The 125,808-nt window shown below is 42.7% G+C and overlaps 1 protein-coding gene across 2 annotated transcripts; it reads left to right on the forward strand.

Annotated features, from left to right (window-relative positions):
• The first annotated feature begins 6,395 nt into the window (after positions 1–6,395).
• Positions 6,396–102,539, forward strand: CDH5 (cadherin 5). Of its 2 annotated transcripts, none has more exons than XM_082270382.1 (12): positions 6,396–6,623; positions 72,965–73,168; positions 75,532–75,814; positions 78,972–79,091; positions 82,843–83,010; positions 85,846–86,033; positions 87,485–87,738; positions 90,288–90,412; positions 93,016–93,140; positions 97,722–97,830; positions 100,661–100,909; positions 101,632–102,539. In XM_082270382.1, exons 2-12 carry the CDS (start codon positions 72,983–72,985, stop codon positions 102,120–102,122), a joined length of 2,298 nt encoding a protein of 765 aa, XP_082126508.1. In that variant the 5' UTR covers positions 6,396–6,623; positions 72,965–72,982; the 3' UTR covers positions 102,123–102,539. The 2 variants fall into 2 exon arrangements, with proteins under 2 accessions (XP_082126508.1, XP_082126507.1); XM_082270381.1 differs by having other exon boundaries at positions 6,399–6,623; positions 101,629–102,539.
• The last annotated feature ends 23,269 nt before the right edge of the window (positions 102,540–125,808 follow it).

Consider the following 125,808-nt stretch of genomic DNA (forward strand, 5'->3'; position numbering starts at 1 on the left):
TCTCACTAAAGGAGAAGTTTCACTTTATGCCCTGCTCTTCTTCTTCTTTTGGAACTTTTTTTGGGAGGGAGGAGTAGGTACCTGGTTTTGACCTTCACTTTCAGTTGGATCAGCTAGAAGATTCCACAGGAAGTTCTCCCCCCCCCCCCCCGCCCGCAACTTTTGGGACATGTCATAGGCCTTAGAAGGCTGCGGGACCATTCACAAAGCACAGCGTGGCTTGTACATATGCAGTGGGAAGCTGGCTGTGAAGCCACAAGGAGTTACAGCCGGCTTTCCACAGTTAACATGCCGGTCCTAAGGACCCAAACACCAGCAAAGAACCGGTCTGGGTGAGGACGGCGCTGAGTCCCTGGATCGGTAAGTGTTCTTTTATTAAAAATCAGTAGCTACAGAATTTGTAGCTGCTTATTTTTATTTTTTTTTAAAAACAGGGTGAAGAACCTCTTTAACTACTTCCCACCTGCCCGCCATCAAATGACGGTGGAGCAGTGCGGCTCTTGTTCTGGGATGACGTCATGTGACGGCGCCCCTGAAAGGCTGCTCTTGCGCACCGTGGAGGCAAGCAGCATGGGGATCGCAGCCGCCCGGGTTCCTAGGACAAGGGGCGACTCCGATCTCGGTAAAGAGCCAATGATGCAACTCTTTATCACAGCCGGTCACATGTAAATGCAGAAGTGCCATTTATTGGCTCTCTTCACCTCACACGGATGGAGTGTGTGGCGAGGAAAGCCGATCCGCTGCATCTCTTTGCAGGTAATCAGGGCACTGATCATCAAGGGGGTGAAAGTGCCCAGTGCCCATCAGTGACGCCAATTAGTGCCCATCAGTGACACCAAATAGTGCCCATCAGTGATCCCAATCAGTGCCCATTAGTATTGCCCGCTCATCAGTGCTGCCCATCAGTGCCGCCCATCAGTGCTCCCCATCAGTGCTGCCCATCAGTGCCCACCAGTGCCACCTATCAATGCCCATCACTGCTGCGGCGCCACCTATCAGTGGTCATCAGTGCTGCCTATCAGTGCCACCTATCAGTGCCCATAAGTGCAGCATATTAGTGCCTCCTCATCAATGCCACCTAATCATTGCCCATAAGTCCCACCTCATCAGTGCCCATCAATGCAGCCTATCAGTGCCCATCAGTTCTGCCTCATCAGCGCACATCAGTAAAGGGAGAGAAACTAAGAAAAACTTTTTTTTTCAAAATTTTCGGGCCTTTTTCTTTTTTTTTTTTTTGTGAAAAAAAAAAAACCCTGCAGTGATTAAATACCACCAAACGAAAGCTCTATTTGTGTGAAAAAAATTATAACAAGTTAATTTGGGTACAGTGTAGCATGACTGAGCAATTGTCATTCAAAGTGCGACAGCACTGAAAGCTGAAAACTGGCCTGGGCAGGAAAGGAGTGAAAGTGCCCAGTAGGCAAGTGGTTAAGTTGTGTATACACTATTAGAATTCCTAATGCAAATTTGTATGAAAATTCTTAGGAATGTTCGTATTAAAATTCTGAGTACTTTCCTATGTAATTTGATAGTAGTTCAAGATTTTTTTCGTATTTAACATTTGATTTTGAAATGAATAAACTTTACTGAATGAAAACCACTTACACCGTTAGAAATTCGTACATTCAAGAAAAACTTTCCATCCCCCTCCTTCAAATTATGTCATAATTGTGGTCAAAAATGAACATTGATTCAACCCCACTAATGATTAGAAAAATGAACAAACGTTCTTACAATGAAATATTTTAAATAAATTCAACAAGTTTAAAGCCCGCTTTACAGTTGTTGTATTTAAATGTATTGACTTATTTTATCCCCTTCTAGGCCAGCCCGGGCACCCTATTACCTGGGCTAATTATGCCCAAGGGGTGAGAAGGTCTGCCTGATCACATGACCACTGTGATTGGCTGTCACAGTGGTCACATGATGGGGGCCAGTTCTGCTGGCTCCTAAGGCCGCTGATAAGGCAGTACAACCAGCCCTCCTGTACTGGACCCGGGACCCATTAGTTCAAAAGGGGGCCCAGGCACCTGTTGAGCAGGAGGTCTGGCTGTACTGTCTTACTGCAGACACCGCTCCTCTTCTGCCTCCCCTTGCAACGCTACCAGCTTCTCCTCTTCTTTCCCCCCCGCTGGCTGCGGGGAATTGGTTCTAGCAAATGTACCTCTTTCATCTGCTGTCTGGGGCCCCTTTTGTACCCCTTTCCCCCACAGTGTTGCCAGCTTTCCTCCTCTCCTGCCGGAAGCTGCTGCGGGCACACACAGAAATGTTTCAAGATGAAGGGCATTTACTAGCCCGTTTCTTTCCTGAATGAACACAGTGAGCGATCGGTACCAATCATTCATGTGTCCATTCATCACTGAATCATGTACACTGTGTTTACTATGCTTCAGTTTGTGAATGAGCAGGAAGCCTCAGAGTGCTTCCTATTCATTCATCTGTGCAGCTGAGGCTACAGAGAAAAGGACTGTAAAATCTATGTCCTCGGTTACCTTTGGACGGGGGTAGGCTGTATGGAGCCCCGTGATTTCTAACAGCAGCCCTGCTGGCTCCTGATCATTACTAGAGGCCAAGAGCTCTCTTTGGCAGCTCAGTCTCTGTGCTGGAAGTGCACAGTGAGCGTGCTCTCAGGTTAGAAACCTCTGCCGTCTGTGGATGCAAATATGCATTACGTGGGCAGCAAGACAGTAATAGATAGGTAAATTGTATCAAGTGGTGTTTTATATATATATATATATATATAAATATATATAAATTGTGAACAAAGTCTCAAAAAAAATAATTTCATTGTCATCTAATTACACTTTTATTTAAATAAAAAATAAAAATGTAAAATGTGCCGGGTCACACACCATCACACACAAACTAGATTAAGGTTTCTGGTGCCTCTATTAAAATTCACTAGTCCGAGAAGAGGAGATCGATATCTTGTCTTCATTTCCATAGGACATTCACGCACAATATGCATGTAGTATGTTTGGACGCTGGTTGTCAGAAGTAATTACGGAAAGGACATTCATGCCTTTGTAAAAAATGAATCCCTCTGTCAGGTTGTTTATCAATGTCACCACAGCATGCCATGTTAACGTGGAATTATTCAACAAGGCATTTTGGACAGGCTGAAACACTCAATAAGAAGCTGTTTGAGTTGATATTTACATAGCGTTGAGCTTTAAACGGAGAGTCGTGGGGTTGAAGAGATGCCCTTTTAAAAATAAGCAGCAAAAATACAGAAAACCAATAAAAATACACCAAGTTTAGTTTAAAAAAAATGTGTTTTCAAAATCAGCAAAAGAGACCATACTTACATTCAATGAGAAGTGTCCCATGTGCAAGGGTGGATAAAGGGTGGGCATAGTCAGCACTCTTGACAAGTCCAGTGACAGGTCCAGCCTATCGTATTTACCCCCCAAGCACCAGAAAAATAGGAATGTGGGGGTTAATACGATTGGCTGGACCTGTCACAGGCACTCATCAAGAATTTCAACCATGCCCACCCTTTCCACTCCCCTCCTCCATTCATAAAACTGTACTATAGCTTCCAACAATTAAAAGCAATCTATAAATGGAGGAGGCGGACCTTTTATTCATCCACCCATCCTCTATTACTTTTCATTAATGGAAGCTATAGTACAGCTCCTATAAATAGAAGAGGTAACGGAAAGGGTGGGCATAGCTAATCATCTACAATCATCAAAAACTGGCTGCTACCAACCCCTCTAAGCCAATCACCAGAACATCACTCTACAGCTGAATTCCATATCATGGTCTGGTTCTTGGTGTATAGTGGGTTGAAAAATAAGCTGGATGTCAGTCACGTTAGTGTTTTTTGAGTTTTGTTGCTGAACTCTATTTTAGGAGAGAGGAAAGGTAGGACAGATATTTTTAAGCAATGGTCGGTCCATTAGGAACAGCTTCTAGACAATTGCTGGTGCTGTGAGACCAGCCAGCCAGACTTATGGCTTTGTAAAAGCAATTACAGTCTTTCTTGAGTTGCTGAGAATCTCTCTCTAATAAAGCTGGCTTTTGACGGTTCAAATCTCCGCTGGTTCAGCAGGAACCAGCTGAGATTCGAACCAGGTATGGGCAGGCTGAATGTACCCAAGTTAATCAATTGATCAGCTTGAGTACAACCAGCCTGCCAGATTTTACATTTATTGCTAGCGGCTGTCAAAGGTGCCGTCCCCCCGCATAGAGAACACAGTGGCTCCATGGGAGGTATTCCCTCATCAACACTGACTGTGTTGGTGGGGGAATCAAGCTATTTTCTTTCCTCCGGTTAGCCTAAAGCCCCGTACACACGCAGCGATTATCGGCCGACCGATCGTCCGTCTTTTGTCCAGAGTGGTGTTTTGTTGGTTGGAATGTGCCTAGACTGCACACAAATTTTCTCGCCCAACAAAAATCTACTTCAGAAGTGATGTCATGTGTTGGTTTGCTTTCTTTGTGTTCTTTCTTCTCTGAGCATGCCCAGACTTGCTCATAAGATTTTTCCCTGTCGAAATCTGTACTGACTGCACGAAAATCGGGCGTGTTTTGACGGCGGACAAAAATTTTATAGCCTGCACACCAGATTTTTTTCGGCCGAAAAGTCGGAGTCTGTTGTCGGAAGCATCATACTAACAAGCCGAAAATCGGCAGATCAGTCGTCGGACTAAAATTCCCTGCCGATTTTCGACGCGTGTGTACGAGGCTTAAGTTTGTTTCTTGACCCGCTAATAGCAATCAAGATACCTTGATTGATGGGAGATGAACTCTTCTCACAATGTTTACTAGAGGCTTCTAGCTAACTTCTGTGCAACACTCTTCAGCAAAAAGGTTCTTTGCAAGCCCAACTACCTTCAATAGGTAGCTTAAGTTCTAGGCTTTCAGTACATGCCCTCAGACTGAGGTAAGAAACTCTAAACCAGGGATCCTCAAACTACGGCCTTCCAGCTGTTGCGGAACTACACGTTGCATGAGACAAAGCTCTGACATTCACAGACATGACTAGGCATGATGGGAACTGTAGTTCCTGAACAACTGGAGGGCCATAGTTTGAAGACCTCTGCTCTAAACATACATTGTCTCCAGACAGAAGCCCAGGAGGAAGAGAACACTCTGGAAAGATGCTCCAAATATGTATCATCTCCCAAACCATACCTCTGAACAAAGACCTCAGGTATTGGATGAGTCAGATACCTAGTTATAACTCAGTAATTGTCCTAGTTGTCTCTATTCCCATTGGAGAGATTTTTTATCACTTCCTGTCCAGCTGACCCCCTGTATTTGGGACAAGAATCAAAGAGAAATCTCCTTAATTGGAAAAGAGTCAGCAACATGAAACAGAGGGTCTAATGAAAAAAATATTGGCTAGACCTATGCCTCGTACACACGCATCGATTATTGGCCGGGAATTTTCGGCCAACGTCCGATCGGCCAATTTTCGGCTTGTTAGTATGATGCCTTCGACAACCGACTCCGACTTTTCGGCCGAAAAAAATCTGGTGTGCAGGCTATAAAATTTTTGTTGGCCGTCAACACAATGGCCGATTTTCCATCAGTCAGTACAGATTTCGGCAGACAAAAATCTGATGAGCAAGACTGGGCATGCTCAGAGAAGAAAAAACACACGGAAAGTAAACCAGCACATGACATCACTTCTGAAGTAGATTTTTGTTGGCCGAGAAAATTCGTGTGCAGTCTAGGCACATTCCAACCAACAAAACACAACTCTGGACAAAAGTCGGACGATCGGTCAGCCGATAATCGTTGCGTGTGTACGAGGCTTTAGGCTAACTCGTGACTGTCCTAATTGTCTCTATTCCCATCAGAGAGATTTTGTATCACTTCTTGTTCAACCGACCGTTGTTTTTGGGACAAGAATTGAAAGGGAAAACTTTTTAATGGGGTAGGAGTCAGCAACATGAAATAGAGACTCAAATTAAAAAGTATTGGCTAGACTTTGGCTAACTCAGTGTTTGTCCAAATTGACTCTATTCCCATTTTAGAGATTTTCGATCACATCCTGACCAGCGGACCCCCTGTCTTTGGGACAAGAATTGAAGAGAAACTTCCTTAATAGGAAAAGAGTCAGCAACATGAAACAGAGGCTCTAATGAAAAAAAGAATATTGGCTAGACTTAGGCTTAAACAGTGATATGTCCCTTCAACTGGAAGATGAAGGGCCAAGAAGACGTGATTTTTATATTGGGGTAAAAATAGGAAAGTTAGCTCTGTGTGGCTTTTTAGGCAGAACCACTCTGGTTCCTATTCAGCCTTGTAGCCTGTTTCAACCCTACTAAAATTACTATATACCGTAAAGACAGCACAAACCTGCAGTCATTTACTTCTGCTTTCATTATAAGCTTGTGTATTTCTAGAAATAAGCAGCACACAGAAAAAAAAATCTGAACTGAGTTTATCTAGTTTCCTCCATGAAGTGAGCTGGTTTGAAGCCTCCATAACGTGAAGAACAATCGCAGGAAGGAAGTCTGGGTGGGAGCCCAGCTCATTCCCAAACTGGAGAACAGTGGACATTCTGGAAAGCCATAACTCCTCTATTCTTTGCTGAGACTGCGGCCGGTGGATTATTGTCTTCTACTTTAGTTGGTGTTGGAACATTTTGTAATTCTTTAACACAGGTAAGTGGTTACTCTATGTTGTACCCTTGTTTGGGTTGCTGTTTTGACCTCTGTAGAACAACTGGTAGCTGAACATATCGGAAGCCTAGCGCGAACATACTTTTTAGGCTCATTGGAATAGACAGCAACAGTAATATCATTCCTCCCGAGGTTTTATTAGGCTAAACTAGTGTTCATTGTTCCAATTATTTTGGAAGTGCTCTTTCCTGTCTGTGGCTGGATTGGGAATTGAACATTTTACTAAATGTTTTATTTTAATTGGGAGTGATTACCATATTCATTTACAAATTACTGATTTGTTTTTGTTTTATTTAACATGCTTTACTGTTTGAAATGCATTTCAGCCCATCCCAAAATAATATTTAAAACATTTTTTTTTTAGTTTTGGATAGAGGATAAGAATTTGTCTAATTTGTACTTTTACCTGTGTTTCCATACGGGTGACTTCCCTTGACTGCTTGTCCTAGGGCCTCAATAGAATGTGAGTGGAAACATCCCCAAAGGGAAGGAAAAATCACACCTCTGCCAGTTGTCACAGTACCAAGTCCCTCATTTGAAGATATCCACTCTACTGGTGAAAACACTCTCTTGTCAATCTTCATCTCATCAAAAATGGTCACAATGACAAATAGTGAGGGTAAATTTTTGCAACAGAGACGAAGACAGTAATAAAACCTGAGACAAGTCCAAAACCTTCCCAAATTCTATTCAAATCTAGAAATAAATGTTTTACCGGCATTATTTTTTAATTAGGTAATTAAAAAATGTATATTTTCTGGTTGCCCCTAGTTTTCCTTCTTTTTCTCTTCTTTCTCTGTTTTTCTTTATGTCCTCTAGTCTTTAATAGTTACTTATAGTTACATAGTACTTGAGGTTGAATAAAGACAATAGTCCATCCAGTTCAACCTGTGTAGGTGTGTGTGGACGTATTCATTTCCCATACCCCTGAATGTTTTGGTCTTGGAGATGTATGTCCACGAGTATTTTAAAAGTAGCCATATTCCCCACAGTTACTACCATTTGTGGAAGAGCGTTCCACAATCTTATTGCCCTTACGGTAAAAAAAAACCCTTGCGTAGCCTGAGGTTAAATACATTTAACATTCATACATTCGGAGAACATTATCGCTACCCAAACCAAAAAATGTCCTTCAAATCATTATGCCTTTATGATACCTTTTGTTATTTTAGAACTATTTTTATTCATAACTATCATTGATAAAGCTATAGTTGATTTCTGCTATTTACATATAGCATCAATTGATGTCTCCTTTTCATTTTTTTATGTCTCTAAAGATATTTGGATAGAGAAGGGAAGTTGCTATAACCTCAGGTTTTGGATAGAGAAGGGAAGTTGCTATAACCTCAGGTTTTTACTGCTGTCTGTGGTCCCACTGGGGAGATTCACCCTCTGGGCCCATTCATACTTATGTGTTGGGGGAACGCATGCTAAAACACAACCGTTATTGTGCATTATCACAGTGCATGATAGTACGCCTATGTGCAATGTGTTGTGATAACATTCAATGTAAAGCCTAACACATAACGCACTGCATTACTCCACAACACATATACTAAAACTGGAGAGTGCCAATCTGGTGCAGCCATGCATTGTAACCAATCATCTTCTAACTTCAGCTTGTTCAATTAGGCTTGGACAATTAAACCTGGAAGCTTATTGGTTTCTAAGCAGAGCTGCACCAGATTTTGCATTCTCCAGTTTTAGTAAATCAACCTCTTTGTGTTGTGGTGCACAATGTTGTTAAAAATGGGTCATGCTCTGTTTTTCATGGTGCGCTGGTAGCCAATTTATAATTAATAGACTGCCTTACCACAACATGTAGGAAAGCATGTACATTATTGCACCACTTCAATGTGAATGGACCCTCTCTGTGGCCTTTGTCTTTGCGACCGAAAGGGAAAACTTTACATTTTGAGTTGTCATTGTGTCAGTATTGGAATACAGGAGAAATCTTTCAATCGGGACACTGGTTCCAGTAATAACTGTCTAAGAGAGTACAGTAAAACCTTGGATTGCGAGCATAATTCATTCCGGAAACGTGCTTGTAATCCAAAGCACTCATATATCAAAACAAATTTCCCCATAAGAAGTAATAGAAACTCAGATGATCGGACAATCATTTATTCTTATAAAATGATTACAGCAATACAAAATACAGTATAAAGTGTACTGTAAAAATAAAACAAATTAAACTGCAGTCCTAATCAGGTGACGCAAAGAACAAAAAGAGCAGCACCATCTAAGTGTACTGTAGTATAGTTCCAGTTTTTATGTAAAAAAAGTGGAATGACACGAACAATGCTAAAAACAATATCCAGCATGAAGGAGTCTGGTGCTTATGCGCAAAAAGCTGCTGGTGTATACGTGGCCAGAGGTCCGGGGGCGCTGGTGGCTCCCAGCGCTTCCTGAAGAAATCAGAGACACTTGAACTGTTGAAGTCACTTCCAGGTGCTCTGAACGTGCGCTATGTCCGCCCCACCTGAATGGGAGTGTCTCCAAGTTCTCCAAGAAGCACTGGGAGCCACCAGTGCCCCCCCAGACCTCTGGCCAGGTATACACTGGCAGGTTTACAACAATGAGCACCAGACTCCTGCAATCAATCAAATTCAGACATTCATTGAACTGCTCATATTTTCCAGCATAGGTATGAAACGGATTGGTTCCTGTGGGGCATTACTTGCTGTTGTTATGAGACACGTTTACAAAAAAAAGGTCCATTACACATGTCAAAGGAGCAAAGTATTGATATATTGAATCTTCGGTTTAAAAATGAAAAGATACAATGTACAATACATACATATGCACACAAACATACAGTGCATATTCTGTATATCGGAATTTCTATCATCATTTATAGTATTTTTTACTACTATATCAATCCTTACTTTTAAAAGTGTCAGGAAAGCATATATGTCTGCTGCCTGTAGTAACAAATCACATTCTTTCTATGTTAGCGATAAAAGTATATCTAAAGCCCACATTTTTTGTTTTTCGTTTTGGATAGAGTGGAGAATGATTAAATCCTTGGCAAGGTTTTTTGTCTATGTCCCACTAGTAAGATTTCCCTTTAAGTCCTACAGTATATCTTGATACAATGAGAAAATAAGGAAGGATTTCTCCAAAATAATGGGAAATACAGTAAAACCTTGGATTGCAAGTAACTTGGCCTGTGAGTGTTTTGCAAGACGAGTAACATTTTTTTTTTTTATTTTTACTTGATATACCAGCGATGTCTTGCTATACAAGTAACCAAGCAGCGCCATCTAAGTGTAGTTTGATTATAGTTTTGAATTTTAAAAAAGTGGAATGACACTCACAATGTTAAAAACAATGTCCAGTATTAAGGAGTCTGGTGCTCATCCGTGTAAAGCCTCTGGTGTATACGTGGCCACAGGTCCGGGGGTGCTGGTAGCTCCCAGCGCTTCCTGTAGAACTCGGAGACACTGGGGAACTGTCTACTTCTGGGTGCTTTCAAACGTGCGCTATGCCCGCCCCACCTGGCTGAGAGTGTCTCCAGACTCCGAGTGTTCCCCTTACTTTGGAGAAGTCTCCCCTTATTTCCCATTGTATCAAGTAATTGGACTTAACCTCCTTAGCGGTATTCCCGAGTGTGGCTCGGGGTGGAATTTTAGTGCCATTAGAGGCAACCCCGAGCCACACTCGGGGTACCGCCAGAGAGCATCGCTGGATCCTGGTAGAGGTTACTTACCTTGCCCCCGGGATCCCGCAATGTGTCCGTGCAGCACTCGGCGGCCGGATCTTCCGCCCTATGCTGTGAGCCCCGGCTTCCGTCTCCTGCGATGTGACGCTCGCAGGGGGATGGAACCAGGGGCAAATTTGAAAAGTAAAACACACAAACACACTGATTTATTGTAATACTATTGGATTACAGTACAAAATAAAATAAATTGACATTAGTTTGCCCCCCCCCCCCCCCAGTGCCCTTTCCTGCAGTTTTACTGTACTATATATATATATATATATATATATATATATATATATATATATATATATATATATATATATATATATATATATATATATATACCTGTATGTATGTATGTATATATATATATATATATATACATATATACTTTAACTTATTTATAGTTATTTATTATATTATAATTTATGATTTTGTGTTTCAAACTTTAGCATACCCGAGATGTTATAAAGAAGAACGCACAGTAAAAAAAAATCATATGTAAATAGTTGGTTTGGGCTGCTCGTCCTTAAGAATTACTAGCAAAATAATGGTACCACTTTCAGCACCTAAAATCAGAAACAATCATACCGCCAAGGGAGGTTAAAGGAGGATCTCACTAGTGGGACATAGACAAAAAAAACCTTGCCAAGGATTTAATCATTCTCTACTCTATCCAAAACTAAAACCAAAAATTTGAGCTTTAGATATACTTTTATTGCTAATATAGAAATAATGTGATTTTTTTTTTACTACAGGCAGCACACATATATGCTTTTTCTGACACTTTTAAAAGTAAGGATTGATACAGTAGTAAAAATTACTTATCAGGCTTCATTAACCTCTTTAGGACCACTCACATTGCTGCTACTGCAGCAATGTGGCACAATCCCGTCCAGCGATGTAGACCTACGTCGCTGGACTCCTCCCCCTGTAGGCGGCGCGCTCCCGCTGTTTTCAGTCACAGCGGGAGTCGGGCCAGGGGAGGAGCGGCGGCGATCGCCGCTGCTCTTCCCCGAGCGTCGGGGATCTAGTTTGGAGATCCGCCCGCCTCTGTAAACAGAGCGGACGGATCTCCTAAGTGACAGACAGTGACAGATTGCAGGGTTCAGCATAGCTGAACATGCGATCTGTCCCTGACTCACTCAGTCACCTCCCCCCACACACGTTAGCACCAGGCATACATTAACCCCTCCCTCTCCAATAAAATTAACCCCTTCCCTGCCAGTGTCATTTTTACAGTAACAGTGCATATTTATAGCACTGATTACTGTAGTAATGTCACTGGTACCCCCAAAAGTGTCAAAAATGTCAGTCAAGGGTCCGATCTGTCCGCCGCAATGTCGCAGTCCCGCAAAAAAATCGCAGATCGCCGCCATTACTCGTTAAAAAAAAAACACCAAAAATTACATAAATCTTTCCCTTAGTTAGTAAACGCAATAACTTTTGCGCAAACCAATCAAAATACGCTTATTGTGATTTTTTTTACCAAACATAGGTAGCAGAAAACAAATTGGCCAAAAATGTAAAAAAATTTAGATTTTTACATTTTTTTGGGGGGGAATTTCATATAAAAAAATGTTAAAAATATTGTTATTTTTTCAAAATAAACGCTATTTTTTTGTTTATAGCGCAAAAAGTAAAAATCGCACAGGTGATCAAATACCACCAAAAGAAAGCTCTGTTTGTAGGAAAAAAGGGACGTAAATTTTGTTTGGGTACGGCATCGCACGGCCGCGCAATTGTCAGTTAAAGTCGCACAGTGCCGAATCGCAAAAAGTGGCCTGGACGTAAGACAGCAAAATCCTCTGGTGGTAAAATGGTTAAATGATTATAGAAATCCCTATATACAGTATATACACTGTATGTATGTGTGCATATGTATGTACACTGTATCTTTTTATTTTTAAACCGAGGATTCAATATATCAATACTTTGCTCATTTGTTATGTGCAAGTTGCAACTGACCTTTTTTTTATGAATGTGTCTTATAACACCTGCAAAAAACGCCCCACAGGAACCAATCAGTTTCATACATATGCTGGAAAATAAGAGCTGGAAAATAAATGTCTGAATTTGATTGATTGCTGTTGGGCAATACATACACCTGTTATTAACACATGTCAGAAAATATAACCCTGTGGACAAAATGCAAAATAGTCTTTAAAATGTATCGTTTTGTGCATATCTTATTTTTATTTGTTATGGTCGGGAAAAAAATGAAATAATATAAAAGTTTAACCACTTTACCACTAGAGGATTTTGTTGTCTTACGTCTGGGCCACTTTTTGCGATTCGGGGCTGTGCAACTTTAACTGACAATTGCGCGGTCGTGCGACGACATACCCAAACAAAATTTATGTCCTTTTTTTTCCCACAAACAGAGCTTTCTTTTGGTGGTATTTGATCACCTGTGCGATTTTTACTTTTTGCGCTATAAACAAAAAAAGAGCGTATATTTTGAAAAAACAACAATATTTTTCACATTTTTTATATGAAATTCCCCCCAAAAAAATGTAAAAATCAAAGTTTTTTAAAATTTTTGGCCAATTTGTTTTCTGCTACTTAGGTTTGGTAAAAAAAATTCACAATAAGCGTATTTTGATTGGTTTGCACAAAATTTATTGCATTTACTAACAAAGGGAAAGATTTGTCATTTTTGGTGTTTTTTTTTTAACGCGTAATGGCGGCGATCTGCAATTTTTTTTTGCGGGACTGCGACATTGCGGCGGACAGATCGGACCCTTGACTGACATTTTTGACACTTTCGGGGGTACCAGTGACATTACTTCAGTAATCAGTGCTATAAATATGCACTGTTACTGTAAAAATGACACTGGCAGGGAAGGGGTTAATTTTATTGGAGAGGGAGGGGTTAATGTATGCCTGGTGCTTACTGACGTGTGTGGGGGGAGGTGACTATGTGACACAAGGACAGATCCAGGGTTCAGCTATGCTGAACCCTGCAATCTGACCCTGCCTGTCACTTAGGAGATCCGCCCGCTTGTGTTTACACAAGCAGGCGGATCTCCACACTAGATCCCCGACGATCGAGGGAGAGCAGCGGCAATCGCCGCTGCTCCTCCCCTGGCCCGACTCCCGCTGTGACTGAATACAGCGGGAGCGAGAAAGGGGAGTGTCTGACGACGTAGTACTACGTTGTCAGACGATAACGAGCCACTTTGCCGCAGTAATATTACCGCAGGCAGACGTAAAGTGGTTAAAATATGTTTTTATTTTTAAGTTTATATTTAGCTCCTCTGTTGCAAAACATATATATATTGTTTAAAAAACTCAATAGCCCAAGCTGAAAGTTACAGAGCAGTGGCTCATCCCATATTGGATGGCTCTGTCAGGGGTTTCAATCACACAAAACAAGGCTCAAGGCATGCAGTGTCCACTGTGCTCTCTTTTCAGAAGCCCATAGATTCTAGAGAATCCATTGTCATGTATTAAATACTTTTTTGTAAAATAATAATTGTATAGAAATGTAGAACTCTAGTTTAAAAAACAAACAAAATAAAAATTGACTGAAAACCATTAGGTCTTAGTCAAGGCCATCCAAGTCATTGAGCATATGAGTGTACCCAAGACTTTGATTGCATTGGAACCAGGGAATTTCTGAGTCATTAATGTTAGTGACCAGAGCTCTCCACAAAAATACAGTGTTTTGGAAAAAATGTAATGGTCAGGCCTCAGACAGCCCTCAGAATTAAGAAAATCAATTTTTAATCTAAAAGAGACCATGTTGCCAAACCGTTAATTTCAACAAAAATCTTCCCATAAGTTTTATGGGCATTTAAAAGTTTTTAGATACTGTATGTTATTTATTTGTAAAAGCCTTCTTTGTGTATCCAAGAGCCCTGAAACTGCTGCTGGGTGCTACCATCTTGGATGCAACGTCAGCAGCTCAAGCACACTTCATTTAAACTGCCTAATATTTTTGTGCATTTACCTGCAATATTTTAAAGAAGTTTTTAGAGAATCACTTGCCCTAAGAGGCTGTGGGGTTGATTTACTAAAACTTGAGAGTGCAACATCTGGTGCAGCTGTGCATGGTAGCCAATCAGCTTCAAACTTCAGCTTGCTCAATTAACCACTTTAAGACCGGAAGGATTTGCCCCCTTAATGACCAGGCCACTTTTTTTAACTTGGCACTGCGTGACTTTACATATAAAACATATAAAACTGCGTGACTTTAACTGACAATTACGCGGTACCCAAACAAAATGTACGTCCTTTTTTTTTCCACAAATAGAGCTTTCTTTTGGTGGTATTTGATCACCTGTGCAGTTTTTATTTTTTGTGCTATACACAAAAAATAGCAACAATTCTGGAAAAAATCTATATTTTTCCCATTCTGCTATATAACATTCCCAAAAAAAACAAACATTTAAAAATCAAAAATTTTTAACATTTTAGGCCAATTTGTTTTCTGCTACATATTTTTGGTAAAAAAAATTGCAATAAGCGTATTTTGATTGGTTTTCGCAAAAGTTATTGCGTCTACTAACTACAGGAAAGATTTCTGTCATTTTTATTGTTTTTTTTTTTTTTTTACTAGTAATGGTGATCTGCGATTTTTTGCGGGACTGCAACATTTGCGGCAGACAGATCGGACCCCTAACTAGCATTTTTGACACTTTTGGGGGGACCAGTGGCATTACTACAGTAATCAGTGCTAAAAATATGCACTGTTACTGTAATAATGCCATTGGCAGGGAAGGGGTTAAACCTGTGGGTGATCAAATGTGAGCCTAGGGGAGTGATTCTAACTGTGGGGGTGGGTGTGGCTTCTGAAATGATCATATAGACATGTGATACTATATAGAAGGATCACAGGGGCTCTGTGATCATTCCAGGGAGAAGAACGGTCAGCTGTGTTTACAACAGCCGACTGTCCTTTTCTCTCAGCGGGGAACGATCGCGGGTGTCAGTGCCATCTGCCCTGTGCATCGGCTTCCCTGCTGCTGACTGGGGGGAGCGCCTCGCCAGCGGCTGGCACTCACCCCCTAGCTCCCTGCTTCGTACAGTTACGGCGATTCGCGCAGGAGTGGCTGCCTGCCGCAGTACATCGTAAAGAGGTTAAGCTTTGACAAAAAAAAACCTAGAAGCTGATTGGTTTCTATGCAGAGCTGCACCAGATTTTGCATTCTCCAGCTTTAGTAAATCTCCCCCACTAGGCTCAGTAGTAGGTTGATGTTGACCCTCTTCAATTCTGTGTTGCTGCTAACTTCTGTTAGAAAAAAATATATATATTTTTTTTTTTCTTTTTCTTCTATCGCCTAACATTGGATTTTACACTGAGTTTATATGGGCCCCCTAGCCATAAATTACAAGTTGATTTACGTAAAACACTTTTAATGGAAAATATGTATAAATATCTAAAGGCTCCAGGAACTTATCAGAAGTGGATATTTTTAAATGAAGGTGGATGCTGTGAGGTGATATTTTCCAACACATCCCTGACTTCCTGTCCTAAGCCCATTGGCTTATAATGGCCCCTAATACACAACACCTTCATATATCTCAGTTTCTGGGAGACAATGAATGGTATTAGAAGCTCTTACAAAAACTAACTTTTTTTGTTGTAGGTTTGTTGGCCCCTTATTTTGAGTATTTACATACGTATCCACCTAGAGAAAAGGGAATTTGGATACTGCCATGATTTATAAGAGGTTAGCCAAGTCCTGAATCACATCCTGCTTTTGTTTGAAATGAAAAGGAAATGAAGTATTCAGTATAAAGAAATAAGGTCAGACCTTATTGTGCATGATCACAGTTTATTGGATTTATAAAAACAGCGGAAAGTACTCTATTTAACCCATTGTACTTTTAACTGTTTTTTTTTTTTTTTTTTATTTGGGTATAAATTGTAGAAGGTGTCTCTGTTTGGCCTATAGCAGTGATGGCGAACCTTGGCACCCCAGATGTTTTGGAACTATATTTCCCATGATGCACAACTACACTGCAGAGTGCATGAGCACCATGGGAAATGTAGTTCCAAAACATCGCTGGCCTATAGCAACGAAAATATGATGGCCTTGTTGCACAATTTAAACCTCTGTAGATAGAATGATGCAGCACATGGGCTTGTGGTTAGCACATCTGCCTTCTAATATTGGGGTCATCAGTTCAATTTCCAGATAGGATACTTACTATATGCATGGAGTTTGCATGTTCTCCCTCCAATTGTGTGGGCTTCCTCCCGTGTGCCAAAGACATGCTGGTAGAATAATTGGCTGCTGTCTAAATTGGCCTTAGTATATGCTTGTGAAATATGGATCTTAGTTCACAAATAGCTAGTTTTTGCATGTCATCTTAAGTTTTATCATATATTTTTTAATTTTTATTCAAATTCTACAATTGATACAAAGTAATGTTTCGTAATAGGCCAAATTGGGGGACATTTGATTGTATATTTCTTATGTCAATTTATGAAGATTGGACCAACCACATGCACAGGTGTCCTAAACCTCGTTATCCCCTTTTGGGCTGTATATAAAGCCTCGTACACACGTACCGATCGTCGGCCGAAAGATCGGCCGTCTTTTGTCCAGGGCTGTCATGTCTGTTGAAAACTGCAAAAGACTGCACACGAATTTTGTCGGCCAACAACAGCCGACTGCAGAAGTGATGTCATGTGATGGTTAACTTTCCGTGTCTTTTTTCTTTTCTGAGCATGCCCAGTCTTGCAAATCTGCTGTCTGTCGGCCGAAATCTGTATTGACTGGCGAACAATCGGCCGTTCTGGTGTTGGCCAACAAAAATTTTAATGCCTGCACGACAGATTCTGTTCGGCCAAAAATGCGCTGTCGGCTGTCGGAAGCATCATACTAACAAGCCTACAATCGGCCGATCGTCGTCGGCCGAATATTTACGGCCGACAATCGGTACGTGTGTACGGGGCTTTAGTTTCAGTGTTAACATCCCATGTGAGCCTCAGATACCAAGGCGACACTAGTTACAGAGAAATGTGTTGGGAGGGGCCTCACACGTGACGTTATTCCGCAAGTCAGCCTGACCACTTGGGCCTGCTGGCTATTTGTAACACAGGCTGTGTAATCCCATCAAAATTGTAAGAGTGATTTTATCATTTTATTAAAATCTTTGGGTCCTTTCACACGGGCTTTCCGCTAGGCAGACTCCATTTTGCTCAGCGGGGATCGATCCGCCGATCCCCGCTGAGCAGGAGGATGATAGCTCTGTCTCCACTTACTTTGCCGAGACGGAGCTATCAGATCCCGCTCTCCTCTATGGTAGATCAGATGAAAACAGACCGTGTGTCAGTTTTCATCCGATCCTTTGCAATCTGATCCTCCAGACGGATAGAAAATCGGGTTTCCATCCATCTGGATTTAACGGACAGGATCGGATCGGATAGCAGTGGGTGTCAGCGGACATGTCAACGCTGATATCTGCTGCTCCATAGAGGCAGTGGCAGCTGGTGCTCCATGGGCCGGAGGGGGGGCCACAGATGGACCACACCATACCCCCCCCGACCACACCAGCCCGCACACCATACCCCCCCCCCGGTCGCCAGCTCACTCACCGTGAACATGTGGAGGGCAGGCAGCAGCGGCGGCAGTGGCTTCTCCTCAGACTCCTGCGTCTCCTCCTTTCTCCTCCTTCTTGGCCAATGGCATGGCTTCTCCTTTCGGCCAATCGGGAAACGGGTCCCCACTTCCTGATGGGCCAGGAGGAGGATCTGTGTGACAATAGCGAATATTTATTCCCTATTGTCACACAACTGGGTGGGCTCAGGGCGCAGTGCTCTGTGCCCGAGCCCACCCTTTTTTGAAGCCTATTAGAGCATCTGACTCTAATCACGTGCTTCAAAAAAAAAAAAAACGATTGGAATCCATGCGTCCAGTGCCCTGCATGTAGATTAGGGTCCGGACACATGGATGGGGGGGGCAGCGCCCCTGCGCCCCCAATGGACAAGCTGCCACTGCTTAGAGGTGCCTGATCAGAAAGCCCGTGTGAAAGGGGCCTTGGTGAAATACTACACTATGTGGATATTCCTCTGTACTTTAACTTCCTCCATGAAGTCTATCTTGGCTTAGGAGATCGTGGAACCTTTGCATGCAAGATTGTGGTGTATATGGCTGCTATGCAGCAAATTGTTTTGATGGTCTCCTTGTGGGGTCAGAGCAGCTGCTAAGGAGCTCATATAATCGTTTGCGGTGATATCAGCGTTTGGGGGCACTCTTTCTACGGTGGTGCATGATATTACCATTCCTTCACAGCAAAGAAAGAGGAACTATTGATGTTTAGAAAATCTGCGCACCTTTTTGCACCTTTTATATATATTTTGTTTAAAAAAAAGTTTTACACATTTTATATGGACTTTATTTGCATAAATATGTCAATTTAGGGTTTATGTTTAATGCACTTTATTGTGTCTCTTATGTGATTTATTAACTTATACGTAGCACAAGGATAGCGCACTTTTAACCACCTTGGCGGTAATCCTGAGCGTGACTCGGGGTGGATTTTTCATTGCAGGATCAGTAACCCCGAGTCACGCTCAGGGTGGATGTGCAGAGAGCGCAGCTGTGTTCTCTTACCTTCTCCTGGCGATCCAGCGATGATCTCTCATTGCTGAGATCGCCAGCCGAGAGTCCCGCCGCTCCTCCGTCCTCCGTCGGTGTGATCACTTCCTAGTTCCATTCCCTGCAGCAGCAATGCTGCATGAGAGCGGAACTAGGGAGGAAAATTAAAAAAAAAAAACGTTGCACAAAACACATTTTTATTATATATATATATATATATATATATATATATATATATATATATATATGCACACACACACACTCCCTGATTTCTCTAATGCATTTTACCCCTCCTATGGGAGCTTAGGAGTCCATAGAGCACTGGAGAGGAGGTGGGAATGGTAGCAAGAGCTGTTTTTTATTTTTTACAACAGCTGGGCATTTTTTAAATATTCAATAGTTAAAGTAGAACTAAAAGTAAAACTTTTTTTTTTATAGACAGGGCAGAGATGGATTAGAACACTAATATTATATTTGTATTGTGATCTGTATCCCTGTTAGGATACACCCTCTCTATTTGTCCTGTTTACCGTATCATTAACCGGTTGCCGACCGTCGCACGACTATATACTGCGGCGGTCAGCCCCGGCCAGGCAGAGTGACGTATCGGTACATCACTCGCCTGTCACTGACTTGAGAGCCAATTGCGGGCGGGCGCGCGCCCGCCGCGGCTCGTTCACTGACAAGTCAGTGCGTGTGACCGGCGGACCCGATCGTCCGCCGGTCACTCAAGATCGCTCCGGTGAAGGGAGAAAGGCGGAGTGGCTTATGTAAACAAGCCGCCCGTCATTCTCCCTGGTGTAAAAATGAAGATCAGACGGTTCTACTATGTAGGACCGTTGATCTTTGTTTTTACACCAATAGCCATGTCCCTATACAGTTAGAAACACGCCCCTAGGACACACTTAACCCCTCCCTCTCCAATACAGTTAACCCCTTCCCTGCCAGTGTCATTTTTGCAGTAACAGTGCATATGTATAGCACTGATTACTGCAGTAATGTCACTGGTCCCCCAAAAGTGTCAAAAATGTCAGTCAAGGGTCCGATCTGTCCGCCGCAATGTCGCAGTACCGAAAAAAATCGCAGATCGCCGCCATTACGCGTTAAAAAAACAAAAAACAAAAATGACAAAAATCTTTCCCTTTGTTAGTAAACGCGATAACTTTTGCGCAAACCAATCAAAATACGCTTTTTGCGATTTTTTTTTTTTACCAAACATATGTAGCATAAAACAAATTGGCTGAAAATGTTAAAAAATTTTGATTTTTACATTTTTTTGGGGGGAATTTCATATAAAAAATGTGAAAAATATTGTTATTTTTGCAAAATTGACGCTCTTTTTTTGTTTATAGCGCATGATCAAAAAAACGCACAGGTTATCAAATACCACCAAAAGAAAGCTCTGTTTGTGGGAAAAAAAGGACGTCAAATTCGTTTAGGTACAGCGTCGCACGACCGCGCAATTGTCAGTTAAAATCACGCAGTAAAAAAAAATCGCAAAAAAAACTCTGGTCTTTTAGCAGCCAAATCCTCCGGGGCTTAAGTGGTTAAAGTGAAAGTAAAAAAAAATCCCAAATTTTGAGTTTTCCCCAGAAAAGTAATAGATGAGAAATCCTTCAATTGGGACATTAGTTCTGGTGACCTGGGGGGCCCCAAAAGTTTCCCTTAATTTGCAGGGATTTCCTGTCAGTACTCCGTTATGCATGTCATACATGGGTTGAATTTCAAATTTATTTTATTTTCAAAAATCAGAAATTTTGTAAGTTTTGTGATCCAATGGTGCCACCATTGATTTGGAAATTTGATCAGCCAAGCCTTCAATTTCACCTCATGTTGCTACAGAAAATAATTTTTGTGCCTGGGAATCTTCTTTTCTTTCCAGGCCACAGCTCATGTACATTTCTTTTTCAATTATATTTTGCACAATTCCCCTTTCATTGATTAGAAATTTGTTTGTTTTTCAAAATATTTCCAACATGCCCAATCACTCAAATTCAATGGCCACACAAAAATCATCTGTTGCTGCAGCCCCACTAATGGTGCGAAATTCGAATGAAAATTATTTCGGAATTCGACCCATGTACTTTACTCTATCCAAAATGTAAAAAAAACATTTTTTTCCTATACTTCTACTTTAATTGCGGTAAGTTTCATTTCAGAATGAGCAATTTTTTTGAATTGAGTAGTAAATTGAAAATTGGGCATTCCAAATTTGTCCACATCTGCCCAAAATATGACCACATGTGTTAAAAACCATGACTATTTTAAGGGTGACAAAAGTTGAACTCTTCAAAACCTGATGCATAGTTATATATAAAATGGCCAGACTGTTATGTATGGGGCTGGCCAAACTGCCCATTTGATTGAATTTGATTTATCATACTTTAATCCAACCATAGTACCAGCAGCCAAAAAGATGCTGCAATTCCAATCCACAGACATGCCAAGGCCTCCTAGGTCATAGATGTTTCCTGTCTGCTGGTGGTAAGCAATAACATGAACAATCTACCAAGTACCAATCAGCTTATCAGGAGATGTAACTATTTTGAGCAGAATTCTTTACTGCGGTTCCATGCCTGCGGTAGCGAAGGAAAAGAAGAAATCTCTGTTGTGGTTTGGACTGTTTCTAAGCTGTAGAAACAGAACATATGCAGTACATCAATGCAATACATGCATATTCCCCCATGTTTTATCACTTTAAAAAACCTGCAAGTACAGAAAATACCTGTTGGTTTACCAGAACTGCAAACCACTCCTGAATCCCATTTGGGGGTAACAACACTCAGCGTTTTTGTGGACTGAATGGTGTCAGCCCTACCCAGTATATTTACCTAAACTGTTCAGCTACTCCCATTCTCATATCTCTAAATAAAAGCTAACAGTTGTTTAGCCCAAGATAAAAAATAGGAGGGCCTAATACATCTTTTTCAATAATGCAGTAATGCTGGACTAACACTGGTAGAATTGCGTTCAAAGATTTTTGTTATCAGAATGTTTCTTTGATATAAAATCTGAAAATATTGGCTGTCAATAATACTAGACACGTGCACATCAGAAATTTTCATTTTCTTTAATAAGCATTTGTTCATTGAAGAATTTTGTTTCGTCATATTCGTTATGTTGAACCAATTCATTTTCAGAATTAGTTTCGCGTCTTAGCCATTTATTTAGTATATTTGCTGGTCCAGGTGGATTAAAAAAATTTTGCAGTTTTTACAGAAGATTGCTATATATTCATTATATTATGGAATCGGACGGATTAGAATCAGAAGGATTTAATATTTTCAGACACTAGTCCAACCCTCCAAGAGAAATGGCATGAACTGATTGGACAATATCAACTGGCATCATGTACAGTGGGTACGGAAAGTATTCAGACCCCCTTAAATTTTTCACTCTTTGTTATATTGCAGCCATTTGCTAAAATCATTTAAGTTCATTCTTCTTCCTCATGAATGTACACATAGCACCCCATACTGACAGAAAAACACAGAATTGTTGACATTGTTGCAGATTTATTAAAAAAAGAAAAACTGAAATATCACATGGTACTAAGTATTCAGACCCTTTGCTGTGACACTTATATATTTAACTCAGGTGCTTTCCATTTCTTCTGATCATCCTTGAGATGGTTCTACACCTTCATTTGAGTCCAGCTGTGTTTGATTATACTGATTGGACTTGATTAGGAAAGCCACACACCTGTCTGAAATTTTCATCTGAAAAAAGAATTGTAAAGAAGCAAAAATGCACAAGTCTAAAAAATACATGCTGGTGCATTATGTGGTGCTGGCACAGCCTACTCCTATCACAAATAGGGGTTGCATAGTTCATCTAAAAGCCCCATGAGAAGCCTACTAGGCTACATTGGATGTTTTGTGTATTTTTTATTTTGGCAACATTTTGTTGAATCGCATTGACTTTGATATATCAGGATATTAGGAAATCCCCTTGAAACACAGCTAATATTACTCTACATTAAGACCCCATTCAGACTAGCGCGACTTGTCAGGTGACCAAGTCGCCTGACAAGTCGCGGTCGGTCGCTCGCCATTGAGTAGTACAGGACCCGTTATAATAGGAGAGACACAAGTTGCTCCGACTTAGAAAAAGGGTCCTGTACTACTTTGGGGTGACCTGGGAGCGACTTGCATAGACTTCCATTATGTGAAGGTCGCAGGTCGCCCCTCGAAGTCGGATCGCCTCAGTGTGAACCGGCTCTTAGTTTAACTATAAAAATATCAAAAGTTTATTTTGGATTCAATTAAAATCACATGTTAAAAAATTCAATGCATGTCTTCTTGTTATTATAATATGTCCATATACAGATATCCTCCATTTCATGTACAAGTTGCTCTAACATTCGTTACAATCACAGGGATGATAGGTGAAGTTTTCAAGCTCAATGCATTTTACAGGCTGTCCAAATAAATAAACTTTTGATATTTTTATAGTTAAACTGAATGTAGTGATACAGTGAAAGTCCTATTGGTGTGTGTGTTCTTAGGGTCATAGTCTGCATTTTTCTTCCTCCAAACACGGTGAGTGGAGTTAATGCCAAAGAGCTCAATTTTAGTCTCATCTGACCACACCATCTTTCTCCCAATCTTTCTTTGAATCATTTAAATGTTCATTGGCTTGACTGTACATGTGCCTTCTTGAAGAGGGGGACTCGCTGTGTTTGGAGGAAGAACAATACTGACTATGACCCTAAGAACACCATCCGTACAGTAAGCACAGAGGTGGAATCATTATGCTTTGGGGCTGTTTTTTCTGCTAATGGTACAGACTGACTTTGCCACATTGAGGGGCCATGTATAGTAAAATCTTGGATTAGAACCTTCTTCCCTCAGCCAGAACACAGAAGATGGGTCATGGATGGGTCTTTCAGTATGACAATGACCCAAAACATACCGCCAAGTCAACAAAGGAGCGACTCAAGAAGAAGCACATTAAGGTCGTGGAGTGGCCTAGCCCGTCTCCAGACCTTAATCCAATAGAAAATTTATGAAGGGAGCTGATACTTCGAGTTGCCAAGCGACTGCCAAGCAACCTTAAGGATCTAGAGAAGATCTGTAAAAAAGAGTGGACCAAAATCCCTTATGGGATGTGAGCAATAAGAAATGTCTTTCCTTTGTGCTTGCCAACAAGGGTTTATCCACCAAGTACTAAGTCATGTTTTGGTTGGAAATCAAATACTTATTTTACTCACTGAACTGCAACTTAATTTATAACTTTTGTATTGTGTTTTTTCAGAATTTTTGTTTAATATTATGTCTCTATCATTTAAAATACACATGTGATAAAACTTATAGACCCTTCTTTCCTTTGTAAATGGGCAAACTTACATAATCTGCAGGGGATTAAATCATTTTTTTCCCCACTGTGATACTGAATAGACTAACGGCACAAAAGCGTGCCACGAACAGGGGACATTATGCGCATGCGCTGGTGATGTCATAAGAGTGAACAGAGAGACCGATTGCAAGAAAACTAACGTTAGAAGAGATATAGAGACAGTGATTTGTATAGAATGGTTTCAATATTTAAATGGGAAAAATTGCTCAGAGAGAATTTACCACCACTTTAAATCCCGTGTCCTGTTGAGAAGATTTCCCTACACTTTCTTTCCTGGAGACTACAGGTAGTAATCAAATTGGATTCTGTCCAAGCCCATGTTTGCCTCAATCTGGAAAGAAGCTGTCAGTGCTGGCCCAATCAGTTGCAGCCGGGGCATTACTTACACAAAGGGGCAGAGTTGCTTGTGACATCATTGACCTAATATTGCCCTGTGGCCATATATGAGGTGGGGAATGAACCAACCACAACTGGTTGGACCAGCACTGACAGCTTCCTTCCAGGTTCGGTTGCACTTGAGTTTAGACTGAACCCAAGCTCGTTTCTGCTTGAGACCCAGCGAGAAGTGAAAGGAAATCCCTTCAAAGTGAAGAAATTCCCTCTTAGTTATTTGTCACTGGAATTATTCCCATTTGAATTTTCCCCCTCACCCTTGTTTAGGGTAAACTGTGTCGGCAAGACCTAGACAAAGGTTACCTAATCAGGGAGAGACCACACACAGCTCTAGGTGTTTTAATCTATCTTGTAAATTGAATACAGAGTAGAGGTAATGAATAAGGAGAGTTTTAGTAGGCACTGATAAGAGGCAAACTAGCAATTGGTATTTATACAACGTCACCAGGCTTGGGCCAGAATTACCAGAGGATTGCAACCACTGGAGGAGTGGCGATTTGCAGTGTAACAAGACGGTACCTTAATGCTAGGAGGAGCCTCACTCTACTGATCCAGATACGGGGATGTTTCCTCAAGACAGGCGTTGTCCCTGAACTGACCCTACTCGCCAGGAACCTCTCTCTGTACTACACACGTTCCCTGATCTACAACTCTCTCCGGGCATGCCTAAATGATGCAGGAGACCCTATATATACCCAGTCAAAATGGATGGATGTGGTCTCCAGAGGTTGCCGCATACTGTCAAGTACCTGGTTGGAGCCCGGAGTGCTGAGAGGGCTCCCCTTGCGGCTGAGTGCAGAGCACCTATTAAGGTGGCACAAGGAGCGCAGTTCCCAATTAAGCACGGGTTGCCTACTAAAGTAGTCTGAAGAGCTGATCACCGGATGGTGGCAGGAACAAGCAGGATACACTGTAGGGCAGGTATCCTTCAGTCCATTTCCAAGCGTACTTTGCAGTGGAGCAAACAGGAAACGGTACAGAAAGCCAGGCCAGGGGTCATGCATGGTGAATCAGCCTGGAGCAGAGGCAGATAACAGGAACTGGAACAAGCCGGGGTCATACACAGGTAGACAGGTAGGAGCAGAGTCAGTGAGCCAAGCTGGGATCATACACAGGTGATCAGGCAGCAGTTGAGTCTGTAGTAAAAGCCAGGGGTCAGAGCCATGAATCAAGATAAGGTCAGAGCCAAGCCGAGTTGGTAACAGGGATTTCAAGATCAAGACACACAGAGGCACAGGAGCACGTGGGGCTGACGATCATCCAGCAATTTAGTGAGGAAACATCCCCGTATCTGGATTAGTAGAGTGAGGCTCCTCCTAGCATTAAGGTGCCGTCTTGTTACACTGCAAATCGCCACCCCTCCAGTGGTTGCCATCATCTGGTAATACTGGCCCAAGCCTGGTGACATTGTATAAATACCAACTGCTAGTTTGCCTCTTATCAGTGCCTACTAAAACTCTCCTTATTCATTACCTCTAATCTGTATTCAATTTACAAGACAAATTACAACACTTAGAGCTGTGTGTGGTCTCTCCCTGATTAGGTAACCTTTGTTATAGGCCAGTGGACGCCAGAGCATCTGTCACATAATGCGCGTGCCATTGCGCATTCGTCAATTTGCGCCACGGCGCACCTGCATTCGCCAATTCACTGTGCGTACGCTACTGCGCACAACAGTGCACCGGATGTGGTCATGATGAGTATTGGCAATATTGCCAGTTCTCCTTTGGCTATTCTCCTGACACATACCATAGTTGGCTTCTTTGAGACCCCAACGGAGTCCACAAAGGGACAACAAACTCCTCTTCATCTGCAATGAAGGCACAGTGCCACCTACAGGACAGAGGGGCCTGCACCTGCCTACAAAAGTTAGGATTTCTCATCACTTTATATCTCGGTGACAGTGTCACCAGGACAAGAAGAGAGGGTAAAGCTACTCAGCAGGGACACAGACATCAAAAAACTCAATTAAAAACGAAAAGTACAATTTTGGCTATACAGAATCCTGAGACCTGAAGCAGGATAAACTTTTGATTTCAAAAACAGCAAACACTGCCCCCGTAGCCATTTAAATTAAGTGGTTTAATTAGTTGTTACCCTCTGGAAATTAAAATACATAACATGACACATATTGTTAAAACAAAACCTCTCTTTCCAGAACACGGATTTTATTTCATTTCTGTCTGCAGACTCTATTTACAATGTCACTGTTTATGCAGCTCATTTCGGTGCCTGTCACGGTGATGGGTGTCATAGTATAGCTCATTGCTCATTGCATTGATTCAATCTGCGGGGATAATAATTAGCGGATCTGCTTTGTAAACAGACAGATGAGATTACAACTAGATATATATCAAGCTGTAATTAATATTTTATAATACTGTCACGTGATCATTCATAACGGCATGGGGTAGACGTTTTTCAGACATGACATCCAGAAAGATGTGGATCTGTGTGGAATATATATTACTTCTGTCCTTTACAAAATCCCAACTTTGAGTTCGAGTGTTGGGGGATTTTTGGAAGCTCACTTTCTTAACTACTTTAAGACCGGAAGGATTTGCCCCCTTAATGACTAGGCCCTATTTTGCAATTCGGCACTGCGTTACTTTAATGGACAATTGCACAGTCGTACGACACTGTACCCAAATAAGAACATGATGTCCTTTTTTTCCCCACAAATAGAGCTTTCTTTTTGTGGTATTTGATCACCTGTGCGATTTTTATTTTTTGCGCTATAAACAAAAAAGTGCGACAACTTTGAAAAAAAAAACAATATTTTTAATTTTCTGCTATATGACAATTCTCAAAAAAAATATTTAAAAATCTAAATTTTTTAACATTTTAGGCCAATTTGTTTTCTACTACATGTTTTTGGTAAAAAAAAAAAATCGCAATAAGTGTATTTTGATTGGTTTGCGCAAAAGTTATCGCGTCGACTATCTATGGGAAAGATTTATGTCATTTTTATTGTTTTTTACTAGTAATGGCGGCGATCTGCGATTTTTTTGCGGGACTGCAACATTGCGGCGGACAGATCGGACCCCTGACTGATATTTCTGACACTTTTGGGGGACCAGTGACATTACTACAGTAATCAGTGCTAAAAATATGCACTGTTACTGTAATATTGACACTGGCAGGGAAGGGATTAACATTATGGGTGATCAAGGGGTTAAATGTGAGCCTAGGGGAGTGATTCTAACTGTGGAGGGAGGGCTTCTGAAATGACCATAGAGACCTGTGTTCCTATATAGAAGGATCACTGGGGCTCTATGGTCATTTCCAGGGAGAAAAACGGTCAGCTGTGTTTACAACAGCCAACCGTACTTCTCTCTCAGCGGGGAATGGTCGCGGGTGTCAGGAAGCAATCAGAGCTGCCTGCCCGCTGCATCGGCTTCCCCGCTGACGAGCGGGAGTGGGAGTGCGCCGCCGGCGGCGCGCGCTCGCCCCCTAGCCTCCTGAGAGCGAGCGACGTATACCTATGTAACTTTGCCCAGGAGCGGCTGCCTGCCGCAGTATATCAGTGGTGGGTGGTCGTAAAGGTGTTAATGGGCAAGGATGTTTTTGAAAGCTTTCCCACCCTTACACTGGCAATATGCTCAGGGCTGCTGATAGAAATTGTGGGGCCCCATACAAACTACCTGACAGGGCATCCCCCCCCCCCCCACAAGAAAATATTAAAGCTATATTTCGATAAAAATACAATAAAATCATAATTAGCAGACACAAATACTACATAACCCACAGAATTCCTGCTAAATCTAAAAGATGAAACTGAGTTGATAAATAAATCTCTGCGTGTGTGAATGAGGTGTTGGGGGTCATGCACATGGGTGCTGTGGTCTGCACAGTGTGAATCAGTGGTTCATTTATGAGGCCTGAGCCAAGTGGATCTGTACGAACACAGCTGCAGGTCCTAATTTGACAGGCGTGGGAATGCAGGTGTACAGTCTGAACACAGACAGTGTGCATTTGGGGGCCGCTCGCCTGCACACCTGTCACATTAGGGCCTGCGGCTGTGTTCATACAGGCGCTGCATCCCCATAGAATGACAGGTGGCTCCAGCCCAAACCCCTCCTTCACACAGCCAGAGTACCTGTATGAATTAGCCCTTAATTATATTTTTCTCATTTTTTATTGTTTACAACCCTGTTGGGAAGGAGGGGGGGCTTTGGAGAAGTATTATTATCACAGACTTACCTAAAAAGCAGATCTCTGAAGTGGTGTGCTGTCACTACTAAGAGGGATTCCATCTTCATCTGGTCTTTTCTCTGGGTTCTTGGCCTCCAGCCATTTGGCCAAACTGCGATGATGTAACTCACACGCATGCATGTGGGAGTCATGGTCACTGCACAGCTCTCTGAATGGATGGTATGCCATTGAGAGTGCAGTGCACATGCGTCAATGCTACACTGTACCTACATGTAAGCTCTATTACCGGCTTACCTGTAGATACACAATAGAAATGGAGTTTACTACTGCCAGATCAGTTAGTACATTTGTGCAAAAATTCTCACTACATTTAAGGACTTAAGGAATATTGTTTAAAAGTACTTCCAAATTTAGTTTGCTTTTAACATTCAATTCTGGAAAGAAGTGGACTTTCCTGAACAAAAACCACATACACTGTTAGAAATGAATTAGTTAAAGAAACAATTTCCACTTTTCTCCTTTGAATTTTTTCATTATTGCGATCCAAAAACAAACGTCGATTGTACCCCACCAGCAATTAGAAAATCAAACAAACATTCTTCCAATTAAACAGTTCAAATGCAAATTCTATGTATAGACAACTTTATAGCCAATGATGGAATAATAAATAACTCCACCGCCTGCACTGTACTGCATTGTAATGGCTGATGGGGGCCATGACTACACTACTGGTCATCTTGTTTGTATTGAACTGCTAAGAAAGCTCAAGGTATCTGTCTCTCGAATCTGCTTGATTTTTTCCAATATGATGAGGCAAAGCCTTGGAAATCTGCCTGTTTTGGATCAGGGGGCATTAAATTCAATAGTAGCTGGGTGGGTTCCCTGTCCAAACAGCTGATCAGCAGAGGTTGAGCACATGAGTCCTCAGCTAGTCATTACAGCATAGCCTGGGGAGCAATTCTCTTGTTCTTCACCGGCTGCGGATGGAAAAAATAGTGATACATGCTGGGAGATCGGCACTAGTGTTTTATTGCCCCACAGAAGGATTGCCTACCTCAAGGTTCCATATAGAAACCCTTCCTGTAATTCTTACAATAACCTTCACACTAGCAATCCCTATAATTCTAACATTAGTTCTCACATAAAGCCTCCCTCTAACCCTCATAACAATTATCTCTGTAATATTAAACTAACATTCCTGTAACCTTAACACTGACCTTCACACTAACTCTCTCTGTAACCCTCTTACTAGCCCTTCTTGTAGCCCACACATTACCCCTTCTTATAACCCCAATCCTCACACTAATCCTCCTTGCAACCTTAAGTCTCCATTCACACTGGTACGACTTGTCAGGCGACTTGGTCAGCCTGACAAGTCACGCACCGTCTCGTCCCATAGTGTAGTACAGGACTGGTTCTAATAGGAGCGACACAAGTCGCTCCGACTTAGAAAAAGGGTCCTGTACTACTTCAGGGCGACCTGGAGCGACTTGCATAGACATTAATTTTATGAAGTCCGTGCAAGTCGCGCCGAAATCGCGCTGCACGTGACTTCACAGGTCGCCCCGAAGTCGGATTTGACCTAGTGTGAACGGAGTCTTACACTAAGCCTCCCTGTAACTCTTATGCTATCCTTCCCTGTAACCCTAACACTAACCCTCCCTGTAACTCTTATGCTATCCTTCCCTGTAACCCTAACACTAACCCTCCCTGTAACTCTTATGCTAGCCTTCCCTGTAACCCCAAACTTCACACTAGCCTTCCCTGTAACCTAAACACTAACCCTCCCTGTAACTCCTACACTAGCCTTCCCTGTAACCCTAATACTCAAACTAGCTTTCCCTTTAATGTAAACACTAACTCTTCTAGTAACCCTAACACTAACCCTTCCTGTGATTCTTACACTAGCCTTCCCTGTAACCCTCACCTTCACACTAGCCCCCCCCCCGTAACCATAACACTAACCTTTCCTGCAACCCTGACACTAACCTTCCCTGTGACCCTAACACTAACCCTTCCTGTAACCCCAATCCTCACACTAGCCTTCCTTGTAATGCTAACACTAACCCTTTTTGTAACATTTGCACTCGCTGTCTAACCCTAACATTAACTCTTCCTGTGATCCTTACACCAGCCTTCCCTGTTATCCTAACACTAACCCTTCTTGTAACCTTAACACCAACCTTGCCTGTAACTCCTGTACCAGCCTTCCCTGTAACCCTAATACTCAAATCAGCTTTCCCTGTAATGCTAGCACTAACTCTTCTTGTAACCCTAACACTAACCTTTCCTGAAACCCCTGCACTATTCTTCCCTGTAACCCCAATCCCCACACTAGTATTCCTTGTAACCGTAACACTAACCCTTCTTGTAACATTTGCATTTGCTGTGTAGCCCTAACACTAACCCTCCCTGTAACTCTTACATTAGCCTTCCCTTTAACCCTAACCTTCACACTAGCCTTCCCTGTTACCATAAAACTAACCTTTCTTGCAACCTTAACACTAACCTTTCCTGAAATCTTTACACTAACCCTCTCTATAACTCTAACCTTGGCTGTAACCCTAACACTAATCTTCACACTAGCACCCTCTGTTCCACTAACACTAACCCTCTCTGTGACCCTCACATTATTTGAGTTACTTTAGTTAAAAACAAGAATTCTTTACTGAATAGAAGATCTTCAGTCACAAATATTAATGAATTAAGCCAAGGGAAGCAATTAAATAACTATGCATTTTCCAAGAGTGGTGCACCTTTACCTTATTTCTTAAGACTTCTCCACTTATTCATCTGAATTGGGCCTTGGAGATTTTAACTGGTTGTAAAAGGATTTGCCCCTTGATGGACAACTGAGACAGCCTGCCTTGGTGATGACATTACAGACTCAATAAACAGCACAGATGATAGGCTTCCTTCGCATATGACACCATGTACCCTAAAACTATAGGAACCACATTTTTGGTTATGTTTTTGATTAATTAAAATACACAGCAGACAATTAGAGTCCAGGTGGCCTTTTAAGCTTCCAGAAGAGGTGGGCTTATTTGGATGGTCATGAAAATGTAGGGCCCTTTACAGCAGCCTGTCTTTAGGCCGCACAATGCATTTTTGTAGAAATAAATACTCTGGTGACAGGTTCTCTTTAAGGCAAATGAGCCAGGTTGGATCCTGAAAAGCTTCTTCGGAAACAGGCGTGACGGAGTGACAGAAGTACAGACAATGTACTTTTACTGAAGCTAGAGACTGCCACTATATTTTTCCAAGCATCAGAGGTAAGTATTATACATTTGTTGACAACAATCGCTGACATTATGCCTTACAGACACTGAAGACTGATATTATCCCAGCAACCCGAAATGCAAAATACATCGCTCTGATCTGATATTCTAGTTAGAGATGATAGGCTGTACCACCCACTGATTTCCTAAATCTGTCAGAGGCTTTAGTGGAACATTCTCTCTACAAGAGTTCCCAGCTTTAGTTTCTGTGGTGTCTCACTCATCTTGCTGAAGCTGGAGGAATCCTATTTTTCTCCAAGTCCCCTATAAGCATCGTAAGGGACCTTAGCAAACCGCATTTCAGTTTTTTATCTGCCACTGCTCTGTAGATACTGAAAGAGGCCCTGCAAGAGCACCTGTACTACTTTTATTCTCCTAAATATTAAACACCCTGGATGAAGGCCTCACCAAACTTTTCTGCAGTAATATTAGGTAGAGATGAGCTCAGGCATGTTCAGATCCTAGTCCAAAAACCCATCTGACCTATCCCGCCAGGAAGCTGTCACTGTCAATCATAAGTGCAGAGGCATTCCCAGCCCTGCATGCATACATATTCAAAGGGCATGTATACATGCGGCTGTGGGGCAGGGAATGCGTGGACTGCTTATGATTGGCCATCTGCAGTGACAGCTTCCTGGTGGGATAGCTCAGACAGAAGTAGGATCTGAAAAAGCCTCAGCTCATCCCTGATCCTAAGAACATTGATGGGGATGCCAGAAATTTGACCCTAAAGCCCAACTCCAGACTGCAGTTGAATTTATCGATGCAGTGGAGTCTCCCCCAAACACTACATGGGTTAAATGCTTGTTCAGCTAGGGGAAGAAAGAATAAGTGAAAATACCTACCTTACTCCTCGCTCCCCTGGCAGCTGGCTCTATTCTCCTGTACAGTGAAAGACCGCTGATCCACAATTTTACATGGTGCTGTCAGAGATAAAGTGATGTGGCTTTAGATGGTCCCATGGAGAGGAGGAAGCCTGCTTGAGTGAGGAATAAGGTAAGCATTTTACCTTCCTCCTGTCTGACCTAAACAAACATTTAACCTATGTAGGGCAGGGGGACCACCATTGTAAGAGATGGTCAACAGAGAGCTGTGACTGGATGGGCAATGAAGTGACACGGCTTCAGATGACTGGTTACGAAAAAAAGAAGAGAGCCTGTGGAAGTGAGGAATGAGGTCAGTATTTCACCTTATTTCTTATCTGTCTATAGGTGGGGCAAACTGGCCCTGTAGTTGGGAACCCTTCCGTGAACGCATTCACTAGTGCCTGGTAACGGGCGAGGACCGCGGTCATGCGAAGATTAGCATTAAGGCAGCACCCTGAAATTAAATGTAAGCAGTTTACCCTACTCGGTAACACAAAAAACTTGAGGCTCTTTATTGTGAGACTCTTCACCCATGACAATGTACAACTTACCTTCTGAATGCAGAATTTTGAAGGGGACACTGCAGAGTCTGTGTCCCACTCCACTAGCCCAGCTACTAAGCTAAGCCCAGCTAAGAGAGATCTCACTGTGCACTGAGCATGGCTCTTTACACCTGCACAAATTAACTAGGTCCGTGTGGTCTCCATGCAGCAGTTTTGGTCCCAAATGCTGTGGGGCCCATGCCCGATACTACTTTCCCGCTGGCTGCTATAGCATTCCCACCAGTCCTGGTTACCCATAACAACTGAATGTTAGGCATGTCTTTCCCCAACTTCTCTGCACGGTTAACCCTTCCTTAGTGGCCTTTATACTTCTGTTCATCCCCATGTGTGCGTTCAGGCCCTGTTCTTTTTATTACACCATGTACCTTAATGAACCCCTTCCAATGACTTCAGATTAGGCATGAAACAGTTAACAGAAACTTTACTGAAGACCTGCGGCTGTACAGTACATAATGCACAGTCTCACAGGAACACAGGCACAGTCCTAATCTCAATAAGGTTAGCTACCCAATTCAAAACTTGCCCAGAGATAGCAAGTCTTTAGCAACAGTTTATTACTGGTGGTCTCCTGGCTCCAGGTAGAATCCCATGCAGACGACCCAGTTGCAGGGAACCAACCGGACTACACGGCTCAACAGGCCAAACACAGCACTCTCCGGCTCGGAGCCTTCCCCCTATATTTATCAGAACACAACAGGGGCAGAACCCAGAAAATCACGGTGTTCTGTCGAAAACACACAATAGCTGAGTGGTTAGCTCTTCTGCCTTCCATCACTGGGGTCTTTGGAATTCAGGCCAGGACACTATCTGCATTGACCATGCATCCTCTCCCTGTGCTTGTGTGGGTTTATGTTCACCCTCCAAAAACATACTGGTAGAATAATTGGTCCTAGTATGTGTAAGAATGTGGTATAGGGACCTTAGATTGTAAGCTTCTGAGGGCAGGGACTGATGTGAAAATGTTGGCACAATAAAATGTATGTAAAATGTTGGCACAGTATAAATGCATTTAATAAATATGTTTAACAGAAACCCAGAGTGGGGTTCTAAATCCCAACCCAAGCCAAAACTCTTTTTTAGGCTTATCCAGAATAGGAAAGGGTTAGAATCTCTGAATTTTATTGGCTGACTTGTGTCTCCAATGGGGAGATTTTCCCTCACTTCTTGTCCCCATGGCTTGGTGCCACAGCAATGTCGAATTTTCTGGTAGTTTTAAAAACCATTGCAGTTTGAAATTAAAACAAAATGGATTTTGACAGTTATATATGTAAATATATGCCACATTTTTACATGGGGTTGCAGGGATCTAGAAAAAATAAATAAAAAAACAGACCCTGCAGTTTGATTGATGGACCACTTTAAATATTAGTTTAGCATGTTTGCATGGACAGGACTGCAGAGAATGTGGTGAAATAATCCTGGAATCTTTGGGAAGCTATATACTATATACTATATAGAGATACAATGCTATTGTGTGTATATAATGAACCTAAACAGACAACAAAGGGGCAGGATGTGATGGAAGGTAGAGGCTGGATCAGTATATCCTGTTTTTGTTCAAGAAAGGAAAATGAAAACAGGATGTGGAGAATGAGCTGTAACGGCTAGAGCTGACTGTGACCTTATACCAGCACCTGGTGGGGGGGCATGAGATGGCAACAAAAGGCATTATCCACCCATCAACAGGGCTGCTGATAGTGTCATATATTTTATGTTATGGTTACCTTATCTATTCTAAATTCTTTATTTTTTAACATAGTTACAATGATACAGTCTAGACCAATGTGCCATTCCTGTGGGATCCATGGGGAAGCTGGAAGTTACTGTAGTAGACACTACTATACTACTCTACTATAGTGATCTCCACTTGCTTCCAGGTCCCGTGCCGAGCCGCTGCCCTGCTGCTTAGGGAACACAGGAGTTTGCTAGCTCAGCACAGGTACCATTCAGGGACCACTTTGCAGTTCCATTCTCTGAATGGATGAGGTGGAAAGGTGGGGTGGAAACGTCACAATATCCACTTTGTCCAATCAGAAAATACTTTCATTGAGAAAATAGAAATTGTTCTCCGAGTGAGCAATCTCCTGTGTTTGCTAACAGCAGGGCAGCTACTTGGCCATGGAACCAGGAAGCTGTTAGAGATCACGCTAGTAGCGTTACATACTGTACAACAATGATTTCCAGCTTCTTCGGAGATCCCACAGGTATGGCATATACGTACTTCAGGCTGCACCAATTTAACTATGTAAAAAAAATGACCATGCCATAACTTCAGCTTTAAAAATATGTTTAAACCTAATCAGTAAAACTTGCACTTAACATATACAGTATGTACATATATTAATGTAATATACTATATATATATATATATATATATATATATATATATATATATATATAAATATAGAGAGAGAGAGAGAGAGAAACAAACTGCACTAAAGTGCTTAAAATATCAGAAATATACTATGGGGTATCTGCAATCACTAATACTTGAACACAAAAATATTAGTAAACATATATAAACACTCCGATGCTCCAGGGAGACGTCCCTTGTGATGAAACATGCGAAGGGAGGAGCATAATGGTAACGTCATAACGCTCGCTGGAGGGAACGGAGTGTTTCTGTGTTTTGCTGTAAGACTTAATGTTTCTGAGTACCAATTTCTTTTTTAACCATAAATGGTTGTTTGTAATACTACACTATGGAGCTCTGTTCTGTGTTCCTTCCTACTGAGCTTAGAAAACTATGATTGATGCTTGAGATGGGAAATAATTTGATCCAGTCACCCATCCGTGATACATGTTAAGCGCTGTGAGACATCTTTGGGTCTATAGCTCTGGTAGGCAGGTTGGGGTGCAGGTGGAGGAGCACTGGATGGACGGTTTTGGACACATATCTTCTGAAGCATGATGTTTTTTACACATTGATGGACTCTGTTTTATCACCAATTTTGTCACTGATGGATATTGAAAACTGTTATTCACACTGATAAGAGATAGTTATGTGCTTGATATTGTAAAAAGGTTGTTATAAAATTGTTGAATGATCATACAATTTCTGAATTTATCATTTTAAAAGGACAGCACAACATGGTTTTGCCCAATGCCATTATGGGTCCTGCCTCTTCTCCTCGTCTGTTCTTCCTCCTGCACTGAACGGAGCTCACATAATGATGTTGAAGTGCCATTTAGTACAGTGATACATTGAGAACAGGCTTTGTGATGATATCACCTCAGAGGACAGGTCCATGACAACCTAAGATCAGAGGAAGTGGGTTGAATGATGGTGGCCATTATTCAACCTGAAAGACTGAGGACAGATAGTGGTTGAAAATAATTACAACAGGGGACAGCTCTGGACTAAGTCTCCATTCACACTAGTACGACTTGTCAGGCGACTTGGTCAGCCTGACAAGTCACGCACCGTCGCGTCCCATAGTGTAGTACAGGAACGGTTCTAATAGGAGTGACACAAGTCGCTCCGACTTAGAAAAAGGGTCCTGTACTACTTCGGGGCGACCTGGAGCAACTTGTATAGACATTCATTTTATGAAGTCCGTGCAAGTCGTGCCGAAGTCGCGGTGCACGCGACTTCACAGGTCGCCCCCGAAGTCGTGCCGCTTCAGTGTGAACCGCCACTTAAAAGTGAATATTGCAGTAAAAGCTCTTTTTATTTTGACTCCTACAGGGATATTATTATACTTCCCTTCTTTGTAGAATGGGAAAGCAAAGGACCACTCTGACATGCCTCAAGTAACACAGATTTTGAGATTTAATGCACAAAAAAACAGTTTATCACCAAATGTTTTGTTTTTTTAATCACTTCTTTTCCTTTATTTTAGCTTTTCAAAACAACAAATAGAATAATTTAAAGATTTGATAAAATGTTTAGTATAAACTTTTAGAAGAGTGCTGGGCTCTGACAGGTCTGTCTCTGCACAGTGACTGGAAGCGGGCCTGTCATCCACCGCTGAGCAAAGCGGAGCCCGCCGAGCGGAAGGCATGTGTGAAAGGACCCTAACACTTTTGATAATTAAATAATACATTTTTATCGAGGTCTATACATCAGGGACAAGTGAGGAGGAAAGAGGGCCATAGGGATTTGGCTATAAGAGAGGGCCAGTTCATCCAAATAAGGGACAGTTGGGAACAATGGATTTAATTTGGTAATGTATTTAGAAAAGTCATTTTAAATCTTAAATTTGCAGTTTTCATTAAACTAATACCTGGTGATCCTGCCATAGAGGTCTTTATGCAGATGCCTTATATTAAAGGTTGACAACACTCTGTCCCTGTCTCCAAACTGCGCTTCAGATATGGCAGCCAATAGCAGGCTTTGGAATTATTGCAGAGATCTTGTGGCAAATGTTCACACGGGATGTAAAATCCACAGAGTTGTATAAAGTACTCGAAACCCATACTTGAGTAAAAGTACAAGTGCTCGATCAAAATGTGACTTGAGTAGAAGTGGAAGTGCTCGAACAAAAAGTGACTTGAGTAGAAGTACTAAAGTATTCAACATTATTTGTACTTAAGTTTTGCAAGTAGTTGTTTTTTAAATTTTGCTACTCAAGTACTGAAAGTAAAAGTACCAGTAGTTTTTAAAGATAAGTTTCTAGTCAAGTACTGAAAGTAAAAGTACAAGTACTGTGTTATGTAGTTATTAAAGAAAGAAGTCAAAAGTTTATTAAAGTTATTAAAGTTAAAGTTATTAAAGAAAGAAGTCAAAAGAAGTCAAAAGTCAAAAGTACACATGACATTATACACATGTTTTGAGCTTCATGAAACCTGCCATCTACTGTTCTGGCAGTGGTAATTTTTATAATTGTAACGAGTAACTATGCAGAAAAAAAAAATATCGGAGTAGAAGTATTGAAATCATCGAAAAAATGTAGTGAAGTAAAAGTGGAAGTAGGAGAAAAAAATTCTACTCTAGGAAAGTACAGATACCGCCTTTCGGTACTTAAGTACAGTAGTGAAGTAGTTCTACTTAGTTACTATACATCTCTGAAAATCCAACTGCAAGTTTTAACTCAACACTTAGCTATGAGTGGACGGATCCTCTATATACTGTATCACAGTACAATAGATTAGAATAGTATTAGTAGAATAGCTTGCTGTGATTAGAGAAGGGAGTAGTCAGTGTTAGGTGCATCTGATGTGAAATGTTATGTGCCCTATTCTCACATCATCTCCAGAAATAACTCGGTTTAGCGCTTCCTGACCCTGTCCAGCTCTCCTCTTCCTTCTTATCTTCTGCCATTGGCTTCCCTTGAGTCATATCCTATGACCGGAATTTCTGTGATGTCAGTTTTTAAGTACTTGAATCTTACTTGAAGGAAATGTTTCAGAACCCCCTGTGATGATATCTAATGCAAACCTCCTCCTCTATTTGTTATAAAATACCATTCTGCTGACTGTCTACTTTCCATCTTCATCACATTCAGAACGAATAAAATAAAGCTAAAATAAAAAGAACACTTTAATACATTTTAGTTTTTTGCTGTGCCTCTATAGTGGAACCACCATACAGTATCGTTTCTTATATTTCTCAGGGAACCTATTAGTGAGATATATTATCTGAGTTCCTAGGTCTTTACACCTGCTGTGGCCATTATGAGGAGCTTCCACTCTGCCAGGTTGACAGACAGACAAAGCATTGGAACATTACCTACTGGCATTGGGATCTCAGCGTCCTGTGATTTTAGTTCAGTTCTGCAACATTTAGCAGTGGAGGAGATGACACATGGTTTGTGTCATCATTGATTCTGAATAGAGAGTCTTTCTCTACAACCCCTATGACAGGAGTTTGGAGGAAATGACATGGCACTGGTGTCCAGTCACCGTGACATAGCATACCAACAATGCATACAGTATAATCTTCTAATTTAACAAGAATAATCTCCCAATCTTTGTAAAACTGCAAGCCTTTCTGGACTACTGGAACTTATTTGTTTTATTTACACAACTTATTTGTTAATGGCCAACCATTTGTTGACCCCTAAATACAGGGCTTTTTTTCAGCAGGAACGCGGGGGGAACGCAGTTCCGGCACCTCCACTGAATGTATTTTATGGCAAGGAGTGATGAGGTGTGCTGGAAAGTCTATTGATGCTGGCTGCTGGTAGATCTATTGCCACTGGTGGGGATCTATTTGTGTAGAGGGGGGGTCTATTGTTGCCAGGTATATCTATTGTTCTTGGTGGGGGTCCTATGTTGCTGGGAGGGATCTACTGTTGAGGGAGAGGTTTGTTGCTGGCTGTTGGATGGTCTATTGATGCTGGAGTCTTATTTTGTTGAGGGGGTCTATTGTTACTGGGGGGAGGTCTACTGTTGTGTGACGGGGTCTATTGTTGCTGGAGGGAGTCTACTGTTGTTAGGGTGGAGTATATTAAATTTCATACAAATACTTAGTAGCACAAAATGATACATGGTTCTGTATTCTCTAAAAGTGGTGGTACAGTGAGGTGTGTAGGGGGTGGAACCTAGGGACCGTGCTCAGAAGTGGGTAACCGGGCAGAGACGAAGGGTGACTCAGAAAGGGGGAGTTCCTGCACCTATTTTCTGAGAAAAAAAGCCCTGCCTAAATATCATGGTGAGCTTGTTGGATATCCCATTCCAACACCATGGGCAAAAATATAGATTTTACCCCACCACCACTGTTGCAGCTATAACAGCCTGCACTCTTTTAGGATGGCTTTCCACAAGATTTTGGAGTGTGTCTGTCGACATTTGTCCCCACCCAGTCAAAAGGGCATTTGTGAGATCAGATACTGATGTTAAGCAAGAAGACCTGGCTCACAATTTCAGCTGATCCCCGAGATTTTTAATAAAGTCCAAGTCTGGACTCCATGAAGTTTACTCATCAAATCATGGCACACCCTCTTATAACTGGGGATGTAGCTGTGTTTAGAATTAAGCAATCGCATTCAAACTCATGGTAAATAGGAATCAGTACACACCTGCCATCATTTAAAATGCCTCTGTTTAACCCCAAATAAACTTCAGCTGTTCTGGTAGGTCTTTCCTGACATTTTCTTAGTCGCATTCTACAGCAAAAGACATGGTCCGCGAAGAGCTTCCAAAACATCAGAGGGATCTCATTGTTAAAAGATATCAGTCAGGAGAAGGGTAGAAAAGAATCTCCAAGGCATTAGATATACCATGGAACACAGTGAAGACAGTCATCATCAAGTGGAGAAAATATGGCACAACAGTGGCATTACTAAGAACTGGATATCCCTCCAAAACTTGTGAAAAGACAAGAAGGAAACTGGTCAGGGAGGCTTCCAAGAGGCCTACAGCAACATTAAAGGAGCTGCAGGAATATCTAACAGGTACTAGCTGTGTGATAAACGTGACAACAATCTCCTGTGTTCTTCATACGTCTGGGCTATGGGGTAGAGTGGCAAGATGGAAGCCTTTTCTTACGCAGAAAGACATCCAAGCATAGCTACAGTTTGCAAAAACACATCTGAAGTCTGCCAAAAGCATGTGGGAAAATGTGTTATGGTCTGATGAAATCAAGGTTGAACTTTTTGGCCATAATTCCAAAAGATATGTTTGACGCAAAAACAACACTGCACGTCACCATAAAAACACCATACCCACGGTGAAGCATGGTGGTGGCAGCATCATGCTTTGGGGCTGTTTTTCTTCAGCTGGAACAGGGGCCTTAGTCAAGGTAGAGGGAATTATTAACAGTTCCAAATACCAGACAATATTGGCACAAAACCTTTAAGCTTCTGCTAGAAAGCTGAACACGAAGAGGAATGTCCTCTTGCAGCATGACGACTCAAAGCATACATCCAATTTACCAAAGGAATGGCTTCACCAGAAGATTAAAGTTTTGGAATGGCCCAGCCAGAGGCCAGACCCGAATCCGATTGAAAATCTGTGGGGTGATCTGAAGAGGGCTGTGCACAGGAGATGCCCTCGCAATCTGACAGATTTGGACTGTTTTGCAAAGAAGAGTGGACAAATATTGCCACGTCAAGATGCTGATAGACTCATACCCAAAAAAGACAGAGTGCTTTAATAAAATCAAAGGGTGCTTTAACAAAGTATTATTTTAAGGGTGTTTACACTTATGCAGCCATATTATTTTATTTTTTATTTTTACTTTCTTCCACCTAAAAGATTTCAGTTTGTTTTTCACCTGAGATGTACAGTTTATAGGTCACAAAACAAGGTGGAAAAAGTTCTACAATTATTTATCTTTGTCTCATTTTTTTACTTTACAGAAACCTGACAGGGGTGTTTAGAATTTTTATATCCACTGTATGCTCCAAGCCGCAAGACACCACTTTGGGGACATTACCACTTGCCCACAGACTTTACAGGTCTACCACTACCTGGTCCCTAACATTGGACCATACCCAACCAGAGGACACCATGCCAACAGATAGGTCCCCACTTGTATCCCACAACAACAGATTTTTAATCCCATGCAAGGGGTCCCAACCACCAACCCAATCACCGTAAGATCTATCCAACTCCCACCTATATAGCAAATACCAGAGAGGGACGTCATCCAATGGCTTCCAGACTCCGACTGTTACAGTTCAACGCTTCCCTGCAGTCTAATACCCTACGCTCATGTATGTATACCTCCTACATCTCACTTTGAAAATGTTAGCTCTATCTTGTCTGGTTACCCTTCCACCTTGTCATACAGGCCCTACACTCTATTCATTCCTTATAGCTCCAGACCTTCCTTTTTCCAGGAACTTCAAGCCACAGATTCTCCAAGCATAAATTATAAGCTTTGATGAATTGTCAAATTTCAAAAATACCAAGGGTATATGCAAAGGAGTAAAACAAGCACAGATGAAATTCTTATAATGCAGCAATTTTGTTCATAAAGCAGCCATCTCACTCTATAGACACTCAAGAACACTTGTAGAGTTATTTTGGTGTAAGCCAATGAAGCTACCAGTATTTTTGGCCTTTAACCTCCCTGGCAGTATGATTGTCTCCGATTTTAGGTGCTGAAAGCGGTACCATTATTTTGCATGTAATTCTTAAGGACGAGCAGCCTAAACCAACTATTTTCATATGATTTTTTTTTACTGTACGTTCTTCTTTATAACATCTCGGGTATTATAAAGTTTTATATATATATATATATATATATATATATATATATATATATATATATATATACGTGTATATATATATATATATATATATATATATATATTTATATATATGTGTGTATATATATATGTGTGTATATATACATATATATAAAGTACTGTAAAACTGCGGGCAAGGGCACTGGGGGGCAAACTAATGTCAATTTTTTTTATTTAGTAATGTAATCCAATAGGATTACAATATATCAGTGTGTTTGTGTGTTTTACTTTTCAAATTTGCCGCCGGTTCCACCCCCCTGCAAATTGACACTCGCAAGAGAGGAGACGGAAGCCGGGGCACACAGCATCGGGCGGAAGATCTGGCCGCTGTATGCTGCAGGAATACATTGCGGGATCCCGGCGACAAGGTAAGTAACCTCTCTACCAGGATCCAGCGATGCTCCCTGACGGTACCCTGAGTGTGGCTCGGGGTTACCGCTAATGGCACTAAAATTCCACCCCGAGCCACACTCGGGATTACTACCAGTGAGGTTAAGATAACTGAAACACCTGGTGAAAACTAAAGCCTCGTACACACGATCAGATTATCGAAGGAATTTTTGTCTGTTTTTTTGTTGCATGCTAGTCTCATATGGAAAGTGAAGAGGTTACTTTCATACAAAAATTCTCGTATGACAGAATTCAACTTCAGAAGTGATGTCATGTGTTGAATTGTTTTGTATGTGTTCTTTCATTTCTAAGCATGCCTAGTCTTGCTCTGACAATTTTTTTCAGACTAAAACTGTACTAATTAAACGAAAATCGGACCTTGTGTTCACATACGATAAAAATTTTATAGCCTGCACATTATCGTATGAAAATTCGTAATCGGCTGTCGAAAGCACCATACTAATGATTCGAAAATTGGCAGATCGTCCGTCGGACTAAATTTTACTTCCGATTTTCTTATCGTGTGTACGGGCCTTTACGCAGACAACACACATGCTCACAGCACATAAAGTCTCTGGTGGTAATCAAACCTGACTCCACAGCGCGACAAGGGAAGAAGAAATATATAGCACAGCTGCAACTGGAGCCTCTCAATTCACTGTTTCAAAGTACACAAACAGAAGATGGAAACAAATGCTATATCCTCACCCAATCAGGCTCGATATAAACTACATCTGCTGTTTATTAAGCATTTAGCTCACACCTTGTCAGTATAAAGCAAAACAGGCAGCTGTGTTCATAAGCATTGACAGTTCGGCTACAAATACACCTTTTCTTTGCACTGAATCATGAAGCGGTCCTGCCAGACTGCTTAGAGTGTGCAGGATCCAGCACCTGTTACCGAATACACTGCGCATACAAAGCACTATGGGATATCATTCGATTTGACCTCATTATGCAGCGCCCCTCTAATAACCATGTATGAACATCTGTCTCCCGAGACAGATGGCATCCTGGGAGGCCATAAAATTAGTGCTGCAACTTACCAGCCGTACCGAAACCCCCTCATATAAAATACAGATAGGTGCGTGCTTTTATTGGAAACCGTGGCGGCTAATTGATTCACGAGCCCAGAGAAATTAGCCTTGTTGTGCTTATTCAAGTGATTTAGAATGCTTGTCAAGCTTATTTCCCCAATACACTCATGCAAATAATAATAATCATAATAATAATGTAGCAGCGCTATCACTTACAGCAGCTGGCCCCTTTGAAACTGCTTTGTGGTTGCATTAAGCATTTGCTTTTGTATAAGATTAGGTTCTCATTTTTCTCTGCCGGTATAGAAAAACTAGTTATTGGTGATATATTACTGCTGTGTAGTAGGAAATCCACACAGGTAAGGTACAGCCAGTTTTCGTTTTCTGTTAAAAAAAAAATAGAGCCAGTTTTACTGAGAAAAAAAAAGGGGCATTCCTGAGAAGCATCTAGACCAGACTTTCTCAACCAGGATGCCGCGGAACTTTGTGGTGCCTTATGGGCTTGTCAAGGGTGTTGTGCTACATCCCATATTTTTGCACATGTATGGGTCATGCACTTTCATGATGCAGGGGGCCTGCTAAGGACTCTGATGTGAAAGTGGGGGGGCTGAGGACTCTGATGTGAAGTGGGGGAGACTAGGGGCTCTGATGTGAAGGGGAGGGGGGAGACTGATGTCTCTGATGTGAAAGGGGAGACTAATAACTATGATGTGGGGGACAATGACTGAGAACTCTGATGTGAAGAGGAGAGGGATGGAGGACTCTATTTATGGGAGAGATTGAGGACTCTGTTGTGAAAAGGAGTGAAGATTGAGGACTCTGATGGGACGGGAAGGGAGGTCTGAGGACTCTGATGTGAAAGGAGAGGGGACTGAGGACTCTGAGGTGAAAAGGAGGTGGGACTGAGGACTCTGATATGAAGGGAGGGATTGGAGACTCTGTTGTGAAAGGGAGTGAAGACTGAGGACTCTGATGTGAAAGGAGGGGAGGTCTGAGAACTCTGATGTGAAAGGAGAGAGGATTGAGGACTCTGATGTGAAAAGGAGGGGGACTGAGGTCTCTGGTGTGTAAGGTAGGGATTGAGGACTCTGCTGTGAAAGGAAGTGAAGACTGAGGACTCTGATTTGAAAGGAAGGGAAGACTAAGGACTCTGATGTGAAGGGACAGAAGACTGAGGACTCTGATGTGTAAGGGAGAGACAGCGGACTTTGCTGTGAAAGGTAGGGAAGACTGAGAAATCTGATGTAAATGGGAGACTCTGTTGCAGAAGGGGGTGAGGGGCTTTTGATGTGACAGTGGGAACCATATTTTAGTCTGGGGTGCCTTGAAATTTTGCATACTTTTAAAGGGTGCCATGACTAAAAAAAAGGTTGAGAAACACCGACATAGACCTGCAGCCCAAAGGCCACATGAGGCCATTGGGTACCGGTTGTGTGGTCCTTAGATCCCAGCAATCAGTAATTTGAAGAGACAAGAACTCACTGCTCAAGGTGGTGTAATTGCCTGATGACTCACACCGATGCATGCCCCGGCTCGCCTCTGTGAAAACTTGATAAAGGAATTGGCAGCACTCCAGGTTGAGTCAAAATCCAGATTTATTGACTGGACATCCAAATATGACAATCGTGACAAGGTAGACGCATTTCACACACTGACTGCGTGCTTAATCATTAACAATTGAAACGCGTCTACCTTGTCACGATTGTCATATTTGGATGTCCAGTCAATAAATCTGGATTTTGACTTAACCTGGAGTGCTGCCAATTCCTTTTCCTTAATCAGTAGTTTGAATGGGATTGGCAGTGGACTCTAGCAGGAGGGGTTTCCTCTGCCCTGACTATCTAATTGTCCATAATCTGGCTTTCTTATATTAGGGTGACCAGACATCCCTGGTTTCCAGAGACAGTCCCCGGACTGAGGACACTGTCCCTGGACCAAGTCTGTCCCTGGTTTTGTCCCCGGATTGGAATTGAACAGGGGACGGCAATTTCAAAGACATTCAGTGTAGAATAAAAAAAAAAAAAAATTTGGAACTCTGGAAATACAATCCCCCCCCCCCCCCAACCCGCTCCGCCACTCCTAGTAGCTTAGGGGGTGTATTTTTCCATTATCTGTGCCCCTTTCTGATAATCATGTGCTGGTTGGAGAGAAGGGACCATCTCTTTAGTTTCGGGCGCATGCCCATTCCGCTCCCGCTTGCATGTTCTTCTGCCTTGGCACAAGTCCCAGCCAGCCAGCCACCTGCCTGCCTATCTCCTTTCCTTCCCCGGCGGAGTGATCTTCCTCCGCTCCTCACCCAGTAGTAGCCGGGGCCCGGAGAGTGAGACTGGAAAGGCTGTGAGGCGGGCGGCGGCAACGGCGGTGACAGGCAGAGAGAGGCAGCTGAGCTCAGCTGACCGTGTCCAGCAGCAGGAACAGAGGGGAAGTGAATTTGATGGTGGGACTACCAGTGCCTTCAAGGCTTCAACACCGGTGGGCTTTGGGGGTGTCTGTGAATAGACTACATTGCACTGTGTCTGTCTCTCTGGCATCATGGATGGTATCATAACTCACAGGCAGGGGGCGCTCTATCATGGCTCTGGCTGGCTCTGTCACAGTGTATCATATAACATGGCTGCTTATTGGTCATAAGCCCACCATCAGCACCCAGCAGCCATGTCATGTGACGCACTATGACAGAGCCAGCCAGAGCCATGATAGAGTGCTCCCTGCCTGTGGCCAGGAGGAGGATCCGTGTGACAATAGCGAATGTTCATTTTCATTCGCTATTGTCACACAACTGGGTGGGCTCGGGGCGCACTGCTCTGTGCCCCGAGCCCACATGGCTAATCACATGGTTAAAAAAAAAAAAAAACCCATTAAACTCCATGTGTCCGGCGCCCTGCATGTAGATTAGGGGGCTGGACGCATTGATAGAGGGGGCGGCACCCCTGCGCTCCATATGACCAGCCGCCACTGGTGGCCGCGCTGTGCAAGATCATGTATCTATACGTAATCCTGTATTTCTGAATATTGGAGCCGATCAGCGAGCCGTTCTGTCGATCGTTCTGTACACAGGCAGAATGGCAGATTGCTATTCTGTCAGTATGGAAGACATTGATCCTGTGTTCCTGCAAAGCAGGGACAGGGATCTATGCCTTCCCTTAGTAAAAGCACCTCCCCCACAGTGAGAAATCAATTGTTAGGCACACATTTAACCCTTTGATTGCCCTAATTTTTAACCCCCTTCCCAGCCAGTGTCATTAGTACAGTGACAGTGCATATTTTTAGCACGGATTACTGTATTAGTGTCACTGGTTCCCACAAAGTGTCAATTTGTCTGCCTCAATATCGCAGTCCCGCTATAAGTCGCTGATTGCCACCATTACTAGTAAAAACAAATAAAAAAAAAATATGTCCCCGAATTTCATTTTAAAAATCTGGTCACCTTATTCTCTATTACCTCCTGAAGGTCGTCCTGTGGCCCTAGCACATGTCACATGTCCATCCATGAGAAAACTGGGGCTTTGAACAGCAAATAAATATTGATAACTATTTAGGCAAAGAAAGTGTCCTAGCCAGCAATAGTAGATAATAGCGTCTCTGTTGAATGTCTCCAGTACAAGCAAACACATTCTAATGTCATTCCAAATGGATAATTACTGAATCAGGCGCCACTACACTGAAGCCATTTAAATCAGATGCAAATGAAAGACAATAAGAAATTATATTATGCATTTTAAAATATGCACTCCCAGTCCAAATATGAAAATTGGATGCATTTTAATCAAAGCACAAGACCCCCCTGATTGCCCTTTTAATTACCAGGGCTTTATTTTAATTAATCTGCATGTTCCACACCTCTCATTTGCATCTTATTAGGAAGCAGGCCGCGGGATGATACACCGCAGACGTAAGAGATGAAACCCGATAGCAAGTCATTTGGCGAGGATAATTACAAGGCAGGATATCTTAGGATATTAATAGTCGTTTTATTCACTGAGAGATGATCAGACATTTATCAAATGATTTCTGGAGATATGATTAATTACGTTTTGCCAGACTTGTTCAGAGGAAAGGGGCCCTCCTGATCCAAAGTCTGTAATAAGGGCTGTATTTTTACAAAAAAGTCAGAATCTGATCGGTTGCTAGGGCAGTGCAAACAGTGCTTCCTTAACTACTTAAAGCGGAGCTCCAGCCCCCCCCCCCCCACCCAAAAAATTACAAGTCAGCCGCTAAAAATACTGTAGCTGCTGACTTTTAATATTTGGACACTTACCTGTCCAGGGATCTGTACCAGCAATCTGGTGACCTATCCAGCGATCTGGTGACCTGTCTGCACCCCAGACGATTTTTCAATCAGCTCTCGAGTGCTCCTGCCACCATTCCTTGTAAGGGAACAGGCGGTGAAGCCTTGCTCACGTGACCTGCCAGCTCTCTCCTCTCCCTGTCTGACAGCTGCCTGCAGCGGGCGGGGCTGAGGATTCCCCGCTGACGTCAGTCAGGAGGGAAGGAGGAGGAGAGGAGGAGAAGCTGAGAGGAGGAGAGAGGTGGCAGGTTACGTGAGCGGCGATCAGCGCTCTGAAAACTGGTAAAGAATGGCTTTGTTTTCCCCTTTAAAAATAAATACTTGTGAGTTGCAGCTTGCGCGGTGACTGACATCAGCAGCCGCGTGGACCACTGTCACCTCAGCCCCAGGCCCCAGTGCTATCATTTCAGGAGAGGGGGACCCCGGGGCAAGGAAATTGAGATTTGTGGCCCCGTGCACAGAGGCACGGCACATGACGTCACGTGCATGCATGCGCCGCTGGCACAAACCCAAAACAGAGAGGGTCAGCTTTGCTTTTGAATCAGGTTTCTCTAACCTTTGAATGCCTGCGCTTTATGTGATAATGGCTAAGCTCCTCCCCTTCATGACATTTTTGAAAAGGGGCGGAGCAAGGCTGAACTTAAAATGATGGTACCCCCTGGAAAAAGTTCTGCGGACGCCCATGGGTACCTGTCAGAAACAGCTCAGTTAGTTATGCAACACTGTACACAAACAACATTTATATCCCAATAAGAGAAAATTGATTGGTTTACGCGAATGTTATTTATTTTATATACTAGTAATGGCGGCGATCAGCGACTTATGGGGGACTGTGATATTGCAGTGGATAATCTAACACTAACTGACTACATACTAATGTATTAATGACACTGGGTGAGAAGGGGTTAACATATAAGGCAATCAAAGGGTTAAATGTGGGCCTAACCAGTGTTTATGTGTTTACTGTAAGGTGTTTTCATTAAGGGATGTGCAGGATTTTATTCCCTGCTTTGCAGGGAAACAAAAACTGCCACATCCCCAGTGGCAGGACAGAGCGCTTACATATGCAGACCTCTGTCCTGTCTTCCTCCTTGCTGATCAGTGGGTGCCGGCAGACATCTATTGGCCGGCACCCGCTGATTGGCTTGTGCTGTGTCTAATCACAGCACAGCCAGCACCATGGCCCTCTTCTGGGTAGGGGGCGTGCACGCGTGCTGCCGTGGTGCTGGCTAGTTGTGTCTAATCACAGCACAGCCAGCACCACGGCAGTACGCGCGCACGCCCCTACCCAGAAGAGTGCGGTATCACGTATTAGGTACATGATCCGGCACATGAGAGCCACTTTGCCGCCATACACTGTAACAGCGTTATACAGTCGGCAAGTGGCTATTGTCCTACTTAGGCAGGTCCCAGGGTTGGCCCACTGCCTCCACTTCCCTAGGTACCGTTAAAACAGGCGCGATCCTTGTTCCCATTCCATTGCAATACAGAGATATAGATAATTACAGGTAGACTCCAGTCAAAAAAGCAAATGTTGCTGACTTGGGGAAAAAAACGTTGAAGGACTCCAATTTGCCTAATTTACATCCTAGTACTTGGTAACTGCCTTGCTAGCTGCATATCTATAGTTGCCAATGTATTTAGCTTGTGATTGGCCTGGAACCTGAAATATGAACATGTCTACAGAGTGTTCTGAGTGCCAATCTCCTTAAACCCATGGTATCCTCACTTACATACATCTGAGCACGTTTGAGATTGCATAGCACGGAGTCAAGTGACATGGGGTTGCAGTCCCACACAGAAACCTCATACATCTGCTTGATTATGGAAAACTCAAACTAGGTAAACCATTCATCAATAACCTTTCCCCCGATCTAGCTAACCCAAATTTGGTTGTTATGGGCCACCGCTTCTCTTTGCAATCATCAGTGCCCTTTGCAATAGTTCATATACTAAGTCTGAAGGTCTTGCTGTATAGATGGAGGTCGAAACCACTTGGCAGTTTTCTCGGTTGATTGATAGCCCCCCATTATATTTAACATTTCAGGTGGAGAGCAGTAATTAAAAGGTGAATTCTATTAAGCAGAGACTGTATAATAGCGGGAAGGGATTCATTTCTTTGGAGAATTATCACCACTGTAGAAATTAGCAGCGACATAGCAGGAAATTGGCCAGGATTACCTAATGCTCACAAGAAATTTTCACTTAGCGTAATTATAGAGAGCTGAATGTCTGCCAGCTCTCCGCCTACTCGCTCCATAGTTAATGGTGACCACCTGGGGCACTTCCATATGGATATTTTTAAAAATAAACTGCTGTAAGGCGAAGAGCGGGATCTAGCCAAAGCATTTTTTTAAATTGTAAGTAGAGTATAGAAGGGTTAGAATCTTTAGGTTCTTATATCGTATTCTTATGTTAGGTTATTATAACTCCTTGGGTCCCTGATGGGGGATCTACTGTACTTTCTGCCCCAATGGCATAGTGTCACCTGGGTGGGAAGAGATGAAAGAGGTCACCAATAAGGACAGAAATAAAAAATTGTATTTAGTAGGTAGTGCACCCCCCAAAGGAGCCGCTGGTGAATTTGGTCAACAATCTAGGGGTTATTTTAGGGTTTTTATTGAGAACGATGAACTGGGATAGGGAGCATGGGTTACCCTGGAACTGTAGAAATGGATAACTTGAGGACTCCTCAATTTCTGGTTGCTCTAAACAGAACCACTGTCTGCTCTGCACTAACTACCGAATGTTCCACAGGATCTCTAATGCTTTAGGAGACCTATACTCCTTCCAGAGTTTAACCCTACACACAGTCACTTTTCCTCCAGTACTAAGGGTCAACTACTGACTTAGCCACAGTATCATCGGTTGCCTCCTGCCGATATCCACAAGGCTCTTTCTAGTGAAGGAGATGTAGACTAACAACACCACCATAACACAGTTGAACTTTTTCCCACCAACTTCCTCCTGGTTCTCTCCCGTGAGCTTCTCCAGACCTAACCTGGTCCCTTGACTTGAAATTGCGAATAGGCCCCCAGTTAGGCCTAGCTGGGACCTTGATGTCTTCACAAAGGCTTCTCTAGCACTCCTGTCCCAGGGGTCTTCTCCTGCAGGACTGGACCCAGGAACACCCTGCCCGCTTCAGGCCTCAGACTACTTATGCCCCCCACCACCTACTGGGTACACCTCAGGGATTGACTGGAGTTCCATAAATATTAAAGCTGCTTACTTGGTTTTACCTTCCACTATAATTCCAGAATCCTATAGCGCAGTGGTCCTCAACCCTGGTCCTCAGGGCCCACTATCAGGTTTGCAAGATAACTGAAATACATCCCAGGTGATATAATTTGCTCCTCAGTGATTGCAGTACTCTAGTCTGCATCTCCCCAAGGTAATACTTAAAATCTGGCCTGTTAGTGGGCCCTGAGGACCGAAGTTGAGGACCACTGCTCTAGCAGACAGGGGGAAGCAACAGAACAGCAGCCTGTAAAACACTGAGCAGTTCTAACCAATCAGGAGGAGCTAGATAAATTTACATAGCAGCCTACACTGCACAAGGAGGGTACTACAAGTAGAATGGGAAAAGCCAGGGTGAACATACTATTGTGCCACTGAAAAGAAGATACCAAATGTGGGCCAGGTGTTTGCCAGGTTCTGGGTGGAGTTCACTGTCTGACCCCAGTTGTATATTAGACCTAGAGGGAGCTCAGGGCATCTAAAAGACTATTTTTACCTACAAGTGTTCACCTATCTAATGACCTATCTATACAATGTGAATAAGGGGCCCTAGTTGAATGGAGGTCCCAAAATTCTTCTTGTACATTGATGACTAAATGTTAGAATCTCTGCCAGGTTGCATTGCATTATGTCTTGTTGTCCCCAAGATTCCCATTACCCTCATTTCTTGTCTTGGTGTCTCAGGGCAATATAGCGGGAGGGAATATTTTAAACATCTTGGGTTTTGTTAACAACTATTCAGCTCATTACTTGGGGAAAAACATTCAGTATCATAGAAGGTTTTGATATGATTTGTGACCTTTTATTAGAGTACATACCTCTATGATTTCCGCTTTATATAATTAAAGCAACCTTTACCTGTAAAGGTTGTACGTCAGGAAAGAACGACATAAGTGGAGAGTGTAAAGAGAGTGTTTCCTCTTTTGAAAAAAAAAAAGAATTTGAGGAATATAACAAGATTTTGTAAAAGGGGAATGGACTGCTGAAATACATTTCCAAATCAGAACAGAATGATCCCAATAATTCCTAAAGGTGGTTTCCAGTTCTTTCCAGAATCCTGTATTTGTAAGGGCTTTTGGCCAAATTTTATAATTGCATCTTTTGTGTTGATTTTATTTTACAAACAACAGGAGTTTACAAAAAAAAAAAAATACAAAGCAGCACACTCAATGAAAATGCATGCACATTTGTTATGTGTGAATGTGGGAAAACAAATATTATTAGGCTATTTCCCGTGCTGGTTGAATGTTTTTAACTAATTTAAAATGGAAAATATCACATTTGGCCACTAGACGGTGCTAAGCATCAATTGCTAGCGCCGTCTAGTGGCCAAATATAACATTTCTTACTTTAAATCAATAAAAAAAACCTTTGATCAGAACAGGAAATAGCCTAACAACATGTTTTTTGTTTTTTGCCGCATTACCACAGAACACATGTATATGCACTTTCACTGGGAAAATTTACTATGGAAGTTTTTCATGAATTCCATCCCAAGAGTACAGTGCATGCTGGGTATTCTAAAAAGGAAATAAAGAATGAACGGCATGCTTGCTGGCAACCTGTGCATAACTGACTAAGCCAGATGCCCCTATCGCTACTTATGGGGGAGGGGTTTGCCTCTTTTCCGAGTAGACAGCCTCAAGTGGGTTATTTGTTTGTCCAGGTAGCAAGAGTGCAGAAAGAAGGACAAGTTTCACACTGACCACAACCAACTTTATTGCTCTTCCAACATAATCAAAACTCCCAGCAATAAAGTATATCCAAAGACATTTTTTTTTTTTTAGTAAGGTAAAGTGAGGAAGGTGTAGACCCCTTGTTTTATTCCTGTCTATATCACTACTGAGGAGATTTCCCTAATTAATTGTTCTGGTGAGCAAAAGCAAATTCTTGCCTGTCCTGCGCCAACTGCCCAAACAAAACTTATTTCTAGTTTTATTTTATTTTTTTGTATGGTTAGATTTGTCTAACTGATTTTTTTATAATGCAAAGAGTAAATAAACTCTTTTTTGTTTTTAGAAATAAACATTTAATGCAGGGTTCTGCAGTTGCAAAAGAGCATTGAGGGTTTTCTAAAGAAAGCAGCAGAAGATGTTTGCTTTTAGTCTCTCTCTCTCTGATTGAAACCTTGTTTAGAGTTGTCTGAAGGGGGGGGGGTAGAATGGGAGGAGTCATGTGGTGTGCGTGTGGGGGGGATTTACTAAAACTGGAAAGTGCGAAACCAATAAGCTTCCAGGTTTTATTGTCAAAGCTTAATTAAGCAAGCTGAAGTTAGAAGCTGATTGGCTACAATGCACAGCTGCACCAGATTCTGATATATATATATATATATATATACATATATATATATATATATATATATATATATATATATATATATATATATATATATATATATATAAACTGCTCAAAAAAAGTTAAAGGATCATTTTTTAATCAGAGTATAGCATCAAGTCAAATAACCTCCTGGGATATTGATCTGGTCAGTTAAGTAGCACAGGGGGTTTAATCAGTTTAAGCTGCTTTGGTGTTAATGAAATTAACAACAGGCGCACTAGGTGGGCAACAAGGAGACAACCCCTAAAACAGGAATTGTTTAACAGATGGAGGCCACTGAAATCTTTTTTCCCTACTCAACTTTCCTGACTGTTTTTTCACTAGTTTTGCATTTGGCTAGGGTCAGTGTCACTACTGGTAGTATGAGGCGATACCTAAACCATATAGAGGTTGCACAAGCAGTCCAACTCCTCCAGGACGGCACATCAATAAGTGCCATTGCCAGAAGGTTTGCTGTGTCTCCCAGCACAGTCTCAGGAGCATGGAGGAAATTCCAGGAGACAGGCAGTTACTCTAGGAAAGCTGGATGGGGCTGTAGAAGGTCCTTTACCCATCAGCAGGATCGGTATCTGCTCCTTAATGCAAGGAGAAACAGCATAAGCAATGCCAAAGCCCTACAAAATGACCTCCAGCAGGCCACTGGTGGGAATGCTCTGACCAAACAATCAGAAACAGACTTCATGAGGGCGGCCTGAGGGCCTGATGTCCTCTAGTGGACCCTCTAGTGGACCCGGTTCCCACTGCCTGGCACTGTGGAGCTCGACTGGCATTTGCCATTGAACTGGCAGAGAAAAAAATGGCAGGTCAGTCACTGGCGCCCTGTGCTTTTCACAGATAAGAGCAGAATAACCCTGAGCACATGTGACAGACATAAAAGGGTCTGGAGAAGCCGTAGAGAACATTATGCTGCCTGTAACAACATTCAGCACGGCCGGTTTGGTGGTGGGTCAGTGATGGTCTGGGGAGGGATATCCATGGAGGGATGCACGATCCTCTAGAGGCTAGACAATGACACCCTGACTGCCATTAGGAATCGGGATGAAATCCTTGGACCCATTGTCAGACCCTACACTGGTGCAGTGGGCCCTGGGTTCCTCCTGGGGCATGACAATGCCCAGCCTCATGTGGTGAGAGTATGTAGCCAGGTCCTGGAGGATGAAGGAATTGATACCATTGAATGACCCCCACGCTCGCCTGACCTCTGGGACATTATGTTTCGGTCCATCCGACACCACCAGGTTGCACCTCAGTCTGTTCAGGGACTCAGTGATACCCTGATCCAGATTTGGGAGGAAATACCCCAGGACACAGTCCGTCGTCTCATTAGGAGCATGTCCCGACATTGTCAGACATGCATACAAGCACGTGGGGGCCATACAAACTACTGAGTACCATTTTAAGTTGCTGCAATGAAATTTCAGCAAAATGAACTAGCCTGCTGCATCATTTTTTTACTTTGATTTTTGGGGTGTCTTTGAATTCAGCCCTCTGCAGGGTGATAATTTTAATTTCCATCAGATGATGTGGCATCCTTTCATTCCTAACACATTACCCAGTCCATACCAGTATAGATCCTAACACATTACCCAGTCCATACCAGTAAAGATATCCAGCATGAGATTTTTCCCCATTGAGATCTGATGTGTTTTCAAATGGTTCCTTTAATTTTTTTGAGCAGTATATATATATATATATATATATATATATATATATATATATTATTATTATATATATTATTATTATATATATATATATATAAAATATATATTAGTAAATCAAGCTTAAGCTATTGAGCTCTATAAACAACCAGCTTTTTTAAGAAATACAAATAAAAATATGTGAAAATTACCCTTAAAATGTAAATAAATCCTAAAAATAAACTCCTCTTATTCGCTTCCTTTTGGTCTGTTAAATAAACCATTAAAAGCATTTTATTATATCTGTTCACCCAGACAGAAATTCTGTGAGATAATAAATCCCTGTGTTCTCTTCCCCTAGCTGTCATTAGTTAACATTGTTCCCTGCTATCTCTGTGGCCTACAAAACACTTCCCCCTGTTATGGAGGGTAGAGCAGACTGTATTTTGGCCTAGGCCAACTAGGCCCAGGCCTAGGACGGCACTTTGCAGGGGGGGCAGCAAAATAGCTGCCCCCACCTCCACCTGAGAGTCTATTGGCCACTATTTGCTAGAGCCGGCTGGCATCTAGCAACCAGTGACGTCAAGGACCGTGACACCCTGGCCCTGGCCATGATTCAAAGTGGAGGAAGTTTTAACTTCCTCCTCCTCCACACCTAGTGCTTGTGGGGCCCAAAGAGTCCTGCTGGTCCAGTGACAGTGGGGTGCAGGGCAATAAAGCAAAATTCACCAATCCACCGCCGACAGCAGCTTCTGCTGCTGAGCTGTGACGTCTTCACAAAGCAAGCGGGCAGCCAGCCGACCCTGGAAGCTGGCTAGAACTGAGAGCCTGCGAGGGAGAAGACCTCAACTGCCACGGCGCCACCCTGTCCAAAGCAGCAGCGAGTGCAGCATCCCTGGCACCTCCCAGAGCCTGCACTCCTTCTCAAACCTCCTCTCTGCTCCCAGCTGGGACATCAACAGGCTGACCGAGGGCCCAAAAGATGAGGACAGGCAGGAGGTAGGTGCATCACACAGGAAGGGGTGGGTAAATTTAAATAGGAGGGGGAGGGGGGCGCCCAATTTTAGTCTTGCCTAGGGCAGCACAAAACCAAAATACATTACTGGGGGAGAGGGAGGTGGTATTTGGTCCTAACACACTATTAGGTAGTCCCTAACACACGCTTTGTCCTGGGGTGCTGACGCTGCTAAGTACTTTTGTCACCTCAGGACAGGAAGTGTGTTACCAGGGTAAACTTAAAATAAAGGGAAAAAGCATTAAAAAAGAAAACTAATGCAGCCACCACATCTAAGCACCGGTAAACTGAAATGTTGTCAGTTTTTGGGTTTAGATATGCTTTAAGCGCCATCTGCTGGCTAAGTATAAGTATACAAATATTCATATTATTTTTTGGGGGTTTAGATATGCTTTAAGCGCCATCTGCTGGCTAAGTATAAGTATACAAATATTCATATTCTTTTTTAAATCTACCTGGCCAAAAAAAGATATACAGTAGATAACCCCCATACATTCATACATTTTGTATCATACAAAACAAAGGCATATATGGTATATATATCAACATAACATAGCATCTTCTGCCTGAAAAAATTGCCTAAATGAAAATTTTGTTAAAAAAAAAGTATCCTAATAAAAATGTAATCCAGAATAACACTTCCTAGTGCAGTAGATACAGTGATCTTTGATAAGATGGGAACTATGTACCGTTGATGGCTTGCTGTTTCTCTTGGCTGGTGGGTACATTTAAAACATCTTTTGTTTTTTACTGGGTAGATTAAAAGCTCACAATAAAGCAACTCCAATATCTTTCCACCCAGATCAAAGCAATTTGGATTCTTCAATCTGTAACTGTCACAGGTCTGCTGACTCATGAAGCACACCATTAATTACAGCAACACAAACTGACAAACCATTTGTTTATAAGGAGCAAAATCTGATTCAAGGCTGCAGAAAGTAAACCTGGAAATAGTATGCTTGTGAAGATTTGTCTCTTGTCTGCACCCATTCTGTTCAATCTGAGGGTGTTCTTATTTAGAAATGGGGTTATTTGGCTTATAGAAAAAAAAAATGTACAATATATATTGTAGCAGGGTGACCACCGGGTAAAATGGTGGTTTATGGCAGGTTTAGTAGGAAGCGAGGACACTAATGGTAGAGTTTGTACCTCCTGAGAAGGTCAGTGTGTGAAGGGAGCAGTGAGAGGTGCTGGTGCGCACCATACTGTCCATGGCAGGACAGACCAAGGCCCGAGCCTGAAAGAGTTCAGGAGGGATAGATCAGCTAGGGGGCTTTGAAATAAAGATGCACAGCTGAGGTACAGCATCTGTGTGCATGAACACTGGGACATGTTTGATGGACAGGAGGACCACTGTGGTACTAATCAGCAGAGTTGTATAAAGTACTCGAAACCCATACTTGAGTAAAAGTACAAGTCCTCGATCAAAAAGTGACTTGAGTAGAAGTACTAAAGTATTCAACATTTTTTGTACTTAAGTATTGCAAGTAGATTTTTAAAAAATTTTGCTTCTCAAGTACTGAAAGTAAAAGTACCAGTAGTTTTTTTTTTAAAAAAATGTGCTACTCAAGTACTGAAAGTAAAAGTACAAGTACTGAGTTATGTAGTTATTAAAGAAAGAAGTCAAAAGAAGTCAAAAGTACACATGACATTATACACATGTTTTGAGCTTCATGAAACCTGCCATCTACTGTTCTGGCAGTGGTAATTTTTATAATAGTAACGAGTAACTATGCAGCACAAAAAAAAAATTCGGAGTAGAAGTATTGAAATCATCGAAAAAATGTAGTGAAGTAAAAGTGGAAGTAGGAGAAAAAAATTCTACTCTAGGAAAGTACAGATACCGCCTTTCGGTACTTAGGTACAGTAGTGAAGTAGTTCTACTTAGTTACTATACATTTCTGCTAATCAGAGCAGTAAAGTAGTCACAAGAGAGCCAGGAGGCTGAATGGTATGTTTATTGCATTGATGGTGAGAGCCCTTTATGTAGGAAGACATACCTGTATGAACTTTTGATGTTTCTTTATATAAAAGTGGGCAGGAAAGCCCTAAAAATACTTCTGGCATGGAGTAAATTTACTGGATTGGCACTACCATTGAGCTACAAAACCCCAATGTTTCACAATATTCACTATCTTGTCAAAAGTATTGGGAAACCTGCCTTTACACACACATGAACTTTTATGGCATCCCAGTGTTAGTCCGTAGGGTTCAATATTGAGTTGGCCTGCTCTTTGCAGTTATACAAGTTTTAGCTCTTTTGGGAAAGCTGTCCAGAAGGTTTAGGAGTGTGTCTATGGGGATGTTTGACCATTCTTCTAGAAGTGCATGTGTGAGGTCAGGCAGTTTCTGCTCTAATTCATCCCAAAAGTGTTAAGGTTAAGGTCAGGACTCTGTGCAGCCCAGTCAAGTTCCTCCACCCCAAACTCGCTCATCCATGTATTTATGGACCTTGCTTTGTGCACTGGCCCAAATCATTTGGTGGAGGAGGATTATGGTTTGGGGTTGATTTTCAGGGGTTGGGCTTGGCCCCTTAGTTCTAGTAAAGGGAACTCTTAAGGCGTCAGCTTACCAAGACATTTTGAACAATTTCATGCTCCCAACTTTGTGGGAACAGTTTGACTGTGACTACGCACCAGTGCACAAAGCAAGGTCCATAAAGACATGGATGAGTATGTTTGGGGTAGGGGAACTTGACTGGCCTGTACAGAGTCCTGATTTCAACCTGATAGAGCACCTTTGTGATTAATTAGAGCGAAGACTGCAAACCAGGCTTTCTTGTCCAAGATCAGTGCCTGACCTCACAAATGCGCTTGGGAAAGAATGATCAAACATTCCCTTAGACACACTCCTAAACCTTGTGGACAGCCTTCCCAGAAGAGTTGAAGCTGGTATAGCTGCAAATGGTGGGCCAACTCAATATTCAAGGAACCCTTGGACCAGAAGGGTTGAAGCTGTTCTAACTGCAAATGGTGGGCCAACTCAATATTCAAGGAACCCTTGGACCAGAAGAGTTGAAGCTGTTCTAACTGAAAATGGTGGGCCAACTCAATATTCAAGGAAACCTTGGACCAGAAGGGTTGAAGCTGTTCTAACTGCAAATGGTGGGCCAACTCAATATTCAAGGAACCCTTGGACCAGAAGAGTTGAAGCTGTTCTAACTGAAAATGGTGGGCCAACTCAATATTCAAGGAACCCTTGGACCAGAAGGGTTGAAGCTGTTCTAACTGCAAATGGTGGGCCAACACAATATTCAAGGAACCCTTGGACCAGAAGAGTTGAAGCTGTTCTAACTGAAAATGGTGGGCCAACTCAATATTCAAGGAACCCTTGGACCAGAAGAGTTGAAGCTGTTCTAACTGCAAATGGTGGGCCAACTCACTATTCAAGGAACCCTTGGACCAGAAGAGTTGAAGCTGTTCTAACTGGAAATGGTGGGCCAACTCAATATTCAAGAAACCCTTGGACCAGAAGAGTTGAAGCTTTTCTAACTGAAAATGGTGGGCCAGCTCAATATTCAATGAACCCTTTGACCAGAAGAGTTGAAGCTGTTCTAACTGCAAATGATGGGCCAACACAATATTCAAGAAACCCTTGGACCAGAAGAGTTGAAGCTGTTCTAACTGAAAATGGTGAGCCAACTCAATATTAAAGGAACCCTTTGACCAGAAGAGTTGAAGCTGTTCTAACTGCAAATGGTGGGCCAACATAGTATTCAAGGAACCCTTGGACCAGTGCACAAAGCAAGGTCCATAAAGACATGGATGGGCGAGTTTGGGGTGCAGGAATTTGACTGGCCTGACCTCAACCTAATAGAACACCGTTGGGATGAATTAGAGCGGAGACTGCGACCCGGGCAATCTCGTCCAACATCAGTGCCTGACCTCACAAATGCGCTGCTGGAAGAATGGTCAAACACTCCTATAAACACACTCCTAAACCTTGTGGACAGCCTTCCCAGAAGAGTAGAAGCTGTTATAGCTGCAAAGAGTGGGCCAACTCAATATTAAACCCTAAGGACTAAGACTGTGATGCCATTAAAGTTCATCTGTGTGTTAAGGCAGGCGTTCCAATACTTTTGGTAATATAGTGTGTGTACCTGTGGCGGAATTTTAAAAAAGCCAATGTAACAATTGCAATCAAAATCTGAAAAGATAAAAAATAAGTTCTAGGATATCCCCTCGGCAATTTTGTTTCTCTCCTTGTGATATTAATAATGGTAATTTTCTCTCTCTTTTAATGTTAGATTTTAAGCTCCCGAGGAATTACAGGAACATTTTTCCCAGCTCCGTTGCTCAGAAATGAAATAATAAACCACATCACTACAATGAGAACGCACACAGTATAGATACACTCCAAGCGGGGGGGAGCAAAAAAAATAAATTAGAGCGCGTTTCATAAATACCACAAATATTATCTTTATTTTCTCTAAAGTACCTCGGGGAAATTGGAGGGATACAATGAAAAAAAGCCCACAGACCAAGAAAAATCTCCCGGCACGAGGAAAAGCTTTGTGTCGGCTGCCTTGCGTGCGTTTATGAATGGGATATCCCAGAGTTCACCTGTGGAAATGGCACGTTTATTAATTGCCTGGTTTCCCTTAGCTCATGGTAATATGACTAATAAAATCGTGACTGTCTGCAGCCAACGAGTCCTCCCATTCACTGCAATTGCCAGTCGATACCAGAGTATGTTTAACCTTCCATTAACCTTGCGTTGAAAAATCTAGAAGCCAATACTTTCGGCGTTATGAAGATGGGTTTAGTATGAACGAGACAGGCCTGTGCGGTTTAATAGCTTCCGTGGGGAGTTGTAAATTAAATGTCTCTCCTCGGAAATTTCATGGCTGTCTCGCACATTCGTTTTTCGTAAGTACGTTGAAGGCACCTCGCAAAAGGTAAATCGATGTTCTCTGCTTTGTCGCAGCACTTTCTGTGCGGCCACGTGTGTTTTTTTGTGCCTATAGCATCTGGCTTTTTCAAGAGCTACCTTGCACAGAAGTATATCCTGCCAGAGTTTTAAAGAGTGACTGTAACCCTAGGATGCTTTGGTTATATAAGTAAAAGAGACAGCTGTCTGAAGACCCCCAGGAGGCTCACCATATCCAAGGCTGATTGTAGTCCTGGATGAGCTGCCGTTAGCCCAAGGGCACCTAGTTCAGTAGGTCAAAAAAAGCATTTGAGCCTGTAGCCCAGTGGTCTCCAAACTACAGCCCTGGGGAACGGATATGGCCCTTTGCTTGCCTTTATCTGGCCCTTGAAGTACTTTTCCTCCCACTGATATCAGGCACTGTTCCTCCCACTAATACAATGATGGGGCTCCATTTCTCCCACTGACAACAATGATGGGACACTATTCCTCCCACTGACACCAATAATGGGGCACTATTCTTCCCACTGACACCAATGATGGGGAACTATTCCTCCCACTGACACCAATGATGGGACACTATTCCTCCCACTGACACCAATGATGGGACACTATTCCTCCCACTGACACCAATGATGAGACACTATTCCTCCCACTGACACCAATGATGGGACACTATTCCTCCCACTGACACCAATGATGGGATACTATTCCTCCCACTGACACCAATGATGGGGCACTATTCCTCCCACTGACACCAATAATGGGGCACTATTCCTCCCACTGACACCAATGATGGGGAACTATTCCTCCCACTGACACCAATGATGGGACACTATTCCTCCCACTGACACCAATGATGGGGAACTATTCCTCCCACTGACACCAATAATGGGACACTATTCCTCCCACTAACACCAATGATGGGGCACTATTCCTCCCACTGACACCAATGATGGGACACTATTCCTCCCACTGACACCAATGATGGGGAACTATTCCTCCCACTGACACCAATGATGGGGCACTATTCCTCCCACTGACACCAATGATGGGGAACTATTCCCCCCACTGACACCAATGATGGGACACTATTCCTCCCACTGACACCAATGATGGGACATTATTCCTCCCACTGACACTGCATAAGGATACTGTGATCCCTACTGACTCCTACATTATGGTGTATAATAATAATAAATTAACAATGAAACCAATATATATATATATATATATATATATATATATATATATTCTGATGTATTCTCAATATTATAGAAGTGAGCTAAAATTGTGCTTATGAGTTTGTTAACCACTTACCGACCACCCGCCACCTTTTTACTGCGGCATAGCGGCTCTCCTGCACAATCCAACATAGGTCTATGTCGGTCGCACGCGGGAAGCTAGGTGGCGAGTGCGCACCGCCCGGTGGCGGGTTCCCACCCCCACTCAGCAGCGGGGGCCTGACACCCGCGATCGCTCCCCGCTGAAATGATCACAGAGCTCATGTGATCCTTCTATATAAGATCACATGTCTCTATGGTCATCTCTGAAGCCACGCCCTCCCATAGTTAGAATCACTCCCCTAGGGTCACATTTAACCCCTTGATCACCTATACTGTTAACCCCTTCCCTGCCAGTGTCATTATTACAGTGACAGGGCATATTTTTAGCACTGATTACTATAGTAATGTCACTGGTCCCCGCAAAAGTGTCAAAAATGTCAGTTAGGGGTCTGATCTGTTCACCGCAATGTCGCAGTCCCACAAAAAAAAAATCACAGATCGCCGCCATTACTAGTAAAAAAAAAAAAAAAAACAATAAAAATGACATCTCAAAAAAGATAAATCTTTCCCGTAGTTAGTAGACGTGATAACTTTTGTGCAAACCAATCAAAATACGCTTATTGCGATTTTTTTTACCAAAAATATGTAGCAGAAAACAAATTGGCCTAAAATGTTAAAAATTTTGGTTGTTTACATTTTTTTTTTTTTTTTTTTGAGAATGTTATATAGCAGAATGTGAAAAATATTGTTTTTTTTTTTTTTTCAAAATTGTCGCTCTTTTTTTGTTTATAGCGCAAAAAATAAAAAATCGCACAAGTGATCAAATACCACCAAAAGAAAGCTCTATTTGTGGGGAAAAAAAGGACATCAATTTTATTTGGTACATAGTCGCACGACCGCTCAATTGTCCGTTAAAATAACGCAGTGCTGAATCGCAAAATAGGCCCTGGTCAGGAAGGGGGCAAATTCTTCCGGTCTTAAAGTGGTTAAAAAACACGTCTCTGTACCACTATGCTTATCAGGGAATACCATAAGTAACATAGCTATGTATACCAAGCAGCATGTTAAAATGTACCAATTTCATGTTGTTCTTGATAAGGAAGACCTCTAAAAGGCTTTTGATTTCTATGGATTCTTGTTGGACGGGATAGCCAGAGCACCGACACACAGCCCATTATCCTTTTATTGTGGTAGAGCTTGGGTGGGTTCTTATACCACAAAATAGGTTTGCCTGTCCTTGCGTGTTGAGGAGGATATAGTGATGGTATTTGCTAAAACATTTTGAAGAACCCAAAAGAGAGAGTGTTTATTTAATTTGTAAGAAATACTGTAATTGTCCGTGTCCGTCTCTTATCTTGTCTGTGTATGTCACATGCTGCTTTTTCTCTTTTATCTCATACTAACTTTTGCTGTATAAATGGGTTCCTGAGCCGTAGCCACTAGGGTTGCTAGCTATAATAAGGTGACCAGATTTTTTAAAATGAAATCCAGGGACATATTTTTTTTTACTAGTAATGGGGGCAATCAGCGACTTATAGTGGGACTGCGATCTTGCGGTGGACAAATAGGACACCCCGTGACACTTTTGACACTTTGTGGGAGCCAGTGACACTAATACAGAGATCAGTGCTAAAAATATGCAATCACTGTACTAATGACACTGGCTAGGAAGGGGGTTAACATCTAGGGCAATCAAAGGGTTATATGTGTGCCTAACAAGTTTTTTCTCCCTGTGGCGGAGGTGCTTTTACTAAGGGAAGGCATAGATCCCTGTCCCTGCTTTGCAGGAACACAGGATCAATGTCTTCCATATTGACAGAATGGTAATCTGCCTTGTTTACATAAGACAACTGCCGTTCTGCCTGTGTACAGAACAATCGGCGGGTACCGGCAGACATCGAGTAGGCTGGACCGGCTGATCAGGTCCAATACCCAGAAATGCAGGATCATGAATATAGATGATCCTGCGCAGCGGAACCACCTTGTAGCAGTAAATGTGCTATGGGGCGGTTGGCAACTGGTTAAAGCGGAGTTCCACTGGCTTTTGTGTTTATTAAAAGTCAGCAGCTACAAAAAGTGTAGCTGCTGACTTTTAATAAACACACACTCACCTGTTCCACGGTCCAGCGTTGCGGCCGGGGGGAGCCTCGGTTCTCTCCGTCTTCTCCCTGTGGCGCCGGCATCTCTAGTGTGGGCACCGGCTGTGACAGCTTGCAGCTTCAGAGCCGGGTGCGCTCTGCGCGTCCTGAATGGAGGGGCAATCTTCTGGGACATGTGACTTGTCCCAGAAGATTGCAGGGAGGGAGGGGGAGAGGAGAACTTCCGCTCAAGCCGCCTAGGCGACCCAAGCGGGAGTGGGAGCAGGTACCTGTCAAAACAAGGTACCCGCTCCCCGCCTCCCCCCCCCCCCCCCCTCAAAGAAAAAAAAATTACATGCCAAATGTGGCATGGCAGGGGGTCAGAACTGCTTAAAGCAGAAGTTCCACTTTTGAGTAGAACTCCGCTTTAAGATCATCAGCATTATGATAACTCACAGGCAGCAGGCACTCTATCATGGCTCTGGCTGGCTCTGTCATAGTGTGTCACATACCAACTTAACTTATGACCAATAAGTTAACAAAATCAGCACCCAGCAGCCATGTTATATGACACACTGTGACAGCTCCAGCCAGAGCCATAATAGAGTGCCCCCTGCCTGTGAGTTATGATACAATCCATGATGCCAGAGAGACAGACACAGTGCAATGTAGTCTATTCACAGACACCTTCAAAGCACATCGTTGTTGAAGCCTTGAAGGCACAGACAGCCCCAGGATGGGATCCGCTTCCCCTCTGTTCCTGCTGTTGGACATGGTCAGCTGAGCTCAGCTGCCTCTCTCTGCCTGTCACCGCCGCCAACGCTGCCGCCTCACAGCCTCTCAAGGCTCACTCTCTGGGCCCTGGCTAATACTGGGTGAGGATCAGAGGAAGATCACTCCACCGGGGAAGGAAAGGAGATAGGCAGGCAGGCGGCTGGCTGGGACTTGAGCCAAGGGAGAAGAACATGAGACCGGGAGCGGAATGGGCATGCACCCGAAACTGAAGACATAGTCGCTCCACTCTGACCAGCACATGATCATCAGAAAGGGGCACAGATAATGAAAAAAAAACACCCCCCTAGGCTAGTAGGAATGGTGGAGTGGAGCGAGCGCGGGATGGGGTGGGGGGTTGTACTTTCAGAATTCTGAATTTTATTTTTTATTTTACACTGGATGTCTTTGAAATTGCCCAGGCCCCTTTTCAAATCCAATCTGGGGACAAAACCGGGAACAGACTTGGTCTGGGGACAGTGTCCTCAGTCCGGGGACTGTCCCCAGAAACCGAGAAGGTCTGGTCACCTTAATATAGAAAGCCAGATTATGGACAATTTGATCCTCAGGGCAGAGGAAACCCCTCATGCTAGAGTCCACTGACATTTTCATTCAAACTACTGTTTGCTGGGTCCAAGGACCACACAACTGGTACCCAATGGCCTCATGTGGCCTTTGGGCTGCAGATTGGGCACCAGAGGTCTAGGTCAGTGTTTCTCAACCTTTTCTTTTAGTCATGGCACCCTTTAAATGTATGCAACATTTCAAGGCACCCCAGACTAAAATGGGGTTCCCACTGTCACATCAGAAGCCCCCCACCCCCTTCTACAACAGAGTCTCCCATATACATCAGATTCCTCAGACCTCCCTCCCTTTCACATCAGCATCCTCAAGTCTCACTCTCCGGGGAAGGCGAGGAGATAGGCAGGCTGGTGGCTGGCTGGGACTTGTGCCAAGGCAGAAGAACATGCGAGCGGGAGCGGAATGGGCATGTGCCCGAAACTGAAGAAATAGTCCCTCCGCTCCGGCCAGCACATGATCATCAGAAAGGGCACTGATAATAGAAAAATTACACCCCCCCCCCCCCCCCCCAGGCTAGAAGGAGCAAGGCGGGAGGGTGTAATTCCAATTTTTTTTTTTTTTAATTCTGCACTGGCTGTCTTTGAATTTTTGAATTGCCTGGGCCCCTGTTCAAATCCAATCCAGGGACAAAACCAAGGACAGACTTGGTACGGGGACAGTGTCCTCAGTCCAGAAACCTGGGATATCTGGTCACCATAGGCCAGTGATGGCAAACCTTGGCACTCCAGATGTTTTGAAACAACATTTCCCATGATGCTCAACTACACTGCAGAGTGCATGAGCATCATGGGAAATGTAGTTCCAAAACATCTGGAGTCCCAAGGTTCGCCATCACTGCCCTAGGCTGTAAGCCCTTTGGGAGCTCAAGAAGAATTAAGGTTGTGTTGGCTTAACGCCTGGCCAGTCCAACAATGGGGTAATGATTGTGTGAGAGAGTGGAGGCAGGTGTGGTTTTGTGGTAGGTAAAACCCTTTGCCTGGCGTGTGAAGAGAGAGAAAAGGTAATAAAATAAATTAAATAGATTTGCAGTACTAAGGAATATATCTTCTGATCTCTCTCGGCTGTACGGTCGTATCACTTTCATTTTCTGCATTGATCCTCTGGTCTCTGCTGGGTCTTATAAAACCCAGTGTGTGTCTGGCACAATCTGTCCTGGAAGTCTCGGGATAAAATCCTTACTAGGAGGCCGAGGGGTGTGTGTTTGGCGGTATCAGCTCTAGGGAGGCTGACCAGGGAAGGACCACTGACGACCAATTCATTTATCTTTGAAATTGCTCTAAGATAAAGAAAGCCGATATGTCCTCCCGTCCCGTCCAAGTGATACAGCGAGACCGATCAATGTAACAGCTGACACAGGGATACTCTCATAAGCCTGAGCTGTTCTGTCTCTATCTATAAACTTTCTGTAAACTTTAATTTCCTATTCTATTTTTCTCTATGTTACCAATTGCCAACCAGCTGCCATAGTTTTACTGTGTTAGGTCAGCTCTATTGCGCAAAACGACGTACCTGTATATCGCTTTGTGTAACAGACGGGGGGGCGAGCGCACATGCCGATTGGCAGGGGAGGGCTGGCAGCCTTAGGCCTGGGGGGCAAGTCCAGTCAAGTGGCCTATTGAACCATGGAATCAGCTCACCATCCATGCCCACCTGGTTTTGGACTAACTGTTGTATACAGTGTCTGGCCCTACATTAATCCAGCCCTGAGTGCGGCCTTTTTATTAGTTTTTACCACTTTTCAGAGTGGCCCGGGGGGCAATTGCCACCCTGCCCCCCTTGCCAGTCCTCCCCTGCCGATTGGCCAGAGAGGGAGCCAATCAGCGGGTCCGGCGGCCATGATTTCCGCCAGCCCCCGCGATCGCTCCCCATGTAGACAGAACGGCGGTCTGCCGATATAAACAAGGCAGACTGCCGTTCTGTCATAAATAAACACAGGGATCCTGTGTTCCTACTATTTATGAACACAGGTCTCTGTGTTTATCTATTGAGTACATCCCCCACACAGTTAGAAAGCACTTTCTAGGAGCACAGTTAACCCTTTGATCGCCCCTGGTGTTAAACCCCTTCCCTGCCAGTGTCATTAGTACAGTAACAGTGCATTTGTAGCACTAATTACTGTTGTAATGTCATTGGTCCCCTCAAAAGTGTCAGTTAGGTGTCCGATCTGTCGCATGTCCTGCTAAAAATGGCTGATCGCCGCCATTACTATTAAAACAAATAAATAAAAATGACATAAATGTATCCCCTAGTTTGTAGACGCGATAACTTTTGCACGTACCAATCAATATACACTACTTACCAAAAATATATGGCAGAATACATATTGGCCTAAAATGATGACATTTTTATTTTTTTTTATTTTTTTTATTGGACACGTTTTATAGCAGAAAGCAAAAAAATATTGTTTTGGGGTTTTTTTCAGAATTGTCTCTCTTTTTTTATTTATAGCGCAAAAAAATAAAAACCGCAGAGGTGATCAAGTACCACCAAAAGAAAGCTCTATTTGTGGGGAAAAAAAGGATATCAATTTTATTTGGGTACAGCATTGCAAGACCGTGCAATTGTCAGTTAAATTAAAGCAGTGCCATATCGCAAAAATGGCCTGGTCATTAAGGGGGTAAAACCTTCTGGTCCTTAATTGGCTAATAAGCTAACGGGGCTAAGCATCTCCAGTGTGGGTGGACTTGGCCCAGAGCCAGGTAGAGGTTAGATATCTGTACCATGCTAATATGAGGAATGCTGACCACTTGCCTAGATAGTAGGAGAAATTTACAAATATGTCAAAAATAACAGCGTGCTACCAAACAAAAATCAAAAAGCTGCTGGCACTACAATCAACAAATAAATTGAGTAAAAAAAAAGTGCAGTCCTGAATAATTTACTATATATATATAAATGTTAATCATATAGTTAGAATCGTAAAAAAAATATAAAAAATAAAGTTCATAAAACAGTCCACAATGTTGAAGTGGAATCCAAAAGCAAATCAGTGGCGTAGCGTGGGGGGTGCAGGGGGGGCCGGCCGCACCAGGCGCAAAATCTGGGGGGGCGCATCCGCAGTGTCACTCTGTCTGTCTGACTCTGACATACACAGTTCACACACTGTCTGCGGCTGCCTCCATCTTTAGGCTGGGAGATGTCGAGTGTGGCCGCCCTATGGCTGAAAATGGTGGGTCAGGGCGAGGCTGGACTATGCCTCACCTGTCCATTGGTGTAGGGTGGGGTGGCGTTGAAAGTCAAGCCCCGCCTATGCCGCCTCTCCTCACTACTCAGTCAATTTAGCAGCGAGTGTGTCAGCAGCCTGGCGCTGTCACAGAGTGGGTTTTTTTTTTATCCCCTGATTAGAGCCAGAGGCTCTAATAGGCTTCAAAAAAGGGGTGGACCCGGGGCGCAGAGCAGTGCGCCCCGAGCCCACCCATTGTGTGACAATAGCGAATGAAAATTCGCTATTGTCACAAGGATCCTCCTCCTGGCCAATCGGGAAGCGGGTCCAAGGCAAGTAAGATTAACTAATCTAGTGGAAGAGACTCGAGTGCTAAAATCCCGCGGGTTAGGGGGCGCAAATTACTTGCCTTGCCCCGGGTGCTGACAACCCACGCTACGCCACTGAAGCAAATCCTCATTCCCATAAAGTGCTTAGGAGAAGATACTGAAAACCAAGTAGGAAACCAAGGATGTTCAGATGCCAGTGGTCACCAATGTGACAAAGCCCACCACCACGGTTGGAGATGTCGCGCTTACCAGAAGTTATGGACCCAGGTACCTTATAGTAAATGGGTCATACAGACATGGATAATCACCAACCATATAGGGACCCCAATGACTCAGGAATCTTCAATCGAGATGTGTCACCACACTTCCAGTAGAGTTAAACTTCGCCTTAGGTAAACTAGGTCTCGAGGTTTAAGCAGAGAGGACAGGAAATGATCGGGTCTCCGCATTCCTGCCGGGAAATGTTCTCATCAGGAGATATGGAAACGTAATGCAGACGTGAGCTGCTAAATCCGTCTGATATATTTACGGAAATTTACTAACAAGGCGTAACTAAAACTTTTGAATGTGCTATAACTGATATAAAGTTTTGGAGTTTGTATAATGCAACATTCCTAACTTGTTGTGTTAACAGGGAAGGTAAAAAAGTTTAGGTAGAACCTGATATAAACTTTTAAATGAACATTACATTGAGTAAATGTCATACAACCGTATTTATTGGGTGTATTGCTTGTATTCTATTGACAATTGTTGTATTTATACGAAACTTGATGACATTTTGCGTCTTTGATCCTGAGAAAGTGGTTGAGCCAGACTGCGGGAAATGTGTAACATTGCAGAGCCTTGCCAATGAGTCCAGCTAATGTGACCCAGAGGTGTGACCCACTAACAAGCCACTATATATGCGATAGATTGGGAGTAATAATTTACATCATCTTTATATGTTATTGTATTTTATTTGTTTTAATTGTCGTGTTAAATATTAGGAACTCTCTCAGCCTGAAGGTTGATTCTTTCAAGTGTCCCAGAGTTGAGGAACTTGAAATAAAAAAATCTATATACAGCACCAATGATGGGACACTATTCCTCCCACTGACACCAATGATGAGGCACTATTCCTCCCACTGACACCAATGATGAGGCACTATTCCCCCACACTGACACCAATGAGGGTGCACTATTCCTCCCACTGATAAGAACAGTGGGACACTATTCCTCCCACTGACAACAATGTTGGGGCACTATTCCTCCCACTGACACTAATGATGGGGCCCTACTCTCCCCACTGACACCAATGATGAGGCACTATTTATCCCATTGACACCAATAATGGGGCACTATTCTTCCCAATGACACCAGTAATGGGGCACTGTTCCCCCATTGACACCAATGATGGGGCACTATTCTTCCCAATTAGACCAATGATGAGGCACTATTTATCCCATTGAAACCAATAATGGGGCACTATTCTTCCCAATGACACCAGTAATGGGGCACTGTTCCCCCCATTGACACCAATAATGGGGCATTATTCTTCCCACTGACATCAATGATGGAGCACTGTTCCTCCCACAGACACCAACAATAGGACACTATTCCTCCCATTGTTACCAATGATGGGGCACTATCCCCCCCCCCCACTGACACCAACAATAGGAAACTATTCCTCCCACTAACACCAATGATGGGCACTATTCCTCCCACTGACCCCAATGATGAGACACTATTCCTCCCACTAACACCAATGATGGGGCATTATTCCTCCACTGATACTAATGATGGAGCAATATTCCTCCCACTGACACCAACAATGGGGCACTATTCCTCCCACTAACACCAATGACGGGGCACTATTCCTTCCACTGACACCAATGGTGGGGCACTATTCCTCCCACTGACATCAACAATGGGACACATTTCTTCCCACTAACACCAATGATGAGGCAATAATCCTCCACTGATACCAATGATGGGGCAATATTTCTCCCACTGACATCAATGGGGCACTATTCCTCCCACTAACACCAACAATGGGGCACTATTTCTCCCACTGACACCAAAGATGGGGCACTATTCCTCCCACTGACACTAATGACGGGGCACAATTCCTCCCACTGACACCAATGATGGAGCATTGACTACTCCCATTAATGCCAGGGCATACTCACACTGGCAGGGCATACTCAACGTCCCTAGACTGGTCATTGGATAAATGTGTGAGCGAGCCTGTGTGCCAGGCTGTTGGATGAAGCTTTGGACAGTATTCCTGCGGCTCCTAAGGGAGTAGCACTACACTATTTATACTGTAACTACTGTATTTATACAAGCATTTAATACACTGTGCATCTATGAAAAAGGATTCCTAGAGCACTCTGGATTTTCCAAGCAGAGCTGTTTCCTTTTGGCCTCTCTGTCTGTAATGATAATTCAGGGGCTCATTAATAACAGAGGATGAGTATCATTACCCGCTTCCTGTTATAATCTGCAGTATTACTCAACACTTATCCTGCTCTTTGCTCCCCAATCATAAAATGAAGGATGCTGTATTGAGCCTGTGATCTACAACAACTCACGGAGTTCTCTCTGCTTAAAGACTGGATGAGAGGCCATCCTATTTCTTTGACAGGTCATGTGACCACTGGGATCGCCTTTCCTTTTTTTTTTCCTCACACACTCATTTTAATAACACTGAGCACATTCCTGTGTTTTATAAATATGTGGTATTCATTTTTTTTTAAGGTAGGATAAAACCACTGCTTTACAAATTGGCCTTTAAGTACAAACCATTCTGAAAATTGGGAGGCAAAGAGAAGGAGGTCACCCTGCTATCTAACTTACTTGTGTGTACATTTTTGAATTGAGATACTGAGCTCTGTAAACAACTGGCCCTTTCAGCAGAGGAACTAAAAATATCCTAGAACACGTAAAACTTAAACACTTCTTGCTTTTTTGATATTGCATTTGTCTTTTTACTTTGTTGCCTCATTTCTGTATTTGTTTTTGTTTTATTTGTTTTTTTTTTTTGGTAGTTCTTTTGTCATTTTTAAAAACCTTACTAAAATATATATAAAAAAAAAAAGAACCAAAAACTCCACTTGGATGGATAAGAAAATAAGAATATATTACTATCCTATATTTTACTTTATTTATGAAAATATTATGGAAAACATTTTTAATTTTCCTTGTTCGGATTATAGTGTTAAAACACTGTATACCATACAATTATTCAGCTCTGGCCATGTATAAAAAGGACATTACATTAATATGCCATTTTTCTTGATCTGTTACAGATTGCTGGTGCTCCAGCCATGATGAAGCTGCTGTGGCTTCATCTGCTGGTGTGTATGTATGGCCCTCTGGCATTGTGTACTAAGGAAAACTCGTGGCAGGAAAGACATCAAGTGATGCCCCACAACCGCGTAAAAAGAGGCTGGATATGGAAGGAGATGTCCACTCCGGAAGGGATAACACGATTTCCCTACCGCATCGGAACGGTAAGATGTGAACAAAAGAGAAATATCTAAAGAGGTTTTAAAATGCCAGTTAATATTATTTTCTATTTTCTATCTCTAATACTGTGGTTCTGAACCTAGGGTAGACTAGGGTACCTTGATATGTCAGAGGGTGCCTCGGTGGCAAAGGTGGGTACTCTCCGGCTTTGGCCCAGAGATTCCGGCTAATCAATTTCCTCCGGGCTATAGGACGCTCCCTTCAGTTAAGATTCCGATTGGCTGATACTACTAGACTCATCCAGCAATCACAGAGGGATCTAAATGAAAGGAACAGGGAGTGACTGTGGGGAAGGAGGTCTGAACAAGGCAGATGAAGGGACTGGATATCAGGGGCCGTTGGCTAATTCTAGAGACGGACAGTAGTGTAGCACCCTCCTAGTGTAGAGTAGGCTGCTAGGTAAATTTAGTTTGGCTCCCCTGTAATCAGTGGAATAGGGGTTGATTATTTAGGGCTGCTCAGTGTTTCACAGGCTGCTGCTGGTACTTTCCCCAGTTTTCGGCAAGATTCTAGAATCATAGTAGGAGGAAGGACAGGGCGTGTAGCCTAAATATATTTATGAAACTCTAGCCAATCGCTGGGAAGGTGTGCCCAGTAGGTGGCTGGAGAGCCCATACTGTATATAGCCTGAGGCCTGGGCAGCAGGGTGAAGTGTTCCTGGGTCCAGTCCTGCATAAAAAGACCCCTGTGAGGGGGCTCTGCAGGAGCCTAGAGTAAGTCTTCAGGAAGACATAGAGGTCTCAACTAGGCTTAGCTGAGGGGCTTTTTTGCAATGATGGTATGAGTCTACATCTCCCTCAGTAGGAAGAGCCTGGTAGATATCCACAGGAGGCAACCAAACCTGTGGCTATGGGAGTAGATGACTCAGTGCTGAAGAATAGTGACTGGGTGTAGCTTTAAACTCTGGAAAGAGTACAGGCCACCAACAACATAAGAGATCATGTGGGACATTCAGTTTGTGCAGTGCAGCTTTGCAATTTATTGGGGTATCTTATGCTCCCTAACCCTATCCAAGTTCATAGATTTCAATAAAAGGGGAAAAAAAGATCACCCTAGACCAGTGATGGCAAACCCTGGAACTACATTTCCCATGATGCTCATGCACTCTGCAATGTAGTTGAGCATCATGGGAAATGTAGTTCCAAAACATCTGGGGTGCCAAGGTTCACCATCACTGCCCTAGACTGTTCTTTGGAGCCAGTGGAAGAGTGCTGAAAATGCAGTGTGCCTGGCTGTATGTGCTTTAAGGGAGAAATAGAACCAAATTCTCCCACGGCTCCAATGGAGGTGTACTACAGTAGGGTTGTTAATAAACAATGCAGGGGGTGTGTAGGGCAGAAACAAAAGCTAAGCAAGAAAAATAAAAATCCAGACACAAATACTGCTAGATAGGGAAACATTCCCAAGAAATAAATAGAGATGACTTTAGGTGAGATCAAATTAGGGTTTGGGAGAACAAAAAACAGGTGCCAGCATGAGAAAAAGGATTGGGGCACAAATGTGGATGCTTAGAGAAAGAGTTAGAAAAGTGCACTGCAAATAAATCCTTAATTTTGCATTGCAGCCTTTGCACTGAATTTTTCACTTTATTTATTATTTGTGTGAAAAAAATTCATAATTTATAGCTCAGGAAAACAATATAAATGCAATGTTTAATTTCATGCTGGAAAACTCATCTCCACCACTAGATGGAGCTCCCCTACCAGGTTTAATGACAGGCAGCGTCATCAAACCCGCTTCCTGTGTCCCTTAGCTGTCATGGACAACCAGCTAGGGGTGCTTCATCACAGCGACCTTGGCTCACATATCATTACTAAAAACAATGACCACATATCATTACTAAACCCCGTTCACATATCACTAAAAACAACACTGTACTGAAAAAATGCAGAGGCTGCCTTTGCTTATGTCTCCACTGAAAATGTTTTTTCCTAGTTGTCATGTTGATCCAAAAACTTCAATTCTTTAATGCCTTTGTATAAATATTTTCTGTAGGAATGTGTCAATCATTCGCACAGGCATAATAAATCTATAACCATCATTTTCTTTGTATGCTGTTTGTCTAGGATCTTTAGCCCCATCTAGTGGCAATGATGCAGTATTTTTTTCTGATTGAGGTATGGCAGGAAAAATACTGCATTATTGCCAGCAGATGGCGCTGAAGATCCTAGAAAATAAACATTTTAACAAAATTACGGTGAAGATTTGTTGCACCTGTGCAAAAGAATAACACATTTGAACTGCAAATATTTTATAGATAGACCTCTATGAATCCCATGACAAATATTATCTATGCCTAGCATTGATAGTAAAATAATTTTTCAAACTTTTTTTGTTTGCTTTACAGCTGAGATCTGATAAGCCAAATGGCAAGTATGTACTTCAGGGAGAATTTGCCAACACCTACTTTAAAGTTGACGAGCTCTCAGGGGACATTCATGGATGGGAAACACTGGATCGTGAGAAGAAGGAAACATATAATTTAACAGCTCTGTTAGTAGACAAAAACACCATGAAAACCTTGGAGCCTCCGGAGGTGTTTGTTATAAGAGTGCTCGATATTAATGACAATGCTCCTCTTTTCAAGCAAGAGGCATACAATGCATCAGTTCCAGAAATGTCCAGACATGGTATGTATTACCTTAGAAAGCTTAAGGGCCATTCGTAACTAAGCGTTCTGTTGCAGTGTGATAACATGCATTATTGCATTGGTTAACATACGTTGCGCTAAAGAGTAACTCCACTTTTGTGGGGGGAAAAAAAAACAAATAAAGAAAAAACAATATAGCGTATACAATTGAGACACAAATCATATTGTAATTGAATGTTATTAAAAATGACCTCTCCTTTTCAATCTGCAGCTGTTGTCATTTTCTGAAAATGCAATGCAATATGGCCACTTGGAGCTGTTCTGTATACAGAATGGATACTGACCACTCCCCAAAAACATAATTTCTTGCTTGTGTGATTGGCTCACCAATTTTCCCAGAAATCTGCCTAAGATACAAGTCAGATTTTTGGCATCCCCTGTGAGATACTCCCAATAGGAACACATCTAAAGGGATGCAGGCCCAGCAGCTTCCCTTATAACAGCTCTGCAGCTGCCACAGCCGATAGATAATTATGAAACCACTCCCGTTTGACCCACTCAGCACAGAGGAACAAACAATGATATCTTCAGAAAAACAAAAAGGTAGAAATCTACAACAAAGTTTGTTAAAATCCTTGTAATGTACAGAGATCACCCAGAGGGGAATGTTTTTTTCTCAACAAAAGTGGAGTTACGCTTTAACTCAGCCCATTCATTATGAATGGGATGCCAATGCACCACAATGGGTGAAGAAACATATATGACTCTTTTTTTAAAATGCAGTGCCCCACAGCACATAGTATATGCACTGGGTGCATTGCGGTGCATTGAGCTTCACTGTACAATACATTGGGGTTCCATTCACAATGACTGGCACCGCACATAGAGCAGGTGGGTTGCCATGCAAAGATGCATCTGTTGCCACAACACACAAGCGTCAATGGGCCCCAAACATACAAAATAATTGAACGATAATCCTTTAATACCTATAATAGTTCCTGTCTGTATCCATGCAGAGCAAGTTGACATTGCCCTAGAAAAGGTAACAACTGACCCCCTTGTATCTACCTTTTTGGAGTTCCATGCCAGGTCCTTGTGAGGTTCGGCACTGATGTACCTTGTTTGTGCACTGGTGTGCAGTCATGTTGGAACAGGAAGAGGCCATCCCCAATGTTTTCCCACAAAGTTGGGAGCATGAAATTGTCCAAAATGTCTTGGTATGCTGATGCCTTAAGAGTTCCCTTCACTGGAACTAAGGGGCCAAGCCCAACCCCTGAAAAACAACCCAAAACCATAATCCACCTTCAGTGGTATGCAAAATCCAGAATATTGCTGCACTCCTTGCAGGGAGCAAGTACAAACCAGAAGCCCAGCAAATGGTGCAGCAAATCGGCATTGCTCCCACGATCCCTGGCCTCCTCCTGGCCCCATTCCAGGCTGAAGCTCTGCTCCAGGTACTCTCCACTCACTGGCAGAATTTGGGTTCCTGACCTGGCCAGCAGGGGGCGGTTGGGGGGAGCTGGGACAGCTCGATCAGGGCTGGCCGGGGAAGGAGAGTCTCCAGTGGTGCATGAAACTGGCCTCTGTTCAGACACAGTTTACATCATCCATGCTAGGGGCAGGTCTGTGCTCTGTCCTTGTCTTTATCCCGCACTCAGTAGGTCAGCGGTGCAGACTTTTTACTTCTCGTCACCAGGAATCCTTTAGGCATGTCTGTGGCAGAAGCAGTGCAGCCTTTTTATGGGGCATCAGAGTGACCTAAGGGGCAATTGCCCCTCTAACCCCTGACCCAGTCCTCCTCTGACTCCTTGGTAACTTTATTGAAGTATTAAAATCACATCACAGGTATGGCAGGAACATAAAGGGTAACGCGTTTCGCACTAAAGTCAGCTCTTACTCAAACCTAATAGTTATTTTAATACTTCAATAAAGTTACCAAGGAGTGCAGAAATATTCCATATTTTGCATGTCTCTGAATCTCGTAGACAAGCTGTGCAGAATCCTGGGGTCCTGTTCGGTCACTCACCTAGAGCGGCATTTATTTGGCTTTACTGATCATAATCCTCTTTCACCAAATGATTTGGGCCAGTGCACTAGAACGAAGGGGCCAAGTCCAACCCCTGAATAACTACCCCACACCACAATCCCCCCTCCACCAAATGATTCAGACCAGTACACAAAGCAAGGTCCACAAAGACATGGATGAGCAAGTTTGGGGTGGTGTGGGGAGTCCTGACCTCAAACCAATAGAACACCTTTGGGATGAATTAGAGCAGAGACTGTGAGCCAGGCCTTCTCGTCCAACATCAGTGCCTGACCTCACAAATGTGCTTCTGAAAGCATGGTCAAACATTCCCATAGACACACTCCTAAACCTGAGGGGTAAAAAATTCCAAATTGCACTAACCATATAAATAAAGCTGTGCCAGCACTAAATAACTGATATATAGATTATAAGAAAACAAAATAAATAATATGTGCAGCGCTACATATTGTGATATGACCGTACAACTTATTCACAAAAAGCAGTAAACCACATAAAAAAATAAGTGATAAATTAGTGTCCATATAATATGTAACATATAACTGATAGTGACAACAATGAAGTCCCATGTAAAGGAAAAGTCCCAATAGGTGATAAAATTGGTCCAAATCAGGAAAAAGATCCAATCAAGGATGAATAAAGGAAACACAGGATCCCGTCACCAGATGAACAAGTAAAATGGACGCTCACCAGATACTGTGGGTCTGTACTGTCATATGACAAACAGACCAACCAGGCTTTAAGATAAAATCCAGAAATCCTCCTTATAATGACCATAGATGTTGCTCCAGGCTCATAGGAAATGGGGAGAGGAATTATGAGTCCCTCATATACCAGACCACATGAAAGCCAAAGGATATTGCTCCTTTGACAATGTCCAAATGGACGAAACGCGTCGGTTTTGGCCAGTAGACCACCTCTACTTTTGTCTGTATTGCCTTTTACCATCGGATGTATGTAAGTGCAATATCTGCTTGCTATTAAAGTTTTTTTAAGCAGTTTTACGCTATGTGCCCTTCTCTTTTTGGCTTTCATGTGGTCTGGTATATGAGTGGACTGATCCTTTAAGATTCCAGCATATTGCTGGCATTACTATACATCATTAGGCTGCCAGCATAGACACCTTTACTAAGTCTGAATTTACTTGTTTTAGGTACCCTTGTTACAGTGGTCACTGCAGAGGATGCTGATGACCCCACCATGTCTGGAAATGCCATCGTAAAATACACAATAATTCAAGGGCAAGACAAATTCTCAATTAATGAAGATACTGGTGAGTAGACATAGAACTGTGATTGTAAGATTTTGTGTATAGAGTTATACAAATAACTGCACATACTGTACAGTCATGTGTATACTGTTCAAGGACAGGAATGATATACACTGCACATGGAGTATATTAGGAGACATATAATAGGAGCAAAGAGCAATGGTGTGCGGATGCCTATGGCACCAAATCAGAGATTAACCACTTCAGCTCCGGAAGGTCTTACCTCCTTAACCACTTAAGCCCCGGAGGATTTGGCTGCTGAAAGACCAGGGGGTATTTTGCTATTCGGCACTGCGTGAATTTAATGGACAATTGCGCGGTCGTGCGATGCCATACCCAAACTAATTTGACGTCCTTTTTTTCCCACAAACAGAGCTTTCTTTTGGTGGTATTTGATCACCTGTACGATTTTTTGATCATGCGCTATAAACAAAAAAAGAGCGTCAATTTTGCAAAAATAACAATATTTTTCACATTTTTTTATATGAAATTCCCCCCCAAAAAAATGTAAAAATCTAAATTTTTTAACATTTTCAGCCAATTTGTTTTATGCTACATATGTTTGGTAAAAAAAATTGCAAAAAGCGTATTTTGATTGGTTTGCGCAAAAGTTATCGCGTTTACTAACAAAGGGAAAGATTTTTGTCATTTTTGTTGTTTTTTTTTTTTTTACGCGTAATGGCGGCGATCTGCGATTTTTTTTTGCGGTTCTGTGACATTGCGGCGGACAGATCGGACCCTTGACTGACATTTTTGACACTTTTGGGGTTACCAGTGACATTTCTACAGTAATCAGTGCTATACATATGCACTGTTACTGTAAAAATACACTGGCAGTGAAGGGGTTAACTTTTTTTGAGAGGGAGGGGCTATGTGTGTCCCTAGGGGCGTGATTCTAACTGTGATTGGCTGTGGCTTGAGATGTATGAACAGTGATCAACGGTTCTACATAGTAGAACCGTATGATCATCATTCATACACCGGGGAGAATGACAGGCGGCTTGTTTACATCAGCCGCCTGCCTTTCTCCCTCTCCCCCAACAATCGCAGAGTGACCGGCACACGTGCGGGGGGGGTCCGTGACCACTCGGGAGCGGGAGCGTGCCTCCGGCGGCGCTCGCTCCCTAGACCCTCACAGGCTAGCGATGTAGACCTACGTCACTCTGCCTGTGAGGGGCTGACCGCCGCAGTAAATAGTCGTGCGGCGGTCGGCAAGTGGTTAATGACCAGGCCATTTTTTGAGATTCAGCACTGCGTTACTTTAACGGAAAATTGCGAGGTCGTTCGACGTTGTACCCAAATGCAAATGAAGTCCTTTTTTTCCCACAAATAGAGCTCTTTTTTGGTGGTATTTGATCACCTCTACGGTTTTTAGATTTTGCGCTATAAACAAAAAAAGAGCGACAATTCTAAAAAAAAAAAAACTATATTTTTTACTTTCTGCTATAAAACATTCCCAATAAAAAAATTTTTAAAATCTAATTTTTTAACAGTTTAGGCCAACATGTATTCTTCCCCATATTTTTTGTTAAAGAAAATCCCAATAAGTGTATATTGATTGGTTTGCACAAAAGTTTTCGCGTCTACAAACTAGGGAAAAGATTTATGTCATTTTTATTTATTTTTTTACTAGTAATGGCGGCGATCAGCGATTTTTAGCAGGACTGCGACATTGCGGCGGACATATCTGACACCTAACTGACATTTTTGACACTTTTGTGGGGACCAGTGACATTACTACAGTAATCAATGTTAAAAATAATTTTTTTATCAGTTTAGGCCAATTTGTATTCTGCTACATATTTTTCGGAAAAATATCCCAAAAAGGGTCATTTTAATTGCTTTGCGCAAAAGTTATAGCGTTTACAAACTACGGGATAGATTTTTGGACTTTTTTTTATTAGTAATGGAGGCGATCAGCGATTTTTAGGGGGACTGCGACATTGCGGCAGACTGATCGGGCCCCTAACTGACATTTTTTACACGTTTTGGGGACCAGTGACATTACTACAGTAATCAGTGCTAAATAATATGCTAAATAATAATCACAGCAGGAGATCGGCCTCGGCGTGCACATAATCACGTAGATCTACGTGATTATGCGCAGCCGAGCTGCCCTGCCGCAGTAAATCTGCGTGGGGCGGTCGGCAAGTGGTTAACTTTTGTTAATTAACAGCAGACAAAACAAAGAAAGATGATTTTGTATTGGTTGCTCTAGGATGCAAAATTATACTTGGTAACAAAGTACATCTATTGACGAAAGGTTTTCTGTTCTTAATTTTGGATAAAATTAAGAATTGGTAAAACCTCTGTTGGGTTTTTCTTTTTTTTTTTTTTTTTTTTTTTTTTTTTTGCTGTCTGTGTCCCGTCGGGGAGATTTTGCATGTCCCATAGAAACAACAGGAAATAAGGGAAAATCTCTCAACGTTGGGGGGAAATACCCACTTAGAAGTCACCAGAACTAGGTCCTCATGGAAAAATTTTCTTTCACTTCCTATTCAGGTGACAACTAAAATTTTTAGGACTTTCCATTACTGTCTCAGTGAAAAGGGTCACCAGGACAAATTTAGGGGGTAAATCTCAGTGGGGGGGCAGAAATAGCAATAGAAACCTCACAAATATGCTAACCCTTCCTATTCCTCTGGACTGTAGGTATCCTTTCATGTACTAGAAAACAACAACAAAAATGAAAGGGCGCGCCTACCTAACGTATTACCATAATAACACATGACAGCTTTTTTGCTTTTTGCTTCCAAATGGGATTCCTGCAGTCTGGCCCATGTGATATGTGACCCTGGCCCTCTCCATGGGTAGCTTCATGGCCAGTGCAAGCTAAGTATAAGTTGGGGTTCTATCATCTATACATTTGGCTCTGAGGAAGAGGGCTTGACCCTCGAAATGCGGAGCCATCTTGGAGGCTTTGAGGTCTTCCCATGCCATTAGCTGAATACTGTGGACCCGGAGATGGTCCTATTTGCATGTTTGATACGCTTGTGCTTGTAATGCGTTTATATGTATAATATTACAATACTTGTTTTAGTCATTCAAGTAATGTATTATGGTAATGCGCTGGGTAGGTGCACCCTCTCTCTTTTGTTGCTGTTTTCTAGTAATGGTGCCTACCACAGTGTTTTGTGGCTTCCACTGGTATGACGTATACACACTTACATAGGTCTAAGCTGGGCTAATATAAACATTGCCAGCATGCCCAAAGGCTGCTTGTGAAGATCACAGCCTGTGACACCATAATTGCCAACATTTGAAAAAAATTTCCAGGGACACTTTGGAGCACAGCTATCAATTACTTACCACACCCACTTCCCTGAAGCTCCACCCACTCAACATAATTAATCTCCGCCTACTTATCATCAGATTATAGGGTCTACTCAATAAAGAGAGAATTACAGGAAATTGAAAAGGGAATTTTAAACTTGAGGCCAAAGTAGCAGAGTTGGAAAAATTCTCCCATTCAGCCGCACAACTTCTGCCTAAAGTTTAAAATTCTCATCACAATTCCCTGCAATTCTAAAGTATCAAATGTGCTCAGGTGTGACCATACAAAAAATGTAATATGTAAATATAAAAAAAGTGCAAAGTGTAAATAAGTACATTGCCGGGACAATGTAAATTACCCGGGACAGGCTCCTATTTGCCGGAACTGTCCCTGCAAAAACGGGACAGTTGGCAAGTATGTGACACCATCCTCATAAGAGGATTCAAGTAACATCATACTGCATTTTTTCCTCATCTGTAGGGTACATTTATACAGCGGTCTCCAATCTGGACAGAGAGGAGCAAGCGACCTATGAAATCATAGTGCAGGCCAAAGACAGCCCTGGCCAAAGAGGAGGTTTATCAAGTACAGCCACTGTAACCATTCATTTGAAGGACATCAATGACAACTTTCCAACGTTCACACAAGGTATGCATATTTATACATACAGCAGGTAAAATAAGTATTGAACACATCACCATTTTTCTAGGTAAATATACTTCTAAAGGCGCTATTAACATGACATTTTCACCACATATCGGTAACAACCCATGAAATCCATTCATACAAAGAAACCAAAAAAAAGAAAGTTCAGAAATTAAGTTATTAAGTTAGGTGTAATAAAATGGAATGAAACAGGGAAAAAGTATTGAACACATGAAGAAAAGGAGCTGCAAAAAGGCATTGAAAGCCAAGACACTAGAAGAAATGTATTAGTAATTAGAAAGCAATCTCACCCCTTGTCAGTAAAAAATTATATCAGCTGGTTCAGTCTCAACTGATGGCCTGTAAAAAGGTCTCTCATTACCAAGTAGTCACACAAGAAACATCTCATGATGCGTAAAAGAAAATATCTCTCTCAAGACCTTTTTGTTGCAAAACATACTGATGGCATTGGTCCAGTGAGCACTGTGGAAGTGGAAAGAACATAATTTCACCATTAATCGGCCACCACCAGGTGCTTCTCGCAAGTATTCTGACAGAGGAGTGAAAAGAATTATCAGAAGAGTTGTCCAAGAGCAAAGGACCACTTCTGGGGAGATTAATAAAAAGGCCTGGAATTAGCATGTACAATTGTTTTAAAGTAATGCACTCAAACGCCATGGCCTTTATGCACACATACCACGCAAGACTTCATTGCTGAAGAAAAAGCATGTTGAAGCTCATTTAAACTTTGCTGGAGAATATTTAGACAAGCCTGTGAAATACTGGGAGAATATCGTCTGGTCAGATGAGACCAAAATTGAACTCCTTGGATGCTATAATACACACCTTGTTTGGAGGTCAAATGGCACATCACCCCAAAAACACCTCCATACCAACAGTGAAGTCTTGAGGTGGGAACATCATGGTGTGGGGCTGTTTTTCAGCATACAGTACTGGCAAACTTCATATCACTGAAGGAAGGATGAATGTAAAAATGACATGCCATCTACCAGGATGATAAAGATAAAATGAGGGTGGACATTTTAGCCAAACAATGATCCCACACACAATGCCAATAAAACTCTCAATTAACCTTCTGTGGGTTAGGAGTCAATGCAGTGGAAGAGCTACCAAAGGCCACAGAGGCTGGATGGATGAGAGCCAAATCCACTTTACAAAACCTTTGTTCCTACACAGGCTTTCCATGACAGTAGCAGTTATAGAAAACATTCTCAAAAATAATTTATTTATTACAGTGCCGTCAATTTACACAACATATATGGTACATTCACATCAATCCCTGCCCTCAAGGGGCATACAATGTACGGTCCCTACTCACACATACTGGGGCCAATTTAGACAGGAGCCAATTAACCTACCAGAATGCCTTTGGAGAGTGGGAGGAAACTAGATTACCCAGAGCAAACCCACACAGAACATGCAAACTCCACGTGGTAGTGCCATGGTTTGGATTCGAACTGACGGCCCTACGGCTACTAGGTGAAAGTGCTAGGACTATACCAAGGTATGACAGTGAATATTCTTATTTTCCTATGATTGTATGGTGTCTTCATTTACCAATTCACTATAGCTCCATGCATGAACTGAGGGCAAGTCTGTAAGGTATGCTATCAATTCCATATAACTTTTTGGCCTTTAGGTGGGTTACATCTGCACTGACATCACTCCTTAAAGAGGACCTAGTAGCAGATCTATATTCCATGTTAGGTACATGTGTAAAGTGATCTTGTAAATGGATAGAACTGGGCACCAGAAGCACAAGTCCCTGCCCCACATCCTCTTCTACTAGAACAGCGACCCTTCTGCTTGAAGCTTTACCCCTCCTTCATATTGTGCCCACTCCATGTCAGAGGCCTCCTTGCGACATTCTGTTGACCTTTAATGTATATGCCCAAAGGAATAACGTGAGGGAGGGGGCCATCTGGGTCGCCCGCTTAGCGCATGTCGGCCAGTTGTTCGAGGAACGGCCAAAATTGACTACATGTATTACCAGGTAAAGCCTCTTAAAAGGAACTCAAGGACTGCCTTTGATTGATAAGATATACTGCTTTTCCGAAGGAAGACACTGCTGCTGAATTTCATAACATGTCAGAAATGTATTAATGTAGACAGGTACTGAAAGTGACCCAGACAGCCTCATAAACCAGGACAGTGAGATCTTGAATATATGGAAATTCAAGTGGTTAAACTTAGTTGTAGTGCCCACTCCATGTCAGAGGCCTCCTTGCGACATTCTGTTGACCTTTAATGTATATGCCCAAAGGAATAACGTGAGGGAGGGGCTATCTGGGTCACCCGCTTAGCGCATGTCGGCCAGTTGGTCGAGGAACAGCCAAAATTGACTACATGTATTACCAGGTAAAGTCTCCTAAAAGAAACTCAAGGACTGCCTTTGATTGATAAGATATACTGCTTTTCCGAAAGAAGACACTGCTGCTGAATTTCATAAAATGTCAGAAATGTATTAATGTAGACAGGTACTGAAAGTGACCCAGACAGCCTCATAAACCAGGACAGTGAGATCTTGAATATATGGAAATTCCAGTGTTTAAACTTGTAGCTCACACCCCCTGGATTAAATGTTACCCATTAAAAAGTAGTCAATTCATTGCTCTGCCCCCCACATGTCAGGTCCATACAGCAAAATGGTGGGACTTAGAGGCATAATTAAAGTCCCAAAGAACTCTTTGATGCAATATTTGAATTCAGTAAATGTAATATCGTCTAATTGCTCACATGGAAATTAAAGCCTTTACTTTGCATATTTCTATTAAGTTTATTACATCTAGTGTGGAGTCACCAATTTTTTCTCCACAGATAAGTTTACTTTTGATGTTCCTGAAGATCGGAGAGTGGGGGATGTGATTGGAAAACTTTCAGTAATAGACATTGATGAACCTCAAAACAGGAACACAAAGTACAGTTTCTTGAAACAAGTGTTTGAAGCGTGGTTTCAGATAAAACCCGACCAACAAACCAACGAAGGACTTCTCGTACTAAAAAAGGTATGAAGATTCAAAAAATTAGTTCTGGAATTTACCATGCTTTTAAAAGTTAGTGGGTTTCACAGTAATATGTGAATTATGAATAAGTTCCATAGTGTCTGTATATCTTATGACTAATAAATCATCTTTAAAGTAGACTTGAACTCAAAAAGTGAGGATTTTCTGTGTTATATGGAATATTTAGAAATGGTAATTGTGCCTAACCATTACCTAGACACCCTCGTACCCTGAGCCCCATAGCTTTATATTTACAGTATGACATCATCTAAGGCATACCTCCAGACTTTTTGAGATGGGAACGAGGACATCTATTAGCAAAAGTATTTAGGCATAAGACACACACCCTACCATGCCCCTTAAAGGTGAATTATAAAAAAAAAAGGTTAAACTCTCAAGTGCTTTTTTTTACCACTACTACTACTACTATTACTACTACTACTACTACTACTACTTCTTTTATACTGGCTTTAGAAATTTACAAATGCAGCAATTTTGAAATTGGATGAAAGGTTTAGCTTTGGGAAACACTTTTTGAAAGATAAATAGTGCATGTTATATAACACTATATAGATCACAGCAAAAAATGGACAAATGAGGAGAAAAGAAGCACAGAGGGACTTTGTTCCATACCAGGAACAGTCCCTCAAAATCAGGGATAGTTGGGAGCTGTGATCTAAGGCACTGTGCTCCCAAATGCTAGTCTTCTTAAATTTGGTCATCTCATTACTATGCTGCTCATTGTTCTTGCTGGAGAGGAAGCTGAAGCTAAGGACCTGCAGTGCAAGAGTATCCCTGCTCCTGCTTTATTCCTTATGTGGATCTGTGTTTTTTTTTTAATCTTCTTCTTGGTCTTCTTGATCACTACCCCACCAGTCATCAGGAGGGTAACTCTTACATGAGTAGGCAAAGGCCTCTACCAAAATGGATGTCTCCATACAGAGACAGTTTTAAACAAGACATCATATGTCAATACTGGGGAAAGTATCAGCTAAAAAGAGCATATGGGCATTGGGCAGTGCTGGTGACTAGTCATTTGCCCTCTGTTTGCCTTTTTGGGCACAGATTTCACAGCTCAGCTGGAACAAAGGAAAGATCTACTAAATACAAGTACATGACCAATGGCCAACTGAATGTGCAATTGGCAAGAATCTACTTATACATCATTCATCTATCTGTTTTAAGTTTACTAATCTTAGTAGACTTGTGAGGCAACAAACTAGTAAGTCCTGCCCAGGTTTTCCTCCACAGTCACACTCTTGATGGGTTCCAAGGCAGGTTTGGCATGTCCTGTTTGTAAAATGCTAACTTTATGACTTAAGTAACCAAAGACACCCATGGTTGAATTTCAGAGCAGATAATTTTTCACCTTAACTGGAATTTTTTATCTATAGCATTGCCTACAGATGATGTGCATATTTTTGCAAATGTTATATGGCATTCTTTCGTTTCAGCCTTTGAATTTTGAAGGTGATCATAAAGTATTCAAAATGACAGTTGATGCTACAGACTACTCAATTGACGTAGGAGCGGCCCGACCAGACAAACGCAAAAGTCTCACCGAAGTTGTTGTCAATGTCTTGGATGTGGACGAGCCCCCTGAATTCACAAAACCATTCTACCTGTTTCAAGTTAGAGAGAACGCTAAAGAAATCTTGGCTGGCACTGTCACTGCAAGGGACCCTGACATAGCCCAAAGAAGTGTGAAGTAAGAACTTGTAAATTGATTTTATGACCTTAAAGGAGAAGTTTAAAAAAAAAACACATACATACTCACCTCCATGCTGCTGCATCGCTCTCGGTCTTCCTGGACCAGAAATGGTGACTGCCAGTCACTGCTCTCTGCTCTGCCCCTCCAGCACTCACTGGAACACCGTGAAGTGGGGGCAGAAGCAGCTGGCTAAGACTTTCAGATGCTGAGATGCTGGGCCAGTTGAAAATTAGGGATAGTGGATCCCGACCATAAATTTGGCATCCTTCCAGAGCCTGGAGCACCTAAGTGATGTCAGCCAACAGCTAGCTTTAGCCTGCTGTCATCTGAATCTGGATCACAGGACAGCACGAGTAACTGCACTCCTGTGAGCCAGAAGAGAAGTATGACCAAAATAAACTTTGGCCATACTTGGCAATACTTCTCTTTCAATAAGGCATATAGAAGTATGTGATACTTAACCAGTAAATAACAGCATAACCCACACAAAAGCAAATGTTTTGGTTACAAAAAAAGGTTCACCCTGGAAGTTTATCCTCTTTGGCATTATCCATAAGTCCTTTCACATATTGCATTATTTGTGACCTGGTGTAAGCTCATGTAGGCTCTTCAGCCCTATCCAGTGTTAAGAACACAGCAGAACTTACTGCAGCCTTTCGCTTCTTATAGCCATGACCTTGGTATTCCACAAAGGAACCAAAATGGTGGCAGAATACAAACTATCATGGCCTGGTGTCTTGCAAATGTAGCTCAAAACAATGAATGCTTGGTTGGATCAGCATGTGGACAGACTGGTGCAAGACAGACAGGATAGGCTTTTCAGGCTCTAGTAGACTTGAACAAAATGATGTCCGTCCGCACACAGACACCTACTCTTTGTTGTATGAATATGAATAAAATGTGTAAAAATGGCTTCAGCTGCTGTTCTCCACCTGTGGAGAACTCTCCAGATGCATTTCACCCCTTTTCGGGACTTATCATTAGGAGTTCTCTACTGGGTGGAGTACAGGAACTGAAGCATCTTTTACTATTTATATTCACATTAATGCAACAGAGTGTCGGTAGCTGCATAGTGTCTGTCATGACATAATCTGGTGTTGATGTAATAGGAATCAGATGACCCTTTAAAATAAAACACCCCACAATGGCTCAGAGCCTCCCCAGTTTGCCTGCCATATGCAGCAACACCTAACTAATGAGTTATCAAAGCCCTGAGCCACCTCTTCCTCACCTATTTTTTTTTTTAAATACACACCTTAAGCGTTCATTCACACTAGATGCATTGGCACATTTGCAACACATGCCAACGCAAGGACCTTTAAAAAATTAAGGTATGTGAATAGGAACAGTTTACACTGTAGTGGAAGCAAAGTAGAGCAAACCCTACTTTTTTTTAGGGCTACTCAACACATAGTTAACATGAGTCAGGAGTGAGGAGATATGTGCATGGTAACATGCAATGCAGTGCACCATAGCATGAGATGCAAAAGTATGTCAATGCATTTGCGTTTACCTGTCCTCAATGCACACGCTAAGGTATGAATGGACCTTAAATTCCAGCTGTCTTCTGACCAGTCATGTGACAAGCAGGGTCCTTCCTCTGTTGCTTCATTGTCAGTAGAGTCCAGTACTCAGTGAAGCAGTGAATGGTATTCACATTATAACATTGGGCGAATGTAGCGACAGCCTTTCCCTGGGAGGGTATTCATAATGCTCTGGATAATGTTAATTCTGGTACAGGCTCAGGAGTGGCGAGTGCTGTACCATAATCCAGCTGGAGACTGAAAGCGTCACCGGTCAACGTACATATTTGTCAGCACACCATGGATCACATCACAAAGAATAAAGTACAACGTTTCAGAGCCGTGTAAGACCGCTTTGTCAGGACCCCCTGACAAAGGGGTCCTGTGAGGCTCCAAAACGCTGCACCTTATTCTTTGTGCCTTGATCATTCTACAATAAAAACTTCTTGGACGACATCTGATAAACAGTGGCGAACTGACAAATATATACATTGACCTATAATTCTCTGGATCCACAATGGGCATCATTCAACCCAAAATAGGGCTGGCACTGGAGGGTGGAGCAGAGGGTCTGTTAGGAACAGCACTGAAAACAAGGTGAAAGCATTAACTAAAATTTTAGTCAATGTCATAAGTTGGACTTTATAGTTTGGATAGTTTGGATAACTATACCGTGTTTAGGTCTGTTTTTAGTTTCCTTTAGTTTTATTTTGTCTTACGCTAATAAGTTTTTTTTTTACCAATTTCATGGAACATACCAGAACACACAGTAATGGGGTTGATTTACTAAATCTGGAGAGTACAAAATCTGGTGCAGCTCTGCATAGAAACCAATCAGCTTCTGGGTTTTTTTCATCAAAGTTCAATTGAACAAGCTGAAGTTAGAAGCTGATTGGCTACCATGCACAGCTGCACCAGATTTAGCACTCTCCAGTTTTAGTATATCAACCGCAGGGAGAATACTGTATATAAAGTGCTAAGCACCAAAAACTAACATACTGTCATTCTTATTAATACCCATAGATACTCTATCAAACCAGAGAGAGATGACATCATCATAACAAAAAGTGGAAGCATTATTATTAAGAAGCCCTTTGACAGAGAAGCAAGCGCCTGGCACAATATAACTGTGACTGCTGAGGAAATTGGTAAGTACAAACAAGGAAATAAGCAGTGCATTACTAAAAGGTCAGTGTACCAGAAATGGATAATTTTGGTAATTGACAGAGAAATAAACCACCTGAAAATGTCTCACAGGTAGGGTGGTATATACCATAATGACCCTCAAAATGTAAAAATTGTGATAACCTTTTCCTTATGTCTTGCTTTTTGGCCAACTCTAGATATTTGTGGCCAAATTCAGCAGGGGATGTTGAGAGGAGTCATAGGACTCACTAAGACTTATGAAACCCTCATTCCTTTCTCTTGTTTAGTGGTCCAGTTTTACTGAAATAATCACAACACAAGGCCTATACAAAAGAATTTCCGCATTTGGGTTTACCTAGTGCTGCATAGTGTCGGCCCTACTCTCAAAACTCTGTTGGGGCGATTATGGAGCAATCAGCCTACTTCTTGAACCTTTTGTTCTTTTAATAATAATTAGAACCTAATAGGAGAAACTACAGTAAGGGAAAAAAGTATTTGATCCCCTGCTGATTTTGTACTTTTGTCCACTGACAAAGAAATGATAAGTTTATCATTTTAATAGTAGGTTTATTTTAACAGTGAGAGACAGAATAACAACCCAAAAATCCAGAAAAACGGATTTAAAAAAATTGATAAATTGATTTTCATTTTAATGAGTGAAATAAGTATTTGATCTCCTATCAATCAGCAAGATTTCTGGCTCCCAGGTGTCTTCTATACAGGTATCGAGCTGAGATTAGGAGCACTCTCTTAAGGGAGTGCTCCTAATCTCAGCTTGTTACCTGTATAAAAGACACCTGCCCACAGAAGCAATCAATCACTCAATCAGATTCCAATCTCTCCACCATGGCCAAGACCAAACAGCTGTCAGAGGATGTCAGGTACAAGATTGTAGACCTACACAAGGCTTAAATGGGCTACAAGACCATCGCCAAGCAGTTTGGGGAGAGGGTGACAACAGTTGGTGGGATTATTGACAAATAGAAGAAACACAAAATAACTATCAATCTCCCTCAGTCTTGGGCTCCATGCAAGATCTCAACTTGTGGAGTTTCAATGATCACGGTAAGAATCAGCCCAGAAATACACAGGAAAATCTTGTCAATGATCTCAAGGCAGCTGGGACCATAGTCACCAAGAAAACAATTAGTAACACACTTACATCGTAAAGGATTGAAATCCAGCAGCGCCCGCAAGGTCCCCCTGCTCAAGAAAGCACATGTACAGGCCTGTCTGCAGTTTACTAATGAAAATCTGAATGATTCAGAGGAGAACTGGGGGAAAGTGTTGTGGTCAGATGAGACCAAAATCGAGCACTTTGGCATCAACTCAACTCGCCGTGTTTGGAGGAGGAGGAATGCTCCCTGTGACCCCAAGAACACCATCCCCACTGTCAAACATGGAGGTGGAAACTTTATGCTTTTGGGCTGTTTTTCTGCTAAGGGGACAGGACAACTTCACCGCATCAAAGGGATGATGGATGGGGCCATGTACCGTCAAATCTTGAGTGAGAACCTCCTTACCTCGGCCAGGGCATTGAAAATGGGTCGTGGATGGGTATTCCAGCATGAGAATGACCCAAAACACACAGCCAAGGCAAAAAAGAAGTGGCTCAAAAAGAAACACATTAGGGTCCTAGATTAGCCTGGCCAGTCTCCAGACCTTAATCCCATTGAAAATATGTGGAGGGAGCTGAAGGTTCGGTTTACCAAATGTCAGCCTCAAAACCTTAATGACTTGGAGAAGATCGGCAAAGAGGAGTGGGACAAAATCCCTCCTGAGAAACCTGCAAACATGGTGGCCAACTACAAGAAACATCTGACCTCTGCGATTGCCAACAAGGTTTTTGCCACCAAGTACTAAGTCATGTTTTGTGAAGGGATCAAATACTTATTTCACTCATTAAAATGCGAATCAGTTCATAACTTTTTTGAAATGCGCTTTTCTGGATTTTTTTTGTTGTTATTCTGTCTCTCACATTTAAAATTAACCTACCATGAAAATTGTAAACTAATCATTTCTTTGTCATTGGGCAAATGTGCAAAATCAGCAGAGGATCAAATACTTTTTTCCCTCACTGTATACCAGGAGGAACAGGTGGGGGAGAACACGTAGGTGGACAAACAGAATATGTTAGGTAGCTTTCTCTGATGCAGTTTCCAAGATTTATAAGAAGCTGGATGCTGAGTCCAGCTACACTAAAATGACCATAACTGATAATAACGAAATGGCCGATGCCTTGCCATGCAAGGACATTGGTAGTTAGCACTTTCTCAAGAATGTATCCCTTTTGTCACCTGGGCTGGGGGATCTTGGCAATTAACTGTGTTTTCAAGACTGCCGCTGATTCTTGAAGAAAGAAACAACAGCACACAGGTGGGTCTTATTACTCAGTAATTCACAGACTTGTGTATCTACTAAAGGTTAGCACAGAGTGTGTGCCCAAAGTAAAGGGATCCATCTTTAAATCCACAGAGAGGCATTGGATCCTATATCCTAAAGCTAGGTCTTCCTGCCTAGTTACCCAAAATGTTATGAGAAGACGTGAATCTTTATATCATACCACCTTAAATAACATAATCAATCTATTTCTGTTTATTTACAGACTCTCCGACACAAAAGGCATCATCAGTCATGGTTCACATACAAGTTCTTGATGTGAATGATAATGCACCAGAGCTTACCTACCCATTCACTCCCAGTGTGTGTGAGAATGTAGTCTACGAACACGTGAGTGAGCCTGGGGTTGGGTTTGGTGATGCTGCTTAATGTACATTTACTATATCTATTTTAGATTACTATATCTTCCTCAGATCCCAATCTGTTCCTTCTCCAGGTGTTAACAGAAGTGATAGGTAACCTGCTAAATTTAAGGCTTCTTTAGTATTCATTGTGAGATTCACATGGATGCCAGCTATAAGTTGCTCTTAATCAGTAGAGTATGGCCTTCTTAAAACAAGTATTTTTACGGCTACTCATCACAAATCCTGATTTTTAAAGTGGATGCAAACCATCATTTTATACCCCACTGGTCAAATGCTTGTCCAGTATCGCAAATATCACTTATAGAAGATGAAACTGAGCTTTAGGTAAATCTGTCATGAGCAAAGAATTACTGTATGTTCACTTTGAAAAAAAAAAACATTTTATCAGACACTATAGTAACATTATTCAAATCTGTTACTCCTTCATCACTCCAATAATAAGTGTAAGGTACCATGCACACTGGGTGTTTAGCTGGATGGTGTACCTAGCAGACATGGGAGTAAGTCACACATGTGCAAGTCACAAGCAAGTCTCAAGTCCTAACCTTCAAGTCTCAAGCAAGTCCCAAGTTACTGTGGCGAAAAGCAAGCAAGTCAAGTCGAGTCCCTGCTAGAAGTCAAGCAAGTCAAGTCAAGTCATTTATTTTGGTCAAGTCACAAATCAAGTCAAAATACTGATCTACCCCAATTCTCACATTAAAATCAGTTACAAGTCAGTGGTCAGGAAAGGTTTTGTTTTATTTTCAACATTAACAAAACTGCTTAGTGCTTTTTTCTTGGCATATTAAAGAAACACTTTGAATGCCCAAACAGCTCAAAATCCTTCGTCCGGTCATGTTTCCACACCACAGTCACTAAAAACATGTTAAGTATTTCCATTGTTAAACAGCCAGTGTCCTAAAAATCAGAACACACTGAGAAGTTTTAAGTGACTGTGGTGTCAGAAACATGACAGGCACATTCATTTTGCTTTAACACATCTTGAGAAAATGCAAATATTTAATAACTTAAAAAAGTAAAGTCTTTTCGAGTCATATGTCTCAAGTCAAAGTCAAGTCTCAAGTCATGAATACCAAGTCAAAGTCAAGTTGAGTCTTTTATTAATTTAAGTCAAGCAAGTCTGAAGTCCTCAAACTGGTGACTCAAGTCTGACTTAAGTCAAGTCATGTGACTCAAGTCCCGCACCTCTGGTACCTAGAGTGGTACTAACGTTTAGGGCAGTATGCGTCCAGAGATGAATGCTCGAGAACACAGATTTCTTGCATTCCAAGCATCCAACTCTAGGCATAAACTACCTTCAATGTTTGTATCGTTAGGTGAACCGTCCAGCCCTTTCCAGCCTCAGCAATTGTTAGTCTCTCACAGAGTTTGACAGGCTGTCGGTAGCGGGGCTGGACGAAGTACCTGCAGCTAAATGCCAAAGCCTCATGCAGCAGGGCTAAACACCCAGTGTGTGTGTGGGTAGGGGCAGTGTGGTCCAAGGGACAGAAAACACTTAGATTCTAGGTGCAAAAAAAGGAATGCATTGTAATGGAAACTCAAGGATACGCAACAGGCACAGCAGGAAGGAAACCCGACCAGGAATGCTCACAAGATTTATTTATTTATTTATTATAGGTACTTCTATAGCGCTGTCAATTTACGCAGCACTTTACACATATTTATTGTACATTCACCCATCAGTCCACTACCCTCAAGAAGCTCACAATCTAAGGTCCCTAACTTACATTCATACATATGCATACTAGGGTCAATTTAGACAGGAGCCTATTAACCTCCTAGCATGTACAGATGTAACAGAGATGTGACATTAGATGGTAGCCTCAAGGAAGCTGACAGCAACAGCTGAGGAGCAGAGTGCAGCCTAGCTAGTCTGTACCCAAATCGGGAGGTTTCCCGGAAGAGTGGCGTGTCCCTGCGCTTTCTCTACTCTCCTGGAACCTCTCCCTGGTGCTAAGCACTGTCCCTGAAAGACGGGTGACCTGTTCCTACTCTATCCACACACAAAATGCTTGCCAAACCTAGGAGTCAGGGTCCTAAAAAAGACTCTGCTTGACCCAAGATGGCCGCCAAACTTACATGGGGTGCCAGCTTCCAATCAGGTGCCGACTCTCTGTGACCGAGGAGACCATCGAGGAACTAGTTTCCTCTTGACTTCCTCCTCCACTTGCACTGCCGCTGCAGATGAGCGCCACCTTCAGTGGAGAAAATACACTGCACCTGCCTAAAAGTGTGCATGGGGCCTTACTGCAACAAGATAAAAATGAAGAATGGAATGAAAAACTTTAGCATGCACTTTACCTCCACAAAGAAAAGCAAGTGTCAAAAATATAACCCACAACTTCAATGAATTCATGCAACATGCCAGTGGAAACATCGTAAATGATTATTCTATGGTTTTTCCATAGCTATTAAAGAGTCCTTGTCACCAGACCATTAATAGCAATGACAATCTTTCCATAAGATAATATGAGCATTTAAGGTATTTTAGGCAAGTTATTTACATGTCAAAGCATCCCTTGTGTAGAAACCGAAAAGCCCAGAGATTGCTGCTGGGCGCTGCCATCTTGGGTGTGATGTTAGCAGCTCCAGAAGCTCCAGCTGTCACTTGGGTGTTTTCATTCCCCTTAGCTTCTTCCCTTGGAGCTACATAAATAATTTATGGAAAAGAAAGACGAAGCAAGTAAGCTTTTAAAATACTCAATTTTAATACTCAGCTATCACTCGGGTGTTTTCATTCCCCTTAGCTTCTTCCCTAGCAGCTACATAAATAATTTATGGAAAGGAAAGACGAAGCAAGTAAGCATTTATAATACTCATTTTTTTGTGCTTTTACCTGACATTTTTGGGTGGGTGACAGGGTTTCTTTAAATACAAACATACTAGGAATCGACCAATTATCAGCAAGGCCGATATATCGAGGGCCGATATGCACTTTCCCCAATATGTCGGAATCGGCCCCGGAGGTTACAGATATTGCCGATATTGTCGTGATGTTATTGCGTATGTTGCACCACGCGCCTCCGCGCACTGGGACAGCTTCTGCCTTCTTAGGCCACCTCCCTCAGCCTCATTTGGAGTTGGGGAGTCTCCGGACAGTGAGTGTACAGTGCACACAGTGTGTTTAACATACATACACCCACCCACAGCTGCCTGGTGTCAGCCAGCCACAGGCCCTGCCTGTACCAGCTAGCCAGCCACAGCCCCTGGGCCTGTCCTAGCCAGCCACCCACCACACAGGGTGCCAACCAGCCACCCACCACAGGGTGCCAGCCAGCCACCCACCAAAGGGTGCCAGTCAGCCAGCCAGCCACCCACAACAGGGTGCCAGTCAGCCAGCCGGCCAGCCACCCACCAAAGGGAGCCAGCCAGCCACCCACCACAGGGTGCCAGCCAGCCACCCACCACAGGGTGCCAGCCACCCCCCAAATGGTGCAAGCCAGCCACCCACCAAAGGGTGCCAGCCAGCCACCCACCACAGGGTGCCAGCCAGCCAGCCACCCACCAAAGGGTGCCAGCTAGCATATTCAGTAACAGATTTGTGCCGAAAGTTGTGTTTATTTTGCAAAACTTTAAATGTTCAAAATATCGTCCCATATCGGCCGATACCGATATGCAATGGCCAAAATATCAGTATCGGCAACGAAAAACCGATATCAGTCGATCCCTAATTTAACATACATATAGAGGAAGGCCATCTACATTCAAACCCTAGCAACACTCAGTCCCCATTATAGTAGAAACAACCAAAAAGAACTTAGCCCATGGGACTTTTATGAGTGGTGCATGAGAGAAATTCAACAACGTATATAAACAAAAGTACAAAATGTATTACAACATATTAAAACAGACTAACAAAAAATATGTAACATTGATATAGCTCATAGTCATGTTATCAATATCCACATATTAGACATGTAAGCACAAACATAGTGATCATGATTATTTAAAATGAAAAAAAAAATGCACAATTCATAAAGATGTAAAGTTTTCAAGCTCTCTACGCGTTTCATGTGAAAACGCCCACCTTTTCAGAAGACAGTCCAGAGATGATTTTTTTATATGAGTAAATCTGGAAAAAACCATGTCATAAACAACCGTAAACCGAAATTCAAAATGGGTGCATTTCAATAAAGAAAACACCTCCAGCTGAGAGATGAAGTTCCAAATTCTGTATGAAAAGATAATGTACTATATACTCACATCAATGTTGGCAAAATCATAGATGAAAAATATGTAGATAAAATAATCAAAACATGTAGGCAGCAGGATCCCAATGTTATAGAGGAAATCCAAAGGGATGGTTCTAACCGGGAGCCGAAGGTATAGGGTGGACCCAGGGCCGGACACCAAAGGGGAGTCCAAGCTGGGACAAACCAGTAGAACTGGGAGACGAAAAGGAGTAAACTCATAAAAATCCCAAGGGCTAAGTTCTTTTTGTGTGGTTTCATTAAATACCTCCATTGTTTTTCCGTTTTTACTTTTATTTTAGGTATTCAAATGAAGTACGTATTTAACATTGTAACTGTCATGCTTCTTATTTTAGGTCATATTAAATATCTCAGCCATAGACAAGGATGAACCCTTCCAAGGAATGAAGTTTACGTTCTCTTCAGTAGGACACGAAAACAACTTTACAGTGAAAGACAATCATGGTATTATATGCTTTTTACTTCCTCGGCAATGCCACACAATGAAATTTTTTGAATGTGTTTTTCTAAAACACATTCTGAAATCTGTTTTCTGGCTTTGTGTTTGCTGTATCATTTAGTCAATATAATCTCAATGGGGAGGCTGGGATGCTGCTGACTTCCGTCCCAGCGTGATACAGCAGGCATTTCTCGCTGTTACAGATAACGCCATCCAAGAAAAAGTAAAGTTTAACTTTCCAAAGGCATAGCAACCATGTACATATACCGGTAGCTAAAACTCTATCTCCACAGAAAAACAGTTCAATAAAATAAATATTGCCAGTGCACCCTTTAGGGTTCAAGCAGGTGAGAGGGGGTAAGTTGAGTTGATTTTTTCCCCTTTAGGGCTAGTCCACACCACATGCAGTCCAGCGCGTTTTTGTTCTGCATTGGATAGTGGGTTATATGGTTTTCAATGGCATATGGTTTGGCCTTTACCCAAACATGGCACTCACCAGAGAGAGAAATTAAATGAGCATCAATCAGTAGCCTGGACTCAATAAAATAAATATTGCCAGTGCACCCTTTAGGGTTCAAGCAGGTGAGATCGGGTAAGTTGAGTTGATTTTTTCCCCTTTAGGGCTAGTCCACACCACATGCAGTCCAGCGCGTTTTTGTTCTGCATTGGATAGTGGGTTATATGGTTTTCAATGGCATATGGTTTGGCCTTTACCCAAACATTGCACTCACCAGAGAGAGAAATTAAATGAGCATCAATCAGTAGCCTGGACTCAATAAATGAAATATTGCCAGTGGACCCTTTAGGGTTCAAGAAGGTGAGAGGGGGTAAGTTGAGTTGATTTTTTCACCTTTAGGGCCAGTTCACACCACGTGCAGTCCAGCCCATTTTTCTTCTGCATTGGATAGTAGGTTATATGGTTTTCAATGGCATATGGTTTGGGCTTCACCCAAACATTGCACTCACCAGAGAAACTAAATGAGCATCAATCAATAGCCTGGACTCAATAAAATAAATATTTTGCCAGTGGACCCTTTAGGTTTCAAGCAGGGGAGAGTGGGGAAGTTGAGTTGATATTTACTCTATCTGGTGAGAATAGGGAGGGGCCTATTTGCTGATGTCACGCCACCGTTTCCATGTACGTTTGGAACGGCAGCTACTAATGTAAGTTCACTTACTTCCTGTTTTATCATGTTTTGAGGATTTTATGAATTTTAAGTCAATAATTACTACACTATAAAAGTCTTTCTGGGCTCCTGGTTTGGTGAGATTTTTTACATACTGTGGAGATCCAAGGTATCATTCCCTATCCAATCCATGGCATTCACTGAAGAAAATTAAGTCCAGGCTACTGATTGATGCTCATTTAATTTCTCTATCTGGTGAGTGCAATGTTTGGGTGAAGGCTCATGTGTGGCGATTCCCTGTTTACAACGGGTGATACCTAATAGATGATATATGATGCTCTAATATCTGCTATCTCTGGTGAGCTGATAGTACTACTGGCAACTATATATTGGGAGAATCTTTTCTTTTTCATGGACTCCCTTGCTCTAGATCATAACTGTCACTTGCTACACATTATATCTACATCCCACTGTTCTTTCCAGCAATAATTTCTGGAAATCCCCTTTAATGGGCCAAGCTGTACCTTATGGCGCTTTTCCACTGCATGAACCGAACGGTTCGGTTCGCTTTTGTGCTTTTCCACTGCTGGTACCGCATGGTACGGTGTAGGAACGGTTCGGTACGGTACGGTACGGCAGCCCTTTTCCACTGCATGGAACCGAACGGTACGGCTCTCAACCTCGATTGTGGTTCCAAGAGGTACCATACCCGGTACCATATCCCACAATCCTTTGCATGCAGTCACTACTAGCCACTGATTGGTCAGAGAATCCCACCCACCCCGTTGTTATCCCACCCACTTAACTTTAGTACTACTTTAGTGGAAAAGCAAACCATACCATACCGTACCGAACCGTTCCAACACGTACCATGTGGTGCCAGCAGTGGAAAAGCAAACCGGGCCAAGCAGGGCCGAGTAGAGCCGAGCCGGTACTTGCAGTGGAAAAGTGCCATTAGGTGTACTGGTTCTTTACAATTTACAGTATGTAAACCTCTCTCCAGATTTTTGCATTCAGGTGTTTCCAGTGAATGGTACTATTAATGCTACAGCATATAAAAAGATTGGGGGAAATTTACTAAAACTGGAGCACTCAAAATCTGGTGCAGTTGTGCATTGTGCCAATCAGCTTCTAACTTCAGCATGTTCAATAAAGCTTTTACAATAAAACCTGGAAGATAATTGGTTTCTATGCAGAGCTGCACCAGACTTTGCACGCTCCAGTTTTAGGAAATCAACCCCATAGTGCACTTTCAACCTTGTGCTTTACAGATAGCCCTTTTTTATTTTGTCATAACTGCTCCCCTCTGCACAAAGTCAGCTTCATGAAGTCATAGTTTGAGCATTTTGACATGGAGGAACTCGAGTGGCCTGCACAGATTCCTGACCTCAACCGTCTTTGCTGTCTTTGGAACTAATTAGAATGCCAATTGCAAGCCAGAAGAATGGGGGCTGCTATATCTGCAAAGGAAAGGATGAGGCAATTCATAATAATTCCTATAGTTTTGGAATGGGAAGGCCTATAAGTTCATAAATATGCAATAGTCAAAAGACCAAAAACTTTGGTAATACAGTGTATTAAACAGTAAGAGGTACATAAAAACAATAGTATTGGTAATTGTGGTCATAATAAAGAGCCTGTTACCATACCTATCGTAAAATCAGATACAACACTCGATGCTTAGTAGTCTATGTGACTCTCTTTGCAGATAATACAGCCAGTATCAAAGTGAAGAATGGAGTATTTAATCGCAATGATGCCAAGTTTTATTACCTTCCTATTATAATTTCTGACAATGGCGTCCCACCACAGACCAGCACCAACACCTTGACTATCACTGTCTGCAAGTGTAATGAGAAAGGGGAATTCACCTACTGCGAGGAAGCTGCAATGCATGCCACGGTGCATGTCTCCACCATCATCATTGTTCTGGTTGCCATATTGCTAATACTTCTGGGTAAGTGCCTTCAGTTCCGGTGACCTAAACTGTTGTTTGCTGTAACATTGTTTCTGTTTGTAAGATTGCATAGAGCCCATGTACAAAGAGAAAAGTTTGCCTTTATGCCTTTACTCTTTCGATGCTGAGTATAGTGTTGCACATACAGTATGTATATGCCCTATTGCCATGATACCAGCAGTAAGAACATAAGCGGACCTTGATAAAAATTCCACTTACAGCCTCCCCCTTAATAGAAATGGAAACTGAAAACAATAAAACAGAGAAAGATTGGATTGAGATGTAAACAATACTTAGGTTACACCTCAGCTGCCAACCACTTCTAGTAGGCATTGGTAATGTCAATGACCCTCACTGTGGGTACCTGGGTAATAGCTGAAGATCCCAAATCTCCTACGGTGAATATTTTTTGTATATTTTTATTTCAGTTTTAATTAGGGAGTGGGATGTTCCTAGATAAGGGGTCCTGTAATTTTAATGTAGGATCCACTTTAATCTGTATCATAACCCTGCAGTGCCACATCTAAATCTTGCAGCGCCAAGATCTTGGTACCTAAATGGAATGAGTCGCTTGCAAGGTGTTGTGTTGTTAAACAACAATACAATATTTTGCAATGTAATTACAATTGTCCCTAGATGAACAACTGTTCTAGAGCCAAATTATGTATGTTCTCCGAAGAAAAGTTTACATCTTTACTTTTATGTTATCCTTCTTCTAGCAGTGATCCTGGCAGTGCTATTTGTAAGAAGAATGCAAAGCAAGAGCCCCCTTCTTTTGGGAAAGAACCCTGCAGAGATACACGAGCAGTTGGTCACCTACGATGAGGAAGGCGGTGGAGAGATGGACACCAACAGCTACGATGTCTCTGTGCTTAACTCAGTACGAAGAAATGTGGTGATGCCTAGGTATGAGATGGACCCTGGTCCCACCCTATATGCTCATGTCAAGAAACCAACCAGAACTGGCGATATGTTCTCAATGGTTGAGGCAAAGAAGGATGAAGCAGACAATGATGGTGAAGAGCTACCATATGACACTCTCCATATATTTGGCTACGAAGGGTCGGAATCCATTGTAGAGTCTCTCAGCTCTCTAGAGTCTGGATCTTCAGATTCTGAAATTGACTATGACGTATTAAATGAATGGGGTCCCAGATTTAAGATGCTGGCTGATCTGTATGGGCTGGAACACCTTGAAGAGTTTCCTTATTAACACAATTTACTTTGAAACCCTATTGGCTTAATGAATGCATCAAAGAGCCAGTACCCAAATCAGAATCTATACTTGTTAGATCCGACTGCAATAAACTGAGATCTGATTGGTCCCTGTGGGTTTGCACAGATAACCTAGCTCTTCACAGTCCCCTATTAAAAAAGCCAATAAAAGGAATTTTCAGAATTTCTGTGTTCACCTGATACCGTGTAATAGTCCCTGTTTTCTAAAGATTTTTTAAATATTGTTAGAGACCATATTACCACGTGCTGTGTAGCATAAATTCATTGACAGAAAGTAATACTGCTCAACCTCTAGATCTAAATGACCTAAATTAGACCTAAACCCAAAAATGAAATCCTCACATAAGCTTTAACATTTTAAGGTAATTTCAAAAGCCATCTTCAATCTTTTTAAATCTGCGGCTTTTAATACAATAATACCTGGTGATTCTGCCATTAAGGTCTTTTTTCAGGCACTTCCTGTTATGGGGTGACAGCTGTCTCCCAATTGGGCTTCTCTGTTGATACCCTCTCATGCCCTCTGGTGGAGACTGTGTAGGCGTACCAGTAGCACACATTGTGCAGATTGTTCACAGTAGTCACTACTAAGAAACCAGTCCAGAGCAATGATGACCAGCCGATGCCGGAATACATGTAGATAGGAATTGACTAAAAGAGGCTGGAGGAGATCAGCAGTAATGAGATGCACCAAGGATAAAATAAGATGAATATTGGCAATTGTTTACAATGCATCATGCTTTAGCAAATTATCTGTCTCCCAGTTATGGTTCAGATCAAGGATATGCAATCTGTGGCCCTCCAGCTGTTTAAAAACTACAAGTCCCATCATGCCTCTGCCTCTGGGTATCATGCTTGTGGCTGTCAGAGTCTTGCTATGCCTCATGGGACTTGTAGTTCTGCAACATCTGGAGGGCCACAGTTTGCATATCCCTGGTTTAGATCTACTTTGAATGTTTGCCAGATTGTTTGAACACAATATTTGTAACAAATAATACACTGTACCTGTACTGCTTTTTATACTTTAAGAGAAAATACTGCCTAAAAGTATTATTTAGTTGGCATTTCACACTTTTACATGCTTGCCCTACCATAGTTGTAGTTTAGCCCATACATGCAGATAATCTGACCACTACAAGTTTCCTTAACACCTATTTAGATAAGATATCAGCTGCACAAGTATTGTACTGTTTTTTAAATGAGTTGGCAGACTTGACTTGTATTGTTAGAAAAAGCAGTCAAGTACAACCACTTTGGGGCATTGAAAAGCAATAAGCAGATGCTGTGTATGGAATGAGCAAATATGTCTGCTTTCTTGTACATGTATAATTATAATTTACCCATAGAAACAAGATTTTTTAAAACAATACATTTTTTAGGGTTTAACAAAAATCATTGAAACGACTATACGTCTTCCTTAAAATTTCCGCTTTGAAAAATCGAAGCAATTTATTTGCATGAACCCTGACTAGAAACAATGCAACCCATCCAAAAAAAGCCACACCCATTTAACTAAATTCTATCTTTTCGAAAGGTTGAAAATCTGAGAATGTTCCTAAACAAGTGAGGTTGTGTGTGATCTGAGCTACTTTTTGCTTCTTTAAACATAATGCAGCCTAAAAAATAAAAAAAATAAAAAAAAAAAAGGTCTATGCAAAACTATGCAATTCACCATACTGGAAGCTTCAAAAATCTGGAAAAAAAGTTCCTAAAAATGAAGATCTTTCTCAATGCTGACTTCCTGCCACTAATACTGAAGTCAGCAGCTACTCGGCCTGAAATAAAATGGCTGAAACGAACCATTATAATGTAAATACAATGCCCACTATCTACAATCAGACAAGAGAACTTTTACAGTTTTTTTTGTGAATTGTATCTTGGAACAAAGACTGTGAAATGTGGAGTGAGGGACATTAGCCAGTGATGGAAGGGGTTGGTATTTAAATGCTCAACCAGATTGTTTGACTAAATTGAAAACTCTATGTAATAAAATATAATCCTGTCTGTAAAATGCTGAGAAAATATTTAAACTTCCACATTCCATAACTGTTGAAAAATGAAGGCTTCATCAACTTTTGTCAACTGTCTCAGACACCCACCCCACCACAAAGTGGCTTGATGAGAAAATTACCCTTAGCTATATGGAATTTGTGTTTAAACTTCAGTAAAGCTCACAATAAAAAAAAAATTTAAAAAAGCATGATAGCCTAATATTACATAATATTACATAAATAAAATTATAATTCTTCCTAGACTGACGGCTTCCTATAACTTCCTAGACTGAAGTCTAAAATAAAAATATAATTTAAAATTAAATTAAAATATAAAAATAAAATTTAAATTTAAATTCAAATATTTTTTTGTTTAAGGGCGCCTAAATAATATGTCCCTGAATCTAAAGAGTGACTTTCACCTATGAGTAGCAGAGAGAACCCTTTTGGGCATTGAACTCTTAGGATTGATTAGAAGCTCATGACATCACTGTGATGTCAAAAGTTTAAAGTGAAATTCAACTGCGTTGCCTGCTTTTTTAATCCAGGACACAAAATGGTCTCCACTACTATGTATGAACAATAGGTACACTTTCATGATCTGTAGCATCTACTTTGTCTAGAGTTTTTCACCCCTCCAACAGTTTTCTTCTACTGTTGGTCCAATTTAGTAACACAACACAAAGGGTAGTCATGTTCTGCAAAGGCAGCTGTGCTGGCTACACAAGCCATGCAATAAACCTGAACATTATTTTCAATGTGTCTGGCAGTGTAGGAGTGTCCTGGCAAGGTGGACGTGATTTTTAGATTCTCCAGCATGTTGAAAATGTCCTCAAACCACTGAGATATGTTACCTTTTATCTTCCGATCTTTCTACTATAAATGTAGGGGGGTCACTAAAGGCCCGTACACACGATAAGAAAATCTGAAGGGAAATTTCGTCCGACGACCGAACTGCCGAATTTTGGATTGTTAGTATGATGATTTCGACAGCTGACTCCGACTTTTCGGCCGACAAAATCCTGATGTGCAGGCTATAAAATTTTTGTCGTCCGTCAAAACAACATCTGATTTTCGTCACATTAGTACAGATTTAGATGGAAAAAAATCTTAAGAGCAAGACTAGGCATGCTCAGAGATGAAAGAACACATACAAAACAATCCAACACATGACATCACTTCTGAAGTAGAATTCTGTCGTTCATATGAAAATAACCTCTTCACTTTCCACATCAGACTAGCATGCCACAAAAAACAGACGACAGATCGTTCGATAATCTGATCGTGTGTACTTCGGGCTTAAGTCTAGCCATAGACAGGTAGAGGTCTCCATAAATACAGCAGGAATGAAATCTACAGAAGATCAGCTGATTATTTATCTAATGGACAAAAGCAGCACATACGTAGGGTTTATTTACTAAAACTGGAGAGTGCAAAATCTGTTGCAGTTTTGCATAGAAACCAATCAGCTTCCATTTTTTTGGTCAAAGCTTATTTGAACAAGCTGAAATTAGAAGCTGATTGGCTACCATGCACAGCTGCACCAGATTTTGCACTCTCTCGTTTTATTAAATCAACCCCATGGTCCTAATATAGAACACAATATAATTTTAATGTACAACTTTCTTTTTAATTTAAAGTGACCTTGTCACCACAGGGTTCTTTTTACTCAATAGTCCACCTGTAAAATAAGAGGTAATATACTTACCTTTCCAGAGGCCCATCCGGTTGAGAGGGAGAAATTCTACACAACTATAACTGTAAAATACATGCAGCGGCTTGAGAATAGAGTAACAGTGTCCTATGTGGTATGCGCATGCCATCCACATCATAAATTAAGAAAGTAAAGCACCAACCTATATTTACAAACATAATATGTATACGTGCTTTCATACATTAATGGGTCATTAAAGGCTCTGTTTACCCAAAATTGGTATTTCAGTGTTTGATAATTATTGTAAAATTAAAACCATCAGACAATTTCTTATATCCCCAAAGACACTCTTGGTGAGATCTCTGTATTTGAGGTCCAGGCTCTATATACTTGTCGTGGACAGTATGAGGGGTTCTCACTCTGATGCTATAACTTGTATTTATTTTATATTAGAGAGAACATAAGGTGGTGCAGGAACAAAGAAAGATAGGCAGGAACACCCAAAACTCCCAGGTGAACAGGAACAGATTTAGAATTATAGCAACTAGATGTAGATGTTGGAGTATACAGTACATGTAAACCATTGCCCTTCTGGCTCTGCACACCTGTTGTGGCCATTTTTAGGGGTTCCCACTCTCCTGCTAGAATTTGTATATATTTTGTATTACAGAAAATGTAAGGCAGAGCCAAATACTTGTCATGGACAATATGAGGGGTTCTCACTCTGATGCTATAACTTGTATTTATTTTATATTAGAGAGAACATAAGGTGGTGCCGGAACAAAGAAAGATAGGCAGGAACACCCAAAACTCCCACGTGAAATGGGACAGATTCTGAAATAGGTCAGGTGGACAGTAGACTAAGATGAACCAAACCCCTTTCACACCTCACAGGTTGAAGCCTGTTATTTGGATGGAGGTAGACCTAGAATTTCCAAGACCAAACCATTGCCTTTTGCTCTGTTATTAAAGACATAATGTATATACTCACCTTTTTCCTCAGGGACACTTACATGAATACTTGAATATAGCTACTTATTAATTCAGATTTCCCTGGCCCTGACAGTCTGAAGAATAATGACATCTGCTATTTCCTTCCGTATTAAGCCTACGATAGAAAGATGTTATCTTGCACTATCCTAAAAACAGCATTATTCTCTTTTTTATTAATTTTCTTTCGAACCAAAATTAGTCAGCAGGATTATATCACAGTATATTATTTACTTACACTTGTGGTAAACTAACAACAATTATGTGTTTTTAATTATAATTTTATTTCTATTGTTAGTATTTTTTGTATGTGTTTTGTATTACAACATTTTCTACAGTACTATATATTTGTACAGGAAGATAATGTCGGTTTTCCAATTTTCATGTTTTTTTTTTATTAAAATAATAAAATATTTTACACTGATTTAATTGAGGATCTTTTTTCAACATTCTGAGATATTTTCTTCTGCCCTCACTGTTTTCCAATGAGAGCTGTTAGTGCAAAAGTGCATTCCATGGCCCCTTACAAGGATATTGTAGCACAGCAAAGTCACTCTACGCTGCATGAATGTTATCCCAATTTCATCTTCAGGTCTTAGCGAGGCCTTTACGTGTGATCAGCATGTAGTAGGTGAAGTCTTGAACACCCAAACCACCCTAGTTTTGCATAGTTGTTGCAAGTTACTCAATTGCTATGTAGTAGCAGGTCCATGAGAAAGCATGCTCTTTGCATGACAAAAGTTCACCATTGTTTTTTTTCATTATTGTTTTTAGACTAAATACAAATGAAATATGGAAGAGTGATAAGCTGTGAGGGCCCTGGAGCTTGGTGTTATTGGATTGCTGTATTTAGGTAGTGGTGCAGCCAGGATTAGTAGGACAGAACTAATTGTCCCCTCGTTGCCCCTTTCAGCTCTATGTAACGCCAAGTGGCGTTGGCTGTGGTCAGAGGTTACACATGGCTAAGGACTCTATCCCAACCCCCACAGGACAGTTTTTAGACCTGCCAAATGATCATTTGGACCCTCAGTATATTCATTGAAGGGATAGTAGAGCAGTTAGATTGGCAAAGAACAGATGGACGGACAGGTGAGAATAAGCTGCAATGAAAGGGTAAGTGACCCTGTTGCTTTGCACTACACGAGCAAAGCACAGGTTCACTTTAAGGACTGTCATCCTGAGCATGACATCACTTCTACTTAGTTTCTGATCTTGAGCAAGAATGCAGGATGAGAGTTTAGACTTTTCTTGATTCACTTGCTGCATGATGGATCCAGGTTGATAACTCACATGTATTATGAAAGCTCCTGATGTAAATTATTTTTGAAAGATGCAAGCTTCCTGATCCTGGCTTCACTAAGGCCAGTCATACACAGTTTGGACCTCAGCCGGTTCAGCAGGAACCGGCTGAGATTCGAACTGTTAATGGGCAGGCTGAATGTACCAAGTTGATCGATCGATAACCAACCTGCCGGATTCTCTTACTATCATCGCTAGTGGCTGCTATAGCTACTAGCAATAATTACTGCCTTCTCTAGGCGGGGGCGGGCAGGGGGAGCAGACAATGGCTCGGCGAGAGGGGTTCCCCTGTCAGCACTGTCTATGTTGATGGGGGAATTGTGCAAATTTACAGTGAAAATCGCTCATGTGCCGTGGTGGACCCAGAAGATAAATGATTGAAACTGTATGCCTATACTCTGTAAAGCGGATATTTGTCTTCTAAATTGTAAGGGAGATTGCATATTTTTTTTACTAAATAAAGTGATATACTACACTATGAGAGTTTTTCTACCTACATCGATCTTGGTGGGATATGAGTGATTTTCCCAGCCGTAGCTGCATACTTCAGGTTACTAGCTTATAGGACATCCAGGTGGAGAAAGAAGATCCACTGAGTACTCCTTAGAAGAACAAAGCGTGTTAGACCCATTATATTTATACCCGGTATATAAGCATGCTATATTTTCCCTTTGAAGCAAACTTAATTACCAAGAAGGAATTTGGATATCTTAGGGTGGAGGATTTTAATACCCCCACCTTTTATATTAAGCCTAAGATACACAAGGATAAGCATAATCCCCCAGGGAGGCCAATTGTATCGGCAGTAAGTGGACCTTTGGAGAGACTGGGAAAGTACATAGATTCTCTCATTAAGGAACTAGTATGTGATTTGCCATCCTATGTGAGAGATACTGGTGATGTCTTTAATAGGATTGCTGATATGAATTTCCCCGGGGGTTGTGCTCCGTGTGGGAGTAGACGTGGAGTCTCTCTACATGTCTATTCCCCATGAATGGGGAATAGCTGCAATGTATCACTTCTTAGAGGCCAAGTTCCCCATGATGGGGGCCCAAAATGAATTTGTGATTGAGCTCTTAGAGCTGGCATTAAAAAAACACTTCTTGCAATTTACTGGTACCTATTATCAACAGATGAGGGGCACAGCAATGGGAGCCCCATGGGCACCATCATATGCATGCCTACATTTAGGCTGGTGGGAGGAGGAGGTTTTATATGCCTGTTCAATGTATCTTAGCCATTCCAGGGTGTGGCTAAGGTACATCGACGATGCACTGATGCTCTGGGATGGTACGATTGATGAACTGAGGCAATTTATGAAGGAACTCAATTTAAACACACGTAACATTCATTTGACTTATGTAGTTGATTCATGGGAAATTTCCTTTCTGGACCTATATATTAGGTTATCAGAGTGTAAGTTTACCAGTGCTACCTTTAGGGGGTAAAAGGCAGCTAATACCCTGCTGCATGCGGTAGCCATCACCCAAAGTCTCCAATTAAAGGGATTTCAGTTTGACAGTTCCTTAGGATCAAAAGGAACTGTTCAAGTGATTTTAACTACAGGTGTGAAGCAGATGATCTCTATAAGAGATTCAGAGAAAGGGGTTATTCACATCAAACCCTCAGGAGAGGCAAAAGACTAGCGGGTAGAAGGGTAAGAAAAGATCTTTTAACCCCCTAAACCAACTTCTGAGACCCCACCAAGGATTATTACCAAGTATGGAGCACAGTTGGAGGCGGTTGGTAAAGTTCTACGGGATCATTAGCATATCCTGTCTCGATCAGATAGAGTGAGGGCAATAGTTGACCCAAGAACGACGATGGTCGCTAAACTAATTAAGAATCTAAACGATACCCTGGTACAATCTGAATTTTTGAGGACAGTTAATAGAAATTGTCTCACGGACCTCCCTGAACTAAAAGATAGTTTGCATGTGGTCATTGTAACATGTGCAACTATGTGGATAGGACTAATGTTTTCGTTGACTCCAATGGTGTATTGAGTTTTGAGATCAAACTATTTATTAACTGTGCCACTACAAGGGTACCCCATATTCTAGAGTGCCTCTGTAAGAAGATGTACATTGGAAAAACTAAACGCTACGTGTGAGATTTGTCAAACATTTAAAGTATTACATTTAAAGAGGAAACACCTATCAGTTTACATTTTGCAGCGGTACACGAGGGAAAATCTAGTGGTCTCAAAGTGGAAGGTTTCTTTGCTCTGCATCTCTCTAGCCATAGGTGTGACTTTGACACTATTTTGCTTAGTAAGTAAATATCCTGGATTTTTAGTCTCGATACCCTGGCCCCTAAAGGGTTAAATAATGAAATGGTCCAAGCCTAAGGTCTTTTTTGAACCCTAATTTAGATTTTATCTTATTGAATTGGGCGGTCTGTGTTTGTCCATTTGTGTGTTACCCTCAGTAATTCCTATGTGTGAAGGGATTCCTCCAAAAGGAGGAAGATAAAGAGGAGGTGTTCTGCTCCTGCAATTTTCTTTTCTTTTCTTTGCTTTCCTCTAGTTTATACTTCAACTTCTGCCTCTAATCTGTTCTGTCTGGTTTGTCATGTATGGCGTTTTGTTGCACGCCATTTAGCACTGTGTTACAAATGCACTCCTAGCCTGGAACCTGGTTTGAATGGGTTTATTTAAGTATAAATCACCACAATACATTATCTCCAATGAAATTAAAGTTTTTACTTTGTACCACTAGATGGCTCTAAGTGGTCACTCTCATTACTAATAGGTTAAAGGTGGGGTTACTGCTATAAATAGATGTGAAGTTGGAGCGTCCTTATGTCCTGATAAAGGGTAAGTGATGTATGAGAAACACAGTGATGTAAACCGCACAGAGGGCTCTGCGTTCCAACATGCACTCCACCAGCTGCACTACACCAGTTCCGCTACTGGCAAGAGGGGAATGTTGATGGAGTCTTGGCGAACGCAGGCACGCAAGCATCACACCATCCATACCTGTTTGGACACAGTCTCTAGCCGTTGTTCGAACGCAACCTGGATTTTCAGGGAGGAAGAGATCAACCGTATCGGGTGCTGTGGAGTGGTGAGAGCCTGCAGGCACCCTTGTTACTCAGTCCTACTACTTTATCGTTCAAAGACTGCCTTTTCCAATTGAATTGTGTCTCTATGGCAGTGCAGGTGTCCATGCATGAGCTCAGCTGACTTGTTAAGTATTAGGATTCGAGATGTGAAAAGACTGGCCAGCCTTTATGACACTGGGAGGTGTCTCTCGATCCACAAACTAAAAGGTTGACTTGTTATTAATATTGCACAGCAGTGTGAAACTTAGCATAAGCAAATTTGCAATAGCAGACTACCTCCATAGGAGGCTATGTGCCTGCATGAGTCTTCAAACTCGGGACGGGCTTTATGCATTATACACAGCCTTAACCTATTGATATCCAATAATTGGCCCTGGCGAATTGTTCATTTTGACTTGCAGAACCAGGTTCCAGTGAATGGGGAGCTCCCTGATTTTAATTTTTTTCCTAGGCTGTTTTGTATTCTCAAATGGGTTTATTTGGCTGTGTACTGGTGTAGTGAATGTGTGTGAGGGGGGCCCGCAATAGTGCTCTCTGTGACAACGTTGTCCGCGTGGTTTTAACCTTAAATGGTTTTGGGGGTTCTAGAATTGTATTGGTTTTTGATTGGACGTTTTTCATTAAGGTATTTTTGTATTATACATCGTTGTTGGTTCTCTCTTACAACTTCTCTTTTGGGGTGACCATTGGTTCCCCCTGTTCTTTTCCTTGATGTATAGCCTTAGTTGTGGAGGTACCCCGTCCTCAGTGGACAAATCGGTGATTGTACATTTCAAATAACCACTCCCACTTTAAGTGTGTTTAGGCTACAGTGTTTTTATTTATAATGATCCATTGAGAACCCTTCACCAGAACAAAGCATGTTAGACCCATATGCTGAAAAGCTGGGGGTCCATTTCTTCTGGTGAGTAAAGGCACAGGAGGAGAAGATTGTGTATTACACCTCACGGCATAATTGTATTGGAGCACTTCAGAACTTTGTCTGTTTATTTTTGAGCACAGAGCACTTTGTTGGAAGAAAGGTCCATTATAGAATTCATTTTTTCTTGAAGCACTTTATGAACTTTTTTCTGACACAGATTTTGGATTAGTTTTGCTTATTGTTTTTGTATGTTGCCTATATATGTTGGATGTATACTGTAAGCGCTGTGGTTTAGGTTTAAAGTTGTTACTTTTGTCTAGGGAGATTGATCCTCCTTTTCGTACTGGTGACCATTGTCTCCGAGAAAGAAAATATGGAAAAATCAAAATTGTACAGTTGTCCACAGAACAAGAGTTATGGGGAAATTTTCTAATTGGGACACTTTTCCTGCTACAACTTCCTAGGAAGGGAATTTCCCTCACTTTGGGGGATTTTCTGTAACTGTCTGTTGTGTCTCTGGGACAGGAAGTGAAGGGAAATTGTCATAGTGGTACATAGATGGCATCCAATTTCACTTTATCCAAAACTCTAAAAAAAAAGTTTTGGCTATACGTACAATACACTTCAAAGCCCATCTCATTAGACATATTCTACCCTTGCAGTAGGCCAGATCCCTGGCACTGCAAGGGTTAACTGTTTGTTCAGTTTAGGGGTGCATGAAAAAGGAATACTTACTGTTTCTAGAACCTTGGATCCCTCCAGCAGAACAGACAATCCCACAAAACCTTCTCTCAAAGGCGTTCATGGCCATGGTTGCACTCCTGCTTCCTCCATGTATATCACAGGGTTCACTTGGGCTTGGGAAACTCACAGTGAGAAAGAGCACATGACCGTGTCACCTGTTGCTTTTTTTTGCACAGCGTGTAGTTAGGTGCAGTCTACTTTCTCCACTGCAGGTGGCGCTCAACCACAGCAGTATTGTAGAGGCAGAGGAAGTCAAGAGGAAATTGGTTTCTCTATGGTTTTCAGGATCACTGGAGAAGCTATCCAGTTAAATGCTGCTACCCCATGTTACTCTGGTCACCATCTAGGGCAGGCATGTCCAACCTGCAGCCCGGAACCGCAGGCAATGCGGCCCACTGCCCCCTTACATTTTTTTTTCTTTTGCTGGGGAGGAAGGAAGGCGGGTCAGGGGCATGGCCACATCGGCTTCCAACTAACTGCAGGCAGAGGCTGCCTCGGATGGGATCATCCTCTAGTTGTGTTAAATTAGTGCTTGGGGGGGCACGGCGGCATTTTATTACTTATATACCTTAACTATAGTATATATTTTATATGCGGCCCGAGAAAATTTCTCTATACTCAATGTGGCCCAGAGAAGCCAAAAGGTTGGACACCCATGATCTAGGGTAAGGCATAGTCTATTTAATACCCTGGCTCCCAAGCTTGGTGAGCATTTTGCATGAGGGTAGTGTAGGGACAGGTCACCCATCTGCCAAGGACAGTGCATAGTGGTAGGAAGAGTTTGCAGATAAGTAGGGAAAGTATAGCGACATGCCATCCTTCCTGGAAGCCTCCCCATTTGGGTATTAGCCAGCCAGACTGCATTCTGTCCCTCAAGAGAGACGCTGTCGGAACATATAAGACTTGCTCTGTTACACATCATTGTTATATTCTTTAACTATTCCCAATCTGGTGCCTTTCTGTTGGGCTTGTGTGAACTTTAACACTAAGTTCTATTTCTAAAACTAGACTTTTTACTGCCACCACCCTGTGCTGCACCTCCCCAAAAGTGCCTCTTGGGCTAGGCCTTTTGGCTAAGTTCAGGGCAATTTTTGTTACCAGGCCGCAAGGCTTAGCCAATGCACTTCCAACGGCATTTATTTATTTAAATTATTTTTGTTCTATTCGATTTTGTCACTATGCGCTTTTGTCTGTATTTCTTTTCACTTGGATGGAGGGTGTGGGTACCCAGGCGTACTCTGAAATCTAGGGGGAGGATGTGTGGCCATTAGGTTCCTTCCTTCACTGAACCAGGGAGGGGGTCGTCTCAGAGCCCTTCACCTAGTGCTCAGTGGTCAACAATGAGGAGAGGAGTCCATCAGGCCTTTTTGGCTTGCTGGACCATGAGTGAGCATTGCACCTCTCAGGAGCCTTGTGTCTTGGGGGGAGGCGGGGGGGGGGTCAGGGTAGAGTGCCACTTCTTCTGGAGGGGGACTAGAGACGCACATTTTTTTTTTTCAATCAAAAAGGTGTTTATTAAGCCACTATACAGCAATAAAAATATATTAATTTACAGTAATCTCTTTTCACTTCAAGAATACAGTTGTATAACATATGAATACAGTAGCTAATGTGCAATAGGGTAAGTGAATGGTCAACAATCAAACATGTATTGGCAAAATTTAAAGAAAGGAAAAAGAAAAAAAGTTTTTGCGGTAATAACCAGTTTAGTGGCATTATTCTCATGTCACTCAGAATTTCATAAAGAACAGTCAATAAAGAGACACACACTCAAGTGCACTTCTTGTGTGTGTTTTTCACATGCACTTTTTGTTCACCTACAGGTGTTTCGTTTTTGCGCACCACTGTGGGTTCAAAAATTTTGCAGGTTGCTGACACCATGTTTTACTGCTCCTGGTGACATCAACCCTAGTGACGCCACTGTGCAGGAGGCTGAGGAGGAGAATGCCAAAGCTGGCCTTGGTAATCCAGCCTATTCAGCTCCCCTAGACTCAACAAGCACCTAACCTTTACAGTTTGGAGGGGGCTCACTACAGGGGTAGGTTTTGTCTAATTCCTGGAGTGTGGCTTTAGGATCCATATGTTCTTGAAAGAGTTGTGTTGGAAAACCAAATTTCAGCAACCAAAGTTTATATTCCCACACCTTTCTTGAGCTAAATGCAATACGCTAAGATTTGGTTGGCTGCTCTAAGATACAGCTCTTTACCCAGCTGTTTGCACAACTGTAGCACCCTCCTAGGTAGAGAGAGAGTATCATTTTGGCTCTGTTTGCCTATCAGAGGAGCAGCAGGCAAATTATATATTGCTTTCTGCTTAACAGAGAGCAGGATCTGTGAGATAGGTCTGCTCATGGTGCTCAGTGTGTGATTCATCTGGTCTAGGGAGTGTTTCACACTGGTCCAATAGGGAGACATATTGGACAGTGGAGGAAACCTGACCAATGGATACACAGGCTTTGATACAGTTCCAGTAATTGGCACAGACTGGTTGTCTCAGTGCATTCCGGTGGTATAAAAGCCAGGAGCACGTGTGCTGCGGGGTCTATGGCTGGTGAGCATAGTCCCGGAGAGAGGGTGCCTCCTCCTCTGTAGCAGTGGCATGTGGTCACAGGCGGTCGGCCTGGGGACCAAGAGAAAGGAGCTGAACCTATAGGTCCATGAGAGCTAACTGGAGGGGTTGAGAAACTGGAGACCCTAGAAAAACAGTATCCTGAGTACAGGGGATCGTGTCTAGGGGCCTGACCTGAGGGGGGCCACCCTGGTGTAGGATAGTCAGAGGACGGGTGTCAGCTGGTGGAGTGAAAGGGGGTAATAGGTGTGTGTCCCAAAGATAATTCATCCTAGCAAGTGGTCTACCAAGAGACTTAATCCTAAAATTCATCTATTGGCAACGTGAATCTGCAGCCTGGCTGCATCTTCATACAGGAGTCCTCATCCATTGTGAATAGTTCTATTTTGGAGTATCCCACTCTTCCCTTCCCCCATCCCTATTTAAAATAAAACCACAAAAACAACTACAACCCCTAGACCGTTTATTGACTGAGCCAGAGAGCAAAGAGTTAAATTGTGCATGCTCCAGTTGCTCACAGTAACCTAGAGGGATCCCAAGGTGAAGAATTGAGCAGTCCTCAAGGGGGCAATGCTACACATCTATAAGTACTAAGCAGAAATGTACCTATTTGTCAGTTTAGGCTTCAACTCTTTATTTAGCCTCCCTCTTAGATTGTAAGCTCTAATGAGCAGGGCCCTCTGATTCCTACTGTATTAAAGTGTATTGTTTTTGTATTGTCTACCCTCAAGTTGTAAAGCGCTGCGTAAACTGTTGGTGCTATATAAATCCTATATAATAATAATATAATATCAATAATTTAGCTTGCCTTTGCTAGATATAAATCATATTTTTTTTTTCTATTGCACAATACAGAGAGGGCATTCACACAAGATAAAGCAATTAACATATGCTGCAATTTCACGCATCTAAATCAAAGCTGACTTACCCCCGTGTGCGGAAAATGCAGCTCACATTTCTGGGTCTGTCGCTTTATAATGTCATGCCCATAAATCAGCACTGGGTGGCAGTATGCTCAATTCTTCCTGTGACATTGCTGCTCCCAGTTTAATTGGAAGTTCATGGAAATGCATAACATTTGCCCTGATTAACATAACAAAAAAGAAAGAAAAAACAAACCATAAGTTTTGATTATATTGTTTACTAAATATTGAAATAACTGTTCAAATGAAACAATAACTGTCTGTGCTCAAAATGGTAGGGATGCAATGGTACAATCACCAATAATAGTATCCAGAGTTCACTCTCTCACTGAATATAAATTGGGATCCACAGCCTTGCAGCTCTCTCCAGACTGGGAAATTCTTTGTATGCATTCCGGCGTAGTGTAAGGTCCTCAATAACACTTTCATTTATTATTGGAATGAACAAAGGAACTTGGTATAAACGCATGTCACAAATCATCCAAAAAGTCCAAAACATTTCCGACCAACAGTGTCTACTTGCATAAGCACTGAATCACTAACGCATTCTGGTTTATGTGTTTTAGGGAGGGGGGGAATTTTTTAATCGGAGCTCTGATGGATAATTTGTGACTTTGAGGATGGATAATTGGTGACATGTGTATATACCAAGTTATTTTCTGAGTACAATACAATAATAAATTAAAGTGTTATTCAGGATCTTTCACAATGCCAATGTGCACTCTCTCACACACACACACACCCCACACACAACCCACACACACCACACACACCACACACACATCCCACACACACCACAAACACACACACAACCCACACACACCACACACACACCACAAACACACACACACCCCACACACACACACCACACACCACACACACACCCCACACACACATCCCACACACACCACAAACACACACACACCCCACACACACCACACACACCACACACACCCCACACACACCACAAACACACACACACAAACCACAAACACACACAACACACACCCCACACACACCCCACACACCCCACAAACACACACCTCACACACACACCACACACCACACACACACCCCACACACACATCCCACACACACCACAAACACACACACACCCCACACACACCACAAACACACACCCACCACACACACCCCACACACACCACAAACACACACACACCCCACACACACCACACACACCCCACAAACACACACACACCCCACACACATCACAAACACACACCCCACACACACCACAAACACACACACACCCCACACACACACCCCACACACCCCACAAACACACACACCACACACCACACACACACCCCACACACAAATCCCACACACACACCACAAACACACACACACCCCACACACACCACAAACACACACACACCCCACACACACCACAAACACACACCCACCACACACACCCCACACACACCACAAACACACACACACCCCACACACACCACACACACCCCACAAACACACACACACCCCACACACATCACAAACACACACCCCACACACACCACAAACACACACACACCCCACACACACACCCCACACACCCCACAAACACACACACCACACACCACACACACACCCCACACACACACCACAAACACACACACACACCCCACACACACCACAAACACACACACACCCCACACACACCACAAACACACACCCACCACACACACCCCACACACACCACAAACACACACACACCCCACACACACCACACACACCCCACAAACACACACACACCCCACACACATCACAAACACACACCCCACACACACCACAAACACACACACACCCCACACACACACCCCACACACCCCACAAACACACACACCACACACACACCCCACACACAAATCCCACACACACACCACAAACACACACACACCCCACACACACCACAAACACACACACACACACACACCACACACCACAAACACACACACACCCCACACACACCACAAACACACACACACCCCACACACACCACACACACTCCCCACACACACCACACACACTCCCCACACACACCACAAACACACACACCACACACACACCCCACACACAAATCCCACACACACACCACAAACACACAAACACACACACACACACACCACAAACACACACACACACCACACACCCCACAAACACACACACACCCCACACACACCACAAACACACACACCATACACACACCCCACACACACATCCCACACACACCACAAACACACACACCCCACACACCCCACACACACCACAAACACACACACACACCCCACACACACCACACACACACCCCACAAACACACACACACCCCACACACACCACAAACACACACACACCCCACACACACACACCACACACACACCACACACACACACCACACACACACCCCGCACACACCCCACACACACCACACACACATCCCACACACACCACAAACACACACACACACACACCCCACACACACCACACACACCACAAACACACACACACCCCACACACACCACAAACACACACACACCCCACACACACCCCACATACACCCCACACACACCACAAACACACACACACCCCACACACCACACACACACCACACACACACACCATACACACACACCACACACACACACCACACACACCATACACACACATCACACACACACACCACACACACACACACACACCCCAAACACACACACACCCCACACACACCACACACACACCACAAACACACACACACCCCCCACACACACACACACCCCACACACACCCCACACACACCCCACACACACCACAAACACACACACACCACAAAAACACACACACCCCACACCTCACACACCACACACACCCCACACACACCACACACACACCACACACATACACCACGTACACACACCACACACACACACCCCACACACCACACACCACCACACACACCCACACACACCACACACACCCCACACCACACACACACCCCACACACACACACACACCACACACACACACCATACACACACACACGCCACACACACAAACCCCACACACACACACCACACAGACCATACACACACACCACACACCCCACACCCGCACACACCCCACACCCGCACACACCCCACACACACCACACACACACCACACACACACACCACACACACACACCACACACAGACCATACACACACACCACACACCCCACACCCGCACACACCCCACACACACACACCCCCCACACACCACACACACCACACGCACATACACCCCACACACACCACACACACACACCCCACACACACACACACACACACCACACACACCACACACACACACACACACACACACACACCCCACACCACACACACACACACACACACACACACCACACACCACACACCACACACACCCCACACCACACACACCATACACACACACCACACACACCAAACACACCCCACACACACCACACACACCCCCCCCCCCCCACACACACACACACACCATACACACACCATAGACTTCCATGTAGCAACGACACTGCATAAGGAAAAAATGTAATAAATGCCACGGGCCTTGGAGTGGGATCCATGTAAATTTAGCAATTTTGAGGGTAGGGTGAGCTAAATCCTTTTGGAGGTGGGGGGACTTAGGAAACTTTGTTGGAAAATTTAAATCAGAGAAATTTGTTCCAGGGGCATCAATCAACCTGGTTTCAAAATGTTACAGTTCATTTTCTTTAGAAAGTAGGTGCATCCTAAGTAGATAAGCCTGTTCCCTGCCAGCATGCTACAAAGACACTCTGTATGGAAGTAGTAGTCTCTCCGCAGAGATCTGGCACACCCCCTGTCAAATCAGACCTATGGCCAGTGGCGGCTGGTATGCCGCCCCCCCTATCCATGCATCTGACCCCCTAATCTACATGCGGGGCGCCGGACGCATGGAGTTCAATGGGGATTTTTTTTTTTTTACATCACCTGATTAGAGCCAGAGGCTCTAATAGGCTTCAGCAAAGGGTGGACCGGGGGCGCAGAGCAGTGCGCCCTGAGCCCAACCAGTGTGTGACGATAGCGAATGAAAATTCGCTATTGTCACACGGATCTTCTTCCTGGCCAATCAGGAAGCAGGTCAGAGACCCGCTTCCTGATTGGCCGAAAGGCAAGCCCCATGCCATTGGCCGAGGAGGAGGCGGGAGGACTGAGGACTCGAAGAGACGCGGGGACTGAAGAGAAGCCACCGCTACAGGTAGGGCTTGGCACGCTATTCACTCTGCATTGAAAGGGGGCACGTTGATCTCTGCATTGAAGGGGGCACGCTGGTCTCTGCATTGAAAGGGGGCACACTGTTTACTCTGCATTGAAAGGGGGCATGCTGGTCTCTGCATTGAAAGGGGGCACACTGTTCACTCTGCATTGAAAGGGGGCACGCTGGTCTCTGCATTGAAAGGGGGCACGATGATCTCTGCATTGAAGGGGTTATGCTGGTCTCTGCATTGAAGGGAGCACGCTGGTCTCTGCATTGAAGGGGGCAAGCTGGTCTCTGCATTGAAGGGGGCACACTGTTCACTCTGCATTGAAAGGGGGCACGCTGGTCTCTGCATTGAAAGGGGGCACGTTGGTCTCTGCATTGAAAGGGGGTACGCTGGTCTCTGCATTGAAAGGGGCACGCTGGTCTCTGCATTGAAAGGGGGCACGCTGCTCACTGTGCACTGAAAGGGGGCACGCTGGTCACTGTGCATTGAAAGAGGGCACGCTGGTCATTCTGCATTGAAAGGGGGCACGCTGGTCTCTGCATTGAAAGGGGGCACGCTGGTCTCTGCATTGAAAGGGGGCACGATGATCTCTGCATTGAAGGGGGCACGCTGGTCTCTGCATTGAAAGGGGGCATGCTGGTCACTGTGCATTGAAAGGGGGCACGCTGGTCACTGTGCATTGAAAGGGGGCACGCTGGTCACTGTACATTGAAAGGGGGCACGCTGGTCATTCTGCATTGAAAGGGGGCACGCTGGTCTCTGCATTGAAAGGGGGCACGATGATCTCTGCATTGAAGGGGGCACACTGGTCTCTGCATTCAAAGGGGGCACGCTGGTCACTGTGCATTGAAGGGGGGCACGCTGGTCACTGTGCATTAAAAGTGGGCACGCTGGTCACTGTGCATTGAAAGGGGGCACGCTGGTCATTCTGCATTGAAAGGGGGCACACTGGTCACTGTGCATTGAAAGGGGGGCACGCTGGTCATTCTGCATTGAAAGGGGGCACGCTGGTCTCTGCATTGAAAGGGGGCACGCTGGTCTCTGCATTGAAAGGGGGCACGATGATCTCTGCATTGAAAGGGGGCACGATGGTCACTGTGCATTGAAAGGGGGCACGCTGGTCACTGTGCATTAAAAGTGGGCACGCTGGTCACTGTGCATTGAAAGGGGGCATGCTGGTCATTCTGCATTGAAAGGGGGTACACTGGTCATTCCGCATTGAAAGGGGGCACGCTGGTCACTGTGCATTGAAAGGGGGAACGCTGGTCACTGTGCATTGAAAGGGGGGCACACTGGTCACTGTGCATTGAAAGGGGGGCACACTGGTCACTGTGCATTGAAAGGGGGCACGCTGTGGTCTCTCTGCATTGAAAGGGGGCATGCTGTGGTCTCTCTGCATTGAAAGGGGGCACGCTGTGGTCACTCTGCATTGAAGGCCCCTTTCACACTTTTGTGACCTCAAAGTCACGCAATTTGTTACAGCGTTTTTTGCCGCAAAGCAATGCCTATTACATTTTTTTGTTTGCGCCCAGAAAAAGTTTGAGCACCGGCCACCACTGCCTATGGCTCTATCACTGCCAAAGTTTAAGCTCCATGCTTAGCAAGGGGTCATGTCAGACCTCTGTGGAAAGACCACCAATTCCACACAGAGAGCATGAGCCCTTCTTTTTAGCATGCTGGCAGGGAGCAGACTTTTCTACTCAGACTGTGGCTACAGTCTCTCCCCTTGTCTGTCCCTGCGCCGTGCTGATCTACTCACTGTCTCTCCTTGCTCTCTCCGCTGCCTCTCTGGCTTAAATCCATCCAACTGCCTCCTGTGGTGGGATCCTTCCAGGCCAGCCTCCCGAGCTCTAGCCTGAGGTCCCTTAAGGGCCACCAACAGCCTCCCTTAGCACTGCTTCTCCATCTTCCACCCGACTCCCCTGCTGGCATGGCCCACATCTATTTACGGGTTTTGCAGTCCCCTGCCAGGGCCACTTCTGGGGATTGGCTGAGGGCCCATAAATATTCAAGGCAGCCCCTACTTGCCTCCTCCCACTATATTCTAATCTAGAATATTCTCCAACATTCTAGAAACAGTGGGGGGGCACCAGAGAGCTGCCAGGATGAGTCATCCAATCCTGACCCAATTACCGACTCACAATGTAACATTAGTCAGAGTATAGTTTGTCTACTGTCACTACTAATAGCACACACTAGAGGGTGCTATTCCTGCCTTATAAGTACACAGAAAATACAACTGTAAATGAGGCAAAAAACAAAAAGAGAAAAGGCCACAACTGGCCAATTAACCACTTGCTGACCGCCCACCACAGATATACTGCGGCAGACTGGCTCGGGAGCGCTCCTGGGGGCCCGTGCACACCGCCAGAGCCACGCCCATGCCTCCATTAGGCAGTGGGAAGGCCGATTTACAGGGCCGGTGGCCGAGATTGCCGCCGGACACCCGTAATCGCTCCCCGTGAAGAGAGAACGACAGTCTGCTGTTGTAAACACAGCAGACCGTTGTTCTCTCTGGAATCAATGCAGAGCTCATAAGTTCCTCCTATTTAGGATCACAGGTCTCTGCGTTCATTTCACAAGCCCACCCCCCTCACAGTTAACCCCTTCCCTGCCAATGTCATTATTATAGTAACAGTGCATATTTTTAGCACTGATTACTGTAGTAATTAGGGATGATCGAACGGTTCGGGTCGACCATCGGTTCGACCCGAACATTGACTGTTCGAAATTCGGCCGATTTCCGAACTTTTTGCTGAAAAAGTTCGGAATTCGGCAACCAGAACCGACCAAAATGCAATGGGACAGGAACTGGGCTTTAAAAGCCCGTGATTGGACCAGAACCATCAGTAAAATGTGATTGGAGTGACTAGGGGGTCCAGAGACAAATCATTAGTGAATACGCCCCCCCAGTATATAAGATAGCCCCGCCAAATCTCTAGCACTTTAATACTGGGGCTGTGGAAGAGAGTGGAAGCAGTTCTGTTACTCCTGCTTCAAAGTGTCATTTAGCAATTATTAGTGTATGGAAAGGGATAACTAGTGTAGTTAGGGTACTATTTTCCACTATAGTTAGATTTAATAATCTAGTTTCTGTAGGGAAAGTGTTAAGTGTCAGGGGACTGTAGTGTAGTGTAGAGTTAACTGACTCTGACTGCTATGGCAGGGTGAACAAACCCTTCAATTTCAGGGTGACCGCCATAGAAAAAAGATTGTTTCTATTAGATTTGCTATAGAACAGGATAGTGGCTTCGCTCCTTTCACACCTGGCTGTTTTGTTGCAGGCGTTTTATTGGGCTTTTTTGTGGACGTGTTTGGAGGCTGGCATGACATCTGAACTTCTGTGTAGGGGTATATATACACACACACATGTACAGTATGTATATATACACATACTCATATATAGGTGTGAAAGTAGCAGAACCCTATGGCTGCGCTTATGAAATTATTAACACCCATAGGACTTCGCTCCTTTCACACCTATATGTGTATATGTGTATAAATACATATAAGTGTGTGTGTATAAGAGTGACAAAAATTGTCACTCTTTTTTTTGTTTATCGCACAAAAAAAATCGCACAAGTGATCAAATACCACCAAAAGAAGGCTTTATTTGTGGGGGAAAAAAAGACATCAATTTTATTTGGGTACAGCGTCACACAATTGTCCATTGAAGTAACGCAGTGCCGAATCGCAAAAAATGGCCTGGTCATTAAGGGGGTAAAACCTTCTGGTCCAGAACTGGTTAAAGCGGTAGTAAAAAAAAAAAAAAAAGTTTTGTCACATTTTGCCAGACTTACCTAAAAACGAAGCCCTCCAGCGGCGCACTGTCACCGCTGAAGCGCTTCCATTTTCACCCGCTCCTATTTCCGGGTTTGCGGTCTTCGGCTATCTGATTGGCCGAGCTGGTGATGACGTCACTCCCGCACATGCGAGCAGGAGTCTCATGCTGTGGGCACGGCTACGGCACGGCTCTGAAGGAACGGTGGGAGAGGTCCCCAAAAAAAAACCTACAAGCCCAGTTGACTTTTCTCACTATACAGTAAGGGAGTCACCAACATCTGGTGAGTGCGGAGAGTCACCAACATCTGGTGAGTGCGGAGAGTCACCAACATCTGGTGAGTGCAGAGAGTCACCAACATCTGGAGAGTGCAGAGTGACTATATTAGCTCTCATGGTGGACACACAGGGGATATCCTGGGAACAAAGCATGAAGCACTTCATTTTGCACTGAGAGACTTTTTTTTTGCACTATGGCACTTTACTTGTCACTTTTATAGTATTATTTTGGTTTAAGAATGGTATTTACAGTATTCACTACAGTATTTGTAGTACAACCCATCATTTAAGGTTAAGCAAGAAGTCTAAACATTTACTTATATTTTTTTTTTTCACTTTTTTTTTTTTGCATACTATCACCAGAGCAGTACAGTGTCCTCATATGACCGGTATGGTGGTGATCATGGACACTAACTGGTGATAGTGTGGGAAAAAAAAATAATAATATTTTTTTTCAATTTCTTAATCTCTTTTTTCTTTTTTTTTTTATATAATTTTTTTCTTTTTTTACATTTTTTTTACATACTTTTACCAGAGCAGTGTTACACTGTACTGCTCTGGGGAGCTGATCAGGATTCTTTTTACTCACCAATGTAATTAAGTATTTTTCAAAACTTTTAAATCTGTGCACCTTAAAGCGGTAGTATACTCCACTTTTTAAATTTTACCTACAGGTAAGCCTATAATAAGGCCTATAATAAGGTTTACCTGTAGGTAAAATTAACATCTCCTAAACCTGCACGGTTTAGGAGATATTCGCCCTGCATGCAGCCGTTGACACCAGCGGCGCATGCGCTCGGAAGGTCAGGCGGTATGTGGCAGAATACAAATTGGCCTAAAATGATGAAAAAATTTGATTTTGAATTTTTTTTTTTGGGAATGTTATATAGCAGAAAGCAAAAAAATATTGTTTTTTTTTTTTTTTTCAGAATTGCCGCTCCTTTTTTGTTTATAGCGCAAAAAATAAAAATCGCACAGGTAATCAAATACCACTAAAAGAAAGCTCTATTTGTAGAAAAAAGGACATAGATTTTATTTGGGTACAGCGTCGCACGACCGCGCAATTGTCAGCTAATTAATGCAGTGCCGAATCGCAAAAAATGGCCTGGTCATTAAGGGGAAAAACCTTCCAGTCCAGTGGTTAAAAAAAAACAATAAAAAGAATCTTCAAAAAAAAAAAAAAATACCTGGTCATCCTGCCATGAAGGTCCTTGTGTGAGAACTT

Source organism: Pelophylax lessonae (assembly GCF_965119305.1).
Source record: "Pelophylax lessonae genome assembly, chromosome: 10".
NCBI classification, from domain to species: Eukaryota; Metazoa; Chordata; class Amphibia; order Anura; family Ranidae; genus Pelophylax; species Pelophylax lessonae.

Coding starts and splice junctions, on each gene's coding strand:
- CDH5 (XM_082270381.1), top strand. CDS start 72,983: ATGATGAAGCTGCTGTGGCTTCATCTGCTGGTGTGTATGTATGGCCCT. Junction 73,169..75,531: donor TTCCCTACCGCATCGGAACG/GTAAGATGTGAA, acceptor TTTGCTTTACAG/CTGAGATCTGATAAGCCAAA. Junction 86,034..87,484: donor GACTTCTCGTACTAAAAAAG/GTATGAAGATTC, acceptor CTTTCGTTTCAG/CCTTTGAATTTTGAAGGTGA.